The 144,179-nt window shown below is 43.9% G+C and overlaps 4 protein-coding genes and 2 pseudogenes across 9 annotated transcripts in view; 2 read left to right on the forward strand and 4 right to left on the reverse strand.

The window, feature by feature from the left end:
- The window catches only part of WDCP (WD repeat and coiled coil containing), an 18,628-nt gene extending 17,721 nt beyond the window's left edge, over nt 1–907 (forward strand). Inside the window, exon 3 of one of the 2 annotated variants that reach the window (XM_023229953.1) lies at nt 1–907. This exon is cut by the window's left edge and continues 915 nt beyond it. The gene's annotated coding sequence lies outside the window, so the exon portion shown is untranslated. The other variant, XM_023229952.1, reaches the window with a different exon arrangement.
- Nucleotides 908–10,611: 9,704 nt separating this feature from the next.
- On the reverse strand, nt 10,612–25,726 carry MFSD2B (major facilitator superfamily domain containing 2B). The gene is made up of 14 exons (XM_023229955.2): nt 25,267–25,726; nt 22,027–22,152; nt 19,275–19,399; nt 18,594–18,717; nt 18,198–18,276; nt 17,974–18,104; nt 14,941–15,031; nt 14,721–14,842; nt 14,178–14,261; nt 13,813–13,893; nt 13,488–13,597; nt 13,008–13,151; nt 12,462–12,638; nt 10,612–11,300 (listed from the first exon to the last, which is right to left on the reverse strand). The coding sequence occupies exons 1-14, from the start codon at nt 25,360–25,362 to the stop codon at nt 11,276–11,278; spliced, it is 1,515 nt and encodes a 504-aa protein (XP_023085723.1). The 5' UTR covers nt 25,363–25,726; the 3' UTR covers nt 10,612–11,275.
- An 8,549-nt stretch (nt 25,727–34,275) lies between these two features.
- On the reverse strand, nt 34,276–94,122 carry UBXN2A (UBX domain protein 2A). Its single transcript, XM_023230050.1, has 7 exons — nt 93,603–94,122; nt 74,866–74,920; nt 62,998–63,136; nt 57,631–57,737; nt 51,652–51,789; nt 49,826–49,984; nt 34,276–35,395 (listed from the first exon to the last, which is right to left on the reverse strand). The coding sequence occupies exons 2-7, from the start codon at nt 74,904–74,906 to the stop codon at nt 35,215–35,217; spliced, it is 765 nt and encodes a 254-aa protein (XP_023085818.1). The 5' UTR covers nt 74,907–74,920; nt 93,603–94,122; the 3' UTR covers nt 34,276–35,214.
- LOC111554490 lies at nt 89,900–90,407 on the reverse strand (annotated as a pseudogene).
- A 14,517-nt stretch (nt 94,123–108,639) lies between the features above and the next one.
- Nucleotides 108,640–144,179, forward strand: part of ATAD2B (ATPase family AAA domain containing 2B) — a 214,028-nt gene continuing 178,488 nt past the window's right edge. For all 5 annotated transcript variants that reach the window (XM_023230104.2, XM_023230102.2, XM_023230100.2 and 2 more), the window contains exons 1-2: nt 108,640–109,277; nt 137,932–138,083. In XM_023230104.2, the coding sequence (XP_023085872.1) occupies nt 109,062–109,277; nt 137,932–138,083 (368 nt within the window). In that variant the 5' untranslated portion in view covers nt 108,640–109,061. The remainder of the gene's footprint in view (nt 109,278–137,931; nt 138,084–144,179) is intronic.
- On the reverse strand, nt 132,324–132,779 carry LOC116418466 (annotated as a pseudogene).

Below are 144,179 nucleotides of genomic sequence, written 5' to 3' on the forward strand. Positions count from 1 at the left end.
GAGATTGTGCCGGTGCTGCTAGCACACTATCGAGCCCAGGCGAGTCTTACTGCAGGATCTTGTGCTGTGGCCACTCATGAGTGTCCCTGAAATACCTTTTTTTTTTTTTTTTAAATCCAGTTTTGGGATCATACAAGTTTTCTGTTTTTCTCCCAGTAGTCAGCTCCCTTAGTTAACTTGTCATTTTAATTTGATATTTTTATTTTCTCTCCTTTCAAATCTTAGAGACCAGCAGAGAATCTGGGAGAGAAAGTATTTCAGGATGTTGGAAATTTAACTGAATCTGAGGTAGTTTTAAAAAGTGCCATTTTGTTTCACTTATGGGCTAAAGTATCAGCTTAGTCAGGTAAGAGCCCTGACCCCCTTCAGATGGACACAGTACTTCTCACTGCCTTCAGATGGAATCACAGATTTCAGTCACGGCAGCATAACAAATTGATCAGTGTGTGGCTAGGCATCTGCAGATAAATTGTTTCGGCCGTAGAAGCTCCATTAGCATATACACTTTCTTTTTCCCCCTTCCTTTAAAATCATCTGGAAAGAAACTTATTTTGTGCCCTTGGGGACTCCTGTCTGTCTGTTACAGTTTACCAAGATGGAGCTGGGTTAGGAAAGAAGTGAGGGCCTATTTTGTGGTTCAAGTGCACTAGACAGCTGCTGGGGTAATGGAAGCAGAGGCAATGTCTGTAATCAGCTGTGGGAGAGCGGTGACTGAGAACAGTCTGAGGCCTCCACTTGGAGGTATCTGGGGTGTAATGAAATCACAATTATCTTGAAGCCTAAGAGGGGACTACAGGACTGTTAACTAAGATAATGTAGGCGCCTAAAAGGGTATGTTACAATCACCATTTCTCAGGTCAAAATACTGTGAATACGTCTTCAATAAAATCACTATGGTTATTGTGGCTGTTTTGGATGTTTTGGTAGTATTTTCTTTGTGATTATTGCTGCTATAGAGGAACCGGCAATAATCTTGAAGTTCTATATGCATATGTTATCTGTGTTCCTTCTTCGGGTGGACAGTCCAGAATATAAATGATTCTTTACAACACATCTGATTCCATGACAACTCTCATACAAGAGATGTTTCCTTGGCCTCTGCTATTATTGCAGTCACTGGAACAATAGAAAATGATCCCATATTTGCTGGCTTTGAAGGCAGGGAGAGAAGAGCTAAATTCTTCAAAGTATTGTTTAATGTTCTACTGAAAATATTTATCATAAAGATATTTTTACAAATCCCATTTTGCATTCAAGTTTTTCTAAATTCTGAATGGGTATTATGTGATACATATTACATATATATGTACATAAGGTATAGGAAGGCTTAAATAATAACATGAGGCCAGGTGCAGTGGCTCACGCCTGTAATCCTAACACTTTTGGAGGCCGAGGCGGGTAGATCATGAGGTCAGGAGATCAAGACCATCCTGGGCTAACATGGTGAAACCCTGTCTCTACTGAAAATACAAAAAATTAGCCAGGCGTGGTGGCGGGCCCCTGTAATCCCAGCTACTTGGGAGGCTGAGGCAGGAAAATCACATGAACCCGGGAGGCAGAGGTTGCAGTGAGCCGAGATTGTGCCACTGCACTCCAGCTTGGGCGAAAAAGGGAGGAAAAAAAAAAAAAAAGAAAAAAAATATATATATAAAATAAATAAATAAATAAAATGAACCACCCATGGCCTAACTGAAGAACCAGAACATGACCAGAAACCACTCAAGCTTCTGTCCCTCCTTGTTCCTGTCTCCATAGCTTTGCCTCAGACGTAACTATCCTGATTGTTGTAATTATCAGTTCTTCATTCCTTTTCTTTCTTTATAAAAGGAGTTTTACAACCACATATACACATTGGCTGAAACAATGTGATTTTTATTTTTGCTTGTTTTGAGCTTTATACAAATGGTATATATATATAGTCTTCTGTGACTTACTTTTTATTCTCTCAGCATTGGTGCTAAGATTCATCCTTGTTATGTGCATGTTATATTATTTTCACTGTTTTGAATTGCCACAATTTATCCATTTTCCTGCCATGGACATTTGGATTGTTCCTTGGATGTATTTTTGAAGTTATAAACAATATTGCTTTGAATATTCTCGTAAATGCCTCCTGATCCAAGTGTTTGAAAAGTCTCGTTAGGGTCTTTTACCTAGAAATGGAATTGCTGGATCTTCACCTTGATGAGATAATACCAAGTTATTTTCCAAGATGGTTATATCACTTTCACTCCCAACAGCAATGTGTCAGAGCTCCTATTCTACATTCTCAACTTGGGACAGTCTAGGAGTTTTAAATGCTCTCTCACTGTCACCCTTATTTTATTTTATTTTTATTTTTACTTTGTTTGTTTGTTTTTGTTTTTTTTTGAGTCAGAGTCTCGCTCTGTTGCCCAAGCTGGACTGCAATGGCGCAATCTCAGCTCACTGCCACCTCTGCCTCCCGGGTTCAAGCAATTCTCCTGTCTCAGCCTCCTGAGCTGGGATTACAGGCGCCCACCACCACACCTAGCTAATTTTTGTATTTTTAGTAGAGATGGGGTTTCACCATATTGGCTAGGCTTGTCTCAAACTCCTGACCTCAAACGATCCACATGCCTCGGCCTCCCAACGTGCTGGGATTACAGATGTGAGCCACCGCACCCGGACCCTTAGTTTTACTTACAGACCAGCAGTGAGCTTGAGCATCATTTCAGATGTTTATGGGCTGTTCAAGTTTTCTTTTGCAAAATTCTTGATTATATCATTGGCTCAATTTTCATGTTGAGTTGTTAGGATTCTTTATATATCTAGATGTTGCTAGTGTCTTCATCCACTTTGTGGACCTATCTTTGTCTTTTCTCTCCCTTTTTTTTTTTTTTTTTGTAGAGAGCAGGGTCTCACTGTGTTGCTGAGGCTGGTCTTGAACTCCCAGACTCAAGCCGTCCTCCTGCCTTAGCCTTTCAAAGTGCTTGGATTACAGGCCTGAGCGACAACACCTGGCCTTTCCCCCCCTTTTTTTTTTTGAGACCTAGTCTCGCTCTGTCTCGCAGGCTGTAGTGCAGTGGCACGATCACTGCTCACTGCAACCTCTACCTCACAGGTTCAAGAAATTCTCCCGCCTCAGCCTCCTGAGTAGTTGGGACTACAGGCATGCGCCACCTCGCCTGGCTAATTTTTGTGTTTTTAGTAGAGACAGGGTTTCATCATGTGGGCTAGGGTAGTCTCGAACTCCTGCCAGCCTCCTCTTTCTTTATACCTCGTGTGTTGGACAAACATGGTAATTTTAAGGAAGCCACACATTTACCTATCTTCTCTTTTATGGAATTTTTGTCTTCACATTTATGTCTGTAATCATTATTCTGCTGGATAATTTTATTTGTTTGGGGGGTTTCGGTTGTTGTTTTTTGAGACGGAGTCTTGCTTTGTCACCCAGGCTGGAGTGCATTGGCACAGTCTTGGCCCACTGCAACCTCCATCTCCCAGGTTCAAACCATTCTCTTGTCTCAGCCTCCTGAGTAGCTCGGATTACAGGTGTCCCCCCAACCACACCCATCTAATTTTTGCCAGGCTGGTCTCAAACTCCTGATCTCAAGTGATCTGCCCGCCTCAGCCTCCCAAGTGCTGGGATTACAGGCATGAGCCACTGAGCCCGGCCTCTGCTGGATAATTGAGGGGCCCCTCTGCAGAGCTCCAGAGTTCATGCTTTGCATTGATCTGTGTGGTAAATTTCATTTGATAGATTTTCTGGGTTCTTTTTTTGAGATAGAGTCTCTCTCTGTCACCCAGGCTGGAGTGCAGTGGCACGATCTTGGCTCACTGCAACCTCTGCCACCTGGGTTCAAGCAATTCTCCTGCCTCAGTCTCCCAAGTAGCTGGGATTACAGACACCTGCCACCATGCCTGGCTAATTTTTGTAGTTTTAGTACAGACGGGGTTTCACCATCTTGGCCAGGCTGGTCTTGAACTCCTGACCTCATGATCCACCCGCCTTGGCCTCCCAAAGTGCTGGGATTACAGGCATGAGCCACCACGCCTGGCTGATAGGTTTTTTTAATGTTAAACTTGCATTCTTGGAATAAACCCAGTATGTTCCTGGTATATTTATTTTTTTATACATTGCTAGACTCATTTTGCTATTATTTTGTTTAAGATTCTTCCTTTCTCTGTTAATGGGTAAGATTAGCCTGTAAATCCTTTTTCTATTTTTGAGACAAGGGGCTTGCTCTGTCGCCCAGGCTGGAGTGAGTGGCACTATCACAGCTCACTGCAGCCTCAACCTCCTGGCCTCAAGCAGTCCTCCCACCTTAGCCCCCCACGTAGCTGGGACTACAGGTGCATGCCACCACACCCAGCTAATTTTTAAAAACTTTTTTGGTAGAGAGGGAGTCTCCCTTTGTTGCCCAGGCTTTTCTTGAACTCCTGGGCTCAAGTGACCCTCCCACCTTGGCCTCCTAAAGTCTCAGGATTACAGGCTTGAGTCATCACACCTGGCCTCTTTCCTTTTTTAATGTGCTTGGCTGGTTTTGGTAAGAAGCTTACTCTGGCCTGATAGAATGAGTAGCAGAGTGTGCCTTCTTTGTCTGCTCTGTGGAGGAGTTTGTGTGAGATAGGAATGATCCTTGATTGAAAGTTTGCTAGAACGTGGAAAAATCATTTGGGTCTGGTGTTTTCTTTGTGGGTATATTTTTAAATATTTATTTAATTCCTTTAATATATATGAGACTAAAAGGAGAAACTTTTTTTTTCTATAACCACAGAACACTTCTGACATCAAATGTGCAGGTTTTCCACGACAAGCGATTCTTCAGTTCTCTGTGGACTTGAACTGGGTACCTACAATTTCATTCAATTCTGACACTACCCAGAGTTAGTGCAGACCCAGTAGGTTATGGGCTCAGTCCAACAGGCTGGTCCCCACTTCCGATACCAGTAGTGGGTGTTTTTATTTTTGAGACAGGGGCCTGCTCTGTCGCCCAGGCTGGAGTGAGTGGCACTATCACAGCTCACTGCAGCCTCAACCTCCTGGCCTCAAGCAGTCCTCCCACCTTAGCCCCCCACGTAGCTGGGACTACAAGTGCATCAAATGTGCAAGTAGTGGGTCTCCAGGTGATACATACTTCTCTCCAACTTGGCTGTAAATAGGGGATTCCCACAAAACCCTCCTCAGATTTGATAATTTCCTATAATGCATAGAACACAAACACTTTACTAACATGTATTGGTTTATTATAGAATGAACAGCCACATGAAGTGGTATACAGGATGAAGTCTAAAAGGGTCCCATACACAGGAGTTTCTGTCCCCGTGGAGTGGGGTAGATGTCCTGGCACATGGATGTGTTCACCAACCTAGAAGCTCTCTGAACCCCTTCGTTTGGAAGTGGAGGCTCCATTTCATGGGCACGATTGATTAAATCATTGATGATGAGCTCAGTCTTCAGCCCCTGTCCCCTCCCGGTAGGGAGATAAGGCTGAAAGTTTCAACCTTCTAATCACATGGTTGGTTTCTCTGGCAACCAGCCCCCATCCTCTGTGAGTCACATCATTAGCATAAACTCAGATCTGTTTGAAAAGTGCTTATTATGTATAACAAAAGATATTCCCCTCACCCCTACCACTCAGGGAGTTACTAGCATTTTAGAAGCTCTGTGCCAGGAACCTGGGGCAGAGACCAAATGTGTGTTTCTTATGTCACAGGGACCATTTAGGATTTCCATATATTTATATACATACACATATGTACTCTGTTCAGTTATGTTTGCTTTGAAAACCCACATTTGTTCTAACATGGCTGTGATATTAGAGAGCAAGTACAGCGTAATGTGAATTTCCTACTACTTATACACCAGTTTTGTCCTTAAGAAACACTAGAGCTGGGAACGGGGGCTTGTGTGTGTAATCCCAGCTACTTAAGAGGCTGAGGCAGTAGGATCACCTGAGGCCAGGAGTTTAAGACCAGCCTGGGCAACAAAGTGAGAGACCCTGTCTCTATAGAACACACACACAAACACTACGTATCAGAAAACTGTACCCAGCTGAACTGAGTTCCATAGACTGCAGAAATGCCTACACCTCAAACCTAGCAGGCAGCTATGTCAGGTCACCATGTGTTGTGAGCCACATCCATCCATATCTGGTGTTACAACTTTCTGTCCAGTGTCAAATAACTTTCACCATTTGATAATCCACAAACTATAACCCTTGTCCTCCTCCTGTCCAAGTACTAACCAGTCCCAACCCTGCTTAGCTTCTGAGATCAGATGAGATCGGGCGCATTCAGGGTGGTATGGCCATAGACTACCCTTGACTTCCTTTGCTCAGTCCACACTCAGTAGATACGGGGATGAGACAGTGGAGTTAATTGGAGCTAATCAAGGAGAAAGGAACCTAAGAAGACACCAAGTCTTTGGTTTTGGGTAGATTGGAAAGATGCTGATGAAACTGTGCCCTACAGGATTAAAGAAACTGTGACCAGCAGGAATTCTTGAGCTTATAGGATGGCAGATAAGAAAAGACATAGAGCAGGGCACGGTGGCTCACACCTGTAATTCCAGCACTTTGGGAGACCGAGTTGCCTGGCCGACACGGTGAAACCTGTCTCTACTGAAAGTACAAAAATTAGCCAGGTGTGGTGGCTCATGCCGGTGTTCCCAACTACTTGGGAGGCTGAGGTAGGAGAATTGTTTGAACCCAGCAGGCGGAGGTTGCAGTGAACAGATCACGCCACTGCACTCCAGCCTGGGTGACAGAGTGAAACCCTGTCTCAAAAAAGAAAAGAAACAGCTTGCTGAAACTCTCTCCACTTGTGATATAACAAAACTGGCTGAAATCAGTTGGCTGACTAGAGTTTGCGTAGAACATGCTTACTTATGTCACAGCCTGAATTTCCACCACATTTCATACTAACTTCCCCCTGAATTTGCACATGTGACCCAAGAGGAGACAAGTGTGCATCCCTGGAGACGTTCCAGACCTCCCTTTCCTTCCACCAATCACCTGCTAATCCCAGAACCCACCCTTTAAACCTTATATGATATCAGTGCTACCTTAAGACCAATACAGGAAGGACAGATTCAAGCTGGACTCCTGTCTCCTTGGTTGATTTTGTTTGTTGGTTGGTTTTTTATTTGAGACGGAGTCTTGCTCTGTTGCCCAGGCCAGAGTGCAGTGACATGATCTCAGCTCACTGCAACCTCCGCCTCCTAGGTTCAAGTAATTCACTTGCCTCAGCCTCCCAGGTAGCTGGTATTACAGGCGTGTGCCACTATGCCCGGCTAATTTTTGTATCTTAGTAGAGACAGGGTTTCACCATGTTGGCCAGGCTGGTCTCAAACTCCTGGGCTCAAGTGATCCACCTGCTTCGGCCTTTCAAAGTTCTGGGATTACAGGCGTGAGCCACCATGCCTGGCTTGTTGGTTGATTTGTAATAAGGCTTTTCTTCTCTCAAAAATCTGATGCCATAGTATTGGCTTCTGTGTGCATCAGGCAGCAAGCTGTTTTGCTCAGTAACACTGATGTAACTTACTGAAAATGCAGGAGGCAGAACAAGTGTGCAGAGGTGATGTATTTTGGATGTATGATGTTTTAACTGCCTGAACACTGAGATAGGCAGTTGGATCTGGGGCTCTGGAGCTCCGCAGAGAGCTCTGGGTTAATAAGAGTCTGTAGTAGTGGATAGGTGGTGATAGTGAGTGGGATCACGTGGCCCTGAGAAGCCCACGATGGCTAAGGAGCATCAAAGGAGAAAGACGTGAAGGAAAAGACAGAAAACGAATGGTCAGAGATGCTGCAGAAGAACCAGGAGGGTGATGTCATGCAGTCCAGGGGAAGACAGGTATTTTTTTGTTATTTTGAGACAGGGTCTGGCTCCATTGCCCAGGCTACAGTGCAGTGGTATTATCTCAGCTCACTACAACCTCTGCCTTCCTGGTTCAAGCGATTCTTCTGCCTCAGCCTCCTGAGTAGCTGGGATGACAAACGCCTGCCACCATGCCCAGCTAATTTTTATATTTTTGGTAGAAACGGGGTTTCACCATATTGGCCAGGCTGGTCTCAAACTCCTGATCTCGTATGATCCATCTGCCTTGACCTCCCAAAGGCTCACACACTTGCACTGCACCCAGCCCAAGACACAATTTTGAAAAGGAGTTGTCAGCATTAATTGACTGGTCACTAAGGGTTTCCTTGGTCTGGTACTTGGTCATGTCTTCTCTCATAGCCATCCCGAGGTTTATGTAATAGTGTATACATTTGTTAAAAAAAAAAAAAAAAAGAAAGAAACTGGGCATGGTGGCTCATGCCTGTAATCTCAGCACTTTGGGAGGCCGAGACAGGCAGATCACCTGAGGTCAGGAGTTCAAGACCAGCCTGGCCAACATGGTGAAACCCTGTCTCTACTAAAAGTACAAAAAATTAGCCAGGCATGGTGGCAGGTGCCTGTAATCCCAGCTACTCTGGAGGCTGAGGCAGGAGAATCGCTTGAACCTGGGAGGCGGAGGTTGTGGTGAGCCAAAACTGTGCCACTATACTCCAGCCTGGGCAACAGAGTGAGACTCCATCTCAAAAAAAAAAAAAAAAAAAAGAAAGAAAGAAATGGAGGCTCAGTTTTGTTGAGTAAGTCAACCATAGTAAAAGAGGGAAGTAACATACAGATTACCATCTCCTTTTCTTTGATGCTGGGGTTCATCCTGTCAGGCTGCACTGTCTCAGTGTTGGAGGCCAAGCCCAGGTATAACTGGTTAAGGAGTGAATAGCAGGTGAGGAAAAGGAGACAGGAATGGGGGGGTGAGAGGAGAACAGTAAAGCAGATTATTTGGAGAGCAGAAAGCTAAGGGAACAAATAAAAGGTGGTGGTGTTTGTTTTAGGATGAAGGTGATAGGAACATTTGCTCATTCATTCAGCAAACATTCATATTGAACACTTACTTCTGGGCTCTGAGGAGCTATAGCGGTAAATGGGCCGGGCATGGTGGCTGACGCCTGTAATCCCAGCATTTTGGGAGGCCGAAGGGGGAGGATTGCTTAAGCCCAGAAGTTCAAGACCAGCCTAGGCAACATTGCTACAAAAAAAAAGAAAAATTAGTTGGGCGTGGTGGTGTGCACCATAGTCCCAGCTACTCAGGAGGCTGAGGTGGGAGAATCACTTGAACCCAGGAGTTCAAGGCTCCAGTGAGCTGTGATTGTGACACTGCACTCTAGCCTGGGCAGCAGAGCAAGACTCGGTCTCAAACAAACAAAAACAAAAAGACTCATTTCTACCACCAACTGAACTTGGGCAAGTGGCTTAATCTCTCAGCCTGTTTCCTCATCTGAGAATGAGAATAATGCTCAGCAGGACTGCTGTGAAGAAGAAATGGAATGATGCCTTTCAGGGCATCTGCCCAGCTCCGAGCCCATGGTAGCTCCTGTCTCTGGGCTTTAACTCCTGACTCCCGGAGGTTGTGACTCTGCAGAGGGCCCCTGCAGCTGCCTTTGCACCGTATAGCTCTGCTTCCTGCCACTGCACTGCCAGGAAATAATCGATAGCAGAGAATCTGGCACAAGCTTCTGATCCTGCCTGCATTGCCCAGGTTGCCAAAGCATAACATAAAATGATAACGTGGTAGAAACTACATTGCTGGGTACTGTTTCCACGTGACCCGTGATATCCCAGCATTAAGAAACGTTCTCTCCTGTTTTCGGTAGCGTGCATGTGTGCTTGCTTGTGCGTGTGTGTGTTTGTGTCCATGCACAGTACGGGGAGGCAGAGCTTCCTGTCAGAAGGGGCAATGCAGAGAAGCTGAGCCCAGCTCTTTCTCTGGTGCCCTGTGACCTCAGGAACCAGATACTTATGTCAGTGTCATAAGGGCCAGAGAGTTGAGGCACCAGAAAGACCAGGTCAGGCCCCACACGCCCCCGGCAAGGTCGGGATCATTCTGCCACCGTGTTTGTGGAAGCAGTGAGATGCTTTCAGCTCTGAGGACTGCGTCATATCTAAGGAGTTATGAGCCCCTGAGTTCTGGGCCTCAGGGGGATTGCTCCTCAGAGACAGCTAAAGATCTCGAGTGGACGGGGCCTAGCTGTGGGCTCAGGAGAGCTGAACCCATGAAGGAGGCAGGGGTAGGGGCTGCGGTGAAATGTAGGGGGCGAATCTGCACTCCAGGCCCCCTGTTTAGGTGCCAGACTTCTCCAGGGAGGACTTGCTGGAGCATAACACCCCCCACAGCTTCCCCAGCCCTCCCTCAGCCCCAGCCCCCATGAGCCACCTCGGCGGCCTGCTGCTTTGAGCCACTCTAGAGACTTAACTTTGTGACTCCTCCAAAGGGAAGGAGGAACCCGCCCCGCTCCCACAGGGTGTCCCTGGTCTAAGGACATGCAAGTCAGGGGTATGTGGCTGGGGGAGCAGCCGGGTTCAAGGGCACCAGGCTTTCTCCCCTTTCCCTCCTCTTGGGATTCCAGCTGGGATGAGAGGGCTGTCCACGGTCACACTGCACAGACTCAATAGCAGATCAACCCTTGAATTTGTGTTTGAAAAAATAAAAACCTCCGTAGATCTTTCTTTCCCCAAAAACATGGCCTCTAAAAAACTGTAGTTCCCGTGCTTTTGTAAGATAAAATTTCAGAAAAATCTTTCCACACAAATAGCTTTTATTTGTGAAAATGATGGATCTTTGCTGGCTCGATAGCCATTTCTGACCCTGATAGAAACAGTCGCGTCAATGGTTGGGAACTGGGAGAGGCCTGAGGAGCACCTCAGCGCCCGCCCTGCTCAGTCCCCATCCCCACTGCTGTCCCGTTCTCCCTGGGGCCCACTGGCCTCCCTGGGTCTGTCTGTGTCTCCCTAATCGTACATCTTGGGCATGTCTGCCTGTCCACACTCTGCCCATTCACGTGGTGACTCTCACCTCTCTGTGTCCTCAGCAGATGTCCACTGGAGCCCTGGGACAAACAAGAGTCCTTGTGTCTGTCCTTCTGTCAGGGAGCTTTGCTATCCACGCAGGTTGTTGGGCCTGGGGCTCCCACAGGGTCCACAAGCCAGGTTGGGCAGGAGCTTCCTTTTTCTAGAGGCAGGTGCTACTGGCCTAGTCGGGGACACAGGTCTATCTGAGATAGTCTGAAGGCAGCAGACAAGGAATGCCAAGTGGGGTCCTGAAGCACAGGCCAGTCCCTTCAGGACATGTTGCCAAAGACTCCACATCCCAGGGAAAAAGACCGAGTGCTAAACTGCCAGGCCGGGTGCTGCAGGGCGGAGGAGGGCGATGTCAGACCCCAAGGGTGCTGGCCCCTGTGTCCATTCACAGTCACCCTCTCAAGCTTTACGCCAGGCTGTAGCTGGTCCTCCTGTGGGAAGGGAAGGAAGCCAAGGAGAAGGATGGAAATGGTGTGGACCCTCCCCTCTGTCCTGCCGCAGAAACCCGCGGAAGGTTTGGTGGCTGCTCCTTGTCTTCCCAGCAACTCCTCTTCAACTCCTCCCCTCCCAAGTCCTGTAAATAAGCTACAACCCTGGTTCTCCAGGTGCCATCAAGCAGTTGCCCATCCGCCTGGCCTTCCCTGACTGGGAAGCGTGCCCTTGGTATCTCTCTGCTGCAGAGCCCGAGGCCGTCACCCTGGGCGGGGAGTGGATGATGACGGGACCACCCACTGCCTGTCCTGCGTGGGCCTGCATGATGTGTGCACGCTTGAGGACCTTATGTGGGTGAACATTGGGTGCTCATGCACGTCTGCTGGGCCAGACGTGGAGATGCTGCAGCAGTGATTCCTTAGTACCTGCTTGGCCTCAGGCTCTGTGCTGGGCTCTTGGGATACAAAGGAATAAAACAGCCAGCCCCAGCCTTCAGGGTTCCCCTAGCCTCCCCAGAAGATCAGACAGTGAGTAAATCCTCCCCATCAGTGGGGTCGGTGCTCTGGTAGGGGAAGGACCAGGTCAGAGACCTGCTCAGCATTGCCCGTGGGAGGGAAGAGCCGAAGACTCCCAGGCTTCCACCCCAGGGGGAACCATGGTGCCATTCACCAAGACAGGGACACAGAAGGAGGAGCCAGTTGGGGGGACAAGATCAGTTCTGTTGAGGTTCATCGAGACTGAGTGCCAGGCTTGTGGGCTACTAGGTGGACATGTCTGCATGCCAGCAATACGCGGCTCTGGAAGTTGAGGGAAGCTCAGGCTGGAGGGGCAGCTCTAGCAGTCACCAGGCACAAGGGGTGCCTGAGTTGGGTCAGGCTAGCAGATGAGGTACTGAGGGGGCTTTGGAGAGCAAAACCAATAGGAGTCAAGGAGGGAACCCTCACATACCACAGTCTACCAGGTGATCAAAGGAAGAAGACTGAGAAGGGGTGGCCAGGGTAACAGAAGAAAATCCAGGAGAAAAGGGTGACCCTGAGCTAAGGAAAGAGTGTCCCAGAGGCAGGACTGTGTGACAGCAGGGACGTCTGCAGACTGGTATTAGTCATTCCCCCAGCAGCGCACCTGTGCCTCCCTGGGTGCAGGGGACGTGCGGGGCTTACCTGCGAAGGCTCAGCCGGCTGGAGGCGTCCTGACTGGGCGTCTTTGGAGTGGAGCCGACCATGAGGATGCAGAGCCCAGCAAGGATCATGCAAGTGGGCACGGCGCCGATGAGGACCTTGAGGGTGACCACTACCTCCTCTGCCTGCTTGCAGGCCCCTGCCTTGTACCCCGAGAACCTGGAGAATCATCACCCGGCCTTAGGGCAGGGCCTGCTGAGCCTGGCACCCTGAGTGGAGGGGCCCCAGACACCTCACCCCTTCCCCTCCTGAAATGTGGACTTCATTTCCTGGCGAGATCAGGAGAGGAGTGTCAAGGGGACAGACAGGCTGACCTGGGAGAGTTTAGAGAAAACTGAGAATGGGGGGGCTGGCCCTCTCAGTCTCATGCACAGAGAAACATGGGGAAATGGTTCCCCACAGTCTCCAAAGAGCAGCGCTTAGGCCTCAGGCTCCTGGGTGCCCCGAGCTTGGTAGGTGGGGGGGCTTTGCCCTCTTCCCGCCCACTGGTTCTTGGTGCCTCTGCTGTATCCTAACCCTGGGACTCACTCCAGACTGAGGGTGGAGATGCCCAGGGCACATGCACCAGACAGCTTGGTGACGAAGACGTAGGAGGAGTAGAAGATGGTCTCCAGGCCTGGCCCGTGGTGGTGCTGCAGCTGAAAGTCATCCACCACATCTGGCAGCATGGACCTGTGGCAGGGGCATCGCGTTAGCCCTTCTAGCCCCTTGGCCACCAGCAGCCTGTGAACTCTGGGGACAGAGGCCAAGGTGGATTCATCCCTGAGTCCTGTGCCCAGGACCAGAATGGCCACCAGAGAAGCAGATGGCCTGTGTGCTCCTACCCCCGCCGGCCCCTGCTGGGCCCCCCACCATTCCTACTGCCTGGTGTCCTCAGGAGGGCTCTGAGGATGGAGCTGGTGGCCTCCATCTCCTGCACAGGCTGGGTGCAGGGTACCTGGGACAGCAGGTTGACATGAAGGAGGCGACACCCACTGTGGACACACGAGGCCCCCACACCCAGCCTACCAGGGTAGCAGCAAGGACACAGCAATGCTCACGCCAGATACAAAGGCCACGACATAAGCCACAGGTGCTGTGGGCACAGCAGCCAGCAAGATCGCAAAGGGCACCATCGCCTGGGGAGACACACACACCGGCTGTCCCGCCACCTGCTACTTCGTGGGGCCTGCTCCTTCACACACGGCTCTTGACTGATGACCCCCGTGCCTCACCCTGTGCCAGGCCCTGAAGACTCAAGGGAACACAGACCCACCCCGGCTCAGGCACCACGGTCACCTCCCTCGCCTCTCCCCTCCAGCCACTCCCAGCCCTTAATTCCTGCCTCACTCACAGAGATCCCGAAGGCTGACGTCTTCTTCCCAAAGCGCTGGAGAACCCACTCCCACAGCGGGGTGCTCAGCACGGCTGAGACCTGTGAGCAGACAGTGTCGTCACGCGAGGGCCGTGCTGCCAGCGCCTTCACCCGGGACCTCGAGGCCTTGGCTTTTAGATGGGATGCCTGGCCTTGGCCTTGCCCCCGATTCAAACCAGTGGCTGTGAACGTTGTAATCCTGGCCCCAATTCTACCCTCTGCTGGAATGTGGGTGGCCAAGACCAAAGCAAAATCCAAAATGTGGACCACCAGAGCTCTGGCCACACATGTCCCCAACTCAGGGCCCCAAGTGACCTAGCCTCCACCACCCCGGGTCCCCTCACCAGGACGGTTAGCACCAGGCCCTGGACGTGGTCGTGTAGCTGGGAGGCATGTGTACAGAACAGGACCAGGTAGCTCTGCTCCACCTGAGGAGATGGACAGGAAGTGGGTATGTGCAGGGCATGGCAGGAGCTCAGAAGTCAAGGGCAAGGACAGGGTCTCGAGTCTGGCCTCTCCGTTGGGACTTTGGCTTGCTGCTACCATCATACAGTCCCTTCCCCCACAAAGGACACTTGTTGCCAACACAGATATAAACACCACTCCTAGGCCACCCTCATTCACCTGCACAGCTGTGATCAGGTGGACTTGACTACGCTTCCGGTAATGTGAGAGGAAATCACCCAGACGCTGTCAGCCTCCTAGTGCCCAGGCCCTGGCCCTCCAGTCCCACAGGCCCTACCGGGATCTCCCAGCACCAGCCCCTCTGAGCCATGTGCCAGCCATAGGTTTCTCCCTATAAAACTCAGGCCGAGACTGCACCCTGAACCTATGCAAGGTCTGCATGGCCAGCACCAAGCCTGTTGGGGGCAGCTGGCCAGAGGTACCTGAACAGCAGCAGAGATGAACAGGAAGGAGATCACCATCTTCAGGTAGGGCGGGTGGCGGGTAGTGAGGCCCAGCCCAGCCAGGAAACTCAAGCCTGGGCCTGAGGCTGGGGTGGAGGGGTCTGCAATGCAGGAGGGTGGCACCTTGGCTTCGCAGAGTTCTAAACCAAAAACCACCCCTGTCCCCAGCTTCTGCTTCCCTCCTCACCACACCCCATACCTGGCCGCTCCTTCACCCCTAGGCACAGTAAACTGCTGCACACAGGGTAAGTCACCGCAACCACGGCAGCCGCAATGTAGTAGAGACGGGCCTGTGGGACAGGACAGGACTGGGGTGGGTGATGTCTTCAACCCCTGGAGGTGGTGACACCTGAGGGGCGGGGCAGGACTGCCTCCCAAAGGGAGAGGAGGGAGGCACAGCCCAAGCCCAGGACATTGGGTCCCCACCTCCCAATCACCCCACAGGACAGCACACTCTCCGGGCCCGGGCTGCTCCTTCCACGTACCCCTTCTGCTGACCCTGTGTTCCCTGCATGGCAAAGAGGACACTGATGCCCCAGGAGCCAGAGTGCTCCCTCCTGCATTCTATGAAGCAAACACTGACTGCTGCTGCCTTCTGCATGCTAGGCCCCGAGGCTCCAATGATGAATAAGTGAGCCCTGTCCATCCATAGGGCTCAGAGTGTGGGGAGGAAGACAGATCCAGGAGCAGGCGGTTATAGCATGGTGAGATACATGGTAACTCAGATTAATGGAGGAAGCAGGGCCGGGCACGGTGGCTCATGCTTGTCATCCCAGCACTTCGGGAGGCCAAGGTGGGTGGAGTATTTGAGGTCTGGAGTTCCAGACCAGCCTGGCCAACATAGTGAGACCCCATCTCTACTAAAAATACAAACATTTAGCTGGGCGTGGTGGTGGGCGCCTGTCATCCTAGCTACTCAGGATGCTGAGGCAAAAGAATCACTTGAACTGGGGAGGCAGAGGTTGCAGTGAGCCAAGATCGCACCACTGCACTCCAGCCTGAGCGACAGAGCGAGACTTTCGTCTCAAAAAAAAAGATTAATATAGGAAGCAGGGCCGGGAACGGTGGCTCATGCCTTTCATTCCAGCTCTTTGGGAGGCTGAGGCAGGTGGATCCCTCGAGCCCAGGAGTTCAAGACCAGCCTGGGCAACATGGTGAAACCCTGTATCTACCAAAGAAAATACAACAATTACCCAGGTGTGGTGGTGTGCACCTGCAGTCCCAGCTACTAGGGAGGCTGAGGTGGGAGAATCGCTTGAGTCTGGGAGGTCAGGGTTGCAGTGAGCTGTGATTGCACCATTGCACTCCAGCCTGGGTAGCAGAGTAAGACCCTGCCTCTGTATATATAGGAAGCAGGACAGTGCTACCTGTCATTCAGGGAAGAATATATGTGCATTAAAATGCCTATAAAGACATGCACAAGAGTGACAGCCAAAGCCAGTTCAGGAGAGGCTGCCTCTGAGGAGAGGAGCAGAGAGGGGGGGCGGGGCAGGGCGCTCGTCCTGTGCAGCCACCCTGGGCCTCATGTGCTGAAGAGCACTGCCTCTGGGGTTCAATGCTCTGCTGTTACTGTCTTCAGATTCTTTTTTTTTTGAGACAAGAGTCTCTTTCTGTCGCCCAGGCAGATCGCAGTGGCGCGATCTCAGCTCACTGCAACCTCTACCTCCTGGGTTCACGTGATTCTTCTGCCTCAGCCTCCCGAGTAGCTGGGATTACAGGCGCACACCACCACGCCCAGCTAATTTTTTGTGTATTTTTAGTAGAGACGGGATTTCACTATGTTGGCCAGACTGGTCTTGAACTCCTGACCTTGTGATCCCCCCGCCTCAGCCTCCCAAAGTGCTGGGATTACAGGCGTGAGCCACCACTGTAATCCCAGCGGTGGCTCATGCCTGTAATCATGAGGCTCTACCTTTCTGAAAAGGTCCCAGGAGTTGATGCTGCTGGTCTAGGGACCACAGTAAGATCTGTGCCTCTCTGCCTTTGTGTAAATCTGAAATATTAAAAACAAGCATAGGCCAGGTGTGGTGGCTCATGCCTGTAATCTCAGCACTTTGGGAGGCTGAGATGGGCGGATCACCTGAAGTCAGGAGTTCGAAACCCAGCCTGGCCAAAGTGGCGAAACCCCATCTCTACTAAAGATACAAAAATTAGCCAGGTGTGGTGGCGGGCACCTTTAGTCCCAGCTACTCAGGAGGCTAAGGCAGGAGAATGGCCTGAGCCCGGGAGGCGGAGGTTGCAGTGAGCCGAGATTGCACCCCTGCACTCCAGCCTGGGCAACAGATAAGATTCCATCTCAAAAAAAAAAAAAAAAAGCACAAAAGGCCAAGACAGCAGGGTGCAGGGCACACAGAGGGGAGGCCTACATGAAGGCTGTGGAGGGTGGCCCATGCCCAGTCCTGAAAGCGAGGGCCACCCATGCTCAAACTCCTTTCAAAGGGCACCTGACCGCACAGGGGAGGTGGCGGGAGGCAGGGATGCCGTGTAGGAAGCGGAGGCAGCAGTTGTGGGGTAGGGAGGGAGCTGGTGGCATGGGCCAGGGCATGGCAGTGGGGTGCAAGATGGCTGGATGCATCTCAGAAGACTTTTGGCCTAAAAACTGGGCAGGATTCAGTCATAGGTTGGAGGGTTGAGAGAAGGGGGGAGAAGAGGATAGTGCTGGAGGAGGATAATGTCATTAACTTGAGGAAAGGGGGAATAGAAAAAGAGGTAAGGTAAATGTGGTGGATAAAATAGAGGTGTATCTGCTCAATGCTCAAGGGACCTGCTGTGAAAGGGAGGGAAGGGGGCTTCCCCCCTCCACCATTTCACACTGGGGGTTGGGAGCTCACCCGGTCAGGGCTGGGGGAGGGAGCACGGGTCATAGGAAGGGCTTCAGCTCCAGGAGGACACCAGACCCCTCTGCTGCCCCTCCCCTAGCCTGTCCTGCAGCTTTCCCCACCCTCGCCCCACCTGTGGGGCTGGCCTCCTCCACTCCAGGTGGCTCAGGTGGCCAGGCCAGTGTCTGTTCGATTTTACGTCTAGAAGGAACCCAGGAGGAGGCAGGTTCAGCAGAGGACATCAGATTTGGGAGCCATCTGCTCAACTGGAGGAGCAGGGAAGGAATGAGGGGGCGCAGTGAGCCCCCTAAAAGACAGCAAAGTGGTGTGGACAGGAGAACCAGTCTTGAGGAAGGAGGTGACCCTGCAGAGGGGACCCCAGGTTGGGGGGCCTGGCCATCCAGTGCACTTACCGCATTGGGGGAGATGGTGACTGGCCCCGGCGTCACAGTGGCCTCGCACCTGTGTTGTTTGTGGGCGCCAGACACGATGAGCCCGTGGACAGTGGCCCCCATCAGTGTTCCCGCCATCTCCACAGTCATCCCTGGAGACAGAGCGCTGCTTACGGTGACTGAGAGGGACTAGGGTCCCAGGGGCAGTTCCCTCCCCAGTACCTGAAACCCATGGCTGCACTTACGGTAGGCAGTGGCCGAGTCGCGCTCCCTTGGGCAGGGGGTCAGCAGCATGGTGAGCGCCGTGTAGGGTACCTGGAAGAACTGGGGTGCCGGCAGAGCTTAGAACCGCCCCCAGCTTTGCCTGGTGACAGCGGGCATCCTCCCCAGTCCCGGGTGTCACATCCCGGCACCCACAGGCCAACCCGACGTACCCCAGCTGGCCACCTGAAGTCGGAGCTAGGGGCCCAAAGGCAGGAGGGGGCAGCCAGCCCCGCGCAAGGCCAGCGAGAGCCAATGGCATGGTCCAGGCACAGGCGGGTGGGGAGGGCAGTGACCCTGCCCCCACAGCACACTTCACAGTGGCCATAGCAAGCAATGGGCTTCACCAGAGCACAGGCCCAGGAAGGGGCCCTGCTTACCGTGGCCAGGCCCTGGAACAGGCAGTAGAAGGTCGTGTACCAGAGGCCTCGCAGGCTGGTGAAGGGGGGCAGGAACCACAGGAAGAAGTAGGCCAGGGCGATGAAGGGGGTGCAGCCCAGCACCCTGCGGAAGCACAGCCAAGGTGAAGTGGTCCCTGGACCAGGACAGGGGGACACGAAGGGCCCAGCCCGGAGGACCCTCACCCCTTCTCGGCCCCTTGAGAATCTCTAGGCTGGGGCTCCCTGGGTGGGAGCCAGGAGCAGGGGAGAAGCGGCCGATGCGCCATGGAGGCAGTGGGTGGCCACTCCTCGTGGGAGCTCCAGCTGCACACTCGGTGCCGCTGGTGCCACTCCCTGTGTGGACACTGGGACACTGAGTTGTACTTCCTCCGTGAGGCCTCGCGTGGCCTCCATCCCAGCCTTTCCACACTCAGAGCCCCAGGCCAGGCCTGGGAGTGTTGGAGGCTTCGTCCAGCCCCATTCCATCTGGGGAGGGAGAGTCCCCATGAGTGTCTCTGAACTCCTTGTCACTCATAGTCGGTCCCCAGTGCAACTGCGACATTATCCAGGCTTGTTTCCTAACCACCCAGCGGGTTTCTGCTAGAAAACAGGGCTGTGACAAACAGCGACCAGAGGGGCGGGACCAGGTGCCCGGATCCTAAGGACTGAGCGGTTGCTCACCAAGGCATGAGCCGTCCAGACCCCGTCCTCTGGCTCCTGTTGATGAAGAATCCAGCCACAGGGTCAGCAGCTGCCCCCGACACTTTTCCCCCAAACAGAACAAGTGACACCTGGGCGGCAGGGATCTGAAACAGACAGGGGAGGGGATAGAGAGCTGAGGCCTGGCAGCAGAAGAGAGCCCATCCAGGCCTGCTTGCCATCAGGAGGGGGGCCTGGGAACCAGGACCGGCCGGGGCAGAGCCACAGTGCCAAGGGCTCCTCAGCCTTCCCCAAGACGCTGATCCCAGGGGAGGGAGCTGAATGCTGCCGCCCTGCACACTCCCATTAGTACTCATGTCAGCCACTGCGGAGAGGACTCCAGGGCCCTCATCTGGGGCTGGCTCAGAGCAAGGAGGGTGCCTCTGGGCTGACAGAGGTGGACACTGTGTTTCACAATGGAAAGGATTCATTGTTTTTTCTGACTATGTAAATAATGCACTATTTAGAAAAACATTCAAACAATGTGGGAAAATACTAAGCGAAGCTCATCTGAAATCCCAGCATCCCGAGACAACAGCCAGAATCACTTTGATCATCTGCTGTTCATAGGCTTCTTTGTGTGTGCCCGAGATTGATCAGTTTATATAAATGGGATCATATCAGAGTGTCATCTTAAACATTCGTGGATACCTCATTTTATTTATTATTATTATTTTTTAATTGAGACAGGGCCTCTCTCTGTTGCCCAGGCTGCAGTGCAGTGGCGCTGTCTCGGCTCACTGCAGCCACCGCCTCCCGGGCTCAGGTGATTCTCCCACCTCAGCCTTCCAAGTAGCTGGGACCACAGGCACATGCCACTACGCCCAGCTAATTTTTGTATTTTTAAATTTTTTGTGGAGGTGGAGTTTTGCCATGTTGCCCAGGCTGGTCTTGAATACCTGAGTTTAAATGGTCCTCCCACCTTGACCTCCCAAAGTGCTGGGATTACAGGTGTGAGCCACCACACCCAGCTGGATACCTCATTTTTTTGTTGTTGGTTTTTGTTCTGTTTTGTTTTGTTTTGTTTTTGAGAGGGAGCCTTGCTCTGTTGACCAGGCTGGAATGTGGTGGTGCAGTCTCGGCTCACTGCAACCTCCACCTCCCAGGTTCAAGCGATTGTCCTGCCTCAGCCTCCCGAGTAGCTGGGACTACAGGTGTGTGCCACCATGCCCGGCTAATTTTTGTATATTTAGTAGAGATGGGGTTTCACCATATTGGCCAGGCTAGTCTTGAACTCCTTATCTCAAGTGATCCTCCCTCCTCAGCCTGGCGAAGTGCTGGGATTACAGCTGTGAGCCACCATGCTTGGCTGGATACCTCATTTTAAAAATTGTGTTTTACTTACCCTCCATTCTCCATCATTTCCTCCTGTAGCCAACATTAACGAGTTGGTGTAGATCCTTCTAGAATTTTCTCCATGCTCACATTTTAAACACGGACAAATACATATATACGCACATATCCATCCACACACACACATATGGAGCCTGTCTTTGTTTTGCTAAAATGGGATCATTTTATATACTCTTCTCTAAAACTAACTTTTCTTTTTCACCAGAGCATCATGGAAATCGCTGTAAGTCAACTGGTATAGATCATTCTTTTGAATGGCTGCATGACAGTCTATTTGATAGTGAGGTTAGTCCAATCTCTTGGCTTCTGTGGGCCACACTGGAAGAAGAATTGTCTTGGTGAGGCACGGTGGCTCATGCCTGTAATCCCGGCACTATGGGAAGCTGTGGTGGATGGATCACCTAAGGCCAGGAGTTTGAGACCAGCCTGACCAACATGGCGAGACCCTGTCTTTATTAAAAATACAAAAATAAGCTGTAGGCCAGGCATGGTGGTTTACGCCTATAATCCCAGCACTTTGGGAGGCTGAGACAGGTGGATCACGAGGTCAGGAGTTCAAGACCAACCTGGCCAACATGGTGAAACCCTGTCTCTACCAAAAATACAAAAAATTAGCCAGGCATGGTGGCATGCATCTGTATTCCCAGCTACTCTGGAGGCTGAGGCAGGAGAATTGCTAAACCCGGGAGGCGGAAGTTGCAGTGAGCCGAGATTGTGCCGTTGTACTCCAGCTTGGGTGACAGAGCGAGACTCCATCTCAAAAAAAAAAAAAAAAAAAAAAAGTAGCCGAACATGGTGGTGTGCGCCTGTAATCCTAGCTACTTGGGAGGCTGAGGCATGAGAATCGCTTGAACCCGGGAGGCAGAGGTTGCAGTGAGCCGAGATCACACCACTGCACTCCAGCCTGGGCAACAGAGGGAGGCTCTGTCTCAAAAAAAAAAAAAAAAAAAAGAATTGTCTTGGGCCACATATAAACACATAAAATACACTAACACTAATGATAGCTAATGACCTAAAAAAAAAAAAATCACAAAAAAATTTCATAATGTTTTAAGAAAGTTTACAAATTTGTGTTGGACCACACTCAAAGCCGTCCCGCCGTGGGTTGGACAGGCTTGGTCTATTATGTGGTTATGGTACAGTTCACTTAGCCAACTGCTTCTATATTGTCGGGGATCCACATTGTTTCTCATTTTCCCACTACAAACAGGCTGTAGTAAACATTCTTGAGGACCTTGCCCTCTTTAGCTTCTGGCTTTTTGTTAGGCTTGAGTCAGAAGCGATGTCTACAAGGATGGTGGGAGCAGAAGCAGAGGTGGGGGTGGAAGGACCAGACCCCAAGGAAGATGCCAGCAGAGACTGGGCTGCTGCCCACACTTACCTGTGCTATATCAAGCAGGAAGAGCTGCAGGTAAAAGGCTGTGGCGCTAGAGGCTATCTGGTTGGGGACCCCACCAATGCCATAGCACACCTTCGTACAGAATGAGAGGCGACTGGCTCTGCTGTCCTGGAGGAGACACAGGAACGAAGTAAGCCCTTCTCCCAACAGACACAAAACAGGTCCCCACACCCTATGACTTCAGTAAGCATCCTGAGTCCCTGTGATGTCTTCAGGGCTTTTCCAGCAACCTCTCAGCCCTATTTTGCCCCCATGTCATCCTAAGAGGAAGTGAGACAGAAGAGAAAAAAGATCTTAAACCATGACCTCTAAACATTTCCGGGGGACATTCTTCTGGACATCTTACCCTGGGCTTCCTGCTGAAGCCGCCGTCATTTACTGAGTCAGCACGGCTGTGTAAGCTGCAGGTCAGGAGACCTGGACTTGAGCCTGCCTTTGTCACCTACCCCTCTATGTGACCTTGAGTAAATCACATTATCTCTCCAAGCCTGTTTTCCTCATCTGTCAAATGCTACATCCCTGCCAATTGCACAAGGTTGTTTCATGAGTAAATGAGGCGGTAGCTCATTTACCCATAGCCTGCCTGCCCACAGCCCCCCAGGGATGCCTGGCAGGCGTCTCAGCTTAGCATGGTCTACATACAGCTCCTGATGGCTATCCCATTGTCTAATCCAGCTCCTAGCAAATGGCATCGCTGGTCCCCTAAGGGGCTCAGGCCACAAACTTAGGAGTCATCTTTGATGCTTCTTTCCAATTCTTGTCTATCAGTGAGTGCCTCCTAAGTGGCTTCTCTGTGTCTGCCCTTGCTCCCTACAATCCACACCACCCAGCAGCCAGTGCTCTTGTAATAACGTAAATTGCACGGTGGCCCATCCCTACAAACCCAGCACTTTGGGAGGTGGAGGTAGGTGGATCGCTTGAGCCCAGGAGTTCAAGACCAGCCTGCCCAACATGACGAAACCCCATCTCTACTAAAAACACAAACTTAGCCAGGCATAGTGGCTGCCTGTAATCCCAGCTACTCAGGAGGCTGAGGCAAGAGAATCGCTTGAACCTGAGAGGCAGAGATTGCAGTGAGCTGAGATTGGCGCCACTGCACTCCAGCCTGGGCAACAGCCACTCAGTCACAAATAAATAATGAGATTCCATCTCCTCTCTGATTAAAGCCCTCTGATGGCTTTGCTATTGCAGGTATTTTTTGTGGTGTGTGTGTGTGTTTGTGTGTGTTTTGTTTGTTTGCTTCCAGATCCATGGTATTCAGTCAATGCCACTGCAGTTTGAACAAAACTCCAAGTCCCGATCATGGCTAAGCAGTCCACCCAATCGGCCCCCTACCCACCTCACCTCAAATAGCTCTCCTTCAGCCACGCCGGGCTCCTCACCTCAAATAGCTCTCCTTCAGCCACGCTGGGCTCCTTCCTATTCCTCAAAATCATCAAGTCTGTTGCTGCCTCAGGGCCTTTGCATTTCCCATTCCTCTGCCTGGAAGGTGACTCCTTGTCATTCTGGTTTGATGTCACCGGCTTAAATGTCACCTCCTTCAAGAGGCATTCCCTAACCACTCACCTCTCTCAGTTGTACCTATTGCCTGCTATATTCTCATTTAGTTTCTGCCTCTCCCTACAGGAGTGTAAGCTCTCTGAGAGCATGAACTCTTTTATTTATCATGGTGTTTCCAGTACCTAGAAAAAAGCTTGGTATACAGTAGGTGCTCTATATATATCTGTTGAAGCAATAAATGGCCATGAAGACCCTGTGTAAAGTGCTGTTTCTTTGGAAGAAGCTGGGCATCTTTTCTCATCCTTTGCTGGGGGCTGGAGGGAGTGGAGATGACACGGCTTCACCCATTTCCACATCTTGCAGGACACCCCAGCAGGCTCTTGTGAAGGGAAGGTCTCCGCAGATAAGGGATTATCACACTTTGCACACTCTTCCTACCCACGGGGGAAAACCACACTGGGGTAGGATGATTCTTTCCTCACATTTGTGTGAACATCATTTCAGCTTCCAGAAAACTTTAAGAACAGGCAGAATTCAATGTGACAGTCCCCCTCTCCCCCAGTGGGGACTCTTGTATCCCCCAAAACGGGCCTAGCAAGTTTTTCGAACTTTAGAAATAACTTCCAAGGGAAGCCAGGAATATGGTCCCGTCTTGCCGTCTTGAGGATGACAGTTTTACCGAAAGCCATAAAAGTCCCGCACAGCTGTACAGTGAGCGGTACAAGGAGAAGCCCCTTGGGAGGGGCGGCTCCGGGCGAGAGGCGCAGCCCTGCTGTCTGTAGCTGCGGGACCCAGGGCAGGGCACCTCGGCTTCTGCGCATCGGTCTCTGGAGCGACCGGGGCTGCCACCCCTCAGAGAGTTGAACGAGGATTCCACGCCGACGCTTCACCGGCAATGCGAGTGTTTCCCTCTTGCTGTTAATCTCACCCTGAATTTCTAAGTTTCCCTGGGAAGTCAGAGTCCCCGGAGAGCCCCTTCATCTCACCTCACTTTCTTGTGGGACGCAATCCTGTGCTCCGCGGTGCCTGGTAGGACGCCCTGAACCAGGCTGGGGGCTGAGGTGGTCAGGGGAGGCCACAGAAGGCCTTGGGCATGAGCAGGGAGCAGGCGCCCTCAGTGAGACCCAGGAAGCCCCAGGCCCCTTGCCCCGTCCGGCACAGCCCCGCTGGCCAGCACGGCCCAGCCGCATCAGGCAAGGGACAAGGGGCCCCGAAGACCCCGCCGCTCCCACCTGCCCTCCTCCCTTCTTGTGGGAGCCCATGGCCAGGACCTTCCCTGAGGCAGCCTCCAAGCGGAGCCTGGTGCCCGGGGAGACCAGGTTCTGGGAGGGAGGCCGAGGGCACAGCAGCTGCCTGAGGTCGGGAAGGACGCAGCCTCCCCAGGCGCTTCAGAAAGCCCTGCCTGCCCAGAGCTCGGGACTCCGGGAGGACCTGCGCTGGCACGGACAAGACCCCTAAGCCGGGAATCAGGACAGCAGGGACCACGCATCCCCAAGCTGTTTCCTTGGCTAGGGCTAGGCTTCCCGTCCTAGTTTCTATCCGGCGCCGGCACCTCCCAGCCTCCCCGCTCCCAGCCGTGTCACCCCGCGAGGGCAGCCCCTGAGCCGGCAGGTTTGGGCCGAGCCCCGCCGGGTTGCACCCAGCTGGAAAAGGGGCTACGAGGCGACTCCCTCGAGGTCCCCAGGGGCGCAGCCTCTTCCCGCCCCGCGCCGCCCCGCTCACCTCTCGCCCTCGCCTGGCGCTCCCCGGGCCGAGCTCCGGGGCGTGCGGCTCCGGTTGCGGGGACCCCTCCGTGGCTGGTGCAGGGGGCGCCGCCATTGCCACCGCAGCGCCGCCCGCGGCCGTTGCCCTCCGGGTTATCGCCCTTGGGAGGGGCGGCTCCGGGCGAGGGGCGCGGCGCGAGTGGACGCTGGCAACGCGGGGGAAACGCAGAAACCGCGAGGGGCACCGTTTCTTTTGCTTCTCCAAAGGGAAACAGCGAAGAGCCAAAATCCGCGGAGGTAAAGGCCCGGCAGGTCCTCAGGACCGCTCTCCTTGGGGTGGATCCCCGAGGGGCGTGAGCGGCCCTGCGCGCTAAGGGCTCCGCCAGACCGCTGGGGTGACCGCGGGCAAGCAGCAGCTCCCCCGCAAAATGAAGCAAGAGGGCCGCTCGTTCAGGCTGGACCATGGCTGAACAGGCATTCCGGCGGCTACACATGACGCCCAACGCCTGAAATACACATTGTCCAGTCTCCTATACAGACCACGGGGATGGCCAGTAACTAAGTTCTGGCCAGCGAATAAAACACAGGTGGCACAGGCAATATTCCAGAAAAGTCCTTAAAAGGGAAGGGGAGTGACAGCAGGTAGCTAGTCAGGCTCGAGTAGGGCAGGAGAGGGCCACGCTCCCAACCAGGAACCTCAGGCAACCAGCAGGCGACAGTCAGGCGGTTGTTATGCTCCCTCTAAACTGATAATTGACCCAGTGGGGCCAGGGAAAGGCAGTCTCCCGACAGAGAGAAAACCTGAAACTGGTGATCAGCTTCTCGGTGAGATCTCAGGAGCTGCGCAAGTGGGCTTACACAAATTGCGGAGTTGAACCGACATGTGACCCTCCAAGGACACTGGACTGGTAAGGGAAGAACGCCTCCAGTGAGCATGGGTACAACTCCGGGAAACACAGGGTGCACACTCCCCTCCCCAGTGCTGGCAGGCCACTGCCCATGCGGACAGGCCCCCCAAGGGAAGAATCAGGGGAGAAGGGATGCAAGACCCCAGAAGTATGCCAATGTATAAGACCTCAGGTCAAAAAGTCAAACTGTGTACTTGTCTTTTAGGTCACCCGCTTGGCCCTCTTCCGAGTGTACTTTCCTTCCTTTCATTTCTGCTGTAGAGTTTTTTTTTCTCTTGAGACCGAGTCTTGCTCTGTCGCCCAGGCTGTGGTGCAGTGGCTGGATCTCAGCTCACTGCAAGCTCTGCCTCCCGGGTTTACGCCATTCTCCTGCCTCAGCCTCCCGAGTATCTGGGACTACAGGCGCCCGCCACGTTTTTTGTATTTTTTAGTAGAGACGGGGTTTCACCGTGTTAGCCAGGATGGTCTCGATCTCCTGACCTCATGATCCGCCCGTCTCAGCCTCCCAAAGTGCCGGGATTACAGGCTTGAGCCACAGCACCCGGCCTGCTGTAGAGCTTTTTAATAAACTTTTACTCCTGCTCTAAAACTTGCCTCAGTCTCTCCTTCTGCCTTATGCCCCTCAGTGGAATTCTTTCTTCTCAGGAGGCAGGAACTGAGGTTGCTGCAGACCCATATAGATTCCTTCCCGCTAACATATTTTGGTGCCACATGACTCAGATACCTTCCACCAGTAACAAGGGCACACATTAACTGAAAATACATCATAGACCTAGAATATAAAACTCTTATGAAAAAACAGGAGAAAGGGCCAGGTACGGTGGCTCACGCCTGTAATCCCAGCTACTTGGGAGGCTGAGGCAAGAGAATTACTTGAACCCAGGAGATGAAAATTGCAGTGAGCCGAGATTGTGCCACTGCACCTTCAGCCTGGGCTACAGAGGGAGACTCCGTCTCAAAAACAAACAAAACAAAAACGAAAACAAAAACCAACCAAACACAAAAAACACAGGAGCGACTCTTCATCATACCGGGCCAGGCAATTGTTTCTTAGGATGCCAAAAGCACAAGCTGGATGAACTACAAAAGTTTTCAAAATGAAAACCTTTGTGTTGTAAACGATTCCAATAAGTGGGTATAAAGATAACCCACGGAATGGGAGGAAAGGGATTTGTACTGGAATCAACTTTCACAACTTAACAAGTAAAAGACAATCCAATTCTCAAATGGACAAAGAAACTGGATATTTCTCTAAAGATATACAAATGAACAGTAAACACATGGAAATACAAATCAAACTACAGTGAGATACCATTTCATATCCACAGGATGGCCGTAATTAAAATGAGACAAGTATTGGGGAGGATGTGGAGAAATCAGAACCTCTATACGCTGCTAGTGGGAATGGAAACTAGGGATGGTCCTTTGGAAAAGTTTGGCAAAAGGCTTTCACCATGTTGGCCAGGCTGGTCTTGAACTCCTGATCCTCAGGTGATCCACCTCTGCCTCCCAAAGTGCTGGGATTACAGTGGGCCATTCGCCTAGCCTGAATTGTATACTTTAAATGGGTGAATTGCACAGCATGTGAACCATGTCAATAAAGCTGTTTAAATTTAAAAGGGAAGGAATCTGCTTCTTCCTACTGGCTGAAATACAAATGTGTTGGCTGGTGCCAGTGCAGCTGCCTTGAGACCCCAAGTTTACAGAGTGATGAGACTGGCAGATCAACAGTCCAGGAATCGGATGATTTTATGAGGTTGATCTACCAGCCCTGAACTGCTTCCCTCTGAACTTTTGCATGGGAAATAAAATTTGACCTTGTAAGCAACTGTTTTTCTGGATTTTCTGTCATAGCTAAATCTAACCCTAAAGGATACACTACCCAGTTTAGAGCAAGTCATTCCATTTTATGTCTTAATTCCTTAATCTACAAAATGGGTACATTTTGTTTCCCTGATTGCAAATACAAAGATAGATTAGATAATGCATGCGCTAAATATTGAATTCCTTGGAAGTTAAGCATAAACTAAAGCCAGAGTTTCTTTAGATAATCTACTTCTACAATTTGTGTTTTTTTTTTTCTTTTTCCTTTTTGTGAAGAATAGGATCTTGCTATGTTGCCTAGACTGGTCTCGAACTCGTGGGCTCAAGCTATATTCCTGCCTCTGCCTCCTTAAGTGTTGGGAATTACAGGTGTGAGCCACTGAGCTCAGCTAGGTAATCTACTTTCAAGTACAACCTATTGATACGCATTTTTAATAGGTTTGGAAATACTTCATTCTCAACACTTGTACTTTGTTGTTTATACTACTGCAATTTTAAGTTTGAAAGGCAGCAGATGAAAACAATTTTAAAAATTAAAAAATGACCAGGTGTAGTGGCTCACACCTGTAATCCCAGCACTTTGGGAGGCTGAGGTGAGTGGATCACCTGAGATCAGGAGTTCAAGACCAGCCTGACCAACATGGCGAAATCCCGTCTCTACTAAAAAAATACAAAATTAGCCGAGCATGGTGGTGGGCTCCTGTAATCCCAGCTACTCGGGAGGCTGAGGGAGGAGAATCGTTTGAACCTGGGAGGTGGGGGTTGCAGTGAGGTGAGATTGCGCTATTGCACTCCAGCCTGGGCAACAAGAGTGAAACTCCATCTCAAAAAAAAAAAAATAATAATAATAATAATAACTTTTTTGGACAGCAAAAAATGTAATTATAATAAAAGGCATTTCCCTAACAGTTATTATTCTATTTAAAGTTACGGTAAGTTCATAATGTAATTTTTAATGCAAAAGACAAATAAATTAGATTTCAATAAAGTAGGATTAAAATAACAAAGGCAGCTGCCTTTTAATTAAAACAAGACTAAAAGCTGATACACTAAAAAATATCTGAAAGGATGCACATCAAAATGTTACCAGTAGTTTTTAATTTCTAAATTTTATTTTTTACTTTTTTCTTTTTTGCGAGACAGAGTCTTGCTCTGTCGCTTAGGCTGGAGTGCAATGGCATGATCTCGGCTCACTGCAACCTCTGCTTCCCGGGTTCAAGTGATTCTTCAGCCTCAGCCTCCCGAGTAGCTGGGATTACAGGCGCCCGCCACCATGCCTGGCTAATTGTTGCATTTTTAGTAGAGATGGGGTTTCACCATGTTAGCCAGGCTAGTCTTGAACTCCTGATCAGCCCACCTCGGCCTCACAAAGTGCTGGGATTACAGGCAAGAGCCACTGTGCCCGGCCTTTTTTTCTCACTTTTTAAAAGAGACAAGTTCCCCCTGTGTTGTTCAAGCTGGAATGCAGTGACTATTCACAGGTGTAATACCACTACTGATCAGCATTCGTTCTTGCTCCTTTTCCAGTGGGCAACCTGGTGGTCCCCCGTTCCAGTGAGATCACCAAATTGATGCCAAACTTAGTGCAGACACCTGACCGACTGGCAGAGCACACTACACCCCAGAACTTCTGGGCTCAAGGGATCCTGCTGCCTCAGTCTCCTGAGTAGCCGGGACAACAGGCACGCACCACTAGAACCGGCAGTGATTATATGTGAAAGGCAGAATAATAGGTGATTTAAGGATCATTTTAGTATATCTGCATATTATAATCTTCTATAACGAATATAAATCACCTGTGCAAAAAATACATTAAAACAAATGACAAAGCCAAATATTGGTCTACTGAATAAGCCATTTCCATTTGAAGATTTAGTGCAACGAGCAATTTTTTCATAAAATGGTTTGTACTTAGGAAAAGAAGGAACAAAGGAGTAAACCCTACTAAAGAGTCTTCATGCTAGTTCAGCTCATGACACAAAGAATAGTTGAAAAATTAAGCACACCATTGAGTTAGTATTCAAAAATATCACATCTTTACATTTCTGAGTATTAAATGAAAGTAATGTTGGTTAAAGCAAAGGCACCTAATAAATGTTTGATTATCAAACTGAATGACTTTGCCAAATAAAATGACAAGTGTATTTGCATATAACTATTTTATAACAGGGGTAAATGATTTCACAGATCCTTTTAATGAACAGTATTTCATTCTTAACAGTTCTTTAACTGTCAGCAAAAGATTGCTCTCAAAATACTTTAAGGCACTGAAATAGATGCACACATATTATCAACATGCTGAAATGTCATGAAAAATTATACTGAGAGAAGTATATAAAATAAGATTATTTTTTAAACTGAAAAAAGTGCATAGTAATTAACCAATAAACCAGAATCTGTAACATTAGATATGTATTTCTTTTTTCTTTCTTTTTTTTTTTTTTTGAGACGAGTCTTGCTTTGTCGCCCAGGCTGGAGTGCAGTGGCGTGATCTCGGCTCACTGCACCCTCTGCCTCCGGGGCTCAAGTGATTCTCCTGCCTCAGCCTCCTGAGTAGCTGGGACTACAGGCACGCACCACTATGCCCAGCTGATTTTTGTATTTTTAGTAGAGACAGGGTTTCACCATGTTGACCAGGATGGTCTCGATCTCTTGACCTCGTGATCCATCCACTTTGGCCTCCCAAAGGGCTGGGATTGCAGGCATGAGCCACCGTGCCTGGCCTAGATATGTATTTCTATATATCATCCCTAACAATTTTTTTCCAAGAAACTGAAGACAGTTTTGAAACAATTGCTTAGGTCAAATTGTATTCCACATCTAAGATGATTATTTTCAAGTTTTCCTTCCCTTAGCAAATTCAGTTTGTTTTCCAAAGTCAACCTCTTTTGATAATTCTACATATTTAACTAACAACTTTACAACTTTTAAATTGTCAGGTAAAAAGCTTTACTGGATGATTCTCATTGTAGAGAACCTTTGAGAATATTATTCACATTAATGAACGTTTCACAGTTAGAATAACGAAGGTTATTGCTGACACCAGGTCTTTCTCCATAGGACCCTTACTGGGATGTGTTCTACAGGTACATACAATAGAACCTCCTGTGTATCTTCTGGTTAAATAATTATAAACCGGAAAATCTACCAAAGAGGCTTTTCTATTGGTACACAAGAAACATTCTCAATGAGAGACCCCTATATGGAGAATCCTATGTTGACCATAGTTATGCAAATAAAAATGCTACATGATAGGCCTATATGAAACATTTTCTTAGATTCCTGAACATGTATTAACAATCATCCTGTTATTTTCTATATCAGAAAGACAAGTTCATTGATTTTTACCATTGCCTCATTTTTTAATTTTTAATTTTTGGTAAGAATATTATTTTTGTTTCACTACAGAGAGGCTCTAACATTGCTGTGTAAACATTACCAACAATAAATATTTATTTTCTATTATGTACCTATTCATTTCTAAGAGTAACAGACAAAAGGAAAAGGCTCTCCTTTGTCCTCCCTCTTTTCCTAATAAAAAGACAGCCTTCTGCCCTAAGGAAGGCTGGGAGCTAGGAAGAGCAGCATTCTCACAATAGACTGCAATCAGAAGATAGATTTTATGTCAGGTCATCTAGTTACATAGATATTTCCCTGTTGCTATTCCTGAGTCCTTAGTAAAAACCTTAATTAAATGTTCCAGCCTTGTCTTGGCTGTGCTACAGGAGGTAAAGCACAAGTTTATGTCATGATTGGTTTAGCGACAAAAGGTAACCGATTCTTTCCAAGAGCAAACTGGGTGACAAGGATAAACTTAGTGGTCTAGCAGATCTGTTTCAGTGGAGTCTTCCACTGTCCCTGGTGAAAGCATGCAGGTTTTATTTTCTCAGGGTAAAAGCTTAGAACAGAATTTCCTGAAGAAAGGTACTTCTACCTCATACTTAAGAATCACATAAGATTAAAAATGCAGAGATCTGAGACCCCTCACAGACACAATGAATCAGAATCCTTGTGGTAGGTGGCAGGAACAGCATCTTTGAAAAGCTGCCCCAAATGATTCTGAAACTAAGGCTTGAGAATCATTGTGAACCATCACTTTATATAGATTGGTTCTCAAAGTGTGCCTGAGGGATCCCTGGAGGTTCCCATTCAGAGCACTGTGAAGTCAAAATGTTTCTCATAATCATACTAAGGCGTTATTTGCTTCTTTTCACTCTTTCACAAGTGTACAGTGGTGTCTTCCAGAGTCTACATGATATGTGACTGCGTAACAGACTGAATGTAGAAGACATGAGAACCCATCTATCTTCTTTATGACAGAAAGTAATTCCCCAAAAAAAGCCGGCCGCTTTTCCCACTAAATTGTTTCATGTTTTATAAGTTATTATTGGCTGGGCACAAAGGCTCATGCCTATAATCCTAGCACTTTGGGAGGCCGAGGCGGGTGGATCACCTGAGGTTAGGAGTTAAGAGGCCAGCCAGGCTAAATGGCGAAACCCCATCTCTACTAAAAATACAAAAATTAGCCAGGCGTGGTAGTGGGTGCCTATAATCCCAGCTACTTGCGAGGCAGAAGAATTGTTTGAACCTGGGGGGCGCAAGTTGCAGTGAGCCGAGATTGCGTCATGGCACTCCAGCCTGGGGGAAAGGGCAAAACTCCATCTCAAAAAAAAAAAAAAAAAATTATTATGGCAGGGTCTTACTCAATTGCCTAAGCTAGAGTGCAGTGGCACAATCTCGGCTCACTGCAACCCCTGCCTCCTGAGTTCAAGCAATTCTCCTCCCTCAGCCTCCCTAGTAGCTGAGATCACAGGCGCATGCCACCACGCCCAGCTAATTTTTGTATTTTTAGTACAGACATGGTTTTACCACATTGACCAGGCTGGTCTCGAACTCCTGACCTCAGGTGATCTGCCCACTTTAGTCTCCCAAAGTGCTGGGATTACAGGTGTGAGCCACCACATCGGACTAATTTTTGTAATTTTTATAGATGGGGTTTTGCCTTATTGCCCAGGCTGGTCTCAAACTCCTGGGCTCAAGTGATCCACCTGTCTTGGCCTCCCAAAGTGCTGGGATTACAGTTGTGAGCCACCATGTCCAGCCAGAAGTTATTATTTTTAAATGAATTTTTTTTTTTTTTTTTTTTGAGACAGAGTCTCGCTCTGTTGCCAGGCTGGAGTGCAGTAGTGCAATCTCGGCTCACTGAAACCTCTGCCTCCTGGGTTCAAGTGATTCTCCTGCCTCAGCCTCCCATGTAGTTGGGATTACAGGCACACGCTACCACACCCAGCTAATATTTTTTTGTATTTTTAGTAGAGATGGGGTTTCATCACGTTCGACAGGATGGTCTCGATCACCTGACCTTGTGATCTGCTCACCTCAACCTTCCAAAGTGCTGGGATTACAGGCGTGAGCCACCGTGCCCAGCCCATAAATAACTATTTTAAGCATTTAATATTTAATATGGTAATATATATAGCTTACATAAACAAATGGTCTTGAGATAAAAATGTTTGAGAACTGCTGCTTCATGGCATGCATCTCGCACCCTATGAACATTACTGCTGCTATGGACCACTTAGTTCCTTGGCACACTCAATGCATACTTCATTTTGAATCTGATTCAACAGATCATTTGCAAAAAAAAAATGTTAAACTTATTTTCAGGTATGGGGATTTAATCTGACAGTGAAAAATTGAGGTCTAACTGGATTTAGTTAAAAGTCTAAGATATAAAGCATGTTTTTCGTCGTGATATCAAAATGAAATAATCTTTAAATGTATTCACAAGTTGACTGTGATGTATGAAACAGAAAACCAGCTGGGCACAGTGGCTCACACCTGTAATCCCAGCACTTTGGGAGGCCTAGGCGGGAAGATCACCTGAGGTCAGGAGTTCGAGACCAGCCTGACCAACATCGTGAAACCCCGTGTCTACTAAAAATACAAAATTAGCCAAGCGTGGTGGCGCATGCCTGTAATCCCAGCTATTTGGGAGGCTGAGGCAGGACAATCGCTTGAACCCAGGAGGTGGAAGTTGTGGTGAGCCAAGATTACGCCACTGCACTCCAGCCTGGGCAATTAGAGCGAAACTCCGTCTCAAACAAACAAACAAACAAACAAACAAAGAAACAGAAAACCATACTTTATGTGATGCATTTAAAAAATATTAGTAATGTGACACATATAGGCATTAGATTCTGAGTGGTGGCAAATGAATGGCTAATCCCAAATGTTAGCCAAAAACAAATCCATAATTTTTGAAAGAAAATAAAATGGAAAGGGAATAGGCTTTCTAGAAAGAATTTTCCTTTATTACATTTTTAGAAAGTGTAGAAATGTGAGTAGGCAGATTAATCTTGACACTATACTAAGCTACACAATTTTACTTTTATTTTTTAAATTAAAAAAATAAATAGGGGTCTCACTCTGTTGACCATTCTGATTTTAAACTCCTGGCTTCAAGTGATCCTCCCAACTCAGTCTCCCAAAGTGTTGGGATTACACGCATGAGCCATTGTGCCTGGCCACAATTTTATTTTATTTATTTTTGAGAGGAGGTCTTGCTCTGTCGCCAGGCTGGAGTGCAATTGCTCAACCTCGGCTCACTGCAACCTATACCTCCTGGGTTCAAGCGATTCTACTGCCTCAGCCTCCCGAGTAGCTGGGACTACAGGTGTGCACCACCACACCCAGGTATATTTTTAGTAGAGACGGGGTTTCACCATGTTGGCCAGGATGGTCTCAATCTCTTGACCTTGTGATCTGCCTATCTTGGCCACCCAAAGTGCTGGGATTACAGGCGTGAGCCACCGCGCCCGGTCGTATTAGCTATTTAAACACTCTGAGGCAGCTAACATTTAAATAAATCCCTGCTGTCCGGGAATGATGTTTGAATGAATATTGTGAACACATTAGCTAATTTATACCATATTAAGATTCTAAATAATACAGCTATTTAATATATACTGATAACTGGTATTTGAAAATAAGTCTATTTTTCTGAGTAGCCTTTTGGAGAAAGTGCACTGAATATAGTTTCCAGTCATATGCTACTTTCCTAACTTGTACTTATCTAAACATCTCATCAAGAGAGAGTTCAACAGTACTCAAACCAAAAGTCTAGTGAGTCTGACTTCTCCAGTCCCCAATTTTGGTTTGCATGTCCACTTACAACCATCATTTCTTCGCAAATTTTCCACTTAGTCTATCAAAAATCAGTGCTCTGAAAGTTCTCAAAAAGGTGCAGCAGTTTTTTGGAGTCTCTGAATGATGACAGCATTCTGTAAATCTGCTTCTTCCAGTGTGAGTGTCTCATCTAGCAACCTGAGGACAGGAAGAGCTGTTGCCAGGGAAAACGGAGGACTTCTTTGAGATCCTTGGTATTTTTCAATGAAGTCTTTGATATGGCTTACTCTGTAAAACAGCAAAAACTATTAATATAATTTTATGAAAATCTGAACTAGCTAATTTATAGTAGTAACAACTGGTAAAAGTATCTGGATATATTATTATTGTTATTTTTAGAGATAGTGTCTTGCTTTGTCATCCAGGATGGAATGCAGTGGTGCCATCATAACTCCTGGGCTCAACTGATCCTCCTGCCTCAGCCTCCCAAAGTGCTGAGATTATAGGCATGAGCCACAACACCCAGACTCTGGATATGTTAATACACAGAACAACTGAATTGTGATATAACTGATTATTTGGGCTATCTTTTAAAGTTTGACTCCCAGAAATTTGATGCCAATAAGGAATTACTACTGTTAATTATCTTAGGTAAAACAAAGGAATTACGGCTATGTTTTAGAGAGGCTGTCACAAATGTAACATGATGGTCATGTAGCCATGGATTATAGAACGCATCCTCATTTCACAGATGCTAAAATGTGAAAAAATGTGCAACTTACAATTAATGAAATATGCATATTATGTAAGAAATAATTCATTCAATCAATTCACTAAAATTCACTACGTGCCACTTTACTAAACTGGCAAGGGCTACCAAAAAAGTCTAAGACCCAGTCCTGTGTATTCATTTGGGTACCAAAAATTGGATAACTAAAGGTTAAAGCTTATGTCAAAGAACATAAATATAAAAAGCAAGAAAACAAAGGTTAAAAGAACTGGGGAAAGATTTCTGGAGGTGGAAGGATTGGAGTGTGGACTTAAAAGACAGGTCCAGCTGCTCGGGAGGCTGAGGTGGGAGACGAAGGTTGAGCCTGGGGGACAAAGGTTGCAGTGAGCTGAGATCATGTCACTGTATCCCAACCTGGATGAAAGGGTGAGACCCTGTCTCAAAAAACAAAGATTCTTTCTTTTTTTTTTTTGAGATGGAGTCTAGCTCTGTTGCCTGTGCTGGAATGCAGTGGTGTGATCTTGGCTCACTGCAACCTCCACCTCCAGGGTTCAAGCAATGCTCCCTGCCTCAGCCTCCCTAGTAGCTGGGATTAACAAGCGCCTGCCACCACATCCAGTTGGTCTTTGTATTTTTTAGTAGAGACGTGGTTTTGCCATGTTGGCCAGGCTGGTTTGAACTCCTGACCTCAGGTGATATGCCCACCTAAGCCTCCCAAAGTGCTGGGATTACAGGCGTGAGCCACCGTGCCCAGCCAAGATTCTTATCCATTATTCTTCTCTGCTTTTATATTTTTCAAGTGTGTCTTCTCAAATATTATATGACTTATTTGTTTATTTTCTGTCTCTCCTGACTTGAAATTACACAAAACAAGTATTTTTTGTTTCTGTTCATAGATATATCCTTGGTGCCTAGAAAAGTACCTATCGGAGATACAATACATATTGGATGAGTAAAAAATAAATTAAAAAGTTCATGTATCAATGATGAAGATGATAACAAAAAACTAGAAAGTGGAAATGACAGAAACCAAAAACAATGTTGAGAGATATTCTATATTTACATATTAAGTTAGAAAATATTAAAATAGGCCAGGTGTGGTGGCTCACGCCTGTAATCCCAGCACTTTGGGAGGCTGAGGCGGGTGGATCACCTGAGGTCAGGAGTTCAAGACTAGTCTGGCCAACATGGTGAAACTCCATCTTTACTAAAAATACAAAAATTAGCTGGGTGTGGTGGTGGGTTCCTGTAATCCCAGCTACTCGGGAGGCTAAGGCAGGAGAATCACTTGAATCCAGGAGGTGAGGCTGCAGTGAGCCAAAATCATGCCATTGCACTCCAGCCTGGGTGACAAGAGCAATACTCTGTCTTAAAAAAAAAAAAAAAAGAAAAAAAAGAGAAAATATTAAAATAAATCAAGTTCTGGCAAAACTAATAAAATCAAAACAAATGCAATATATAAAGGCTTTACAGGCCAGGTGCGGTGGCTCACGCCTGTAATCCCAGCACTTTGGGAGGCCAAGGCAGGCAGATCACAAGGTCAAGAGATCGAGACCATCCTGGCCAACATGGTGAAACCCCGTCTCTAGTAAAAATACAAAAATTAGCTGGGTGTGGTGGTGCGTGCCTGTAGTCCCAGCTACTCAGGAGGCTGAGGCAGGAGAATAGCTTGAACCTGGGAGGCAGAGGTTGCAGTGAGCCGAGATTACGTCACTGCACTCCAGCCTGGGTGACAAGAGCAATACTCTGTCTTAAAAAAAAAAAAAAAAAAAAAAAAAGTAAATAAATAAATAAATAAATAAATAAATAAATAAAGGCTTTAGAATGTTCACATTCCTTTTTTTTGAGACGGAGTCTCGCTCTGTTGCCCAGGCTGGAGTGCAGTGGCCAGATCTCAGCTCACTGCAACCTCCGCCTCCCGGGTTCACGCCATTCTCCCGCCTCAGCCTTCTGAGTAGCTGGGACCACAGGCGCCCACCACCTCGCCCGGCTAATTTTTTGTATTTTTAGTAGAGACGGGGTTTCGCCGTGTGAGCCAGGATGGTCTCGATCTCCTGACCTCGTGATCCGCCCGTCTCGGCCTCCCAAAGTGCTGGGATTACAGGCTTGAGCCACCACGCCCGGCCGAATGTTCACATTCTTAAATCCAGAGATATGAGAAATCAGATGTGCTTATGTAAACTGCTATTTTATCACAGCCTTAACATCTAATTTACCAAAAGAAGAAAATCCAATGAAAGTATAAAGATATTTTCAGAAATAAAACTTAAGCAAAAAGTTGGTCTTTAAAGAGACTAATAAAAATGAACAAATCTGACAAGATTTATCAAGAAAAAGAGGCTAGCTCACACCTGTAATCCCAGGACTTTGGGAGGCCAAAGCCAGAGGATCACTTGAGCCTAGGAATTCCAGATCAATCTAGGCAATATAGCAAGACTCCATCTCTAAATAAAAAAGAAAACAGCACTGGGTACAGTGGCACATGCCTATAGTCCCAGCTACTTGGGAAGCTGAGGTGGGAGGATTCCTTCAGCCCAGGATTTCTGGGGCTGTAGTGTGCTATGGCAATCAGGTGCCTGAGCTAACTTTGGGATCAATATGGTGACCTCCAGGTGAGGGAAGTTCCCTAAGGAGGGGTGAACCAGCCCAGCTCAGAAATGGAGCAAGTAAAAACTCCTGTCACCATATTGATCCCAAAGTTAGCAATCACGTGCCTGAGCTAACCTTGGGATCAATATGGTGACCTCCAGGTGAGGGAGGTTCCCTAAGGAGGGGTGAACCAGCCCAGCTCAGAAATGGAGTAAGTAAAAACTCCTGTGCTGATCAGTAGTGGGATCGCACCTGCGAATAGCCCCTGAAATCCAGCCTGGGCGACATAGCAAGACCCCGTCTTATTTTAAAACAAACAAACAAAAAGGCTGGGCGCGGTGGCTCACGCCTGTAATCCCAGCAGTTTGGGAGGCTGAGGTGGGCAGATCATGAGGTCAGGAGTGGCAGGCGCCTGTAGTCCCAGCTACTTGGGAGGCTGATGGAGAATCGCTTGAAACCGGAAGGTGGAGGTTGCAGTGAGCTGAGATCGCGCCACTGCACTTCAGACTGGGCAACAAGAGCGAAACTCTATCAAAAAAAAAAGAAAAAGAAAACAGAAAAAGAGAAGGCATCATTGAACAATAGGAATGTAAATGCAGCATAACTAAAGATTCAGCAGAGTGTAAAAAGACATTAAGAGGGCCGAGCATGGTGACTCATGCCTGTAATCCCAGCACTTTAGGAGGCCAAGGCAGACAGATCACCTGAGTTTGGGAGTTCGAGACCAGCCTGGCCAATATGGTGAACCCCATCTCTACAAAAAATACAAAAAATTAGCTGAGCGTGGTGGCACGGACCTGTAGTCCCAGCTACTTGGGAGGCTGAGGCAGGAGAATCGCTTGAACCCGGGAGGCAGAGGTTGCAGTGAGCCAAGATCCGCCACTATACTCCAGGCTCAGGGACAGAGTGAAACTCCGACTCAAAAAAAAAAAAAAAAAATTAGCCAGCTGTGGTGGCACACACCTGTAATCCCAGCTACTTGGAAGGCTAAGGCAGGAGAATTGCTTGAGCCTGGGAGGTGCAGGTTGCAGTGAGCCGAGATTGCGCCACTGCACTCCAGCCTGGGTGACAGAACAAGACCCCATCTCAAAAAAATAAATAAATAAAAAATAAAAAGACAGTAAGAGGATTTTGTTTTGATCACTGATGAAAGAGGTTTCTTTGAAGAAATGCTCCTAAAAATATTGTTATAAAACCTGGGCAATATAGAGATAGTCCCTGACTTAAAATGCTTTGACAAACCATTTTTCAACTTTACAATGGGTTTATCAGGGTATTAAATGTATTTTCAACATGGATGGGTTTATGGGGACATTACGTCATAAGTCAAGGAGCATCTAAACATAAAAGAGCTGTATGAAAGCAGTGAAGACCAACCAATGTAAATGATCTGAGAGCCCTGTGGGAAGGAAATGCACAAGGTGAGCTCCACATTCACACTGGTTTTTTTCACTGAGGGCACTTTCCAATTTGTTGCAGTGAATTAGCAGGAAAAAAAAGGCATTTCACTACACCAAGGAGAGACAAGAAGCTGGGCTTTATTAGCCAAAATCCTGAACAGAGGGAACCACAAAGAAATGTGCCCAGAAAACCATAACAAATTCTCAAGTTATTGGCTAACTCCTCAGCTATTAGTAGAATGAGAATTCAAAGAGCCCAACAGAAAAACAGCAACCAAGAAGAGATTCAAGCAGCTGCAAAATGCTGGGCACACAGGCTCTAGAGTTTAAGCTCTGCCAATGTGGAGGAGTCTTGGTAAACACCCAGGTTTTCACCAGTTCTAAGGGTCAGACCCTAAGGATCAAGTCCATGCTCTAAAAGCAAAACAGATAACCAACTAGCCCCAGTAAAGTCTATAGTCAATCCAACTAACTCTTAATAAAATCAACATAATCCATTAGGAATCTGTCTGATAGAAGCACAGGTATTTCTGGAGGAAGATGATGTCATCTGAAACTTCTACAATGTTTCTATAAACAGTGTCTGACTACCAGATGAATTATAAGGTATGCTAAAATCCAGAAGAAGCAACAGATAAAATAAAAAGATGAGGAATTTCACCAGACACCTGAAAAATAACAGACTCAAATGAAAAGTCTACAAATGATAGTATAATTGAAAGTAAGAATTCCAACAGATGTGTTTAGCAGATGAGACCAATACAACAGATTACTAAACTGGAAGACAGGTCAAATAGAAAATATGCAAACCGAATCAGAAGGAAAAAGAAGAAAAAAATTAGAAAAGAATATAAGACACACTGAAAACAGCTAACATACATGTAAATAAAGTCACAAATGCCAAAGACAAGAGAGAATAAAATATGAGAAAATCTCCATCAATACTGACCAAGAAACTCCCCAAACTGACAAAAAACCTTAACTATGGATTCAAGAAACTCAGCAAATTCTAAGCAATATAATACAAAGATAACTAACACCTAAGCACATCATATTCAAACTATTAAAATCTAAGAACAAAGAGAAAAATTTTAAACTAAGAGGAAAAAAGACTTAATAACTTTCAAAAAAGCAAAAAAAAGGCTGACAGCTGATTTTTCAGTAGGAAGAATGGAAGCTGGAAGACAACATATGGGCATTCTTAAGAGCTGATGTGCTAGGAAAACCTGACAATTCTAGCCTAGTGAAAATGGTCTCTAAAAATGAAGATGTGTCGGCCGGGCGCAGTGACTCACGCCTGTAATCCCAGCACTTTGGGAGGCCGAGGTGGGCGGATCATGAAATCAGGAGATCCAGACCTTCTTGGCTAACACGGTGAAACCCCATCTCTACTAAAAATACAAAAAATTAGCTGGGCGAGGTGGCAGGCGCCTGTAGTCCCAGCTACTTGGGAGGCTGAGGCAGGAGAATGGCGTGAACCCGGGAGGCGGAGCTTGCAGTGAGCCGAGATCGCGCCACTGCACTGCAGCCTGGGCGACAGAGCGAGACGACGTCTCAAAAAAAAAAAAAAAAAAATGAGGATGTGTTCAAATCAAAGCTAAGAGAATTCATCATTAGTAGATAAGCAATTAAAGAGATACTAAAGGCTGGGCTCGCTGACTCACGCCTGTAATCCCAACACTTTGGGAGGCTGAGGTGGGCAGACCACGAGGTCAGGAGTTGGAGATCAGCCTGGCCAACATGGTGAAAACCAGTCTCTACTAAAAAAATACAAAAATTAGCTGGGTGTGGTGGCACATGCCTGTAATGCCAGCTACTTGGGAAGTTGAGGCAGGAGAATTGCTTAAACCAGGGAGGCAGAGATGGCAGTGAGCTGAGATCACGCCACTGCACTCCAGCTCGGGTGACAGAGCAAGACTCTGTATTGAAAAAGAATAAAAATTAAAAAATTTTTAAAAATTAAATAGATACTAAGGATAATTATTCAGGCCAGAACACATCAAACTGGGTAAAAAACAGAAAAAATAAAATGTAATTATAAGTGAATATTAATTGTTTACAAGTAATAACATTTTGAGGGTTGTTAAAATGTTCGTAGAAGTAACATATTTGTTGACAAAAATAGCAAAAGGGAAGAGAGTAACAGTGAAATTGTTAGCCAGGTGCAGTGGCTCATGCCTGTAATCCCAGAAGGTGAGACCCTGTCTCTACCAAAAAAAAATTATTATTTTAAAAAAAGAAAAACAAAGCCGGATTAATCATTACTAAATAAATACTGTTGGCCAAAAATTTTTAAACGCTTCAGTCATTTAGGGGGAAAAAAAGCTATGTGTTTCATTGTTATTGATCTACATAAACAAGTCAAGATTAAAATGTTATTTCCCTGAAGATAAACAAATAAGCTTGGGCCAGAATACCAAATCCCCATTCCCATTTTCTACATATTTAGTTTGCTCTCCTCTTCATTTGGAAGGAATTTAGGTCACAAAAGAACATTCCAGGACACAATTTCAAACTTGTGCTTCTTCTATTATTATGATTATCAGTTGTCTAGAATGGTTTTGACAGAAATAAAAGTGAAATACCTTCAAGAGAGCCAAACACACAGAAAACACCCAAGAGATGGTAACTAAAAACAAAACCACAAAACAGAAACCTCCTTGCAGAGTAAAGCAGGAGGAGGAAAAAAACCCACAAAACCAGAAACAACTAATACTGTTAGCCTAGATTTAAACACAAAACTCAACTATTCACAAGAGATAGTTTTAAATATATAGACAGATAAATATATAGAGATATGTTGAAATTAAAAGTAAGGAGAAAGATATACCAGGCAAATACTAATTAGAAGGAAGCTGTTATGACCATGTTAATATCAGGCAGGGTAGACTGAACGCAAAAAGCATTACCAAGGATTAAGAGAGACATGTGACAGGGCTAAAAAGGTTGACAGGGTTCAAGATATGCTACCCTAAAATATGGCACCTTGGCATTTGAGGAAACAGCAGAAGCAGGTAGGTCACCCTCATTTTCCCCTTGCCCTTCTTCCCTCAAAGCAGACCAAAAAAGAAATTATCTGTCCTTCCTCTAAAGTAGGTCATAAAACCTTCATTCACAAGGTATCATCTGTATACCCAGAGGAAAGGAACACCCTTATCCTTGAAGATGCAGAGATGCCAAGAAGAATCTGAACAAACAGGCTAAGCTAAGGTTCCCTTAATTTATTACCATTAGATCATACCCCTTTTGCCCTCCAGTCATATTTCTCCACAAACTATCCACTTCCTCATCAAACTAAGGCCTGGAGTTCGAGACCAGCCTGGCCAACATGGCAAAACTCTGTCTCTACTAAAAATACCAAAATTAGGCTGGGTGCGGTGGCTCATGCCTGTAATCCCAGCACTTTGGGAGGCCGAGATGGGTGGATCATGAGGTCAGGAGTTTGAGACCAGCCTGGCCAACATGGTGAAACCCCACCTCTACCAAAAATACAGAAATTAGCTGGGCATGGTGGCACACACCTATAGTCCCAGCTACTCAGGAGGCTGAGGCAGGAGAATCGCTTGAACTTGGGAGGCGGAGACTGCAGTGAGCTGAGATCGCTCCACTGCACTCCAGCCTGGGGACAGAGCGAGACTCCATCTCATAAAACAAAACAAAACAAAAACACCAAAAATTAGCCAGGTGTGGTGGCAGGTGCCTATAATCCCAACTACTTGGGTGGCTGAGGCATGAGAATCACTTGAACCCAGAGCCGAGATCATGCCACTGCACTCCAGCCTAGGCAACAGAGAGAGACTGTCTCAAAGAAAACAAACAAACAAAACAAAACAAAACAAAAACAAAGGAGGCCGGGTGCTGTGGCTCACGCCTGTAATCCCAGCACTTTGGTAGGTCAAGGTGGGTGGATCACCTGAGGTCAGCAGTTCCAGATCAGACTGGCAAACATGGCAAAACCTTTTCTCTACTAAAAATATAAAAAAATTAGCCAGTTGTGGTGGTAGGTGCCTATGATCCCAGCTACTTGGGAGCCTGGGGCAGGGAGAATGGTGTGAACCTGGGAGGTGGAGCTTGCAGTGAGCCAAGATGGCACCACTGCACTCCAGCCTGGGCGACAGAGCGAGACTCTGTCTCAAAAAAAAAAAAAAATATAAATTAATTATATATATACACACACACACATACATATATATGTATATGTGTGTGTGTGCGTGTGTGCATAAAATAAAATATAAAATTGCATGCATTTCTTTTGTTAATCTGTCTTTTGTTAAAGGGGTCTCAGCCATGAATCTAGGCAATGGTTGAAGAAAATCTTTTCTCCCCAACAAGGTCAATTAATCAGAAAAACACAATTTCATCTCTGCTGGACCTAATTATATAACTTTAAAATATATAAAGCAAACGTTAACAGAAGTAAATAAGAAATAGACAAATCCATACATAATCAAAGTTGGAGATTTTAGCACAATTCTCTTGGTAACTAATAAAATAAGCAGAAAAAAACGGAAGAAAACCACAATTTTTAAAATGATTTAGTCCGAAAGCCACAAGCCATCAGTAGGACAGAACACGGAAGACATCTGTTTCAGAAATGCTGGGGTTGTGGTGGCCCATATAAGAGCTGTCTGTCTAGTGCAGGGTGTCAGAGGCCAAGTGGGGTGAGGAAAATATCCAAGCTGGCGGGTAGGAGAAGAAGAGTCATGGCTTAGTAGCTTTTAAGGACAGTTTTGCTTTTTTAAACCTGACATGAATGGAATCATAGTGTATGTGTTCTATAGCTTTTTTATCTCCACATTATGTTTTTGGGACTCATTCATGTTGATGTGTGCAGCCATAGCAAATACTTTTTTTTTCTTCTGAGATGGAGTTTTGCTCTATCACCCAGGGTGGAGTGCAGTGGTGTAATCTCAGCTCACTGCAACCTCCACCTCCTGGGTATAAGCCATTTTCCTGCTTCAGCCTCCCAAGTAGCTGGGATTACAGGAGCGGGCTACCACACTCAGCTAATTTTTGTATTTTTACAAAACCCCGTAGAGACAGGGTTTCACCATGTTGGCCAGGCTGGTCTTGAACTCCTGACCTCAAGTGATCTGCCCACCTTGGCCTCCCAAAGTGCTGGGATTTCAGGCCTGAGCCACCATGCCCAGCTGCAAATATTTTTTGATTACTGTCTTCCATTACATGAAAATAATTATTCAGTCTATCTTTATTGGTAACAGTGCAAGTTTACATGGCTGTATCAGTCAGCCATTGCCCAGTAAAAATCAAAACAGAGCAGGTTGTCCCAAGCAGAGTAAAAAAGCATTCTATGGAAGAGCAGTTGACCGCAGTGTGTCAGATCCAGACAGTGGTGAGGAGAGCATCTGAGGAGAGGCAACCCAGAGTGTCAGTCTACCAAGGGGAGGAGGTCACTGGCATGGAGTCCTGAAGTCACGCAGTGTGAGAAGGCATTCCAATGAAGGGGTGCCCTGGGGTGATGATGTGTCAGAGAGCTAGTAGGAAGAGGAGGGAATCCATATTGGAATTCAACAAGGAGAGTCAAAGCCCAAGCAGGGTGACGAGGGCTTACATGTGGGGTAGGAGGCAGCAGTGGAAAAAGGACATTGTTCACATATAGGAAAACTGATTAAATACATAAATATGTTAACCGTAACTGGAGCCAGGCCTTGCACTATAGAAGTTAGTTACAAATATGGAAAGGAGAAAATTAGAACAAACCTTATAGTTTTTTTTTTTGAGACAAGGTCTGGTTCTGTTGCCCACGCTGGAGTACAGTAGTGCAATCACAGCTCACTGCAGCCTTGACCTACCTCCCCAGGGCGCAGGTGATCCTCCTACTTCAGTCTCCTGAGTACCTGAGACCACAGGCGAGTGCCACCACATCTGGCTACTTTTTGTGTTTTTTGTAGAGACAGAGTTTCACTATGTCACCAAGACTGGTTTTGAACTCCTAGGCTCAAGTGGTCTGTCTGCCTAGGCCTCCCAAACTGCTGGGATTACAGGTATAAGCCACCACGCCTGGCCCTACAAGACTAAAATTGGAGGTATCTACGTGGACTAATGGTTTTTAGTATATAAAAATATAGAAATAAGGCCGGGTGTGGTGGCTCATGCCTATAATCCTAGCACTTTGGGAGGCCGAGGCAGGTGGATCGCTTGAGTCCAGGAGTTCGAGACTAGCCTGGGCAAGAGGGTGAAACCCCATCACTACTAAAAGTACAAAAACTAAGGAGGATCACCTGAGTCTGGGGAGGTGGAGGCTGCAGTGATCTCTAATTATACCACTGCACTCCAACCTGGGTGACAGAGTGAGACCCTGTCTCAAAAAACAACAACAACAACAAAAAAAAACCAGGAATAAATACAGATACAAACATAAGTGCATATATATACATATATATATACACACACACACACACCTATGTGTATGTATAGGTTTTTTTGTGTGTGTCTTTGTTGATTTTGCTATCAGGGTAATGTTGGCCTCACAGAATGAGTTTGGAAGTATTCCCTCTTCAATTTTTGAAATAGTTTTCTTTTTTGCATGTGTGTGTGTGTGTGCACACGCGTGCTCACACACACACACACACACACACACACACACAAACTATTCTTTCCACACAGAGGGCCTGGAAGCAGTGGTATCTCAATAAGCATATCTAGTACTACCCAGATCCTGGATTGTCAATATCACTGTCCACTAAAAAGAATAAGGGATTCCTGGAAAAGCATAGAATGAACTTGAAAAAAAATTTTGTGCTGAAAACAAGGAAATGTTCAAGAATTATGGGATCATTTCAAAATAACACAGGAACCAGTTTAAAGGACGTCTCACAACCTTCTCAGACAATGTGCATATCAAAATAAATAATGATGGCAAGAGTTCAAAAACTGTTGAATAAAATAGGAAACTATGAGTAGATATAGTTATCAATCAATCAATCGATCTGAGGTCTTGTGAGGAACATAAGTATCCTATTTCAAAGTCCTTCCCCACAAAATACAGATTAATTACAAAGGGAAAATGAATAACTTTATAGTAAAGGACTCTGGTAGAGACCACTTTAATCAAGTGTCAAATTTAACATCATCATAATGGGACAAATGTAAATGATGCCACCTGTTGGAATATAATGAGACGTACAAAGCATTAGTTCTATCACATCCCTGCCAAAATTAGTGATCTAAATATAATCACAAGGAAGCATCAAACAAGATAAATTGGCTTGTAATACTTTAAAAAGTCAAGGTTATAAAAATCAAAGGAAGACAAGGAACTATTTCAAACTGACATATCACAACTAAGTGCAATGTGTAATTCTGAATGGCCTTTTGCTATAAAGGAAGCTATTAGATAAAATGGAAAATCTTGAATTAGGGTCTATTAGTCGACACAAGCATATTAAGGTTAGGTTTCCTGACTTAAATGGCTGTACTGTGGTTATGTGGGAGAAGGTCCTTGTTTATAGATAATCTATACCTAAGTATTTCAAGTGATGGGTCATCAGACTGGCACTAATTCTTGAACACTTAGGGAGAAAAGTTGCTTTATTTTTTTGAGATGGAGCCTAACCTCTGCCTCGCAGGTTCAAGCGATTCTCCTGCCTCAGCCTTCTGAGTAGCTGGGATTACAGACATGTGCCACCACAGCTGGCTAATTTTTGTATTTTTAGTAGAGAAGGGGTTTCGCCATTTTGGTCAGGCTGCTCTCAAACTCCTGACCTTGTGATCTGCCTGCCTTGGCCTCCTAAAATGCTGGGATTACAGGCAGGAGTCACTGAGCCCAGTCAAGAAAAGTTCTTTATATTGTTCTTGAACCTTTTCTGTAATTTTTAATTTATTATTATTATTTTTTTTGAGATGGCTCGCTCTGTCACCCAGGCTGGAGTGCAGTGGCGTGATCTTGGCTCACTGCAAGCTCCACCTCCCGGGTTCACGCCATTCTCCTGTCTCAGCCTCCCGAGTAACTGTGACTACAGGCGCCCGCTACCACGCCTGGCTAATTTTTTGTACTTTTAGTAGAGACAGGGTTTCACTGTGCTAGCCAGGATGGTCTCGATCTCCTAACCCCTTGATCCGCCCACCTTGGCCTCCCAAAGTGCTGGGATTATAGGCGTAAGCCACCTTTTCTGTAAGTTTTTGTTGGTTTGAAATTTGGAGTAATTATTTGAAAATAAGAAAAACAATTTAGTATATTTTAGGAATACGTATATACTAGGTAAAGCTATAAATAAAAGCAGCAAATTATCAACACAAATTTAGGACAGTGGTTATTTCTCTCTTCCCCAGAAGAAAAGAGACATGATCAGAGAAAGACACATAAGGTATACTGGTAAGAATCTATGTTCCGAGGTAGGTGGTACATATGTACTTTATTCTTATTCTTTTAACTTTCTCTATATATTTGTTATTTATCTGTACTACATTTCCTGAAAAATAAATAATTTTTACAAAAGGAAAAATGACATATGCTATATATGGTATGTTTCTATTTTTAATTAAAACAAAACAAATTTTTTTTTTTCTTCTTCCTTTTGAGACAGGGTCTTGCTCTGTCACCCAGGCTGGAGTACAGTGGTGAGATCATGACTCATTGCAGCCTCAACCTCCTGGGCTCAGGTGATTCTGCCATCTCAGCCTCCTGAATAGTCCCTAGCCTCCCAAATTGCTGGGACTACAAGCAGGAGCCACGACACCCAGCCAAAAAAAGCTTTTAAGAAGGCTGGGCATGGTGGCTTATGCTTGTAATCCCAGCACTTTGGGAGGCTGAGGTGGGCGGATTACCTGAGGTCAGGAGTTTGAGACCAGCTTGGGCAACATGGCGAAACCCTATCTCTACTAAAAATACAAAAATTAGCCAGACATGGTGGTACATGCCTGTAATCCCAGCTACTCAGGAGGCTGAGGCAGGATAATCACTTGAACTCGGGGGATGGAGGTTGCAGTGAGCTGAGATCCTGCCACTGCACTCCAGCCTGGGTAGCAGAACACTCTGTCTCAAAAAAAAAAAAAAAAAAAAAAAAAAAAAAGCTTTTAAGAAGAGATAAAAGACTGCATCAAACTGATGATAATGATTATCTCTGAGCAGTGGAATTCATATGAACTTCAATTTCTTTTAATGTTTTTCTGTATTTTCATTATTTCACTACAATTAACAGAAGGGTATGCATATAATGCTAATGACTAATTTAAAACATTAAAAGTAATCCTTTTATAATTATGTATCTAGTTAAACAGAAAAATTAATCAAATGATGAGAATCAAAATCGCAAAACAGACTGAAAATATTTCATTGTTGTTATTATTTTTTGAGACACGTTCTCACTGTCACCCAGACTTGCAGTGTGGTAGTGCAATTTGGCTCACTGCAGTCTCTACCTCTTGGGCTCAAGCGATTCTCCTCCCAAGGAGCTGGAACTGCGGATGTGCGCCACCATGTTCAGCTACTTAAAAAATTTTTTTTTTGTAGAGATGAGGTCTCACTATATTGCGCCACTGCACTCCAGCCTGGGCAACAGAGCGAGATTCTGTCTCAAAAATAAATAAAAAAAATAAATAAATAAAAAATAAAAATAAAAATAAATAAATAAATAAATAGAATGCTTGTCAAGATGCAATGGCTCATGCCTGTAAGCCCAGGCTAAGACAGGAGGATGAATTCAGTCCAGGAGTTTGAGACCAGTCTTGGCAACACAGTGAGGCCCCCTTTCCACAAAACAGTTTTTAAAATTAGCTGGCAATACATAAATAAAAAAAAATAAAAGTTAGCGGGGCATGGTGGCATGTGGCTGCAGTTCTACAACTCAGGAGGCTGAGGTGGGAGGACTGCTTGAATCCAGGACTTCAAGACTGCAGTGGGCTATGACTGTGCTACTGCACTCTGGCCTGGGCAACAAAGATTCTATCTCTAAAATCAAACTGCTGACTGAACCGAAAAGAAGAAATGAAATTTAAACTTGGTGAAAAAAAAATCATATACTGAAATTGAAGACTCACCTATGAGAAATGTTAAATTTCTGAACAATCCTTTTCCCATTGGCTAACCAGATCTGTATATTAGTAATTGGTTCCAAGTTGTTCAGCGGAACAGCAGACAAATTATTTTTATTTTCAACTTCAATACTCTTTGCTTTAGAAACAATTTTTGGTGTGGCACTAAGGAAATCCAGACAACAAAGTTAGACATGTTTTTCCACTCAATAAACCTTTATCATTACTATAAAATTACTATAAACATATTACAGCAAGTATAGCTTTTAGGAAGATTTTTGTAAGTTATATCTGTTTCTTCAATAGTAATGAAAGATATATTATTTATGTCCACAATATACGACAGTATGATGGTTCTAATAATCTGATGAAACTATACATATCCAAGTAATTTGTAAGCTACATATATTATTACTGGTATTATTTGAGTAGTGCTTTACAGAATGCATAATTTTAAAGAAGGTTCACAGATCTATGGACTCTACCTTTACCTACTGCCCAGGTTAAATTTCTAAAATAAATTATAAATTCTTTATTGAGCTTAGTCCTTAGGTTATAATGAAAAAGAAACTAAATAAAATACTTCCTGATCATTGTGAAGGGTGCATCCAGATATATTTGTATGTGTAGATGAATATGTATGCACCTTACCAATCTTGATAATTAAAAATATGAGAATTTATAAAAATCAAAGAGCTCCCATATCTATCTAATCTCTCTGTGTATTCTGTTAGAAAGGATGGAAACTGTAAAACTTGAAAATAATTTAAGGCTTTGATACTGACACTGATTTTCATTTTTATTACCTCAAAATTCATACATAGATCATAGAACAAAATGTTGCAGGCAGTGGTAACCATAAAAGAGAACAATAGGCTGGGCGTGGTGGCTCACATCTGTAATCCCAGCACTTTGGGAGGCCGAGGTGGGTGGATCACCTGAGGGTAGGAGTTCAAGACCAGCCTGGCCAACATGGCAAAACTCTTCCTCTACTAAAAATACAAAAATTGGCTGGGCATGGGGGTGTGTGCCTGTAATCCCAGCTACTAGAAGGGCTAAGGCAGAAGGATTGCTTGAACCAGGGAGGCGGAAGTTGCAGTGAGCCAAGATCGTGCCACTGCACTCCAGCCTGGGCAACAGAGTGAGACTCTGTCTCAAAAAAAAAAAGAACAACAACAAAAAAAGGAACAATAATATTCAAAAGCTAGCACATGTACTCATAGTGGTGAGTGAAAGGGAGAGAAAAGAACTTACCAACTGAATTCTGTCCATCAAGAGCCAAGCCTTTTTGATTTGAAAAAAACAAAAAAACCTCCAAGATTTTTTAGTGTGGTGCTGACATTTTTTTTTTTTTTTTGAAATGGAGTTTCACTCTTGTTGCTTAGACTGGAGAGCAATGGCACGATCTTGGCTCACTGCAACCTCTGCCTCCTGGGTTCAAGCGATTCTCCTGCCTCAGCCTCCTGAGGAGCTGGGATTACAGGCATGTGCCACCACGCCTGGCTAATTTTTTTGTATTTTTAGTAGAGACAGGGTTTCTCCATGTTGGTCTGGCTGGTCTCGAACTCCTGACCTCAGGTGATCCGCCCACCTTGGCCTCCCAAAGTGCTGGGAATACAGGCATGAGCCACTGCGCCCGGCCAGGCATTGTGAATATACACTTAGGTAACTACGACTTAGGAGTCCTCATAAAAATTAACATTAAAAAAAATCTAATTTCCAATGGGAGAAATGATAAGCTCTATTCATGTGGTCTACATGGGTAAAATAATGATAGACAGAATATTAGTTAAGCCTTGATCTACGGAAAACAAGACAACAGGCATACTTACCTTCCTAGTCTGTGACCCTGTCCTGAAAAGGGCTGGAACACAGGCTTTGTAGACAAACATATTTCATTTTTCTTGTCTTCAACTTTAACGTCCACCTCCTCTTTATCAAAAATTCCCTGTAATTCTGAAGGTAATTCCCTTGGAAAACAAAGAAATAAAATGATAAAGTTCCTGGGGTATTTTATTTCTCTGAAAAACATTCTGTACATACAAATAATGAATAATACGTAGAAATATACAGAAATAAGATATATAATATTCCCTACAATGAAATAACCAAATATATTCAAAACAATGTAGTTAAATAATATGAACAACACCAAAAACCCACAAGAACAATATAATTTTTAAGACCATAAGCTCATGAATAGCATGAGTTTTAATTATTATTATTTTTTATTGTGAAAACATATATTTTTTAAATTTTCTGTAGAGACAGGATCTTGTCCAGGCTGGTCTTGAACTTCTGGGCTCAAGCGATCTTCCTCCCTCAGCCTCCCAAAGTGCTGGGATTATAGGCGTGAACCACCGCCCCGCAACCAGCATGAGTTTTATAGCAGTACTAAAGTCATGAAATACTTGATGACTATATACTACACCAAGCTTGTCCGACCGGTGGCTTGGGATGGCTTTGAATGTGACCCAACAAAAATTTGTAAACTTTCTTAAAACATTATGAGATTTATGAGATTTTTTTGTAATTTTTTTAAGCTTATCGGCTATCGTTAGTATTAGTGTATTTTCGTATTTTATGTGTACCCCAAGACCATTCTTCTTCTTCCAATGTAACCCAGGAAGCCAAAAGACTGGACATCGCTGTTAACTAAGCAATTTGAGTTTTTTGTTTTTGTTTTCGTTTTTGATGGGAGTGGGATGGACAGGGTCTCATTCTGTTGCCCAGGCTGGAGTGCAGAGGTACAATCATGGCTCACTGCAGCCTTGACCTCCTGGGCTGAAGCGATCTTCCTGCCTCAGACTCCTGAGCAGCTGGGACTACAGGCCACCACGCCCAGCTAATTTTTGTATTTTTTGTAAAGATGGGGTTTCACCATGTTGTCCAGGCTGGTCCTGAACTCCTAGGCTCAAGTGATCTGCCCACCTCAGCCTCCCAAAGTGTTGGGATTACAGGCATGAGCCACCACGCCTGGCCAAAGGACAAATTTTAACAAATTCCAATAAAGTAGTTGATTTATTCTGATAACAGAAATCATACAAATTCATTTAGTATATATTTATGATTTCTGTACTTTTCATTTCTTTTTTTTTTTTTTGAGATAGGAGCTTACTCTGTTGCCCAGGCTGGAGTCCAGTGGCACCAACATGGCTCACTGTAGCTGCGACCTCTTGGGCTCAAGCGATTGTCCCATCTTAGCTTCCCGAGTAGCCAAGACTACAGGTGTGCGCCACCCGGGTGATTTTTTAGGTTTTTTTTTTTTTTTTTGTAGAGAAAGGTTCTCGCTATGTTGCCAGGGCTGGTTTAATTCCTGGGCTCAAATGATCCTCCTGCCTTTGCCTCCCAAAGTGCTGAATTACAGGCATTAGCCACCGCACCTGGCCTACCTGGCCTGTATTTTTGTGTATATAAGCCATACTTCAATAAGAAAGTTTAAAAAATATTTTAGTGAATAAATACCACTCTATACATACCGCAATTCTATGTAATTGTTTTATTTTTTTCTGTTTGAGTTAAAAGGCACTCAAAGAATGAGATAAAATATTCGCAAATCATGTATCTGATAAGGAATCTGTATTCAGAAAAAATGAAGAATTCTTACAACTCAACAAAAAGACAAATAACCCACCTGAAAATATAAACAGGCTAAGCACGGTGGCTCATGCCTCTAATCCCAGCAATGTGAAAGGCCCAGGCAGGTGGATCACCAGAGGTCAGGAGTTCAAGACCAGCCTGGCCAACATGGTAAAACCCTAGCCGGGTGTGGTGGTACATGCCTGTAATCCCAGCTACTTGGGAGACTGAGGCAGGAGAATCACTTGAACCTGGAAGGTGGAGGTTGCAGTGAGCTGAGATCATGCCACTGCACTCCAGCCTGGCCAACAGAGTAAGACTCTGTCTCAAAAAAAAAAAAAAAAGCAAAAAACTGGACAGAGGATTTGAACAGACATTTCTCCAAAGAAGATGTACAAATGGCCAATAAGCACATGAAAAGACACTCAACATCACTGGTCATTAGAGAAATGTAAATCAAAACAAGAATGACATACCCCTTCACAACCACTAAAATGGCTATAATTTAAAAAAACAGAAGCTAACATGTATTAGGATGTGGAAAACTGGAACCCTCATACATGGCTGGTAGGAATGTTAAATGGTACAGCCACTTTGGAGTACATTTGGGCAGTTCTTCATAAAGTTAACATAAGAGTTAATAATTCCACTCCTAGATTTATACCTGAGAGAAACGAAAACATATGACCACACAAAAACTTGTATATAAATGTTCATAGTAGCATTATTCATAATAGCCCAAAATGTGAAAATGAGTTGAACAGGCAAATACATAGAGACAGAAATCCATAGAGATAGACACAAAGTGGATTCATGGTTATGTTAGAGCTGCAGTGAAGGGAAAAATGGAGAGTGACTTCTAGTATCTGATTTTTTTTTTTCTTTCAGCAATATATTTGGCTTTTGGGGGTGATAATGATATTCTGAAATTAGACTGTGCTGATGACTGTAAAACTCTGTAGACATATTAAAAATACTGAACTACATACTTCAAAGGGATGAATTTTATGGTAGGTTACTTATATCTAAACAAAGCTGGGTTTTTTTTTTTTTTTTTTACATAAGAAAATAGTCGGCCGGGCGCGGTGGCTCAAACCTGTAATCCCAGCACTTTGGGAGGCAGAGACGGGCGGATCACGAGGTCAAGAGATAGAGACCATCCTGGCTAACACGGTGAAACCCTGTCTCTACTAAAAACAATACAAAAAACTAGCCGGGCAAGGTGGCGGGCGCCTGTAGTCCCAGCTGCTCCGGAGGCTGAGGCAGAAGAATGGCGTAAACCTGGGAGGCGGAGCTTGCAGTGAGCTGAGATCTGGCCACTGCGCTCCAGCCTGGGCCGCGACAGAGCGAGACTCCGTCTCAAAAAAAAAAAAAAAAAAAAAAAAAGAAAATAGTCAAAAATATTTTTCATAGTGGCAAAGTTTAAAATACTTGGCTGGGCATGGTGGCTCACGCTGGTAATCCCAGCACTCTGGCAGGTTGAGGCAGGAGGATTGCTTGAGCTCGGGAGTTTGAGACCAGCCTGGGTAACATAGCAAGATTTCATCTCTACTAAAAATTAAAAAAAAATTAGCTGGGCGTGGTGACACACACCTACAATTCCAGTTATTTGGGAGGCCGAGGTAGGAGGACCACTTGAGATGGGGAGTTTGAAGCTGCAGTGAGCTATGATCATGCCACTGCACTCCAGCCTCAAAAAACATAAAAACAAAAAACTCTATGTTGCCAAGAACATTTAAGTATATATAAAAATTATGGGGCACTGTTGTGATAAAATAATATTCAGATATATTGAAATATTTGATGATGATTTTAAAATTGTTTTAAAAATAAATGTACATGTAGTATATATATGCATCTATGGACAGAAAGGATAGAATGAAATTCAACAAAAATGTTAATAATAGTTACTTCTGAGTGGTTAAATTATAAATGATTTTTAAGTTCTTTTTTTTTGAGACAGAGTCTTGCTCTGTCACCCAGGCTGAAGTGTAGTGGCACCATCTTGGCTCACTGCAACCTCTGCCTCCTGGGTTCAAGCAATTCTCCCTGCCTCAGCCTCCGAAGTAGCTGAGATTACAGGCGCCTGCTACCTTGCCCGGCTAATTTTAGTATATTTTAGTAGAGATGGGGTTTCGCCATGTTGGCGAGGCTGGTCTTGAACTCCTGACCACAGGTGATCCACCCACCTCGGCCTCCCAAAGTGCTGCGATTACAGGCATGAGCCACAACGCCTGGCTGATTTTCGAGTTTTTTTTTTTTTTTTTTTTTTTTTGAGACGGAGTCTCGCTCTGTCACCCAGGCTGGAGTGCTGTGGCCGGATCTCAGCTCACTGCAAGCTCCGCCTCCCGGGTTCACGCCATTCTCCTGCCTCAGCCTCCCAGGTAGCTGGGACTACAGGCGCCGCCACCTCGCCCGGCTAGTTTTCTGTAGTTTTTTTTTTTTTTTAAGTAGAGACGGGGTTTCACTGTGTTAGCCAGGATGGTCTCGATCTCCTGACCTCGTGATCTGCCCGTCTCAGCCTCCCAAAGTGCTGGGATTACAGGCTTGAGCCACTGCACCCGGCCTCGGGTTCTTAATACTTAAAAAAATTTTCTAGACCAAGCATGTATAATACTTAAGATTCATAAATACATAGTAAACATTACAATTTTTTTTTTTTTTGAGATGGAGTCTGGCTCTGTTGCCCAGGCCAGGGTGCAGTGGTATGATCTCGGCTCACCACAGCCTCTGCCTCCCGGGTTCAAGCGATTCTCCTGCCTCAGCCTCCTGAGTAGCTGGGACTAACAGGCACGTGCCACCATGCACGGCTAATTTTTGTATTTTTAGTAGGGATGGGGTTTCACTATGTTGGCCAGGCTGGTCTCAAACTCCCGACCTTGTGATCTACTGGCCTCAGCCTCCCAAAGTGCTGGGATTACAGATGTGAGCCACCGTGTCTGCCAACAATTTTTTTTCTTTTAAAATTTTTATTCATTAACCGGGCAGCCTGCCAAGCCAGAGAAGGGTCAGAGAGAGTTCTACCATGACCATTTTAAAGACTTTAAAGATATTTAAACATAAATATTAAATAATAAAGAAAATGAGGTATTAGAAAATACTTAGTAAATTAAGTAAGATTTGGGTTGATCAGAATTCAAGTTCCTAAACTTTCTTCAAAATTATAGTTGTTGGCTGGGCGTGGTGGCTCACGCTTGTAATCTCAGCACTTTGGGAGGCAGAGCAGGCAGATCATTACTTGAGGTCAGGAGTTTGAGACTAGCCTGGCCAACATGGTAAAATCTTGCTCTTTACTAAAAATATAAAAATTAGACGGGCACCGTGGCAGGCACCTGTAATCTCACCTACTCGGGAGACTGAGGCACAAGAATCACTTGACCCCAGAAGGCAGAGGCTGCATTGAGCTGAGATCATGCTACCGTACTCCAGCCTGAGTGAAAGAGCGAGACACCATCTTGAAAAAAACCCTGTAGTTGTGGTTCTCTTAAGAAAATTCATCTTATAAAGATGTGAATGTACAAAAGAAAAAGTGTATCTGTGAATGTGTAGGGGGTGTGTGAACATTAACATGGATTCTTTCACACACACACACAAAAAAATGCCTAAAGTATCTTCCTATTACAAAGATTACTTACCCCACCTTGTTTTGTTTTGTTTTGTTTTTGAGATGGAGTTTTGCCCTTGTTGCCCAGGCTGGAGTGCAATGGTGCAATCTCGGCTCACTGCAACCTCTGACTCTTAGATTCCAGCCATTCTCCTGCGTCAGCCTCCCGAGTAGCTGGGATAACAGGCATGTGCCACCACACTTGGCTAATTTTGTATTTTTAGTAGAGATGAGGTTTCTCCATGTTGGTCAGGCTGGTCTGGAACTCCCAACCTCAGGTGATCTGCCCGCCTCGGTCTCCCAAAGTGCTGGGATCACAGGTACGAGCCACCATGCCCGCTGCCCCCCATCCCCCCTCCTTTTTTTTTTTTGTTGGAGACAGGGCCTCGTGCTGTTGCCCAGGCTGGAGTGCAGGGTGCAAGCATGTCTCACTGTAGCCTCCATCTCCCAAGTGCAAGCAATCCTGAGTAGCTGGGCTGGCTGGGTAATGTTTTTTTTAAGTAGAGATAAGGTCTGGCTATGTTACTACCCAGGCTGGCCTTGAACTCCTGAGCTCAAGCAATCCTCTCGCCACAGCCTGCCAAAGTTTTGGGATTACAGGCTTGAGCCACCACACCTGGCTACTCACCCCTTTTTGATGGAGTTCAAAAACTGCTGACTGGCACCATCGGAATAACTTCTGAAATCATCGTTGACGGTGAATCCGTTTTTCCATAATTTTATATTTACATCTACCTGCAAAACAGTAGCAAACAAAATGCATCATGTTAATAAAATGTAGTAGGATTGAAAGTTCTTTGAAAATTTCTTCTATCACTATTCAAGCTGGGTGGGGTGGTTCACTCCTGTAATCCCAGCACTTTGGGAGGCCAAGGCAGGACTGCTTGAGCCTAGGAGTTGGACACCAGCCCTGGCAACATAGCAAGACCCAGTTTCTACAAAAAATTAAAATCATTGATATGGTTTGGCTGTGTCCCCACCAAAATCTCAAGTGGAATTGTATCTCCTAGAATTCCCATGTGTTGTGGGAGGGACCAAGGGGGACATAATTAAATCATGGGGGCCCATCTTTCCCATGCAATTCTTGTGATAGTGAGTAAGTCTCACAAGATCTGGAGGGTTTATCAGGAGTTTCCACTTTTGCTTCTTGCTCATTTTCTGCTGCTGGTGTCATGATCATGAGACTTCCCCAGCCATGTGGAACTGTAAGTCAAATTAAACTTCCTTTCTTCCCAGTCTCGGGTATGTCTTTATCGGCAGCATAAAAATGGACTAATACAACTGGCTTCATAAACATTAAAATATAAGGGGGAGGTGATGTTGGGCGAGGCACAGAATTGAGTGATCAGGAGAGAGAAGAACACTCAGGATTATAGATTCTAGAGCAAGAGCAGTAGAGTTCCCCCAGTGGACAACCAGTCCGCTGAAGGAAGGAGGGTTTCACCACAGTCTTCTCTTAGAAAAATTTTAACTGGTGGGCCAGGCATGGTGGCTCTCGCTTATGCTGTACAGTTGTATGGTATTTATACTTTTACAGATACAAATAACAATTGATTTAATCCCCAATTGTAACATAACTATGTTAGAAGAATGGGAAGAGGTGATTTGGGGAGAAGGGGAAGGTAGAAAAAGAGCTAAATCCTTATTATCTATAATACAAAGTGAATACATAATTCAAAAATCTGAAAAATCAAGAACTATCACTATTAGCATATTATCAGAAACAGAAAGCTCGTGTCAGTAGAAATACCTAAGAATTATAACTTGTTGCCTCTGGAAAGTAGATGTGGCCGGATGCAGTGGCTCACACCTGTAATCCCAGCACTTTGGGAGGCCAAGGCAGGTGGATCACCTGAGGTCAGGAGTTCAACACCAGCCTGACCAATATGGAGAAACTCCGTCTCTACTAAAAATACAAATTAGCCAGGCGTGGTGGTGATTGCCTGTCATCCCAGGCTGAGGCAGGAGAATCGCTTGAACCTGGGAGGCGGAAGCTGCGGTGAGACAAGATCGCACCATTGCACTACAGTCTGGGTAATAGGAGTGAAATGCCAACTTAAAAAACAAAAAAGAAAGTAGATGCTAGGGCCAAGGAGTAACAAGCCTGCTACTTTTCAACATAAGCCTTTTACAACTAATAGATTAAGTTTTAATTTAAAAACCAAATCAGAGTGAAGGGATTTTTCATAAATACTTTTTTAAATGTCTCAAGTCAAAAAATCAGCTGGGGTCTCATAATTGGTACCGCTCACAGTCTGCTTCGACATGTTATTTTGATTGAAATGTTTTTTTAAAAAACCAAACCTCTTACAGTTATGCAGTTAGGAAAAGAAGTATTTTAATAGCCTTCCCAGGATATTCTTTGACACTTCATCAAAATTTAATAAGTAGTAGTAGTATCTCAAAAGTTAGTTGAGAATCTGAATGTGGAATCTGAAACTTACCAACCATCTTTTCATATACTTGTTACATTAAAATATTTTAATATATGTGATTCTTTGGCTCTTTTACTCATGCATTGCTTTATAACATCATATATTGGTCATTTGGAAAATACTGGTTTTCTTAATTACGCAGATCTTCCAACTGCTGACACATTTAATTATATAATAAAATTTATATTTATCAAAATGACACTAATCTCACTAGGAAATTCCTTAAGTTTTGAGAAACTGTCAAGGTATGGTGGCTTTCTTTTTCTTTTCTTTTTTTTTTTTTTTTTGAGACAGTCTTGCTGTGTTACCCAGGCTAGAGAGCAGTGGCACGGTTTTGGCTCACTGCAACCTCTGCCTCCCAGGTTCAAGCAATTCTCATGCCTTAACCTCCTGAGTAGCTGAGATTACAGGTGTGCATCACCAAGCCCAGCTAATTTTTTGTATTTTTTAGTAGAGAAAGAGTTTCGCCATGTTAGCCAGGCTGGTCTTGAACTCCTGGCCTCAAGTGATTCACCCACCTTGGCCTCCCAAAGTGGTGGGATTACAGGCGTGAGCCACCAAGCACAGCCTATAGTGGCAATTTTCTAAAAGTGTTATTTTCACTTAAAAAGTTGGTTAAGGCCAGGCGCGGTGGCTCATGCCTGTAATCCCAGCACTTTGGGAGGCCGAGGAGGGCAGATCATAAGGTCAAGAGATTGAGACCATCCTGGCTAACACAGTGAAACCCTGTCTCTACTAAAAATACAAAAAAATTAACCAGGCGTGGTGGCGGGCACCTGTAGTCCCAGCTACTGGGGAGACTGAGGCAGGAGAATGGCGTGAACCCGGGAGGCGAAGCTTGCAGTTAGCCGAGATCACACCACTGCACTCCAGCCTGGGCGACAGAGCGCGACTCCGTCTCAAAAAAAAAGTTGGTTAAATAAAAATGTATCATTTTCAACAGCTACTATAAGTTGTTTTCCTTGAAGTGTCAGGCTCAATTCATTCATTATTAGAAACTATCTACCAGGCAGGGCCGGGCACGGTGGCTCATGCCTGTAATCCCAGTACTTTGGGAGGCTGAGGCGGGTGGATCACGAGGTCAGGAGTTCGAGACCAGCCTGTCCAACATGGTGAAAACCCATCTCTATTAAAATGTAAAAATTAGCCAGGCAAGGTGGTGCATGCCTGTAATCCTAGCCACTGGGGAGGCTGAAGCAGGAGAATGGCTTGAACCCAGGAGGTGGAGGTTGCAGTGAGCCAATTGTGCCACTGCACTCCACCCTGGGTGACAGAGCAAGACTCTATCTCAAAAAATAAAAAAATAAAAAATAAAAAAATAAAAAAAAAGCCAGACGCGGTGGCTCACACCTGTAATCCCAGCACTTTGGGAGGCCAAGGCAGGTGGATTGCAAGGTCAGGAGCGCGAGACCATCCTGACTAACACTGTGAAACCCTGTCTCTACTAAAAATACAAAAAATTAGCCAGGTGTGGTGGCGGGCGCCCATAGTCCCAGCTACTTGGGAGGCTGAGGCAGGAGAATGGTGTGAACCTGGAAGGCGGAGCTTGCAGTGAGCCGAGATTGCACCACTGCACTCCAGCTTGGGTGACAGAACGAGACTCTGTCTCAAAAAAAAAAAAAGAAAATATCTGCCAGGCCAAGTGTGGTGGCTTACGCCTGTAATCCCAGAACTTTGGGAGGTCAAGGTAGGCAGATCACAAGGTCAGTAGTTTGAGACCAACCTTACCAACACGGTGAAACCCCATCTCTACTAAAAACACAAATCATTAGCCAGGCATGGTGGTGCGCACCTATAATCCCAGCTACTAGGGAGGCTGAGGCAGAAGAACTGCTTGAACCTGGGAGGCGGAGGTTGCAATGAGCTGAGATCGTGCCATTGCACTCCAGCCTGGGTGACAGAGCAAGTTGGAATATCCACCGTCTGTATGTAAACCATTCTTTCTTGCAGAAACAATATGCCATAAAAAAGCAGTTTGTTGATCTCAAATAACTGCACCTTTCCTTGAGACACTTCTGTATATTGTAGAAATACTTTATAGTTCGCATTTTGTCACACAGAATATTAAGATGTGTATTCAAGGTTTGAGATACACAATTAATTAATTAATTAATTAATTAATTAATTAATTAATTTATTTATTTTGAGACCGAGTCTAGCTCTGTTGCCCAGGCTGGAGTGCAGTGGTGCAATCTCGGCTCACTGCAATCTCCACCTCCCAAGTTCACGCAATTCTCCTGCCTCAGCCTCCTGAGTAGCTGGGACTATAGGCATGCGCCACCATGCCCGGTTAATTTTTGTACTTTTAGTAGAGACAGGGTTTCATCATGTTGATTAGGCTGATCTTGAACTCCTGACCTCATGATCTGCCCGCCTCAGCCTTCCAAAGTGCTGGGATTACAGGCGTGAGCCACCACGCCTGGCTGAGATACAAAATTTATAAATTCTACTGCTTCATCAAGGACATTCTTAATTAAAATCAGTTTTTTTTCCACCTTGGAAGTATACGCAAAGAATAAAGTACAGGTTGAATATCCCTTATCTGAAATGCTTGGGACCAGAAGGGTTTTGAATTTCAGATTCTGAAATATTTGCTGGTTGAGCTTTCCAAATTCAAAACTCAAAATCTGAAATGCCCCCAATGAGCATCTCCTTTGAGCATCATGTCAGCACTAAAAAAATTTTGGATTTTGAAGCATTTGGATTTTTGGATTCGGTGGATTTGGGATGCTAACCTGTAACTGCCAGCAGTTTGTTGCCACTGCCTTGATTCCTGCTAAGGTGTTGCAGTTTTACCCACCACTACTTTTGCAATATCAGTGCAAAATGAACAATTAGTTTTTTACCTTACCTACCCTTACCTTACCAGTCAGGGTCTCACACTGTCACCCAGGCTGGAGTACAGTGGTGTGGTCATGGCTCATTGCAGCCTCAAACTCCTGAGCTCAAGCAATCCTCCCAACTCAGCCTCACAAGAAGCTGGGACTACAGGCACATGCCACCATGCCCAGTTAATTTTTTTATTCTTTTGTAGAGATGGGTCTTGCTTTATTGCCCAGACTGGTTTTTAACTCCTAGGCTCAAGTGATCCTTCTGCCTCAGCCTCCTAAAGTGCTGGGATTATAGGTGTCCCTAGCTTGTGAACATAGTGAAAAAGGGAAATAATATCTATTATGAAAACAGTTTTGGCCTCATAGCTATAATCCCAGCACTTTGGGAAACCAAGGCGGGAGAACTACTTGAGCCCAGGAATTTGAGACCAGCCTGGGCAACAAAGCAAGACCCAATCTCTACAAAAGAATAAAACAATTAGCTGGGCATGGTGGTGTGTGCCTGAGCTCCAGGCTACCCAAGAAGGCCGAGGCAGGAGGACTGCTTGAACCCAGGAGCTTGAGGCTGCCGTGGGCCAAGATCGGATTGAGCCACTGCACTCCAGTCTTGGTGACAGAGAAAGACCTTGTCTCAGACAAACAAAACAATTTTGACCTTAGGGACCCTCTAATAGATCCATATATTGAGAAACACTGGAAGAAAAACAAAAGTAATAGACATTTATTTACCTGTTTTTTCTGTTCAGTGGGAGACACGCATTTGGAACCAACCTTCTGAGCTTCCTCAAAAAGGCTATCAACAAAATATTCACAATTTGATTGTTGATTATTACTAAGAGGTTGATTATCAGATCCTGTTTCACAAACCCTAAATAAGATAAAGAAAAACAGGCACTATTAACTATTAGGTCTCTAAAAATTTACTTATTTTGTTCTAGTTAAGGATATTGAACTTAGATGCTATGTGCATGTCTGTAGTTCAGGCCCTCTTCTAAGTTAATATAACCTTGGGGAAGTCATTAACCCCTTTTTAGTTCAGAGCAGGGTTTTCTCAACTTCAGCTCTATTAACATTTAGAAATGAATAAGGCTTTGCTGTTTGAGGTGTCCTGTGCCTTGGAGATTGGGATCCCCAACCCCTAGGCCCATAGCCTGGCAGGAACCAGGTCGCACAGCAGGTGGTGAGTGACAGGTGAGCAAGCAAAGCTTCATCCGTACTTACTGTCACTCCCATCGCTCACATTACCACCTGAGCTCTGCCTCCTGTCAGATCAGTGGTGGCATCAGATTCCCATAGGAGCATGAACCTGTGAACTGAGTATCCAAGGGATCTAGGTTGCATGCTCCTTATGAGACTCTAATGCCTCATGATCTGTTGCTGTTTCCCATTGCCCCCAGATGGGACCATCTAGTTGCAGGAAAACAAGCTTAGGGTTCCCATTAATTCTACATTATGGTGAGCTGTATAATTATTTCATTATACATTACAATGTAATAATAATAGAAATAAACTGCAAATAAATATAATGTGCTTGAATCATCCCAAAATCATCTCCCCTTTCCCCCCACAGGTCCATGGAAAAACTGTCTTCCACAAAACCAGTCACTGGTGCCAAAAAAGTTGGGGATCACTGTTGCAGATGTTTAACAGTATCCTTGGCCTTTACCCATGAGATACAACAAGTAGGATCCTCATCCCTGGCCCATCCCCAGTCCCCAGTGTTATAATAACCAAAAACATCTCTTCACATTGCCAAATGTGTCTAGGTGCAAAATCTCTCCAGGTTAAAAACCACTGGTCTGGAGTAAAAAATGTGTGGTGTTTTCTTTGTTTTTTGAGGTTTTTTTGAGACAAGGTCCCTCTCTGTCGCACAGTCTGGAGTGTAGTGGCGCGATTTCAGCTCACTACAGTTGCAACCTCCAGGGCTCAACCAGTCTTCCCACTTCAGACCCCCAAGTAGCTGGGACTACAGGCTTGCACCACCATGTCCAGCTAATTTTTTGTAGAGACGGGATTTCACCATGTTGCCCAGGCTGGTCTCAAACTCCTGGGCTTCCGTGATATGCCTGTCTTGGCCACCACAAAGTACTGGGATTACAGGTGTGAGCCATCGCTCCTGGCCAAAATGTGTTATTTTTAAAGGGTTCAAAATGGCTTTAAAAGGGATTACTACACATTTTTTGGTAACAGAAAACACTCTTGAACTAAAGGGGATAATGCATCAGCAACAATTGCATTTTTGCTCCTTTGCACACTTCAGAATATTTCCCACTGAAGACTTTATTTATAGTGATTTATTTGTTTATTTTTGAGACAGAGTCTCATTCTGTCACCCAGGATGGAGTGCATGATCACAGCTCACTGCTGCCTCAACTCCCTGGGCTCAAGTGATTCTCCCCCAAGTAGCTGGTTCTATAGGCGCACATTGCCACAGCTGGCTGAGTTTTAAGAATGTTTTGGAGAGGCCGGGCACAGTGACTCCTGCCTGTAATCCCAGCACTTTGGGAGGCTGATGCGGGTGGATCACGGGGTCAAGAGATCAAGACCATCCTGGAAAACATGATGAAACCCCGTCTCTACTAAAAATACAAAAATTAGCTAGGCGTGATGGTGCATACCTGTAGTCCCAGCTACTCAGGAGGCTGAGGCAGAAGAATCGCTTGAACCTGGGAGGCGGAGGCTGCAGTGAGCCAAGATCATGCCACGGCACTCCAGCCTGGCGACAGAGTGAGACTTCGTCTCAAAAAAAAAAAAAAAAAAGAAATATTATCTAAGATTCTGTTTGCTAGAAAAGATGGTTTCTGGTTGTTCTCTTTTGAAATCACATTGGAAATTTTATAAAAGTACAGAAATATGATTTCTCAAATTCTATAAATAATAACAATCATACTTTTATACCTCTTATACTGTGCCAGGAAATATAAGTCAGAAACTGTTAACTTACCACCATACTACTCTGTCTCCCAAGTCTGTGATCCTAACCATGACATCTTATAAAGAACTATTCTAAGTACCTTATGTGTGCCAACTCATTCAAATCCTCACAATGACCCTAAAAGGTAGGTATTATTTTTATCCCCATTTAATAGATGAAGAAAAAGCTTAAGTAATTTGCCAGAGACCACAAAGCTATTAGGAGGCAGTGCTAGGAACTGAACTCAAGCTACCAGTGCCTCTGCTCTTAATCACTATGCTAGATTGTTGTGGAAAACAGCCATCACTGAGCCTTGGCGTGGTGGTGCACGTCTGTAGTCACTTGAGGAGCATCACTTGAGGCCAGGAGTTTGAGGCTGTAGTGTGCTCTGACTGAGCCCACTAGAATGCAGTGACTAACCACTGCATTTTAGCCTGGGCAACATAGTGAGACCTTGTCTCTTTAAAAAAAAAAAAAAGGCCATCACTATATTGTTACTAAAATGCTGATACTCAGGGCAGTGCTTTAACTTAGGTATACATTTTTTTCCTTCCCTAGGTAGTCCTCTTGTATATACTCTTAAAACACTCCATATTATCACAAAGTATTATGTCTTTTCCAAAGCAATGACATGATACCTCTTACATAGAAATAGTTACACCCTAAGATGATTTCTTATAACACTAGTGATTTTCCCCTCCCTTTAATCAGCATAGTCACATAGCAGTATAGCATGCTGTCTAAAAGTCTGGGCATTGCTGTTTATATTTAAGTGCCTTCATTTAGTCATACTGACAATGGGTAAGAAACTTAACTTCTATGTGATTTGCTTTGCTTGCAAAATACAGATACTACCACTTATTTCACATGGTTGTTGTGAAGATTAAATGAAAACATATATAAAAGCCTTTATATGGTATATAGTAAGTACCAGTAAACACATTGGCACAGAGTACACTCTCAAATATTAGTAATATCATTATAACCATTTTATGCTTTCTGGTATTTAACTGTTTCTTCTGTTCAGATGGTAGTTGGTGCTCCGTTAGTAATTACTAAATACAAAGCCAATAAAGCTGAGCATCCAGAGTGGCTGAAATTTTATTCCTTCATGTTATTTATTTAACGTGTAAATTCTATTAAACTTCATCATGTGAATTCAAATTACTCAAATATTTATTGAGTATCTACTACATGTTAGGTGACAGGGAGATATGAAGATGAGTAAGAAAGAGTCTATGTTTATAAGAGGTTCAGAGTACAGTAGAGTGGAGTGGAGTGGAAATGTATAGTAAGAGTAGAGTGGAGATGTATAGTAGGAAATAGTTACAATAGAAAATACAGCCAGGCACAATGGCTCATGCCTGTAATCCCAGCATTTTGGGAGGTCAAAGTGGGAGAATTGCTTGAGCCCAGGAATTGGAGACCAGCCTGGGCAACATGGCGAAACCCCATCTCTATAAAAAAAGAAAATAATTAGCTGGGCGTGGTGGTACAGCCTGTAGCCCCAGCGACTTGGGAGGCTGAGCCCAGGAGGCCAAGGTTGCAGTGAACTGAGATCATGTCAATGTACTCCAGGCCTGGGCAACAGAGTAAGACACTGTCTCTAAAGAAAAACAAAAACATTAAAAAAAAAAAAAAAAAAGAGAGAGAAAATAACTGGTGGCCAGGTGTGGTGGCTCATGCCTGTAACCCCAGCACTTTGGGAGGCCAACGTGGGCGGATCATAAGGTCAAGAGATCAAGACCACCTGGCCAACATGGTGAAACTCCATCTCTACTAAAAATACAAAAATTAGCCGGGCATGGTGGCGGGCGCCTGTAGTCCCAGCTGCTTGGGAGGCTGAGGCAGGAGAAATGTTTGAACCTGGGAGGCAGAGGTTGTAGTGAGCCAAGACTGCGCCACTGCACTCCAGCCTGGCAACAGAGCGAGAGTCCGTCTTTAAAAAAAAAAGAAAGAAAATAACTACAATAAGAGATATAAGATACAGTTCAGAAAACTGGGGTGCTCTGGCTCCATTGAACAGGTGGTAATGGGTTTGTTTCACTTTTGTTGAGTGTATAGGCACAGGAAGAAAGAGTAGCAAAGGCATTAAAAACTGCTTTATGCCCCTAAAATTGATAACTTAGATGAAATGAACCAATTTCTTATAAGGCACACTCTATCAAAACACACACAAGAAGGAACAGATAATATGAACAGGCTTACGGATACGAAGGGAATTAAATCAATAATATGTAACCTTCTAAAACAGAAGCACCGGGCCTGGATGATGTCACTGATGAATTCTACCAAAAATTTAAGAAAGAAATGATATCAATTCTCTATAACCTCTTCCAGAAAATAGAAGCACAGGGAACACTTTTAACTCATGCTACAAGGATAACACTATGCTAATACTAAAACCAAAGACATTACAAGAAAGGAAAGCTACAGAAAATTTATCATGAACATATATGCAAAAATACTCAACAAAATATTACCAAACAGAATACAACAATGTATAAAAAAAAAAGTAAACACCACAACTGTGCAGGATTTATCCTAGGTATGTGAGGCTGCAGTGGTTTAACACTGAAAATCAATTCATGTAACCTATCACATCACCAGTCTAAAGAAAAAAAATAATATAATCATATCAACATATGCAGAAAAAGCATTAGACAATATCTAACAACCATTCATAACAAAACCCCCACAAACTAGGAATAGAAAGGGAACTTCCTCAACTTGGTAAAGAATATCTGCAAAACCCTACATCTAACATCATATTTAATCACGAGAAACTAGACACTTTCCCACTAAGATCAGGAACAAGACAAGGATGTTGCATCTCACCATTCCTCATCAGTGTTGTACTGGAAGTCCTAGCTAATCCAGTAAGATAAAGAAAGGAAATAAAATGTATACAGATTGGAAAGAAGGCTGGGTGCAGTGGCTCACGCCTATAATCCCAGCACTTTAAGAGGCCGAGGTGGGAGGATCCCTTGAGCCCAGGAGTTTGAGACCAGCCTGGGCAACATAGGGATACCCAATCTTGATTAAAAAAATAAGAAAAATTAGCCAGGTATGGTGGCACATGCCTATAGTTCCAGTCTCTCCAATAGCTAATTTTTGTATTTTGTAGAGATGAGGGTTTAACCATGTGCCCCAGGCTAGTCTTGAACTCCTGGGGTCAAGAAATCTGCCTGCCTTGGCCTCCCAAAGTGCTAGGATTACAGATGAGAACCACTGTGCTCAGCCAGTAAACACGTCTTAAAATGTCAGGAGTTCCCATAATACTAAAAGTACAGAAGCTTCAGGTGAGGGACTTTCTAAAAAAAATTTTTATTTTATCATGGTAAGAACACTTAAAATGAGACCTAACCTCTTAACATATTTTTAAGTGAACAATAAAGTGTGGTTAACTACAGGTACTATGTTGCCCAGCATATCTCTAGGATCTATTCATCTTGCTTAACTGAAACTTTATGCCCATTGATTAGCAACTCCTCATTTTCACTTTCCCCTAGCCCCTGGCAACCACCATTATATCCTCAAGGTTCATCTATGTTGTTGCATACTGCAGAATTTCCTTCTTTCTCAAGACTGAATAGCTGGGCGTGGTGGCTCACGCCTGTAATCTCAGTACTTTGGGAGGTCGAGGTGGGCGGATCACTTGAGGTCAGGAGTTTGAGACCAGTCTGACCAACATGGTGAAACCCTGTGTCTACTAAAAATAGAAAATTAGCCGGGCGTGGTTGTACACAATTGTAATGCCAGCTACTTGGGAGGCTAAGGCAGGAGAATCACTTGAACCTGGGAGGCAGAGGTTGCGGTAAGCTGAAATTGTGCCACTGCACTCCAGCCCAGGCAAGAAGGGCGAAACTCTATCTCAAAAAAAAAAAAAAAAAAAGACTGGATAATATTCCATTTGGGGTATGTATTATATATTCTTTACCCATTCATCTCTTTTCGAGATTTTTTTTTTTTTTTTTTTTTTTGAGACAGGATCTGGCTCTGTCACCCAGAATGGAGAAGTGCAGTGACATGATCATGGCTCACTGCAGCCTCAAACTCCTAGGCTCAAACGATCCTCCTGTCTCAGCCTCCTCAATAGCTGGGTCTACAGGTATGTGTCACCAAGCTGGCTATTTTTTAAATTTTTCTTTTGTAGAGATGAGGTCTCACTATGTGAACCAGGCTGGTTTCAAAGTCCGTCCCTCAAGGGATCCTCCTGCCTTCGCTTCCCAAAGTGTTGGCATTACAGATGTGAGCCACTGCACCCAGCCTCTTCAAGATTCCGATTCCAACTCCTTTGGATAATATCCAGAGCTGGGATTCCTGGATTTATTCAGCAATCCATTCTGTGGCAATTCTATTTTTAATTTTTTGAGGAATCTCCATATTGTTTTTCATAGTAGATGCACCATTTTGCATCCCCATCAACAGTGGACAAGGGTTCTCTTTTCTCCACATCCTCACCAGGACTAGCTCTTTTGTTTTTTGATAATAGCCACCCTGATAGGTGTGAGGTGATTACTCTTATTTTGATTTGCATTTCCCTGATGATTACCAGTGACACTGAACGTACACCTGTTGATCATTTGTACGTCCTCTTTGGAGAAATGTCTATTCAGACGTTTTCTTCCATTTTTCTTTCCTTTTTTTTTCTGAGACGCTGTCTCGCTTTTTCACCCAGGCCGGAGTGCAGTGGCGCAATCTTGCTTCTGCCTCCCAAGTAGTTGGGATTACAGGCGTGCGCCACCACGCCCAGCTTATTTTTGTATTTTCAGTAGAGATGGGGTTTCACCATGTTGGTCAGGCTGGTCTCGAACTTCTGACCTCGTGATCTGCCCGCCTCAGCCTCCCAAAGTGTGGGGATTACAGATGTGAGCCACTGAACCTGGCATTTTCTTCCATTTTTCAGTTGGGTCATTGATATGGTTTGGCTGTGTCCGCACCCAAATCTCATCTTGAATTCCCATGTGTTGTGGGAGGTAACTGAATCATGGGAGCAAGTCTTTCCCATCCTGTTCTCATGATAATGAATTAAGTCTCACAAGATGTGATGGTTTTAAAAAGAGGAGTTCCCCTGTACAAACTCTCTCTCTTTGCCTGCTGCCATCCATCTTAAGATGTAACTTGCTCTTCCTTGCCTTCTGCCATGATTGTGAGGCTTCCTCAGCCATGTGGAACTGTAAGTCCAAATAAACCTCTTCCTTGTTGGGGAGGCAGACTGAGTCAGGAGGATTGCTTGAGGCCAGTAGTCCAAAACCAGCCTGGGCAGCATAGTAAGACTCCTGTCTCGAAAATAAAAATACAGTCGGACACAGTGGCTCACACCTGTAATCCCAGCACTTTGGGAGGCCAAGGCGGGTGGATCACCTGAGGTTGGGAGTTCAAGAGGGCAGTAAGAGCGAAACTCCGTCTCAAAAAAAAAAAAAAAAGAAAAAAAAGAAATAAAAAAGGAAAAAAAAAACCTCTTCCTTTTGTAAATTGCCCAGTATTGGGTATGTCTTTATCAGCAGCATGAAACATGGACTAATACAGTTATTATTATTAGTTTTTTGCTACTGAGTTGTAGGAGTTATCTGATACATATTTTGGTAACTAATCCCTTATCAAATATATTGTTTCCAAATATTTTTTCCCATTCCATAGGCTGCCTTTTCATTCTGCTGACTGTTTCCTTTGCTTCAGGTAAGGGACTTTGAAACAACTATTTGGGCTACAGGACAGCCTCTTCTGTTCACTTTCTTATTCTCTACTGTGTTCTGCATAAATAAGGTTATGAATTAGCTGTTGTTCATATAGGTGAAAGATTTGCATCTGTGGATGCTTAGATAGCACATATGGTAAACATAGAACTTCACCATTTATAACCTTTGAACAACTGATACACTTAGAAAAGCACTTTTTGACCAGGTGCAGTGGCTCATGCCTGTAACCCCAGCACTTTGGGAGGCCAAGGCGGGCAGATCACCTGAGGTCAGGAGTCCAAGACCAGCCTGGACAGCATGGTGAAACCCTATCTCTACTAAAAGTACAAAAATTAGCCAGGCATGGTGGTGGGCGCTTGTAATCCCAACTACTCGGGAGACTTTAGGCAGGTGAATTGTTTGAACCCGGGAGGCAGAGGTTGCAGTGAGCCGAGATCATGCCACCGCTCTCCAGTCTGGGTGACAGAGCAAGACTCCGTCTCAAAAAAGAAAAAAAAAAAAAAAAAAAGAGGCTGGGTGCAGTGATTCATGCCTGTAATCCCAGCACTATGGGAGTCTGAGGTGGGCAGATCACGAGGTCAAGAGATCAAGACCATCCTGGCCAACATGGTAAAACCCCGTCTCTACTAAAAATACAAAAGTTAGCACCTACAGTCCCAACTACTTGGGAGGCTGAGGCAGGAGAATCGCTTGAACCTGGGAGGTGGAGGTTGCAGTGAGCCGACATCAAGCCATTGCACTCCAGCCAGGTGACAGAGCAAGACTTCATCTCAAAAAAATAAAAAAGGCAGTTTTCTTTTCCTTTTTCCCTGGGCCATTATTTTTAACAAAACATTTTTACAAATCCATTTTTATTACAAAGAAAATTATAAACTATCACCTATATTTTTGTGTAGGTACTTTACTAAATATTTTACTTAAAATTCAAAGTACAGGCCAGGCATAGTGGCTTGTGCCTGTAATCCTAGCACTTTGGGAGGCCGAGGTGGGCGGATCACCTGAGGTCAGGAGTTCGAGATCAGCCTGGACAACATGGTGAAACCCCATCTCTACTAAGAATGCAAAAATTAGCCAGGTGTGGTGGTGCACAACTGTAGTCCCAGCTACTTGGGAGGCTGAGGCAGGAGAATTGCTTGAACTTGGGAGGCGGAGGTTGCAGTGAACCAAGATTGTGCCACTGCACCACAGCTTAGGTGACAAGAGCAAAACTCCATCTCAAAACAAAAACAAAAACAAAAAAATTTCAAAGTACATACCGATATATGCTCTACAACATAGGTGAACCTTGAAAACATTATGCTAAGTGAAAGCAGTCAGTCACGAAAGACCACATATTGTATAACTGCATTTATATGAAATGTCCAGAACAGGCAAATCTGTAGAAATAGAAAGCAGACGGGCCAGGCGCAGTGGCTCACACTTGTAATCCCAGAACTCTGGGAGGCCGAGGTGGGCAGAACACCTGAGGTCAGGAGTTTGAGACCAGACTGGCCAATATGGTAAAACCCCATCTCCATTAAAAATACAAAAAAAATTAGGTGGGCATGGTGGAGCATGCCTGTAATCCCAGCTACTCAGGAGGCTGAGGCAGGGGAACTGCTTGAACCTGGGAGGTGGAGGTCTCAGTGAGCCGAAATCATGCCATCGCACTCCAGCCTGAGCAACAAAGTGAGATTCTGTCTCAAAAAAACAAAGCAGTTTCATGGTTGTCAGGGGCAAGACATAGGACAATGGGTGGGACTGCTAATGGATATGGGGTTTCTCTTTGGGGTAATATAAATGCGCTAAAATTGACTATGGTAATGACTGCACAAATCTGTGAGCATACTAAAAACTATTGAACTATATATTTTAAGTGGATGAATTATATGGTATGGGAATTATATTTCAATAAAGTCATTTTAAAACAGGCCTGTTCTAAGTTAATTTTACCATTTCAAATCAGTCATTCAATTTATCACTGTGCAGAAATGAGTTAATATAGCAGATCTGATTGCTATCTTTTGAAAGACTTGCTTACAAGGTTGGTCCTGGGCTTGGCATCTGCAAACTTGGATTTGTTTTTGTTTTTTTTTTAAGACAGAGTCTCACTCTGTCGCCCAGGTTGGAGTGCAGTGGTGCGATCTCGGCTCACTGAAAGCTCTACCTCCCGGGTTCACGCCATTCTCCCGCTTCAGCCTCCTGAGTAGCTGGGACTACAGGCGCCTGCCACCACGCCTGGCTAAATTTTTTTGTATTTTTACTACAGACGGGGTTTCACCGTGTTAGCCAGGATGGTCTCGATCTCCTGATGTCATGATCCACCCACTTGGCCTCCCAAAGTGCTGGGATTACAGGCATGAGCCACCATACCTCGCCACATCTGCAAACGTGAATTTCTAGAAGGTTCCCATCATCCTAAATTTGTAAGGATGGCTCAATGTACAGTTTGTATAAACAATGTGATTTATATTGAACTCCTGCTTTCCTTATGAGAGTCTGAAATTTTTAGGATGTGACTAGCTCCCACTATAAACTCTAGGCTCATCTCCAATGAGCTTTCCCGGTAGACAATACTTCACATGTATTTGTCACAACTTGTTACTGGGGGAATTAAGTACATCCTGGGTGACTCCACTGGGTGAGGACCCCTGGAAGCTTGTGCCTGGTTTTCCCCATGCACTTTTTCCCTTTGCTGATTTTGCTTTGTAACCCTTCACTGTAATAAATTATAATCAGGAGTATAACTACATGCTAAATCTTACAAATTCTTCTAGTAAATCATCAAAACTAGGGGTGGTCTTGGAGACCTCTGACACAACTTCACAATTATTTATTTATTTATTTATTGAGACGGAGGAGTCTTGCTCCGTCACCCAGGCTGGAGTGCAGTGGTGCGATCTTGGCTCACTGCAACCTCTGCGTCTAAGGTTCAAGCAATTCTCCTTCCTCAGCCTCCCGAGTAGCTTGGATTACTGGCACCCGCCACCACACCTAGCTAATTTTTGTATTTTTAGTAGAGATGGGATTTTGCCATGTTATCCAGGCTGGTCTTGAACTCCTGACCTCAGATGATCCACCTGCCTCGGCCTCCCAAAGTGCTGGGATTATAGGCATGAGCCACTGTGCCCGGCCAACAACCTCACAATTATATAATTAGCATCAAATATGTAAGCCTATAAATACCTGAGTGAAAAAATAAATAATAGGCCAAGCATGGTGGCTCACGCTTATAATCCCAGCATTTTGAGAGGCTGTGGCAGGAGGATCGCTTGAAGCCAGGAGTTCTGAGCAATATAGTGAGACCACACTGCTACAAGAAATTTAAAAATTAACTGGGTGCAGTGGTGTAAGCCTGTGGTCCCAGCTACTCAGGAAGTCAAGGTGAGATGACCACTTGACCCCAGGAATTCAAGGCTTCAATAAACTATGATTGCACCACTGCACTCTAGCCTGGGCAATAGACAACTTGTCTGTAAAAAGAAAAGAAAAGAAAAAAAAGAAAACAGAAAAAAAGATACACACACAAAACCTTTCAGATAGGTAGGTATTTATATCCTCATTTTATAGATGAGATATTGAAGCTCAAAGAATTTACCTAAGCTGCCTAAAGGCCAGAGAGATAATACAAGGCAGAGATGGGATTCAAGCCTAGGTTTATCTGACTCCAAAGCCATATTTCCACCATGACACTAAAATAGTATATCTATCACAAGAGGCTAATAAGGTAAACAGTTATTTAATTTATCAAATAACAGAAGTAATGTATGAACACAGATAATTTAACTTTTTAAAATTAATAACAAAAAACATTCAGTAACTTCAATAAAATTTGTTTAATGCAGCTATGGTAAAAAAAATTACTTCAACATAGTAGATGACAATGAAGTGGTCATACATAATTAAAACTTACTCTATTATCTCTGCCAGTGAAATGTAACAAAAACACAGAACGATATTAACAAAGGCATTAACAAAGCAATTCAGTTTGAATTAACTTACCATTCTTGTTTTACACTTTTGAGGTTATCTACGTCTTTCATTCTCTTTTGCCTTACTGTAAAAGTAAAAAGAAAGTAAGTAAAAAAAAAGTAAGTAAGAAGCTTAATATGTAAGTTACCATGTAGTCCTAAAATATTACTTAAAAGGGTCTAAAGAAAAAGTGAGCAAACTCAAAGCTGTCATTTCCATCTACAAAATAAAGCAATGATAGAAAATACATTTTCAAGTCTGATAATCTGACAAAAGAAAGACTTCTTAAAACTTATGATGAAAAAAAGTATAATATACCATTTGACTTAGCCAATAAACTGGGCGTATGGCTCACATCTGTAATTCCAGCACTTTGAGAGGCCAAGGTAGGAGGATTGCTTAAGCCAAGGAGTTCAAGACTAGCCTGGGTAAAATAGTGAGACTGTCTCTACAAAAAATGGCTGGGTGCAGTGGCTCACACCTGTAATCCCAGCACTTTGGGAGGTCGGGTTGGGTGCTAGGATTACAGGTGTGAGCCACCATGCCTGGCCGTGGGTGGATCACTTGAGGTCAGGAGTTTGAGATCAGCCTGGCCAACGTGGTGAAACCCTGTCTCTTCTAAAAAATATAAAAATTAGCTGAGTGTGGTGGCATGCACCTGTAGTCCCAGTTATTCAGGAGGCTGAGGCAGGAGAATCACTTGAACCTGGGAGGCAGAGGTTGCAGTGTGCTGAAATCACACCACTGCACTCCAGCCTGGGCAACAGAACAAGACTCCGTCTCAGAAAAAAAAAAAAAAAAAAAATTAGCCAGGCATTATGGTGCACCTCTGTGGTTCCAGCTGGTCAGGAGGTTGAGGTGCTGAGGTGAGAGGATCACTTGAGCCCAGGAGTTCAAGGCTGCAGTGGGCCATCATCATGCCACTGTGCTCTAGCCTGGACAACAGCCCTATGCATCTGCAGGCTCAACCAATCATGGATCAAAAATATTCAGGTAAAAAAAAAATAAGAAAAACAATACAGCAAAAAATAATACAAATTTTAAAATTACATAACCATTATTTACATAGTATTAGGTATTATAAGTAATTTAAAGGTGATTTACAGTATACAGGAGTTTGTGCATACGTTATCTGCAAATAATATGCTATTTTATGCAAGGGACTTCAGCATCAGCAGATTTGGGTATCTATGGGGGTCCTGGAACCAATCTGGGACACCAAGTGATAGCTGTAGTCCAGACTACTGGTCTGCTGAGAAGACCTGGAAGCAAAGACATACCAGAAGCAATGAGCACCCTAAGTGCCTTTATCTTGGTTTCTAAATATTCTACTGTGTAAGGAGACTGTTTTTCCTAAATAGCTCCTTCGAGAAAAGGATAACTTCAGGGCAGGGGCAGAGAAACATGAACATGGAACACTTTTGCCCCAGTAAAGGTATTCAAAGAATGATAAGGACAGCGCCAGGCGTGGTGGCTCACGTCTGTAATCCCAGCACTTTGGGAGGCCAAGGTGGGCGGATCACCTGAGGTCAGGAGTTTGAGACCAGTCTGGCCAACACGATGAAAACCCATCTCCACTAAAAATATAAAAATTAGCCGGGCATGGTGGCAGGCACAAGTAATCCCAGCTACTTGGGAGGCTGAGGCAGGAGAATCACTTCAACCCTGGAGGCGGAGCTTGCAGTGAGCCGAGACTTTGCCACTGCACTCCAGCTCTGGTAACAGAATGAGTGAGACTCTGCCTCAAAAAATAAACAAATAATAAGTTAAAAAGAAAAAATGAAAAGAAAAAGTGACCCCAAAGCCACTCTGAAGGGGCTCCCTTTGGGTGAATCTGGTAAACTGAACATCTAAAAAAATAACAATACTAGTGGATTATGCTCCATTGAATAAAACAAAAATATGTGAGTCTATACTACTAGATTTTTTTTTTTTAATAAAAAAGATGAGGCGAGGTATGGTGGCTCATGCCTGTACTCCCAGTACTTTGGGAGGCCAAGGCAGCTGGATCACTTCAGGCCAGGAGTTCGAGACCAGCCTGTCCAACATGACAAAACCCCATCTCTACTAAAAATACAAAAATCAGCTTGGTGGCCAGGCCCAGTGGCTCGTGCCTGTAATCCCAGCACTTTGGGAGGCCGAGGCAGGCAGATCACGAGGTCAGGAGATAGAGATCATCCTGGTTAACACAGTGAAACCCTGTCTCTACTAGAAAATATAAAAAATTAGCCGGGCGTGGTGGCGGGTGCCTGTAGTCCCAGCTACTCGGGAGGCTGAGGCAGGAGAATGGTGTGAACCTGGGAGGCGGAGCTTGCAGTGAGCGGAGATCACGCCACTGCACTCCAGCCTGGGTGACAGAGTGAGACTCCGTCTCCAAAAAAAAAAAAAAATCAGCTTGGCATGGTGACACATATCTGTAATCCCTACTACTCGGGAGGCTGAGGCATGAGAATTACTTAAACCCAGGAGGCAGAGGTTGAAGTAAGCCGAGACTGCGCCACAGCACTCCAGCCTAAGATGAACTCTTTAATAAACTCAACAGTAATGTGACATTACCATAAGCAAAATACATTCCAAATACAGTAATACACTGTGTAACAACATTTTGGTTAATGACGGACTGCATATACAATGGTGGTCCCGTAAGATTATAATAGTATATTTCTACTGTGCCTTTTCTATGTTGAGATACGTTTAGATATGCAAATATTATATCATACATACCATATGTTATGATACTTTACCATTATATCATAAGTGCCTACAGTATTTGGTACAGTAACATGCTGTACAGGTTTGTAGCCTAGGAGCAATATTACACCATACAGCCTATGTTTACAGTTGGCTGTACCATCAGGTTTGTGAAAATATGTTGTATGACATTCACACAATGACAAAACTGCCTAATGACACACTTTTCAATATGTACCCCCTCCATTAAGTGACACATGATTATATATACAGATTTAAAATGTTTCAATTCCTTATTGAAAGAGAGTGAGAGAAAAAGAAAAAGGAAAATTAAACTCTTGAGGGTGACATCAGCAAAATGGAAGAATAGGTAGGTCCAGGCACCTGTCCCCTCTACAGAAATATCGAAAGACAAGTAGAAACTCTTAGAACCAACTTTGTCAGAACTCTAGAAAATAGTCAAAGAAGGGTTACAGCAACCAAGGGCATGCTGAACCAAGAAAATGGCAACTTAAAAATGGTAGGCAAGTGGCTGGGCGCGATGGCTCACGCCTGTAATCCCAGCACTTTGGGAGGCAGAGGTGGGTGAATCACGAGGTCAGGAGATTGAGATCATCCTGGACAACATGCTGAAACCCTGTCTCTACTAAAAATACAAAAATTAGCTGGGTGTGACAGCGCGTGCCTGTAATCCCAGCTACTTGGGAGGTTGAGGCAGGAGAATTGCTTGAACCTGGGAGGTGGAGGTTGCAGTGAGCTGAAATTGCGCCACTGTACTCCAGTCTGGCGACAAAGCTAGACTCCATCTCAAAAAAAAAGTAGGCAAGCTGGGCGCAGTGGCACACTCCTGTATCCTCAGCTACTTGGGAGGCTGAGAGGCAGAAGATCACTTGAGCCAGGGAATTTGAGGCTGCAGAGAGCCATGATCGTGTCAGCATGCTCCAGCCTGAGCAACAGAGCAAGAATCTGTCTCTTTAAAAAAAAAAAAAAAGGATACGCAAAAATGGGCACAGGACTTATGTGAATAGACATTTTTCCAAAGAAGAAATAAAAATGGCCAATAAGCACATGAAAAGATCCTCAAAATCAATAGTTCCTAGAAAATACAAATCAAAACCATAACGAGATACTACTTCACACCCATTAGGACGGCTATTAAAAAGAAAACAAAAAGCAGAAAACAAGTGTTGGCAAGGTTGTAAAGAAACGGAAACCCTGGTACACTGCTGGTGGGAATGTGAAATACCACAGTTCTAAGGAAAACAGTTTGGTGGCTACAGCAATATTCACAATAGCTAAAAGGTGGAAACAACCCAAGTATCCATCAACAGATGAATGGATAAACAAAATGAGGGGTATATAAGCAATGGAATATTATTCAGTTATAAAAGGAGTGAAATTCTGATACATACTATAACATGGATGAATGCTGAAAACACGATGCTACATGAATAAAAAAGTCAGATACAAAAGGACAAATACTTTATGATTCCAAACATATAAAATATCTAGAATAGGTGATTGATAAAGACAGAAAGTAGGACAGAGGTTACTACGGATTGAGATGAATGGGGAAGGACCAGTTACTTAATGGGTAGTCCCAGCTACTCGGGAGGCTGAGGCAGGAGAATCACTCGTACCCAGGAGGCGGAGGTTGCAGTGGGCTGAGACCATGCCATTGCACTCCAGCCTGGGCAACAAGAGTGAAACTCAGTCTTAAAACAAAAAGAAAAAAAAAAATTAGAATGTCTCCAATTTGCAACTTCTAATGCAATAATGAATCTAGGCAATGATATCAGTGGCTGCTAAAATCACAAAGATAACCAGACAAAAAAACATGCCTCACTGTAAAAGCTGGTACCACCATCTATTCTTGCCAAAAATGTGAATCTGAATCCATTCAAGTCCCTAGATCTAACTACCAGATTACAGGAAATACAGGGCACAAAGGAGCATAATCAGATGATATCGCAACAATGCAATCAACAAAGTCCAGAATGTGGGAAATTCTTTAGGAAAAATGATCCATTTTCTTCACTACATGTATTACCAGGGAGAAAAATGAGATGATGTAGATTCCTTAAATATTTCAGAAACATATCAATGTATTACAATGTATGGACCATATTTAGATTTTGATTTAAATAAATCAACTGTAAAAAAAAAGTTATAAAAGAATCAGTAACATCTGAATAGTGATGGGATATCTGATGTTATTTTGGAGAGATGATTAATTTTTAGGGTGTGATGATGGGACTGTAGCTGTAAGTTTTTTTAAGTCACTGCTTTAATACATACTGAAATATTGACTGATGAATACTATAACTGGAACTTGCTTCAAACAATCAAGTGGATTGAGGAGTGGATGGAACATAATTAAAATCAAAATGGCCACGACTTGATAATCATCAAGCTGGGTAATGAGTAGACATGAGAGTTTACTGTTCTCTCCATTTTTATACATACTTGAAAATTTTCATAATAAAAATTGGAATGAAAAACTCTACCCTAAAAATATATATACCTAGAGTGCTCTACCGCCATTTCATTCGTTTTTTTAAAAGGCAGTACTTTTGCTCTATCATAAAATTACTCTTAATAATCTAAGAGTAGCAGTAATTTCAAAGATTTGAGTCCTTATGAAATATAACTTGCCTCTTATTCTCCAAACCAAAAATTTGAAGCTGTGAAAAGTAATGCAAATCCACATTTAAACTAATGACTATGAAAAGATGTATTATGACTACAATAAAGATTACTTTGCAAAAAAAAAAAAATGAAAGAGCTTCACATGACATTTGGTTGATTTATGGCTTGAAAAAAATGACTTTTTCACAATTTTAAAATTAAAAAAACAGGCTAGGCATGGTGGCTCACACCTGTAATCTCAGCACTTTGGGATGTCAAAGTGGGAGGACTGCTTGAGGCCAGGAGTGCCAAACCAGCCTGGGCAACACAGGCAGACCTCATCTCTGTAAAACATACAAAAATTTGGCTGGGCGTGGTAGCTCACGCCTGTAATTCCAACACTTTGGGAGGCCAAGGCAGGTAGATCATGAGGTCAGGAATTCGAGACTAGCCTGGCCAACATGGTAAAACCCGTCTCTACTAAAGACACAAAAAATTAGCTATGCATGGTAGCACATGCCTGTAATCCCAGCTACTCAGCAGGCTGAGGCAGGAGAATTGCTTTAACCCAGGAGGCAGAGGTTGCGGTGAGCAGCTGACATTGCGCCACTGCACTCCAGCCTGGGCGACAGGGCAAGACTCTGTCTCACACAAAACAAAACAAAACAAAACAAAACAAACAAAAACAACTTAGCCAGGCATGGTGGCATATGCTGTAGTCCCAGCTACTCCACAGGCTGAGATGGGATGATCGCTTGAACCCAGGAAGTTGAGGCTGCAGCGACCTGTGATCATTCCACTACATTCCAGCTTGGGCAACAGACGGAGACCCCGTCTTAAAAAACAAACCCCAGCAGCCCGGTATGATGGCTCACTCCTGTGACCCCAGCACTTTGGGAGGCCAAGGTAGGTGGATCACCTGAGGTCAGGAGTTTGCAACCAGCCTGGACAACATGGTCAAACCCCATCTCTACTAAAAATACAAAAAGTAGGCAGTGTGATGGCGAGTGCCTGTAGTCTCAGCTACTTGAGAGGCTGAGGCAGGAGAATTGCTTGAACCTAGGAGGCGGAGGTTGCAGTGAGCCGAGATCGTACCACTGCACTCCAGCCTGGGTGACAGAATGAGACTCCGTCTCAAAAAAAAAAAAAATTCCAGGAAATCATAACTCTATGCCCACTAACATTTTCTCATAAGATTTCTTCCTTCAAACCTAGTATTCCTAATATTAATTGCTTCACTTGAAAAATGTCTACATATTTCAAACATACACAAAGGAAAAGAGAAAAATATAAACACCCACCCTGACCATTCAGATTTAAGAAATGTTTACATTTTGATTCATTTGTTTCTTTTTTAAGAAATAAAGTCTTACAGTGGCTCATGCCTGTAATCCCAGCTCTCTGGGAGGCCCAGGCAGGAGGATTACTTCAGGCCAGGAGTTCCAGACCAGCTTGGTCAACATAGTGAGATCTTGTGTCAACAAAAAAAATTGAAAAATTAGCCAGGCATGATGGCATGTAACTATAGTCCCAGCTACTTGGGAGGCTGAGGCAGGAGGATCGCTTGAGCCCAGGAGGTCGAGGCTGCAGTAAGCCACGATCACGCCACTGCGCTCCAGCCTGGGTGAGACCCTGTCTCAGAACAACAACAACAAAAAAGCAAGCATTATTAAGATAGTTGAATATGGCCAGGCACGGTAGCTCACACCTGTAATACCAGCACTTTGGGAGGCTGAGGTGGACAGACCACCTTAGGTCAGGAGTTCAAGACCAGCCTGACCAACATGGAGAAACCCCATCTCTACTAAAAATACAAAATTAGCCAGGCGTAGTGGCACATGCCTGTAATCCCAGCTACTCAGGAGGCTGAGGCAGAAGAATCGCTTGAACCCGGGAGGCATAGGTTGCGGTGAGCCAAGATTGCACCATTGCACTCCAGCCTGGGCAACAAGAGTGGAACCCTGTCTCAAAAAAAAAAAAAAAAACAAAACAAACAAAAACAAAAAACAAAAAAAACCATAGTTGAATATTATTTCATTTAAAAATATTAAATGGGCTGGGTGTAGTGGTAGCGGCTCACGCTTATAATGCCAGCACTTTGGGAGGCAGGTGGATCACTTGACCTTAGGAGATCAAGGAGATCACTTGACCTTAGACCAGCCTGGGCAACATGGAGAAACTCTGTCCTACAAAAAAATACAAAATTAGCTGGGTATGGTGGCACATGCCTGTAGTCCCAGCTAGTTGGGAGTTGAGGTAGGAGAATTGCTTTAACCTGGTAGGTTGAGGCTACAGTGAGCCAAGATTGTGCCACTGTACTCCAGCCTGGGTGATAAACTGAGACCATCACACACACAAAAAATTAAATGGCATGCTTTAAATATATGCATCTTCGGCTGGGCATGCTGGCTCACCCCTCTAATCCCAACACTTTGGGAGGTTGAGGCTCACAGATCACCTGAGGTCAGGAGTTTGAGACCAGCCTGGCCAACATGGTGAAACCCCGTCTCTACTAAAAACACAAAAATTAGCTGAGCGTGGTGGCGGGTACCTGCAATCCCAGGTACTCCAGAGGCTGAGGCAGGAGAATCGCCTGGACCTGGGAGGCAGAGGTTCCTGTGAGCCAAGCTCGCACCACTGCACTTCAGCCTGGGTGACAAGAGCAAAATTCTGTTTCATAACAAAACAAAAGAAATCAATATACATGTATATGTATCTTACTGTATATCAATTATAATTATGTAAAGTTGTTAAAAATAACTGAAGTGTATACTTATTCAGCACCTACTATATATCAGGCATGAATGATTCTAGGTGCTTGGGATACATATTGAACAAAATAGATAAAGATTCCAGCTCTTTTGGACATTACAATCTGGTGGGGCTGTTTGTTTTTGACTTGGCAGTTCTCCAACATTTTCAACTAATTCAAAATAATCTCCTACAGTTAATAATAATATACGCTTCAAAATAGCAAAAGGAATGGGTTTTAAATGTTCTCACAACAAAGAAATGGTAAGTATTTAGGCTGAAGGACATGGTAATTAGCCTGCTTTGACCATTCCATAATGTACATATGTACTGAAACATCACAATGTATCCCATAAATATATAAAATTATTGTCAATTAAAAAATAATGAATAGGCCGGGCGTGGTGGCTCATGCCTGTAATCCTAGCACTTTGGGAGGCCGAGGTGGGTGGATCACCTCAGGTCAGGAGTTCGAGACCAGCCTGGCCAACACGGCGAAACCAGTCTCTACTAAAAATACAAAAATTAGCCAGGCGTGGTGGTGCATGCCTGTAATCCCAACTACTGGGGAGTCTGAGGCAGGAGAATCGCTTGAACCCAGGGGGCGGAGGTTGCAGTGAGCCAAGATTGTGCCACTTCACTCCAGCCTGGGTATAAGAGCAAAACTTCGTTTCAAAAAATAATAAAAAATAAAACAAAATAGGCCAGGCGCAGTGGCTCATGCCTGTAATGCCAGCACATTGGAAGACCGAGGTGGGTGGATCACTTGAGGTCAGGAGTTCGAGACCAGCCCGGCCAACATGGTGAAACCCTGTCTCTACTAAAAATACAAAAAATTAGCCGGGCACGGTGGCAGATGCCTGTCATCCCAGCTACCAGGAGGCTGAGGTGGGAGAATCACTGGAACCTAGGAGTCGGAGGTTGCAGTGAGCTAAGATCATGCCACTGCACTCCAGCCTGGGTGACAGAGCGAGATTCCGTCTCAAAAAATAAAATAAAATAAAATAAAATAAAATAAAATAAAATAAAATAAAATAATTCCATAATTTAGATCTGGTCTTTATTACCTCAAAAGTATAACATGTTCATTCTACTACTTTCACATTGTAATCATCCTCCTAGGCATTCAAATCCTAACTATCCTTTAAGTCCTAGCTCAAGATCCATTTCCACCATAAAGATGAAATATTAGACCCTTAGTAATAGTCTTCTCCTAAGCATTTAGATTTTTGGCATTTAAATCATATTGTCTGATACTGCTTATTATTGTTTCTTTTCACTCTCTTTACCAGATCTAACATCGCTGAGGATAAGTACCATGACTTACACATTTCCTGTATCCCTCACAGTGTGCAGCAAGTGCAAAGCAAAGAGTAGCCATCCTTGGGGTGGGGGTGGGGGAATGATGAGAAATTATTCCAGTGATGGATACATTAAAAAGCCCTGACTTTACTACTATACAATATATCCATGTAACAAAATTATACTTGTACCCCACACATTTATACAAATATATATATATATATATATTTGAGATAGAGTCTTGCTCTGTCGCCCAGGCTAGAGTGCAGTGGCGAGATCTCGGCTCACTGCAACCTCCGCCTCCTAGGTTCAAATGATTCTTCTGCCTCAGCCTCTCGAGTAGCTGGGATTACCGGCATGTGCCACCACACCTGGCTAATTTTTGTATTCTTAGTAGAGACGGGGTTTTGCCACGTTGGCTGGGCTAGTCTTGAACTCCTGACCTCAGGTGATCCGCCTGCCTTGGCCTCCCAAAGTGCTAGAATTACAGGCATGGGCAACTGCGCCCAGCTACAAATACATTTATTTTTATTAGTATTTATTTATTTATTTTTGAGACGAAGTCTCACTCTGTTGCCCAGGCTGGAGCGTAACCTCTACCTCCTGGGTTCAAGTGATTCTGCTGCCTCAGCCTCCCGAGTAGCTGGGACTACAGGCGCGTACCACCACGCCCGGCTAATATTTTGTATTTTTAGTAGAGACAGGGTTTCACTGTGTTAGCCAGGATGGTCTCAATCTCCTGACCTCATGATCTGCCCACCTCGGCCTCCCACAGTGCTGGGATTACAGGCATGAGCCAGCATGCCTGGCAAATAAATTTTTTTAAAAAGCTACAAGAGGGTTGGGCGTGGTGGCTCATGCCTGTAATCCCAGCACTTTGGGAGGCCAAGGCAGGCAGACCATGAGGTCAGGAGATCGAGACCATCCTGGCCAACATGGTGAAACCCTGTCTCTACAAAAAAAATTAGCCAGGCGTGGTGGCGCACGCCTGTAGTCCCGGCTACTCAGGAGGCTGAGGCAGGAGAATCACTTGAACCTGGGAGGCAGAGGTTGCAGAAGGGGAGATAGCGCCAATGTGCTCTAGCCTGGGTGACAGAGAGAGATTCTGTCTGAAAAAAAAAAAGCTACAAGAGTAGTCTTCCTTAAAGGATTTCACGAAGTTTCCAATAATAGGTTACTGTTGTCTAGGAAATTACAAATACTTTTTTCCATCATTTTACAGTTACAAGCTACTGACAAATTGCTTTTACTTGTTTTATGACAGCAAAAGAGAATGAAGATAGAATAGACCTTGAATTCAAACTGAGTTTTACTGGAATAATGGCTACATCACTTTTGAGCTAGGTAACCTTATATACATCATTTAGCTTCTCTGAGTCCCAGCTGCCTAACTTATAGCATGGACATAATTATCCCCCTCAGGTTGTTCTGAGGACTAAAGATACTAAGAATACAATAGCGTTATGCTCCTTTCTCTTTCTTCATCCCCCATCATAATTTGTTATAAAGATTGGTAAGAAACATCTTCAAGCTCACGCCTGTAATCCCAGCAGTTTGGGAGGCTGAGGTGGGCGGATCGCCTGAGGTCAGGAGTTCAAGACCAGCCTGGCCAACATGGTGAAACCCCATCTCTACTAAAAATACAAAAACAAGCCAGGCATGGTGTGAGGCGCCTGTAATCCCAGCTACTGGGGAGGCTGAGGCAGGAGAATCACTTGAACCGGGAGGTGGAGATTGCAGTGAGCTGAGATCGTGCCACTGCACCACTCTAGCCTGGGCAACAAGAGCGAGACAGTGCCTCAAAAAAAAAAAAAAAAAAAAAAAAAAAATCTTCAGACTTAATCTAAAAAGTCCTGATTTTGACATGAGTGTGAAATTTTACTTCTGATTTCATGAATTAAACTTTTTAAAAGCCTGGTACAGTGGCTCATGCTTGTAATCCCAGCACTTCGGGAAGCCGAGGCAGGCGGATCACCAGAGGCCAGGAGTTCTACACTAGCCTGGCCAACATGGTCAAACCCTGTCTCTACTAAAAATACAAAAATTAGCCGGGCATGGTGGTGGGTGCCTGTAATCTTGGCTACTTGGGAGGCTGAGGCAGGAGAATCACTTGAACCTGGGAGGAGGAAGTTGCAGTGAGCTGAGCCTGTGCCATTGCACTCAAGCCTGGGCAACAAGAGCAAAATTTCATCTCAAAAAAAAAAAAAATCCTTAAAAAAATTTTTAAAATATACTTATTGAACCACCCATCAATGTGTGCAAGGCATTGATTTAAAACTAATGATAAAAGTGTCAGTATCAGTATGACAGACACAGTTTCTATTAGCACAATTTTATGGACTTATAAGGAAAAAATATACTGAATTACTAAATGTAAACATGGCATAGAATTATGAAGTAAAAATTAATTTTAACATGGAGACACCAAAGTCACCATTACTACAGGCATTTTCTACAATAAATTTAGTAATATGCAAATGAACCAGGTAAAATTTATTTATATCAATTGAGTGAGCTGCCACAAATGTATCACAGTCATATGACATGAATGAACCTAAGTCACCTACTATACTGCAGAGAATAAAAAGAGCCATCTGACAAATACCCAAGTTATCAGCATAAAGTTGGCACAAGAATGAACAGATGAAAAGAACTGTCTTCGTTTTTCTTCAGTCTACTTCCAACTATCACCATCATCTTACACTGATATAGTATATCACAGTTTACCAAACATCTTCTCAAATATTATCCCAAAAAGTACAGTGATGAAATCAGTCAGAAGACAGAGAAAACTGAGTTTTATGGAACATGTCCACTAACAGGAAAATCCAGTCAAAATAGATTTGGACTACTAAGAATGTGGTATTTAAAAATGCTTACATTAGGCCAGGCACAGTGGCGCACGCCTGTAACCTCAGCACTTGAGGAGGTTCAGATGGTGGGAATCACTTGATGCTAGGAGTTCAAGATCAGCCTACAACACAGCGAGACCCTGTCTCTACTACCAATAAAAACATTAGCCGGGCATCATGGCACATGGCTGTAGTCCTGGCTACTCAGGATGCTGAGGCAGGAGAGTTGCCTGAGTCCAGGAGTTTAAGGCTGCAGTGAACTATACCTGTGCCACTGAATTTCAGCCTGGGTAAGAGTGAGACTCTGCCCAAAAAAAAATCAATAAATTGGGAGTTTGAGACTATTCTGGCTCGGGAGACTGATTTCTTTTTAAAATCAATAAATAAAAATTTTAAGTAAGTATATAAGAATCTAAATACAAAAACTGCATATTAAGAACTAAATAGGCCTAGGTGCGGTGGCTCCCGCCTGAATCCCAGCACTTTGGGAGGATGAGGCAGGTGGATCACTTGAGGTCAGGAGTTCAAGACCAGCCTGGCCAATACGGAGAAACTCTATCTCTACTAAAAATACAAAAATTGGCCGGGCGCGGTGGCTCATGCCTGTAATCCCAGCTCTTTGGGAGGCTAAGGCGGGTGGATCACAAGGTCAGGAGATGGAGACCATCCTGGCCAACATGGTGAAACCCCGTTTCTACTAAAATACAAAAAAAGTCAGCCAGGTGTGGTGATGCGCGCCCGTAGTCCCAGCTACTCAGGAGGCTGAGGCAGGGGAATCACTTGAACCCGGGAGGCGGATGTTGCAGTGAGCCGAGATCGTGCCACTGCACTCCAGCCTGGTGACAGAGTGAGACTATGTTTAAAAAAAAAAATAAAAAATAAATAAAAAAATTAGCCAGGCATGATGGCGCACACCTGTAGTCCCAGCTACTCGGGAGGCTGAGGCAGGAGGATCGCTTGAACCCACAAGCGAAGGTTGCAGTGAGCTGAGATTGCACCACTGCACTCCAGCCTGGGTGTCAAAGTGAAACTCTGTCTTAAAAAAAAAAAAAAAAAGAATTAAATGTGGCTGGACACAGTGGCTCATGCCTGTAATCCCAGCACTTTGGGAGGACCAGGGAGCGAATCACTTGAGGTCAGGAGTTTGAGACCAGGCTGGTCAACCTGGCAAAACCCTGTGTCTACTAAAAATACAAAAACTAGCCAGGCGTGGGAACACACACCTGTAATCCCCAGCTACTCGGGAGGCTGAGGCACGAAAATTGCTTGAACCTGGGAGGCAGAGGTTGCAGTGAGCTGAGATCATGTCACTGCACTCCAGCCCAGCCTGGGTGACAGAGTGAGACTGTCTCAAAAATAAAAAAAAAATAAATAAAAAAATTAAATGGATAATTAAAAATTAAAAATTGCATATTACAATTTTATTTTTTTAAACATATATTTAATGGTCAAAAGGAATTTGAGGAGGAAAAAATGTAAAAACAAACAAAAAACTGGCCACTTTTTTTTAGATTATGGATTTGTATCAAGGTATTATACAACCAGACATGCTATCTTTATACAGAAGCTTAAGTTTCTTTTTAAGGATAAGGCCATTCCAGCTATTAAATATGAGGGAAAAGAAACCAACGGATCACATTTCCATGTTGGGTTCCTTTTACTTAGATCTTCTATGGAATGTGATTAGACCCCCAAGCCTCCAAGAGCAACTAACTATGATAGCATCAGAACCAAATACTTAAAAGACAGTTCATTTGTATATTTTGTGAACTCTGGTTTACAACACACTAAGTGATAGAAAATGAAATCTTTTGGAAAGTTTCAGCTTATTTTAGCTGTAATCATAGTAATGAAACCAATATATTTTTGTCCTTTCCTAGAAATTTTTAATGGGATAGTTATATACTCCAAGGACCAAAGTGGTAGTGACAACAGTAATTTAAATGAGAAAATCCTATGGGAAAGGTGACTTAGGCAGAGACTGGCAAGGTTACTTACTGAGTCACTCCAGGGCTGACCAAGACATTCTCATTCCAGGACATTCTCATTCCAGGGCTCCATACTGAAATGTTATGTTATGTCACAAAGGCCCCCCACCTCGTTTTTTTAAATAAGTATTTTAATTCAATTTCAGAAAAAAATGGTACATGACTTGGATGAGAAAGCATAAAATTAAGAGGCTTTTCTGGAAACGCAAGAAAAAGAAATAACCTTTAATATATTCAATAATTTTCTGGATCTTTCTCTGTGTCAAAAGCTACATATTTTCTCCTCAAAGCAGCTGCTCCAAGAACTAACTAGCCCTCTTTATCTCTCTCTAGCTGGGATAGACTAATTCTGCTCCACTCCCACCTCTCTTCTTTCAGTAACACTGTGTAGGTGTTAATGGCCTGGCTCTCACCAATGAACAGAATTATCCTTTAAGCCAGCAACTCACAGGCAGTGCCACCCAAAGCCTCACCCCCAGTCCCCAGGGCAGAAGCCACAGAGCTGGCATTGTTTCCAATATCCCAGGAAGAGGGAGCCAAAAGCTGACCTTCAGCACAAATCAAAGCCCAATATGGAGACAGAATAACTGCTTCTAGGCCCAGATTAGGCAAGCTGTGGGCAAGAAAAGGGGAGATTTGCAGCCACCCCATCTTTAGAAACAAGGGGAAAACTAGACCCTTTTCCACTATTATGGTATAGAAGGTACTCTACTGTTCCAAGGAGATCTGAAAGCACAAAAGGATCTAAACAAATAAAAGAGAACTTTTCCCAGGCTGGAGACAAGCGTGACAAACAGAAAGACAGGTGAATATAATAATGTGTAGGAAGATGATGCTGGAAACCTCAGCTCTTCACACAGCTGCCAGCCCTACAAATAACACAGTAAGAACCAGGACAACCACTCCAGATTGGTATAGCTGGGGAATCTTCAGGCCTTTTCCTAGGTCCCACATCAAGTGTTGGATCCCATTCCAGGTATGATACATGAGAGGGAAGACGAGTGTAAACTTAGTTGTGTCGATCAGTACTGGCCCCAGACACAGGCACCAATGAGTTCCAAATAAGACTCAAAGTTCCCGGGGAGTAACAAGGTCGACATGCCAAAAAAAGAGACGCCCGCACTCAAAGCAATATCAGTGCCATGGTGGCAGATGGACATTGCCGTGGGAAGAGACCAACTGTAGATAGTGACGTGGGGAGATACGGGATGGCTTGAACCTGCGTTCTTATTCCAGAACCACTCCATCTCTTCTTTGGCCGTGGTTCCCAAAGGAACAGCATTTCTGATACAGAGCTGAGGGCTAAAGCAGGCTCAGAGGCAATTATGACCCCAACATGTCTCAGCAAGAGTGCAGCCATCTTGGGTTCCGGTCTGGATGGAAGTGCAAAGCCCATTTTAAATACAATCTCCCTTAGCTGGGTGTGGTGGTTTACGCCTGTAATCCCAGCACTTTGGGAGGCCAAGGCAGGCAGTCACCTGAGGTCGGGAGTTTGAGACCAGCCTGACCAACATGGTGAAACCCTGTCTCTCTCTACTAAAAATACAAAATTAGATGGGCGTGGTGGTGCATACTTGTAATCCCAAATACTTGCGAGGCTGAAGCAGGAGAATTGCTTGAACCGGGCAATGAACTCATGGCAGAAGTTGCCATGAGCCAATATTGAGTCATTGCACTCCAATCTGGGTGGCAAGAACAAAACTCCATCTCATATAAATAAATAAATACGACTCCTTTTGAAAACCTTCCATGATTTCTCCAATAGGTGTGAATATAAAATTATTAACATGAGAAGAGATCAGTTAGGTACTCTTAAATTTGCAATGCCTTCATTGCCACAACTCTAGTCCCAACCACCATCAACTCTAGGTGGTCTCCTCATTTCCATTCTTGTCCCCATCCAATCCAGTTTCTACACAGTAGACAGGACGACTCTTTGAAATAAAAAGTTGGCCAGGTACCATGGCTCACGCCTGTAATCCCAGCATTTTGGGAGGCCGAGGTGGGCGGATCACTTGAGGTCAGGAGTTCGAGACCAACCTGACCAACACAGTGAAACTCCGCCTCTACCAAAACTACAAAAAATTAGCCAGGCATGGTGATGCATGCCTGTAATCCCAGCTGCTCAGGAGGCCTGAACTCGGGAGGCAGGGTTGCAGTGAGCAGAGATTGCACCATTGCACTCCTGCCTGAGTGACAGTGCGAGACTCTGTCTCAAAAAAAAAAAAAGAAAAGAAAAGAAAAGAAAAAGTTGTTTGTAGGACTTATCCTGCTGTAATTTTTTTTTTTTTTCTGAGTTAAACCTTTAAATGACTTCCTATTACTGTTAGAATAACGTCCAAGTCATTTGGGTAATATTACAGGAAAGTTCATTGTACTGTTTTCTCCCTATATTTGAGTGGTTTGAAAATTTTTCTACAAAAGCTAAAAAAAAAAAAAAAAGAAACAGAAACAGAAAAAGCTGGTCCCAAATCCCTAACATTGCTTAAAAGGTCCTGTATCAGCTGGGCGTGGTGGCTCGCGTCTGTAATCCTAGCACTCCGGGAGGCCGAGGAGGGTGGATCACCAGAGGTCAGGCTTTCGAGACCAGTCTGGCAAACATGGTGAAACCCTGTCTCTACTAAAAATACAAAAATTAGCCGGGCGTGGTGGCGCGCTATAGTTCCAGCTACTCAGGAGGCTGAAGCAGGAGAATCGCTTGAACCCAGGAGAGGTTGCAGCGAGCAGAGATCGTGCCACTGCACTCCAGCCTGGGCAACAGAGTGAGATTCTGTATCGAAAAAAAAAAAAGCCCTGCATCATCTCTCTGGCCCTAACCTACTTTATCACAGCACCCTTTTGCTTCCCACACACCAACTGCTGAAGTTCCTGAAATGACCATCTTCCCTAGCCTCCATGCCATCTATTTCCTTTGCCTTTCTTCTCTCCTTTGGGAGTCATCTTCCCCTAATTCCTATTTATCCCTAATATCTGAGCTCAAAGATTACTTTCCTAGGAAAACCTTCCCAGCTGGGATAAGTCCCCCTGTTACCTTCTCTCACAAACAACTTACATTCTTTGTTTTAGCCTCTGTCTTGGCTTATTGGCATTTATTTGCGTGACTATTTATTTTATTTTATTTTATTTTATTTTTTGAGATGGAGTCCCGCTCTGTCACCCAGGCTGGAGTGCAGTGGCACCATCTAGGCTCATTGCAACCTCCGCCTCTCGGGTTCAAGCGATTCTCCTGCCTTAGTTTTTTCTGAGTAGCTGGGATTACAGGTGCCCCCCACCACACCCAGCTAATTTTTGTATTTTTAGTAGAGAGAGATGGGGTTTTACCATGTTGGCCAGGCTGCTCTAGAACTCCTAACCTCAGGTGATCAGCCCACCTCAGCCTTTCAAAGTGCTGGGATTACAGGCGTGAGCCATCGCTCAGGGCCCTGATTATTTTCTTAATATCTATTTTGCCCAATGACACTGTATAGTCTAAAGGCAGAGTCTGTAATTGTCACTATCAAATCCTTAGCACTCAGTACACAGTAGGTACTAAATTTTTTTGAATGAAAAAATATTAAATCAAGTCTATGCTAATTATTATTACACATTATTAAATTAAAATGCAAGTAAAGCACCCTCCACAGTGCCCAGCTGAAAACAACTGCTCAATAAGTGTGAGCTTCCTTTAATACCGAGCTGCAGTCAGCCTCATATCATTAGTGTGCTTAACCACTCCCTCTTTCCACACACATTTTTTACACATTTTTGGACTCCGCCAGTGCCTAGCACTAATGTTAGTATTATACAAAGATACTCCGAATTCACTGAATTTAACTGCCTTTCAAATAAATCCGACTTCCAGGATATTTAGACAGAAGACACATATGAATTTTTAAAGAGTTTGCCCCTAAAAACAAACTACAACCGGGCAGACTTCATACTACCACATTCTTTTCTGCATTCGCATCAAAACAAATCCGCAGTTTCCTATCTTTACTTATCTCAAATTACGTACATAGGAACCAACGCTGGACTCCACACGAACATTCATCATTGCTGACAAGTAATAAACTCTTTTATTACTGGCGGCGAAAAGGGGAAAAAAAAAGGCACAAAGAAGAAAATAAGGAAATGTGAAATAAACGAACACCAGGCCTTCAAAACATCAGAGAAAGTGAGTTGTGGGAGACGGGTGAAGTCACTAATAGGCATACTTTGTATCACTGGACCGCGATGGTGCAGCGTTCGCCTTTGAAAATAGAAACATTGTGTAGCGCATAACTCCAAGTTTCGGAACGCCCTGCGAGAGAAGCGGGAGCTGTGCCTTCAGCTAGCTCGCGAGTCAAGCCGCAGGGGCTCGGGGTCGCTGCTCACCTGGACTGGGCAGGAGCCTGGCCCGGGCTCCGCCGCCCGCGCCACTTCCCGAGTCGCAAACGCGCGGCCCTCCGGAGCGAGACTCCCCCGATACCGACGATCCGCGGCGACCCGGCCACAGGCCGCGACCCCTCGGCCTCACTCGGCAGGCGGCCGCCCCGCCCTCACCCCTCCGGACGCGGTGCGGCCCCGAGACGCTCACCTCCGGGCACGGCCTCCCGGCCTCGGCCTCACTCAGCTTAGGCACCGCGGGCACCACTTGGCCGCGGGCTCCGCTTGGCTGGAGCCCTTCAGATCCGGAGCGCCGCCGCCCCAGACCGCCTCAGGTTCCGCGGCCGCGCCGCTGAGATCCCGCCAGCCTCTCTCGGTCTTCTCCAGGCGCCCAAGCGCGCGCCGACGCCGGCTCCGCGCAGACCCGAGGAGCGCGCGCGGGCGCGGGGGCGCGCCGAGGGGCGGGGCTTGTCGCGGCCGGGCGCTTCAGGTCCCGGCGGGAACTGCGGTAATGGCGGCCTCCCCTTCCCGCCACGGTCCTGGCGGCTGGCTGCCTCCTTGGACTGGGGAGAAGCAGGCAGCTCGGTGTGTGCTCACCAGAGAACCCAGCTTGTGCTTACCCAGGTACCTCCTCAGCCTCTGAAGCCGTGGAGAGACGTCCCTGCATTCTGACAATGTTGAACTTGACCTGAGCCCTGTGGCCCTGAACAGCGACGTTGAAGAAACCGTCACCCACCTTTGTGTTCTTTTCTTTCTTTCTTTCTTTCTTTTTTTTTTGAGACGAAGTCTCCCTCTTATCCCCCAGGCTGGAGTGCAACGGCGCGATCTTGGCTCACCGCAACCTCCGCCTCCCGGGTTCAAGCGATTGTCCTGCCTCAGCCTCCTGAGTAGCTGGGATTACAGGCGCCCGCCACCACGCCCGGCTAATTTTTGTATTTTTAGTAGAGACGGAGTTTCACCATGTTGGCCAGGCTGGTCTCGAACTCCGGACCTCAGGTGATCCACACACCTCGGCCTCCCAAAGTGCTGGGATTACAAAGGCGTGAGCCACCGCGCCCGGCCCCTTTGTGTTCCTGAAAGGACTTACTACACGCAAACGCCCTTCCGCATGTGACTTAGTCACGACTCAAGGATGCCCCCGTGGTTAGCTGTGACAAGGTCAGGCCCAGACCCTCTAAATTCCAGTTCTTCGCCTCATAAATGGTTAGCTGACCTGTCTGTACTCACAATGTGGACAAATCCCGGCTGCCTTGACTTGAATGAAGCAGCTCTCCCCGGGCCTCTCTACACGGTGACCGAGCCTCAGCCGCAGCCAGCGCGCAGCCCTCCTCATCCGAAAATGAACAGACCCCAGGGAAAACATTATCTGTGTAGTCTCATCGCTGCCACCTCCATTCTTCTCCCCACTTCCCCACACCCGGGTCTTTCTAGCCCTGTTCACTCATCTCTGTAAAAAGAAAGCCCTTTTCTGCCTGACTCAGGAGATCGCTGCAGATCTCACGGTTGGAGAGTTCTCCCGGTTGCGGTAGCCTCCCACAACCCCCACTCTCAGTTGCAATAGTTTCTTTCCCTTTTCTTGGATATCTTCCACTGAACTCTCTCCTTACGTATATCCAGATTTGTTTTTTATTTTATAGTCCAGCATTCTCCCTATTGCAACAGTCCTTCTTCCTATTGCAATAGTTCTCCACCCTTATTGCAATAGTCCTTTTCCCCCCTGTTGCAATAATCCTTTCTGAATAAAGTCTCGGTTTGCCTAAATCGGGATTTATTTGTAAGTTTTTAGCGCTGGGACTCGGATTGCGATTGATCCTCACCTACAGACTCATGCCGTTTCCCCCACCACCACCTCCTTCATCTGTTCAGCAATTTTGGGAGCCGTGGTGAGTTCAACTCTCACTGCTCCTGAGACCGAGTCTGTTGAAGCATAATAAGGAGTTAAATTGATCCCTTTGGGCAAAGAGACTTTTCTTTGACCCTTCTGCGAGAGCTCTTCCGATTTTTTGGTCCCAGCACCATTTAATGAAGACAGGATTCTTCCCTTGTCAAAAATCAATTGACCTTGGATGTATAAATTTATTTCTGTACTCTCAATTCGATTCCATTGATTATATGTCTTATCTTTATGCTAGTACCATACTATTTTGATTACTGTAGCTTTGTAGTGGGTTTTGAAATCAGGAACTACGAATCTTCCAACTTGCTCTTCTTTTTCAAGATTGTTTTGTCCCTTGCAATTCCATATTAATTTTAGCTCAGCTTTTCCACTGCTGTTAAAAAAAAAAAAAAAAAAAAAAAGGGAGGGGGGCCACTGGGATTTTGACAGGGATTGCTTTGAAATGGAGGAATATTGATATCTTCATTTTTTTTTTTTTTTTTGAGATGGAGTTTCGCTCTTGTTGCCCAGGCTGGAGTGCAATGGCACTATCTCAGCTCACCGCAACCTCCGCCTCCCAGGTTCTAGCAATTCTCCTGCCTCAGCCTCCAGAGTAGCTGGGATTACAGGCATGCACCACCATGCCCAGCTAATTTTTGTATTTTTAATAGAGACGGGGTTTCACCATGTTGGTCAGGCTGGTCTCAAACTCCCAACCTTATATGATCTGCCTGCCTCGACCTCCCAAAGTGCTGGGATTACAGGTGTGAGCCACCACACCTGGCCGGAGTATTGATATCTTAACAATATTAAGTCTTCTACCTGGTGCGATGACTCACGCCTGTAATCTCAGCACTTTGGGAGGCTGAGGCGAACGGATCACGAGATCGGGAATTCGAGACCAGCCTGACCAACATGGTGAAACCCTATCTCTACTGAAAATACAAAAAAATTAGCTGGGCGTGGTGGTGCGTGCCTGTAATCCCAGCTACTCAGGAGGCTGAGGCAGGAGAATCACTTGAACTTGGGAGGCAGATGTTGCAGTGAGCCAAGATAGCACCATTGCACTCCAGTCTGGGCTGCAAAGTGAGACCCCAACTCAAAAAATATATAATATATTATATATATATAAATAAAGTCTTCAAATCCTTAAGCATGAATATTTTTCCATTTACAGTCATGCGCCACATAACAACATTTTGGTCCATGACTTACAGCATATATGATGGCGGTCACATAAGATTATAAGGCCATATTTTTACTGTATCTTTTCTATTTTTAGATACACAAAAACCATCGTGTTACAATTGTCTACAGTATTCAATACAATAACATGCTGTCCAGGTTTGTAGCCCGGGAGCAAGGCTATGCCATATTGCCTAGATATGTAGTACACTATACCATCCAGGTTTGTGTAAGTGCACTCTGTGATGTTCACACAACAACAAAATCACTTACACGACACATTTCTCAGAAGGTACCCCCATCATCAAGCAATACATGACCATACTTAGACCTTCTTTAATTTCTTTCAGCAGTGTTTTATAGTTTTCCGTGTACAAGTCTCATACCTCTTTGGTTAAATATATTTCAAAGTATTTTATTGTTTTTAATGCTATTGTAAAAGGAGTTTATTTATTTCCTTTTTAGATTTTTTTATTGCCAGTATTTGGAAATACCACTGATTTTGTGTGTTGACCTTGTATCCAACAACTTTGTTGAATTTATTTATTAGCGCTAATCATTTGCTAGAGATGGGGTCTCCTTATGTTACCCAGGTTAATATCGAACTCCTGGGCTCCAGTGATCCTTCCACCATAGCGTCCTGAGTAGCTGAACCACAGATGTGTGCCACCATGCCCAACCAATTAAAAAAAAATTTTTTTTTTTTGTGGAGATGGACTTTCACTGTGTTGCCCAGGCTGGTCTCAAACCCCTGGCCTCAAACTATCCTCCTGCTTGGGCTTCCCAAAGCACTGGGATTACAGGTATGAGATACCACACTTGGCCTCAATTTTATTTCTTTCTTTCTAATGTGGATGCCTTTTATTTCTTTTTGTTATCTAACTGATTTAGCTAGAACTTCCAGTACAATGTTGAATAGAAATGAAGAGGCTGGGTGTGGTGGCTTACACCTGTAATCTCAGCACTTTGGGAGGCTAAGTCAGGAGAATTACTTGAGCCCAGGAATTTGAGACCAACCTGCGGCAGCGTAGTGAGACTTCGTTACTAGACTTAAATTTTTTTTTTTTTTTTAAAGAAATGATGAGGCCAGGCAAGGTGGCTCACGCCTTTAACCCCAGCCCTTTGGGAGGCTTAGGCAGGTGAATCACTTGAGGCCAGGAGTTTGAGACCAGCCTGACCAACATGGTGAAACCCCGTCTCTACCAAAAATACAATAATTAGCCAGGCATGGTGGCAGGCACCTGTAATCCCGTCTACTCAGGAGGCTGAGGCAGGAGAATTGCTTGAACCCGGGCAGCAGAGGTTGCAGTGAGCCGACATCACGCCACTGCACTCTAGTCTGGATGACAGAGCAAGACTCCATCTCAAAAAACGATGAGTGGGTTTCTTTGTCTTCTTCCTAATTTTAGAGAAAAAACTTTCAGTCTTTCACCTTTGAGTATGATGTTAGCTATATGTTTTTCTTTTTCTTTTTCTTTGAGACAGAGCCTCCCTCCATCTCTGCAGCCCATGGTAACCTCTATTCTACTTTCTTTGATTTTTTTTTTTGAGATGGGATTTTCACCAGGTTGCCCAGGCCAGTCTCAGTCTCAGACTCCTGGACTCAAAGCAATCCTCCCACCTTGGCCTCCCAAAGTCCTATGATTACAGGTCTCAGCTACCACGCACAGCCTATTCTACTTTCTGTCTCTATGAATTTGCCCATTCTAGATACCTCATATACATGGACTCCTACAATATTTGTTCTTTTGTGTCTGGCTTTTTTCGCTTAGCATAATTATTTTCAAGTTCATCCATGTTATAGCATATGTCAGTATTCTCATTCCCGTTTATGGTTGAATAAGATTCCATTGTATGTACATATGACATTTTGCTTATCCATTCGTATATTGATGGCCATTTGGGTTGTTTCCACCTTTCTGCTATCTTGAATAATGCTGGTATGGACTTTGATATACAAGTATCTGACTCCTTACTTTCAATTTTAAAAAATTTTTGTTTTATTGTGGTAAGAATATTTGAGACAGCCTCCCTCTGTTGCCCAGGCTGGAGTGCAGTGGTGAAATCTTAGCTCACTGCAACCTCCCCCTCCTGGGTTCAAGTGATTCTCTCACCTCAGCTTTTCTGAGTAGCTGGGATTAAAGGTGCCCCCCGACCATGCTCAGCTAATTTTTGTATTTTGAGTAGAAATGGGGTTTTGCCATGTTGACCAGGCTGGTCTTGAACTCCTGACCTCTGGCGATCCACCCACCTTCGCTTCCCAAAGTGCTGGGATTACAGGTGTGAGCCACCGCGCCTGGCCCTGTCAATTTTTTTTTGAGTATATACCTAGAAGTAGAATACGCTATTTCTGTGTTTAACTTTTCAAGGAACAGTCATATTGTTTTCCAAATGGCAGCACCATCTTACATTCCTACCAGCAATGTACCAGTGTTCCAATTTCTCTACATCCTCCCAACACTTGTTATTTTGTGTGTGTGTGTGTATGTGTATATGTGTTTATAACCACCCTGTCCTAATGAGTATGAAGTGTATCTCACTGTGGTTTTGATTTGCATTTCCCTGCTGACTAGTGATGTTGAGTATCTTTTCATGTGCCTATTGGCTATTTGTATATTTTCTTTGGAGAAATGCCTATGTAACTCCTTGCAAATTTTCAAATAGGTTTTTTTTTTGTTGTTGAGTTACAGGAGTTTTTGGGTTTTAAAAAATATATATTATGGATAGTAATCCCTTATCAGATATGTGATTTGCGAATCTTTCCTCTGATCCTGTGAATTGTCTTTTCACTCTGGGGTCAGTATCCTTTGATACACAAAAGTTTAAAATTTCGGTCAAATTAATTTATTCTTGTTTTGCCTGTACTTTTGGTGTCATATCCAAGAAATTATTGCCAAATCCAATGTCATGAAGAGTTCTCTGTTTTTTTCTAAGCATTTTATAGCTTTAGCTCTGACATTTAGGTGTTTGCTCCATTTTGGTTTTTGTTGTTGTTGTTTTGAGACAGAGTTTTGCTTTGTTGCTCGGGCTGGGCTGGAGTGCAGTGGCGCCATCTCGGCTCACTGCAACCTCTGCCTCCCAGGTTCAAGCGGTTCTCCTGCCTCAGCCTCCCGAGTAGCTGGTATTACAGGTATACACCGCCACACCCAGCTAATTTTTGTATTTTTAGCAGAGACAGGGTTTCACCATGTTGGCCAGGCTGGTCTTGAACTCCTGACCTTGGCCGGGCGCGGTGGCTCAAGCCTGTAATCCCAGCACTTTGGGAGGCCGAGACGGGCGGATCACGAGGTCAGGAGATCAAGACCATCCTGGCTAACATGGCGAAACCCCGTCTCTACTAAAACTACAAAAAACTAGCCGGGCGACGTGGCGGGCGCCTGTAGTCCCAGCTACTCGGGAGGCTGAGGCAGGAGAATGGCGTGAACCCGGGAGTCGGAGCTTGCAGTGAGCTGAGATCCGGCCACTGCACTCCAGCCTGGGCGGCAGAGCGAGACTCCGTCTCAAAAAAAAAAAAAAAAAAAAAAAAAGAACTCCTGACCTCAGGTGATCTGCCCACCTTGGGCTCCCAAAGTGCTGGGATTACAGGCATGAGCTACCACACCCAGCCTTGTTTTTCTATTCTCTATTTATCTCCACTCTATTCTTTATTTCCTTTTGTTGGCTTGGGTTTAGTTTGCTCTTTTTCTAATTTCTTTCTCTGTTGACTTTTTAGTTAGAAGTGCAAACACTCAAATAGGACTGTAAGTTCCTTAAGGGTAGAGACTGAGTAATTTGTTTATTAGATACTTTCCAAAGTACTTTTCACAGTAGCTATTTCACAGGTACATAATAGAGTTCAGTGAATGCTTTTTGAATTGACATAGAAGGATGATGGGTGGTACTCAGCAATCTGCTCCTCATCCTGCATCCTCTTTACCAATTGGTAGCCCTGCCAACCATCTAGTTCAGGACAGAAACCAAGTGAGCATCTTTGAGCATTTCCTTCCCTTGAGATTAATATCTAGGTCAGCACTGTCCAGTAGAACTTTCTGTGATGATGGAACTCTTTTTGCATCATCCAACACATTGGCTACTAGCAACATTTGCTTATTGAATATTTGAAATGTGGTAGTGTAACTGAGGAAATGAATTTTTTTTTTTTTTCCCATCGCCCAGGCTGGAGTGCAGTGGTGCGATCTCCGGTCACTGCAAGCTCTGCCTCCCAGGTTCACGCCATTCTCCCGCCTCAGCCTCCCGAGTAGCTGGGACTACAGGCGCCCGCCACCACGCCCGGCTAATTTTTTGTGTTTTTAGTAGAGATGGGGTTTCACTGTGTTAGCCAGGATGGTGTCGGTCTCCTGACCTCGTGATCTGCTCGCCTCAGCCTCCCAAAGTGCTGGGATTACAGGCATGAGCCGCTGTGCCTGGCTGGAAATGAATTTTTAATTTTTGAAATTTAAATAACTACATGTGCTAGTAATCACACTGAACGGTGCATAATTCTAATGTAAACAATTCTTTCTCTTTTTTTACACAGAGTCTTGTTCTGTTGCCTAGGCTGGAGTCCAGTGGTGTGATCTTGGCTCACTGCAACCTCTACCTCCCCGATTCAAGCGATTCTCTTGCCTCAACCTTCTGAGTAGCTAGGGTTACAGGCACGCACCACCACACCCAGCTAATTTTTGTATTTTTAGTAGAGCCGGGGTTTCACCATGTTAGCTAGGCTGGTCTCAATCTCCTGACCTCAGGTGATCTGCCCCTCTCGGCCTCCCTAAGCACTGGGATTACAGGCATGAGCCACCACTCCTGGCCTAATGTCAACAGTTCTGATTTTGCCTCTTGATTTCAAGTGTTTCTCAAATGTTTCATGGATCTTAAAGATGCAGTCCCATGGATTGCATCCTACACCTCCCAAATCAGGACCATCTCTTCACTGATGGCCTCCCTATAGACTTGCAGTGTCTCACTTTAACTCCATTGGAAGTACAGCTTTTTTTTTTTTTTTCCTCTTTTGAGACAGGGTCTTGCCCTGCTGCCACGGCTGGAGTGCAGTGGAGTGACCAAGGCTCACTACAGCCTCAGATTCCTGGGTCCAAATGATCCTCCTTCCTCAGCCCCCTGAGTGGCTGGGACTACAGGTACTTACATCATGCCCAACTAATTTATGGCTCTTGCTTTCGTGTCATGTTTAAGAATACTTTATTCTTTTTATTATTTATTTATTTGAGACGGAGTTTTGCTCTTGTTGCCCAGGCTGGAGTGCAATGGCACGATCTCAGCTCACCGCAACCTCTGCCTCCTGGGTTCGATTCTTCTGCCTCAGCCTTCCGAGTAGCTGGGATTATAGGCATGCACCACTAGGCCCAGCTAATTTTGTGTTTTTAGTAGAGACGGGGTTTCTCCATGTTGGTCAGGCTGGTCTTGAACTCCTGACCTCAGGTGATCCGCCTGCCTCGGCCTCCCAAAGTGCTGGGATTACAGGCGTGAGCCCCCATGCTTGGCCTATTCTTTTTATTTTTATAAGATCTATTTCATTCTTTCAAAATTTGTTTTGTCATTTTTTGCTTATTAGTTCTTTTTAATCTCTCCTTTATTTTTTAATTTAATTTTATTTTTTTGAGATGGAGTCTTGCTCTGTCACTCAGGCTGGAGGGCAGTGATGGGATCTTGGCTCACTGCAACCTCCACCTCCTGAGTTCAAGCAATTCTCCTGCCTCAGCCTCCTGAGTAGCTGGGACTACAGGCATGTGCCACCATGCCCGGCTAATTTTTTTGTATTTGTAGTGGAGATGGGGTTTCACTGTGTTAGCCAGGATAGTCTCTATCTCCTGACCTTGTGATCCACCTGCCTTGGCCTCCCAAAGTGCTGGGATTACAGGCATGAGCCACCATGCCCAGCCATTCCTCCTTTATTTATTTAATTTTAAATTATTATAGTTACATAACAGGTTTTTTTTTTTTTTTTTCCAGTCAGGGTTTCCCTCTGTCTCCCAGGCTGGAGTGCAGTGGCACTATCATGGCTCACTGCAGCCTCTACCTCTCAGGCTCATGATCCTCCTACCTCAGCCTCCTGAGTAGCTGGGAATACAGACATGTACCACCATGCCTGGCTAATTGTTTTTTTAAGTTTTTGTAGAGTCAGGGTCTTACTATGTTGCCCAGGCTGGTCTTGAACTCCTGAGCTCAAGTGATCTTCCTACCTTGGCCTCCCCAGGTGCTGGGATTACAGGTGTGAGCCAGTGTGTCCAGCCTAGCTGTTTGTATTTAGGGAGTACATGTGATATTTTTACACAAACATACAATGTGTAATGATCAAATCAAGGTAATTAGGATATCCATCACCTTAAGTCTTGTTTCTTTGTATTAGTAATATTCTAAACCCACTCTTTTATTTTGAAATATACAGTAAGTTATTGTGTATTAATACATAAGTTATTGCATATTAATAATAATTATATCTAGTGCTCAGTATTACTAGATATAATTCCTTCCATCCTCTTTATTTATATAACTTATCTGAATAAAAATCTGTGGGTCTCATTCTGTTGTTTATTTTTTTTGCTGGCTGTCATGATGATACTTTTGTGATTTTCTGTTTTTACTGTGAATCATATTCATGGGACTTTATTTTTGTGCCTTCTATTGAAGGTATATTCTGTCTGAGATGATTTATGTTTGCTTCTGCTTTATGCTTAGGATCACTGTTGACTCAAATCTATTTAACCTGAATTATTGTCGTGAGAGTCTTCATACCTAGCCTTGGTGAATTCAGGCTGTAAACCTGTTGATCAGTGTGTTGTTATGAATTTTCAAGGGACCCTCCCACCCCCACACCCTGCCCCCTCACTCCCCACTCTTAGTGTCAGTGTTGGGAAAGGTGGGCAGTTCTCCTGGAGATGAGTGATGGGAAGGTTGGTGGGTTTATTTCTAATTTACTCATACTTAGCTATATCCTTATTGTAGCAGAATTTTGTAGGATGATTGCATTAGATTCCATATATTCAGCAGATTTTAGGCCTTACTACTGTCTTTTGTATTTCTCATCCCCCCACCCAAGGCGGAGTCTTGCTCTGTCACTCAGGCTAGAGTGCAGTGGCATAATCTCAGCTCACTGCAACCTCCGCCTCCAGGGTTCAATCAATTCTCCTGCCTCAGCCTCCTGTGTAGCTGGGACTACAGGTGCCCGCCACCACGCCTCGCTAATTTTTGTATTTTTAGTAGAGATGGGGTTTCACCATGTTGGCAGGCTGGTCTCGAACTCCTGACCTCTTGATCTGCCTGCCTCAGCCTCCCAAAGTTCTGGGATTACAGGCATGAGCCACCACATCTGGCCTGCTTTTTTTTTTTCTTTTCTTTTTTGTGAGGCAGAGTCTCGCTCTGTCACCCAGGCTGGAGTGCAATGGCGTGATCTCGGCTCACTGCAACCTCTGCCTCCCGGGTTCAAGTGATTCTCCTGCCTCAGCCTCCTGAGTAGTCGCCTGCCATAATGCCCGGCTAATTTTTGTATCTGTAGTAGAGACGGGGTTTCACTATGTTGCTCAGGCTGGTCTCGAAATCCTGACCTCATGATCCACCCACCTCAGCCTCCCAAAGTGCTGGGATTACAGGTGTGAGCCACTGTGCCCGGCCTTGCATTTCTTAAAGCAGAGAAAATAGGTCAAATTCTCTGGGGTTGAGCAAATGCATTGGAAATGAAAGCTGTCTTCGGAGCCTTGGTTACTTGTCCTGGGTTCCTCCTGTGACTTAGCTTTTGATCTGAGCATTCCTTAGTATCTTGCCACCTCTTGCATGTACTGCAGGGTTTTTTTTTAAAGTTCAAAAAATATTTAACCAGTGTTTTAGTTATTTCCTCTAGTATGTACTGTAGAAAACAGGCAACTCTTCCATATCTCTTTTCTTTTCTTAATTTTCTTTCTGAGACAGGGTCTCACTCTGTTGCCTAGGTTGGAGTGCAGTGGTGAGGTCTTGGCTTACTGCAGCCTCCACCTTTCGGGTTCAAGTGATTCTCATGCCTTAGCCTCCTGAGTATCTGGGATTACATTATAGGTTATGCACCACCATGCCCGGCTCATTTTTGTATTTTTAGTAGAGATGGGGTTTCACCATGTTGGCCAGGCTGACCTTGAACTCCTGGCCTCAAGTGATCTGCCTGCCTTGGCCTCCCAAAGTGCTGGGGTTACAGGCAAGAGCCACTGCGCCCAGCCCCCTTTTTTTTTGAGACGCAATCTCACTCTGTCGCCCAGGCTGGAGTGCAGTGGTGTGATCTTGGCTCACTGCAATCTGAGGCAATTCTTTGCCTCAGTCTCCAGAGTAGCTGAGATTATAGGTGCCCGCCACCAAACTCAGCTAATTTTTGTATTTTTAGTAGAGACAGGGTTTCACCATCTTGGCCAGGTTGTTCTTGAACTCCTGATCTCATGATCCACCTGCCTCAACCTTCCAAAGTGCTGGAATTACAGGCGTGAGCCACTGTGCCTGGCCTCCTTTTTAAAAAAAATTTATTTTAATTTATAGAGATGGGGTCTCACTATGTTGCCCAGCCTGGTCTTGAAATCCTGAGCTCAAGCCATCCTCCCACCTCAGCCTCCCAAAGTGCTAGGATTTATAGGCGTGAGCCAACTTGCTTGGCCATATCTTTTTCAAGTCTTTCTTTCTTTTGTCTACAATTTTGGGGTTCAACACATATCTCAGGGTTCATTATCTCTCAGAGGTTTTCCCTAAAATCCCTGCTGGAATTAACGGCCTCTGCCTCATTCTTTCTTATCACATTGTATTGCAGTTTACCAGTTTCTTCCCTATCTTATTCATTCCCTTTATGTCTGTGTGTTCTTTGAGGATTTTTTTTTTTTTTTTTTTGAGACGGAGTCTCGCTCTGTTGTCCAGGCTGGAGTGCAGTGATGCTATATCGGCTCACAGCAAGCTCTTGAACTCCTGATCTTGGTCTTGAACTCCTGATCTCATGATCCACCGGCCTCGGCCTCCCAAAGTGCTGGGATTACAGGCGTGAGCCACCGTGCCCGCCTCTTTGAGAATGTTTAAACGTTCTTGATTTTTAAAAATCTGTATATTTCCTGGCCTAGCAGAGTACCTAATGCCAGTTGGATTTATTTATTTACTTATATATTTTCTAGAGACAGGGTCTCACTATGTTGCCCAGGCTGGTCTCAAACTCCTGGGCTCAAACTCAGTTGGATTTAAAATTAATATTTGTTACCTCCAGGTGCAGTGGCTCACACCTGTAATTCCAGCACTTTGGGAGGCAGAGGCAGCCAGATCACGAGGTCAGGAGGTAAGACCATCCTGGCAAACACGGTGAAACCCCACCTCTACTAAAACTACAAAAAATTAGCCGGGTGTGGTGGCGCACGCCTGTAGCCCCAGCTACTTGGGAGGCTGAGGCAGGAGAATCACTTGAACCCGGGAGGCAGAGGTTGCAGTGAGCCCAGATCGCACCACTGCACTCCAGCCTGAGTGACAGAGCAAGACTCCATCTCAAATAAATAAATAAGGTTAACATTTGTTGATAGTAAATGGTATAGGTTATGGTAACTTGGCCTTCCCAATTTAGGACTACAAAAACAAACAAACAAAAACAAAGGAGGAAAGCACACAAATCCTTTGTATATAATTTGCATACTACACACCTCTGCAGGACACTAGCCTGTTTTTTTTTTTTTTTTCCCGAGATGGAGTTTTGCACTGTTGCCCAGACTGGAGTGCAGTGGTGCAATCTCAGCTCACTGCAACCTCCACCTCCTGGGTTCAAGTGATTAGTCTGCCTCAGACTCCCGAATAGCTGACATTACAGGCGTCTGCCACCATGCCCAGCTAATTTTTTGTATTTTTAGTAGAAATGGGTTTTACCATGTTGGTCAGGCTGGTCTCAAACTCCTGACCTCAAGTGATCCGCCAGCCTTGGCCTCCCAAAGTGCTGAGATTACAGGCATTAGCCACTGCACCCTACCCTTTTTAAAAAGTCTTTTTTGAGACAGGGTGTTACTCTGTCACCCAGGCTAAAGTACAGTGGCATGAACTTGGCTCATTGCCGCCTGGTCATCCTGGGCTCAAGTGATTGATGGCGCCTCAGCCTCAGGAGTGGCTGGGACCACAGGCACCACACCCAGTAGTCCCAGCTACTGGCGAAGCTGAGGCAGGGGGATTGCTTGAGCCTGGGAGGTCGAGGCTGCAGTGAGCTGAGGTTGTGCCACTGCACTCCAGCCTGGGTGACAGAGCGAGACCCTGTCTCTCTCTCTTTTTGGTAGAGCGAGGATCTTGCTATGTTGCCCAGGCTGGTCTCCAACTCCTGGTCTCAAGCCATCCTCTCACCTCGGCCTCCAAGTGCTGAGAATACAGGTGCGACTTACAGTGCCTGGCCGAAACCAGTCTCTTTCCACAGGAATTGATACTTGTTTATTCTGCTCAGGGATGTGATAGCTACCTGACCCAGGAAAATCCAGGTATGGTTCCATTATGAGGAATCCACACCCATTAAGACGCCAGCTCTAAGTGGCAGGCGAAGTGTCCAGGAGAGGATGTGGCATGCAAATTGTGTCAGAAGGATTTATCTATTCTGGAATCCATACTGGTTCCCAAACAGAAAAAAACATTCTCATTCCCAGTGTCGTACAGTTTTTTGGAATGACTGGGAGCTTAGATGGCCAGAATGCTCTAAGTTTGATGCCATTTGGTCATTTTCAGGACATTTCTTGAGTCTTCAATTTTTCTTAGTTTAATAAAGAGTTTAATAAACTTCTGCCCAATAACCAGTAGACTATGTCTAATGTACTGTGAATTTTTTTCTCTTTTTTTTGAGACGGAGTCTCATTTTGTCACCCAGGCTGGAGTGCAGTGGCACGATCTCGGCTCACTGCAACCTCTGCCTCCCAGGTTCAAACGATTCTCCTGCCTCAGCCTCCTAAGTAATTGGGATTATAGGCATGCGCCACCACACCTGGCTAATTTTTTTGTATTTTTAGTAGAGATGGGGTTTCACCATGTTGGTCAGGTTGGTCTCGAACTCCTGACCTCAAGTGATCCACTGCCTCGGCCTCCCAAAGTGCGGGGATTACAGGTGTCAGCCACTGCTCCTGACCTGTATTGTGAATTTTTGAAATGAACCTAATTCCTACTTTACAGCAAAGTTTTTTCTCTCCTTCCTTCCTTTCTTTTGCCTTCCTTCTGTTTCTTCCTTCTTCCTTCCTTCTTTTCTTTTCTTTTTTTTTTTTTGAGACAGGGTCTGGCTCTGTCGTTCAGGCTGGAGCGCAGTGGCGTCATTTCAGCTCACTGCAATCTCCATCTTCTGGGTTCAAGTGATTCTCAGCCTCAGCTTCCCCAGCAGCTGGGATTACTGGTGCCCGCCACAACACCCGTCTATTTTTTTGTATTTTTAGTAGAGACAGGGTTTCACCATGTTGGTCAGGTTGGCCTCGAACTCCTGACCTCAGGTGATCCACCCACCCCGGCCTCCCAAAGTACTGGGATTACAGGCGTGAGCCACCGCACCCGGCCTACAGCAGAGCTTTTCATATGAATTGTGTGGCTTAATTTTTTTTTCTTTGGAAGTTAAATTTGCAAAATGTATCTTTGGGCTCAGCTTTTTGAATTCTTAATTCTTCAGCGGGCCGGGGGTAGGGGACAGTGATAGAGGCGGCTCTTAGAGGGAACTCATTCTTTGACTCCGCCTTAGATCTGGCTAAGGGGATAGAAAACGACCCTGCCTCGCTTTGTTTAAAGACGCAGGGTTCTAGCATGGTGTTTCCCGTCCCCCCACCTTTTCGTCTTAAGCTTACCACGTTCCAGATACTGCCCAGATCAATTTTTAATCACAGCTGTCATTCTTATTTTTACAGGCATGAAAAGCGAGACTCAAGTTCAGTGTCTTGCCTCGGGTAGCTCGGGGATTCCCAGTCAGCTCCTCGCGACTTCGTCGCCGCTCCCCTTCCACCCCGTGCCTTCGCCGGCCGTCCCCTGCTCCATCCAGGCCACGGGGGAGACGGTGGGGTCTGGGGCCATTCAGGCCTGGCTGGGCGTGAGAGCTTCTGGCCCAAGTCCACGCCCGAACTCGTCCTGATCAGTCTGGCTTTTCTGGTCCCCCTAGCCTTGCGGTACCGGAGACCTGGAAACCATCGAGCTGACAGCCCAGAGCGCCGCTCCCCGGCCGCCGAGCGCTGACGCCGCGCCGGGGGCGGGGCAGCTGGAGGCCGCGGGGAGAGGAGAGAGCTGCCGGGAAGGGCTGGCTGGCCTCGCAGCGCCCCGCCGCGGCTGCGGCCGGAAGCGGTCTCGTTGGCCCTGCGGCGCTGGAGCCCTGACGCACGGAGCTCGAGAGCGAGAACGGGAGAGAAAGGGGTAGAAATGGCGGCTCCGCTCAGCTCCCGCTGAGGAGGGCGAAGCCGGCGGAGTGTCTGTGCTGCCGCCTGCAGCACCGCCCCCGCTTCCCGCTCGCCGCTTGCTCACGCCGACCTCCCTTCCTCTGCCCGGCTCTCTCTTGTGCTCGTCTGCGCTCTGCACGCTCCGGACCGGCTCGTCTCTCACTGCCCGGCTCGGCTTCGCTGGCCCTGACTGACCGGCCGGCGGGCCGGCCTTGCTCGGCTCTCCCGGGCGCGGCGTGGACTCCGTCCCCCTGGCTGGACCATGGTGAACACCCGGAAGAGCTCTCTCCGCCTTCTCGGGTCCAAGTCTCCTGGTCCCGGGCCTGGGCCTGGGGCCGGAGCAGAGCCTGGGGCGACCGGAGGCAGCAGCCATTTCATCTCCTCTCGGACCCGCTCCTCCAAGACCCGCGCCGCCAGCTGCCCCGCCGCCAAGGCCGGGGGAAGCGGTGGCGCCGGCGTCAGTCTGGATGATGCCAGGGTAAGAGCGCGGCGTCCCGAGTCCGGAGGCTCGGAAGTGCCGGCCCGGCTGCGGAGGCTTTGTCTGGCCGGGTTGGGGGCAGGAAGCCTCCAGTGGAGACTGCTCGGGCGGCTGGAGACAGGGTCTGCGGGCGCGGTGGAGGGTGGCACCCAGGAGAAGGGCCGCGACGCTGTCCCCTTTGCTTTTCAAGCTGGCCCGGCTCTTTTGTGTAAAGAACAGCCCATGAGTCTAGGGGAGAGGGCTTTGGGGGTCCCTTTCGGGGTCATTCGAACGATCTGCTGTCCGTGTCCTTGGCCTGCCCCAGAGGGGAATTCTAGCGGGGAAGCAAGAGCGAAGGGCCAGAACCCCTGGGTGGAAGGGTTGGAGAAGTGAAAGTTTTCTGCGGTGTCAAACCCTTCTTGAAAGTGTGTCAGTTCCTGCCGCTGTCTAACTCCAGCTTACTCTCAGTTTGGGGGTGGTTCAAGTTGGTGAGGAAGTGAACAGAGAGCTCCAGTTGGCAGCCAGGCAGGGATGCTGAAAAAAGTTTGTAGCTGCTCTGACACCAACTTTAAAAACAAAATCAACGCTATCGCCTCTCCAGGCAGGAGAGATCAAACATGATATTATAGCTGGGGAACCAGCCAGCTAGCTCACCAAGGTGCTAGTAGGAACCAGAGCTTTCAGGTCACAGAAGGAGCATGTCGAAAGAAAGAAGTGGAATGTTTCGGATAGTCAGCACTATCATGCCAAAACTGTGTGGTTTCTTGGGTGTCTACATTTGGTTATGGGACTATATTACAAAAGTTGAATGAACACCATTGTTGTCATGCAGTTTTAAAAATGACATTTGAAGACCCTGGTGATTGAATTAAAAAAGTGATTGAAAGATCTTGAAATTTTGTTACCTACAGTATAAAGCTAAGCACAGATATTTATTGCTTTAAAAAGGAATTGACACCTTTATTTTACTATGAAATTGTTTCTGAATTCAGAGAAGAGTGTATTGCTTCTGTCTAAAAGAGGCTGACTTGCTAAGTAATTTAGCTGGAAAATGCTGTTCATTTAAAATGCTCCTTTAATTCCACACCATTTTGTGGTTCTTATTGGGGGGAAGCAATATTTTATGTTCTAGAGGTCTACAAGATCGCGGTTTGTGTGTGCTTTTTCTCTTTGTATCTTAAACTGTTTTGACACTAAACGGATCTAGGCAGAGACAACAGGAGTATTTTACGATACTACTCTGAAATATTTTTATTATATCTTTGAAAATCGTCTTGGCTTTTATTTGATAAAATTTTGGGAATTATAACTGTCCTATTTAATAGACTATTTTGGGGGCTTACGGATCTCTTAGGTTGAAATAAGGTTAAATCTGAAAGTTGTGCAAACTATTGAGAATAAGTACTTTGAAGACGAGGCTTTCGGTAGAAACTATTCCAAACATGTTCAAGCTTCTTGACCTACTGAAGCTATCACATATTTTAAAATAAAACTCAATTTAAGAAAATATGTTTTCTCTACATTTAAGGACAAAGAAAATATTTAGGGTGTAAGCATTTAATTGTATCATGCTATGTGAGTGCCTAGTCTGTTAGAGCAGTGTCTAACTCATCTGCAGCAATTAGCTCATCTTCACTCATCAGTTTGTGGTCCCATTTTTGAATTCATGGCTATCATGCTGTCCTTACCCCCTGAGGAATAAGGTGAGGTAATTTGTCAAGCAGCTGTTATAGAGATGTTAAAAGGCTAGGAATCAATAATGTAATGAGGAAATGAACATTTGGTAGCTTTTAAATTGCTAAAAGAATGAAAGATATGAGAGCTCTTTGTAGAAGGATACTAATGAAACTTTGTTTCAAAGATCCTTTTAAAATGTTTTAAAGCGCCATAAATAACAGGCTACTAAAGATTTACTTTGAAATACTTGTTTTTCAGTCTTAAGAAGATTTATGTTATGGCTCTAGGAGATGATGGAGTGATCTAATTGCTTTCTTACTACTCTTACATAGCGATTGGACCTTTAGAAGAGGATAAATTATAATTCTGAATTTATTAAGTTTATGGACTACATATTTATGAAGCAGGTTGTATATTTATGGTTAGCTCTTCTCTAGTTTTATAGGAATTGAGCACTCCTGGTTCACCCTTTCTGAAGTACTTAAAGGCACCCTCTATGTCTGTAGGGTCTATAATAGACATTTGCCAGTGTCTGTAAAGTCTTATTTGATGCAAAATGGAGTTGCCCATGTTGTTGCTTTAGCAGATCCTTATTTTTGTAGAAAGAAATGTAGTCCTGTTTGTAACATAATATTCCTGTTTGTAATTGAGGAGTTTCTCCTTTTTCTGCTTTTGTGCCATGTTTTTAACTAGCTATACTTGATGCCTATTTTCCCCTCTTTTCCCTCTGTTTTTAGATTATTTCATTCACTGTGTCCAGAGACATTTTATTTGCTTTAAAAAGTCATAGCACTATGAGCTTTTCTTATAGTTTTGTCTTTTTCCCAAGTAGTGTATGCATAGGATGGGGGAAAATATGCGTTCTGCAGATTATTGGAATTATTTTCTTTTTCTTTTTTTCAGTATGAAAAGCCTTTTTTTATTTTTTGACATGTAAAAGGTGGTACTTAGTGTATATAACTCTGTGAGTTTAGAGATAAGTATATATTTGTGAAACCACCACCACCATCAACACCATAGACATATCCATCATTCCTAAAGTTTCCCTGTCCCTTTTATTATGAATGTATTATTAGTATTATTTTTGTGGTAAGAACACTTGATATAAAATCTACTACACTCTTAGACAATTTTAAGTATGCAATGCAATATTCTTAGATGTAGGCACTATGCTATATAGATCTCCAGAACTTATTTATCTGGCATGAGTGAAACTTGATTGCCTCCCCACAAGACCCTGGCAATCACCCTTCTACTCTCTGCTTCTGTGAATTTGCTAGTTTAGATTCCACATATAAGTGAGATCATACAGTATGTGTGTTTCTGGGACTGGCGTATATTATTTAGTGTAACGTCATCGAGGTACATTTGTGTTGTTGTGAATGGCAGGATTTCCTTCTTAGGCTTAATAGTATTCCACTGGGCATGCACACATGTACACCACGTTTACTACATTCATCTCTTGTTGGACATTTAGATTGTTTCCATATCTTAGCTATTATGAATAATGCTACTGCGAACATGGGAGTGCAGATGTCCGTCGAAATCCTGATTTCAATTCCTTTGGATAAATACCCAGAAGTGGGATTGCCGGATCATATGGTAGTTCTATTTTTAATTTTTTTGAGGAACTTTCATACTGTTTTCCATAGTGGCTGCACCATTTTGCATTTCTACTGACATGTACCAGGATTCCCTTTTTTCCACATCTCGCCATTATTTGTTGTCTGTTGTCTTTTTGACAAGAGCCATTTTGACAGGTGTGAGGTGATATATCGTTGTGCTTTTGATTTGCATTTCCCTGATGATTAGTAATGTTGAGCACCTTTTTATATACCTGAGAAGTGTCTATTTAGTTAGGACCTTTTTTTTTTTTTTTTTTGAGACAGGGTCTTAGGAGTGGTTCACTGCAGCCTTAAAATCCTGCTTTGCCCATTAACAAATGTTTTCTTCCTGCAGAGTCGCAGGACTACCCTATGTATTTTGGAAATTAACTGCTTATCACATACATGGTTTGCAGATTTTTCTCCTAATCTGTAGATTGCCTTTGTGCCCACACTTTTAAATTTTATTATTATTTTTTCCTCCCTTAACATTACCCACAATGCCCACACTTTTAAAATGTCAAGCTGTCTTTTAGTGCTATGCAGTTAGATGTAATTGCTCCTATATACTGTGGCTTTTTTTTCCTGCAAGCTTTCATAAAGCTTGACCTCTTTTAGGTTGGTTAATCTGGCCCTCAGTCATTAGCGTTTATTTGCCGCACCTAGGTGTCACTCCTAGTAAACAATCTAATACTGTATTCACAAAACTGGACAGCAATCTTTGAAAAATATTTGGACTCTTTTTTTCTACCTCTCCTTGTTAGGTCTGTTTGCTGCTATTTCTGACTTTTTCGCTAGCTTTTTGGGATTTTTGAGATAATCATTTACTGTGAATCCCCATCTTGTGAGATCAAAATAAATATTTTGAGTAACTTTAGAAGTAAAATGCTGTATTACTTTATTTTTATTTAATTAAAAAAACCCTAGGTCCTTCTTTAGTATACTTTTATCACCCTGTGCTTTTCCAACACTCATGCATTTGCCAACATAACAAAGCAGAGTGGTCGAAGTTGAGGGTTAAAGAGGTAAAAGAAGTCTGAGGGGGAAATCTCATAATGTATGTAACTCTCAGATGAGCAGGGGAAAATATAAGTTCCTCAAAACAGAGCAAGTTTTTCCTTATACTGTATCAGATTCACATGGAGTACAATATAGGTAATATTGTAACGTGACAATGTTCCCTGCCACAATTTCGAACCAAAGCAATGGTGGAGTTCATAGGATTGTCTCTGGTAGCCAAGTGAAAATGCAGCTTAAATTCAGTTACTGGCTATTTTTGTAGTCCAGATATACACACATTCTGTTGTTTAGGTCATGGATGAAACTTATAAAGCCTATAGAAGTGAATGCATACTAATTCCTTAAATCATTTTCCCTGGCAAGAAGTCTTAACCATCCTTTGGTAGATGTTTTATTGCATGTCTCCTAAATACCCAATTATAGATAAACTCATAACTTTTGGAATCTAGCTGGACAAGTGGTAGAATTACTACTGTTACGAGAACTGAGAAGCCCAACCAGTGTTTGCACCTGAATGTAGAGTGATCCTGTCTATTCAAGGATCTAAGTACCATATTACTTTGAATGATATGTTTGGCATTTCTTTTAGGACGTACACAATGAAGTTTCATTTGGGTGCATTATCCGTTTTGTTTGTATGCATAATCAACTTGAGTGGATTTCTTTTCTTTGTTTTTTTTTTTGAGATGGAGTCTCACTCTGTAGGTCAGGCTGGAGTATAGTGGTACAATCTCGGCTCACTGCAACCTCTGCCTCCCAGGTCAAGCAATTCTCCTGCCTCAGCCTCCCAAGTAGCTGGCATTACAGGTGCCTGCCATCACACCTGGTTAATTTTTGTATTTTTTAGTGGAGACGGGGTTTCATCATGTTGGTCAGGCTGGTCTTGAACTCCTGACCTCAGGCGACCTGCCCGCCTCGGTCTCCCAAAGTGCTGAAGTTACAGGTGTGAACCACTGCACCCGGCCCAAGTGGATCTCTTTGTACTTAGGTTTTTGGTCTTGCAATAGGAATATTTTATACTTCTTTTATGCCTCCCCTCTGGAGGGGGATTCTATAAACAATGAGTTATTGAGTAAAAAGCATTGGGAATTTTTGGATAAAAAGTTATATGGAAGTACATATTTAGGGGGGAAATCATATATATGTGTTAACTTTATTTAAATATAAGTCAGTTTTTTTTTTTGAGCAGTAAGTTTTTAGTTTTATCTGGAGATAGGATATATACCTTTGGCTAAAGTCTTTCTCCCCTAAACTCTTCTATTAGAGTAGACCATAAGTGCCATGAAGGCAGGCACTATATTTTGTTTTTCCCCTAAATGCTGTATTCCCAGGGCCGAAATACAGCGCCTGACACAATGCTGAAAATGTTCAATAAATATCTCTCTGTTAAATGAGTGAATGAATGAATGAATAGCATTTCAGGGAGCTGACCCATTTTGAGAATATCATGGTTATAGAACTTTGAGAATAGAGGATAAATAAAACACAGTTTTTACCCTAAGTACTGTAAGTGTGCACATGGTATGCTAATGAGAAGTTATTAACAAGGTAAATTCGTTCAAAGTAAGTGCCAAATGAATGGCATAGGTACTTAGTGTGGTGAGACTTCTAGTCCTCTACTCACTGAATGTTTTGGTGGAACTCTTTTTTGTGTGTGTGCTTTAAAGACAGAGACTATTATGTTGACACCTGTATCCTGAGTGCCTAGAACAGCATGTGTCAGTCAGTGCCCAATTAATACTTTTTTTTTTTTTTTTTAAGGCAGAGTCTCGCTCTGTTGCCCAGGCTGGAGTACAGTGGCTCCATCTCGGCTCACTGCAACCTCCGCTTCTCGGGTTCCAGCGATTCTCCTGCCTCAGTCTCCTGAGTAGCCAGGATTACTGACATGAGCCACCATGTCCAGCTAATTTTTATATTTTTAGTAAAGACGAGGTTTCGCCATGTTGACCAGGCTGGTCTTGAAATCCTGACCTCGGGAGATCTGCCTGTCTTGGCCTCTGAAAGTTCTGGGATTACAGGCGTGAGCTACTGTGCCTGGCCTAAGACTCATTATTTTTTATTTTTTTTTTGAGAGTTTCCCTCTTGTTGCCCATGCTGGAGTACAGTGGTGCGACCTCAGCTCACTGCAACCCCCACTTCCTGGATTCAAGTGATTCTTCTGCGTCAGCCTCCTGAGTAGCTGGCATTACAGACAGGCGCCACCTCACCCAGCTAATTTTTGTATATTTAGAAGAGACGGGGTTTCACTGTGTTGAACAGGCTGATCTGGAACTCCTGACCTCGGGTGATTTGCCTACCTCGGCCTCCCAAAGTGCTGGGATTACAGGCGTGAGCCACTGCTCCTGGCCCCTAATACTTTTTTTTTTTTTGAGAAGTTCTCACTTTGTCTCCGAGGCTGGAGTGCAGTGGCATGATCTTGGCTTGCTGCAGTCTTTGCCTCTTGTGCTGAAGTGATCCTGCCACCTCAGCCTCCCAAATACCTGCAGGCATAAGCCACCAGTCAGCTAATTTTTGTATTTTTTGTAGAGATGGGGTTTCGCCACATTGCCCAGGCTGGTCTTGAACTCCTGGGCTTGAGCAGTCCACCCACCCTGGCCTCCCAAAGTGCTGGGATTACAGCCACTGTGCCTGGCCAATTAATACTTTTTGAATGAATTAATGGAAAGTATGACTCATTTTAAATTATTTTCACATTGACAATCTCTTTTTTTTTTTAAATAGAGATGGGGGGGGGGGGGGGTCTTCTTATGTTGCCCAGGCTAGTCTTGAACTGCTGGCCTCAAGCAGTTCTCCTGCTTTGGCCTCCCAGAGTGTTAGGGTTACAGGTGTGTACCACCATGCCTAGCCGACAATCTTTTTCACTATACTCACTTGTTGCATTTTACCCTAATAAGTAGAAGAGTAAACCAAGGTTTATTTAGCATCTTATACATGCCAGGTGTTGTTTAATGCAGTCTCATTCAATCCTTGTAACAACTCTATAAAGCAAGTGATGCTACCCCCATTTTACAACTGAGGAAATTGAGTTGCCTAAGAGTTAAGTGGCCTGTGGAAGGCTGAAGGTAATATTTAAATCTAGTTCTGTCTTCTCTACTTGTATATCTTGTTTCATCTGTATTTCTTTACCTCACTTATTACTCTTTGATGTTGTTCAATCAGTAGTTTCCACCAACATCTGAAAAAGTGAAGGGGGCAGCTGTTGTATACTGTAAGTATACCTACCGTTTATAGACAGTTTTTACCTGGCTGTCTGGAATTGTGTCTAGGAGTGTATTGGGACTGAAAGTGGGAATAGTAGCATATAGGGATATGAAATATAGGACCATAATTTTCAGTAATTTCCTGCAGCCTGATTTCAGGAGGCAGTATGTAGGGAGAGGAGCAGGCATATTGTACAGAGATTGTTTTTGCAATATTTTTCCTTAATATTTTATTATATATGTGTATATTTATATTTTTTGTTTCATTTTTTATTTAAAATTTTTTTTTGTGGGTACATAGTAGGCATATATGTAGTATATATATATTTTTTGAGACAGGATCTTGCTCTGTTGCCCAGGCTGAAGTGCAGTAGTGCAGTCACAGCTCACTGCAACCTTGACCTCCCGAGTTCAATGAATTCTCCCACCACAGCCTCTGAGCAGCTGGGACTACAGGCATGTGTTACCACACCTGGCTTTTTTTTTTTTTTTGTAGAGACAAGGTTTTGCTATGTTGCCAAAGCTGGTCTCAAACTCTTGGGCTCAAGAAATCCTCCTGCCTTGGCTTCCTAAAGTGCTAGGATTACAGGAGTGAGCTACCGCTCCTGGCCTGTATTTTAGTTTTTCTTTCTTTTTTTTTTGAGACGGAGTTTTACTCTTGTTGCCCAGGCTGGAGCGCAATGGTGCGATCTCAGCTCACTGCAACCTCTACCTCCCAGGTTCAAGCGATTCTTCTCCCTTAGCCTCCGGAGTAGCTGTGATTACAGGAGCCCACCACCACGCATGGCTAATTTTGTATTTTTTTAGTAGAGATGGGGTTTCTCAGTGTTGGTCAGGCTGGTCTTGAACTCCTGACCTCAGGTAATCTGCCCGCCTTGGCCTCCCAAAGTGCTGGGATTACAGGCGTGAGCCACCATGCCCGGCTGTATTTTTATTTTTCAAGACAGGAGTCTCACTATGTTGCCCAGGCTGGTTTTGGACTACTGGCCTCAACGAATCCTCCTGACTCAGCCTGCTGAGTAGCTGGGATTACAGGTATGAGCCACTGCACCTGGCTCTTCTCAGTATTTTTAAGTTGGCTTTGGGAAAAAGTAGTCCCTGTAAGCAGACTGAAAGTCTGGGCCTTGTGGTCTCTATTAGAGGTATACTTGTGCTGCTATCTTTCCCTCTACTTGGTGATATTAATTTATAGTGTATACATTTGCTTTTGTGCTCTGGGAAACTATCTCTGGGGGACTAAAGTGTTTTCCATTTGAAAAAATGTTTCATACTTTAAGCCTCTTGAAAAGACATTATATAGCATATTTATATATGAAGATTTGCATTAGTAAATTAAACATCTTTAGCATTGTTAGTTTATATCTGTATTCTAGGACCCAAATTGGAATCCTGAAAGAAATGGTGCTTAAAATACCCACAAAGTATGTTCTCTAGTCTTGCCAGACAGAAATTTGGAGGTAATCCAGAGCCTAGTTTTTGATGGTGAGGCTTGCTTGTTCCTTTGTTCGTTCATTCATTCATTCAGTAAGGTGGAGAAGGAAGCACAGTCCCTGCTTCATGGGATGTACTTCAAGTCTAGTGGAGGAGACAGATACATGCCGTAAAAAAAAAAATAGCCCTTCCCTCAGGTCTAGTGCCCTTTCATCTACATTTGTTCAGGTGACTTAGCAGCCTGCCTAGGGGCTACTGTTTCCAGGCTCACTTCCTGTGTGGGTTTTAGAGAGGGGCCAAAAGCACCCTTAAGTTACTTTGGTTTAATCATTATGTCTGAAGTTTATACCCATTCTTGTCTCCTTTTGGGCCTTTAAGGTCTAACAGTATATTTTTGTGGCAAATTTAGAATTAAGTGAAGAAATAGGATGTTATTTTACAGATTTGGCAGAAACCTATGGTTAGAGGGAATTACTCTTATGTGCCAAACAACTTTCTTGCATATCATGTGGTTAGTGACTTTACTCAGATTTGGTTTTGTGATTAGGGTTTGGAGAATTAGGATGACTGGAGTGGTCTGATATTTTTGGACTTGAATTTAGAAGTTACTTTAAAAACTTGTCAGCCATTATTTTTGAACTTAAATTTAGAAGTTGCTTAAAAAAATTGTCAACCATTGTGTTTTGTTTTTGGTAGGAATCTAATTTCAGAGAAATGTAGAAAATTAAACTTCTTAGATTAAAACTTTGATGTGTTATTTAAAACTTTTAGTGTTAAGAAACTTTTTCCTCTAAAAGTGATGAAGATGAATCAGTTATGGAATAAATTTGACCCTTGAAAAGATAATGAAAGAATAGTGAACTCTTTTTTTTTTTTGTCAAGATGGAGTCTCGCTCTGTCGCCCAGGCTGGAGTGCAGTGGTGCCCTGTCGGCTCACTGCAAGCTCCGCCTCCCGAGTTCACGCCATTCTCCTGCCTCAGCCTCCCAAGTAGCTGGGACTACAGGCGCCTGCCACCACGCCCAGCTAATTTGTTTGTATTTTTAGTAGAGATGAGATTTCACCATATTAGCCAGGATGGTCTCGATCTCCTGACCTCGTGATCTGCCTGCCTCGGCCGTCCAAAGTGCTGGGATTACAGGTGTGAGCCGCCGCGCCTGGCCAAGAATAGTGAACTCTTTTAGCCTAACCTAAAACTATTCCCTGTTTTACAACTATGTGGAATACTGACCCTTTGGATTTGAACTCTTTATGTTTGGGCATTATGTACTTCTGGAAGAATTTTTCTCTAAGAGATCCTAGGTTGAGATTGTAACACAAGGTATAAAATTATGTTACAAAATTTTACTTATTAATGTAATTAGTTTTTTTTTTTTTTTGGGACGGGGTCTTGTTCTGTCGCCCAGGCTGGAGTGCAGTGGCCGGATCTCAGCTCACTGCAAGCTCCGTCTCCCGGGTCTAGGCCATTCTCCTGCCTCAGCCTCCTGAGTAGCTGGGACTACAGGCGCCCGCCACCTCGCCCGGCTAGTTTTTTGTATTTTTTTAGTAGAGACGGGGTTTCACCGTGTTAGCCAGGATGGTCTCGATCTCCTGACCTCGTGATCCGCCCGTCTCGGCCTCCCAAAGTGCTGGGATTACAGGCTTGAGCCACCGCGCCCGGCAACGTAATTAGTTTGTAAGTATCCATGTTGATGAGTGATCATAACCTCCAAATAAGTTATGTAAGGGTTTTAGCATATTTTTGTGGTTTATATTTCACTGATGTTCTGAAGTGTGGGAAGTCAGCATAGTTAAAAGCAAAATAATGAATTGAGGCTGGGCGTGGTGGCTCATGCCTGTAATCTCAGCACTTTGGGAGGCTGAGGCAGGCGGATCATAAGGTCAGGAGTTTGAGAGCAGACTGACTAATATGGTGAAACCCCGTCTCTACTAAAATACAAAAAAATTAGCTGAGTGTGGTGGTGCGTGCCTGTAATCCCAGCTACTTGGGAGACTGAGGCAGGGGAATCACTTGAACCCAGGAGGTGGAAGTTGCAGTGAGCTGAGATCGTGCCACTGCACTCTAACCTGGCAACAGAGCAAGACTGTTTCAAAAAACAAACAAACAAAACAGAATTGGTAGCCAGACATGGTTGTTTACACCTGTAATCCCAGCTACTCTAGAGGCTAAGCAGGGAAGGATGGCTTGAGCCCAGGAGTTTGAGTCCAGCCTGTACAACATAGCAGTACTCTTTTTTTTTTTTTTTGAGATGGAGACTTGCTCTGTCCCCCAGGCTGGAGTGCAGTGGCTGGATCTCAGCTCACTGCAAGCTCCGCCTCCCGGGTTTACACCATTCTCCTGCCTCAGCCTCCTAAGTAGCTGGGACTACAGGCACCTGCCACCCGGCCCGGCTAGTTTTTTGTCCTTTTTTTTTTGTGGAGACGGGGTTTCACCGCGTTAGTCAGGATGGTCTCGATCTCCTGACCTCATGATTCGCCCGTCTCGGCCTCCCAAAGTGCTGGGATTACAGGCGTGAGCCACCGTGCCCGGCTCTTTTTTTTTTTTTTTTTACGTGGTGAGTTGGATTTTTTTTTTTTTTTTTTAAATCATGACTTTGTTTCCTAGGTTACAGAGGGTAGTGGTTAATAGGTAGGGTGACCATATGTCTGCATTAGCCTAGGATAGTACTGACCTGCCTGGCACATGCACAGTTTATGCTTGTCCCCAAAAAATTACTAATGCCCTTAACCCTCTATTTAACATGTTTAGATGATAGAATACCTGATTACTGTGTTGGTTTATATGTATGTCTTTTAAGTTTTCATAAGTGGTATTTAGGTATAGAGCTTGTTTTATTATTTTCTTTTAACCATTATCTTTTCATCTGTGTGGTAACTTTGTATACATACAGTCACTACTCCCACCTGCCACGTGGTACTTTGTAGCGTCAATTCATTGCATTTTAACTATTCATCCTCAAGAGATGGGTACCTAAATTGTTTCCTTTTCTCTGCTACTGCAAATATTGCTGCAGTTAATACCCTGATGCAATGTCCCTCGTGGACTTGGTTGGGAATTTCTTTGAGATAGACACCAAGAGTGGAAGAGTATATGTGTACTTAAAATAAATATTACCTCTAGATATACTGCTCTAGTCTCCATTTGTAGGAGTATAGCGTATGAGAGTTCTTGTATCTCCACTTGCCTGCCAATATTTGGCATCAGCTACCTTTTTAATAGCCTTTCTTTAGTTACTAATGAGTTTGGGTAACTCTTTATGTCCATACTAACTTTTTTTTGCTTTCCTCCTCTCTGAAATGCCTGTTAAGATTTGTTTTTGCCCATTTCACTATTTTCTACTGGAGTTGCTATTTTATTATTGTTTTTCAAGAGTAATTAGAGATTTGTGACTTTTGACTTTTTTTGGTCCCACACTAAAGGATACTGTTTACATTGTGACTTTATACATACATACAGTTTTACTCTTTAGGTCTTTGATTCATTTTGTTCATTCTGCTAGACAACTTGTCCTTTGTGGTGCCACTTTGTAATACATTAAGTTCTCATGTATGTTGTGTTCTGATCTCTGTTCTTTTCTGTTGGTCTGTTTATGCTTATGGAAATACTATACTTTTTTTTGTTTTTTTAAAAATTTTTTTGTAGAGACAGGGTTATTGCTGTGTTGCCCAGGTAGTCTTGAACTCCTGGGCTCAAGCAGTCTTCCTGCCCTGGCCTCCTGAAGTGTTGGGATTACAGGTGTAAGCCACCATGCCTGGCCCATACTGGTGTGGTTTTTTTTTTTGTCCAGGGTCCTGCTCTGTCACCCAGGCTGGAGTGCCCTGGTGTGATCACTGCTCACTGAAGCCTCGACCACCTAGGCTCAAGCATTCCTCTCGCGTCAGCCTCCCAGAGTGTTGAGATTACAGGCATGAGCCATTCTACCAGGCCAATACTATTTTTCATACTATGGTTTTGAGTTATGTCTTATTATCTTAAAAGGACAAGTTTCTCCTCTTTGTTATTTTTCAAGGTTGACTTAGATGTCTGGGGGTTGTTTTTCAATTTTAATTTCAATTATGATTATAGAGTTACTTAGAAGATCCAACTAGATTTTTTTTTTTCCTTGAGATGGAATCTTGCTCTGTTGCCCAGGCTGGAGTGCAGTGGCGTGATCTCGGCTCACTGCAACCTCCACCTCCCAGGTTCAAGCGATACTTCTGCTTCAGCCTCCCAAGTAGCTGGGATTACAGGCATGTGCACCCATGCCCAGCTAATTTTTGTATTTTTAGTAGAGCTGGGATTTCACCATGTTGGCAAGGCTGGTCTCAAACCCCTGACCTCAAATGATCTGCACGCCTTGACCTCCCAAAGTGCTGGGATTACAGGCGTGAGTGAGCCACCGTGCCTGGCCCCAACTAGAATTTTGATTAGTAATATATTGAATTCATATATTAATTTGTAGAGAATTGACACCTTCAAATTGTTAGCCTAACAGCATGGAACATCTCTCACTTAACATAGTTTGTATATTTCTCTTGTAGGATTGGATGCTTTCTTTGTGGCCTAATATATTGTCAGTTTTCGTAAATGTTTATTGTGTGCTGGGGATAAATGTATATTTTCTGTTAAATGTAGAAAAATAAAAATGTATGATGGAAAACATTAAGAGATGGGATATATTATAGTGTGAACTTATTGATTAGTCAGATACTCAGAAATCTCTTGTTCCACATTAATATTCTTTTTATTTTTTATTTATTTATATTTGAGACAGAGTCTTTCTCTGTCACCCAGACTAGAGTGCAGTGGCTCCATCTTGGCTCACTGCAACCTACGTCTTAGGGCTTCCAGTGATTCTCCTGTCTCAGCCTCCTGAGTAGCTGAGATTACAGGCATGGGCCACTATGCATGCCTGGCTAATTTTTGTATTTTTAGTAGGGATGGGGGTTTTACTGTGTTGGCCAGGCTGGTCTCGAACTCTTGACCTCAGGTGATCTGCCTACTTCAGCCTCTCAAAGTGCTGGGATTACAGATGTGAGCCACTGTACCCAGCCCCACATTAAGATTCTACCTAGTTTTTGCTGTTGTTGAAATTATTTTTGTTATTTTTCAAATTCTCCTGGTGTATTTTTTTAAGTAAATTTTTATTTTAGAATATATTTTAATTTCCTATTTGCTTTCTTCTTTCATCCATTGGTTATCTGGAAGTATGTTTCTTACTTTCCAAATAGTTGGGCATTTCTTTTCCTAGCATTTTTTTTTGAGATGGGGTGTTACTCTCTCACCCAGGCTGGAGTACAGTGACATGATTGTAGCCCACTATAGCCTTGAACTCCTGGACTCAAATGATCCTTCTGTCTCAGCCTCCCAAATAGCTAGGAGTACAGGTGTGTGCCACCAGGCCTGGGTAATTTGAAATTTTTTTTTTTTTGTTAGAGAGGGTCTTGTTATCTCCCTTTGTTGTCCAGTCTGGCCTCAAATTCCTATACTCAAGTGATCCTTCCACCTTGACCTTCGTGAGTGCTTGGATCACAGGTATGAGCCACTGTACCTGGCCTATTTTCTGTTTATAGTTTTGTTAATTACTTCTAGCTTAATTCCATTGTGCTCAGAGAACATACTACATATGATTTCAGTCTTTTGAAATTTGTTCTGACTTATTTTGTTAGAACATTGTTTATGGTTATTTTGGTAAATGTTTCATGAACACTGGAAAAGAATATATATTCTGCAGTTAGGGGTGCAGGATTATAGATATTCACTAAGTCAAATTTGTGCATCTTCTACTTTTTTTCTTTTTTTGAGAAGGAGTCTTGTTCTGTCACCCAGGTTGGAGTATGCAATGGCGCGATTTTGGCTTACTGCAACCACTGCCTCCCAGGTTCGAGCGATTCTCCTGCCCCAGCCTCCTGAGTAGCTGGAGTTATAGGCACGCACCACCACACCTGGCTAATTTTTGTATTTTTAGTAGAGACGAGGTAGAGACCATGTTGGCCAGGCTGCTTTCAAACTCCTGACCTCAGGTGATCCACCTGCCTTGGCCTCCCAAAGTGCTGGGATTACAAGCATGAGTCACTGAGTCACTGTGCCTGGACCTTCTGCTGGTTTTAAGTTTTATGTTTTGCTTTGTGTGTGTATGTGTGATTGCTCTTAAGACTTATACTTGTATTTATTTGCTCACTTCTCTCTTCTTCTCTCTTCTCCTCTCTCCTCTCCTCTCCTCTCCCCTCCTCTCCTCTTCTTCTCCTCCTCTTCTTCTTGTTTCTTTTTGGGATAAGATCTCACCCTGTCATCTAGGCTGGAGTGAAGAGGCATGATCAAGGCTAACTGCAGCCTTGACCTCCTGGGCTCAGGTGATCCTCCCACCTCAGCCTCTTGTGTAAGTCACTGTGCCTGGCCAATTAACTCTCATTTTTTCTTTAAAAAAATATTGTTACCTCTTTTTTTTTTTTTTTTTTTGAGACAGAGTTTCGCTCTTGTTACCCAGGCTGGAGTGCAATGGTGCAATCTCGGCTCACTACAACCTCTGCCTCCTGAGTTCAAGCAGTTCTTCTGCCTCAGCCTCCTGAGTAGCTGGCATTACAGGCATACGCCACTATGACCGACTAATTTTGTATTTTTAGTAGAAATGGGGTTTCTCCATATTGGTCAGGCTGGTCTTGAACTCCCGACCTCAGGTGATCCGCCCACCTTCGCCTCCCAAAGTGCTGGGATTACAGGTGTGAGCCACCGTGCCTGGCCTATGTTACCTTTTACTGCAGACTTTTTAACATGCTCCTCCACTGTTCTTCCCTTCTTACCCTATGTATTTTTTTGAGACAGAGTCTTGCTCTGTTGCCCAGGCTGGAGTGCAGTGGTGCGACCTCGGCTCACTGCAACCTCCGCCTCCTAGGTTCAAGCAATTATTGTACCTCAGCCTCCCAAGTATCTGGAACTACAGGTGTGCTCCCCCATGCCTAGCTAATTTTTGTATTTTTAGTAGAGATGGGGTTTCATCATATTGGTCAGGCTGGTCTCAAACTCCTGACCTCAGGTGATCCACCTGCCTTGGCCTCCCAAACTGCTGGGATTACAGGTGTGAGCCACTGCACCCAGCCGACACCATCTCTTTAAAAAATATTCGTAGCATGCCGGGCGCGGTGGCTCAAGCCTGTAATCCCAGCACTTTGGGAGGCCGAGACGGGCGGATCACGAGGTCAGGAGATCGAGACCATCCTGGCTAACACGGTGAAACCCCATCTCTACTAAAAGTAATACAAAAAACTAGCCGGGAGAGGTGGCGGGCGCCTGTAGTCCCAGCTACTCGGGAGGCTGAGGCAGGAGAATGGCGTAAACCCGGCAGGTGGAGCTTGCAGTGAGCTGAGATGCGGCCACTGCACTCCAGCCCGGGTGACAGAGTGAGACTCCGTCTCAAAAAAAAAAAAAAATTCGTAGCATTTCAACTGGAAATGAAAGTGCCTTTCTTTAATTGCTGCAATTGAGTGACCAGACAATGAAGATAAGAGTTTGCAGGCTGGGCGCGGTGGCTCACGCCTGTAATCTCAGCACTTTGGGAGGCCTAGGCAGGTGGATCACCTGAGGTCAGGAGGTCGAGAGCACCCTGACCAACGTAGAGAAACCCCGTCTGTACTAAAAATGCAAAATTAGCCGAGTGTGGTGGTGGATGCTTGTAATCCCAGCTATTCGGGAAGTTGAGGCAGGAGAATCTCTTGAACCCAGGAGGTGGAGGTTGCAGTGAGCTGAGATTGCGCCATTGCACTCCAGCCTGGGCAACAAGAGCAAAACTCTGTCTCAAAAAAAAAAAAAAAAAAAAAAAGAGTATGCAATAGTGGACAGTGGCTCACACCTGTAATCCCAGCATTTTGGGAGGCCAAGGTTGGAGGATCACTTGAGGCCAGGAGTTTGATACCAATCTGGGAAACAAAATGAGACCTCACCTCTATTAAAAAAACCCAAAAAATTGGCCTGGTATGGTCGTGTGTGCCTTTAGTCCCAGCTACTTGGGAAGCTAAGGTGAGAGGATCGCTTGAGCCCAGGAGTTTGAGGCTGTAGCGAGTTATGATCATACCACTGCACTCCAACCTGATGAAATCTCATCTCTTAAAAACCAAAATAAAAAAAAAAGCAAGCCAAACTTATGCAAGACTCAACCTCAGCTCTTTGGAGAAATATTTTATTCTTACTTAAAAAGTATGAAATAAATATTACTTTGTTTTGTTTTATTTTCTACATGTTATGATGAAATAAATATTTCAAATAATATGGACATACACAGAAAAAAAGGGCTTTTCCCTGCTCCCCTAATTTCTCCAGTTTGTTCTTCTGAGGAATAACCACTGTTGAAGCTGCTGTACATCCTTCTGACCATTGCATGTATACCATGGGTTTATATGTGTGTCACACACATAATGACACACACATATACACATATAAACAACCCATAGGTTGTACCCATAGGTACATGTGCAATATGTGTGTATGTATAATATATATGTATATAAGTGTGTGTGTGTGTGTGTATATATATATATATTTATTTATTTTTTGGAGACAATATCTCACTTTGTCACCCAGGCTAGAGTGCAGTGGTGCAGTCATGGCTCACTGCAGCCTTGACCTCCTAGACTCAAGTGATCTCCCACCTCAGCCTCCTGAGTAGCTGGGACTACAGGCATGTGCCACCATGCTTTAGGTCTCCCAAAATGCTGGGATTACAGGTGTGAGCCACCACACCTGGCTTATTTCATTTTTCTTGATGGCTTTCTAATATTTCTTTTTTTTCCTCACACTGTTGACCAGGAGCCTTTCTAATATTTCTGATATTTCTTTGTATCATTATACTGCCACATATTTAACCTGTTGGCACACAGGCTTTCTCCATACTTTTAACTTTATAAATAGTGTAGCAGAAAATGACCTTTCTTTTTTTTTTATTTTGAAACAGTCTTCCTCTGTTGCCCAGGCTGGAGTGCGGTTGCACAATCTCGGCTCACTGCAACCTCTGCCTCCCAGGTTCAAGTGATTCTCCTGTCTCAGCCTCCTGAGTAGCTGGGATTACAGGCACCCACCACCATGCCCGGCCAGTTTTTTTTTTGTATTTTTAGTAGAGACATGGTTTCACCATGTCGGTGAGGCTGGTCTTGAACTCCTGACCTCAAGTGATTCTCCCACCTCTGCTTCCCAAAGTTGGAATTACAGGCATGAGCCACCACACCCAGCCGACCTTTCTCTTTTAGATAAAGTGGAATTACTCGGTCAAATGATAATGTGTATTTTAAATTTTCATAGGCTTTGTCAAATTGCTTTACACTGAGACTAAACCAGTTTATGCCCCCATTCCCCAGTACTATCAGCACTATTTTCATATACCTTTACCAGCTAATTTAAAGAGTTAAATTTTAACTTCCGTGAAAGACAGGTACTGCCTTAGCGCTAAGTATCTTTAGTATCTAACACAAAAACAGGCACTTAATAAATTTTGTTTGTGGAAGGAATTAATTATTGAAAATAATTAATAAGCTTATGAAGTTACATTAACTCTATAAAGCCAAACAAATATTCTTACTTGAGATTGTATCTACTGTGAGGCAGTAGGTATAAAATTTGTTACTTATACTACCTCCTTGATTCTTCTAACCATCTCATGAGGTAAATGGTAGTTTCTGAGTTACAGTGGTAGTGCTGCAATGTAAGATTGGTCCTGTCTGTATAACTTCAAAGTCTGTGGCATGTTTCTTTTCTTTTTCTTCTTTGAAACAGGGTCTCACTCTGTCACCCAAGCTGGAGTGCAGTGGTGTAGTCATGGCTCACTGCGTCCTGGACCTCCTTGGCTCAAGCGATCCACCTACCTCGGCCTCCTGAGTATCTCGGGTCACAGTCATGTACCACTACCCCATGGCTAATTTTTAAAGTTTTTGTAGAGACAAGTCTCAGAGTCTTACTTTGTTGGCCAGGCTGTTCTGGAACTCATGGGCTCAAGTGATCCTTTTACTTCAGCCTCCCAAAGTGTTGGGATTATAGATAGGAGCCACCATACCTGACCATGTGGCATTTTTCAGTACCCACATTATCTCTTTCTTATTTTAAATAATGTAATATTTTCAGATTTTTAGAAACTACCTTTTAGAAATTTTTATCTGGAAGAAAAGTGCATTTTAAATTATTGTAGACTGTTTTTTAATCTTTCTGTATCTTCTAAACTAACAGGTCGCTTCTATGTATTTTTTTCTCTTTCTATATTATTTCATGATGATTGCTTAGAAATACTAAACTAGTAAGCCCTTGTTCTTGGAATATTTGAGGAAAATTTAGAACATTTTGTATGCTTGCCATTTCAGGACTTTGTAGAATAGTGTTGGACCTAAATAAACAAATAGCAGTGCAGAGTTTTGTTTTTTGCAGTCATGGTAACCACTGCCTCTGTGCATTCTTTTTATAAATGAAAGAAAAAGAAATGGATTGCACTTCTAAGCTTCCTTGTGAAAACAGGAATACTTGTTAAAAAAAAAGTATACAAAAAGCTTGTCCTATAAGGAAATCGGAAAAGATTGATTGCACCCATATACTTTCTGATCTAACTTGGGGGAAAATGTTCCTATTCTGTTTTTTTCTTTCTTGTCTCTTTGAGACTTTTTCTCTCATCATTTACTTACTCTTTAAATAATTTGTTTTATTCTCTCTTACAGTTTCCTTTTTTCTATAAGAAGCCAGGTTGTCTTTTCTTAAAAAAAAAAAAAAAAAAAAAAAAAGCCTTTCCTCCAACTCTAAACTATTCTTTCTTTTTTAATTCTGACACTTTTTTGTAAGACTAGCTCTGTGGTCATTACCTGTACTTGCTCACCACTTGCTCCATTATTCACCTAGTGATTTCCACTCTGCATTTCACAGACATTGCCCTGTCAGAAGTTACAATGATCTCTTACTTACAAATCCTCAGGTTTATCAGCTTTCTTCTGTTAAGTCTTTTTGGAGCAGTTTAACTCCCCTTGTTTTAGTGAGAGACTATATTTGTCTCTGATTTTTATGACATCTCTTGTGCTTATCCCCATTAATTAGACTTTTTTTTAAGGTTTTGACTTCTGCTCTTCTGTTTTTATATTCTGTACATTACCTGTGATCATTTTTTTTATGACCATGTTTCATATCTGTCTATGCTCCTTAACTCACTTCATCTCAGAGGTGTATTTCCCATAGCCTGATAGACCTCTCTGTAGATTTCTGGCTATAATTCCAAACTAACTTTCCACTTTTAATTTAGCATTATACTTCTCCCGTCATCACCTGTTCCCTGGCTCCCCATACCACCACCACCAACAAACAGCACTTTTTATACTTGCCCTTACTGTATTTATTTTGAATACAGCACTGATATCACTAATCTAGTTATTTTGTTTTCTGAACTAAATTTCCTTTTTCTGATTTTCCCAATTCTAAATGAGGCCATCATCAAGTTTTGATTTAATCTAGTGGTCTGCTAATTCACTTATTTCCATGCATCTCTCATTTTAAAATGCTATACTTGACTTCATTCTTTTTTGTCATTAGATTAAAATCCAGCTTTTAGATTTCTGACAAATTTAGATCTGGGCACGAAGACTTCCTTGAAAACCAGAGCAACATCTATTCATTTCTGTTTTTCTCAAGTTCTTTTGCCTCACTTTATAAGATTTATGACAATAATAGTCACTATTTATGGTAGCTGATGAGTATGGTTTAAGGGACTGTAAAAGTCAAGGAGAAAATGGTTTTTACAAATTGAAAAAAATTATTTAAAGAGGTTAGAATTAAACTAAAAAGTTACTTAAGTGGGGATGACTGTATCTTTTTTTATGTAATTTCTGTAGGATTTTACATTATTATTATTATATTTCTATTGGAAGTTATCTCATCCTTGGATTATGTTCTGGTATTTTATGTGCCCCATTATTAAGTTGTTGAAGTACATATTCCCATTTCTATAGAAAACTTGAAAACATCATTTATTTATTTATTAATTTATTTATTTTTGAGACAGGGTCTTGCTCTGTTGCCCAGACTAGAGTGCAGTGACGCAATTATGGCTCACTGCAGCCTCAACTCCTGGGGCTCAGGTGATTCTCCCACTTCAGCCTCCCAAGTAGCTGGGACTGCAGGCATGGAGCAGCACACCTGGCTAATTTTTCTATTTTTCTGTAGAGACAAGGTCTTTCCATTTTGCCCAGGCTGGTCTCGAACTCCTGAGCTCAAACAATCCGCCCCCCTCAGCCTCTCAGTGTTGAGATTACAGGTGTGAGCCACCATGCATGGCCAAAAACATCCTTTAAAGTCCACATCATTTATGATGTCTTCCTTCGTCTCTGCTAGCAGTTATAGTTTTTTGTTTTTTGCTTTCACAGAATTAGGTATTACTATAATAGTTTTTTTTTTTTTTTTTTAAGAAATGAGTCTTGCTGTGTTACTCAGACTGGTTTCAAACTCCTGGCCACAAGGATCCTCCTGCCTGGGTCTCCCAAAATGTTGGAATTACAGATGTGAGCCACTGTGCTTGGCCTCAAGTAGTTCTTACTCATCTTTTTTACCACTGCCTTCCACATCTTATGTACATAGTAGGTCCTCAATAAATGTTAGTTAATTGAAATTATTTCCCTTATGCCTGAGATGCTTTTCCTACTCATGGATTATAATCACTCTGACACAGATTGCTAAATGGCTGTGGGTAGATTGCATAATATTTTAAATATCTTTGTCATGAAACTGGTAACGCCTTCTCTCAAAGGGTTAGGTTATCATTAGTTAGTAAAATGCTTTGAAGATGAAGAAGTTAAGGTTGAGCATTATGATCATCCTATTAAGGGTGAATTGTTAGCATCAGGTTTGTAGGTGGAAGCTTTCCCAAAGCTTGAAGTTAATTAAATGGTGCTGAAGTAATAATTTTGTACCAGTTTACATTGTGGTTGCTTGCTTAACTTAAATCCCCAGATTTCTTTGGAGAGAAGGAGTCTTTGGTAATGCTCTTTATTCTGAGGTCTCTGTCATAGAGCCAAATCAAGATTGAAACTTCCCGTGACAAAAACGTAAATATACCAGTACATTGTAGCAGTTAGGATGATGCGCTTGGTATTATACTTGAAGTATGTTATATGCCAGAGGTCCTCAGACTTCCGTGTACTAAGAATCATTTGGAAGCCCTCATTAAAAATGTTTCACCTCCAGAGATTCCAGTCCAGCCGGTTGTATTTTTTAATGAGTAATGCAGGTGATTTTTGATTCAGGTAGTATGTAAACAACAGTTTGAGTAATACTTCTGAGTGGAATTGAAGAAAGCCCGTAGGATATGCGAATGGCCAATAAATAAATGTGCAAAACTCACTTAAATTGATATTCAAGTAACGATATACTCAGATTCTTTTAAAAATTCAAATATTTTACTTTTTTTTTTTGGTCTTCACTTCAGTGGTACATAGTACTTATTTCCAGAGTATATTTGGGAAACTAGTACCTGCAGATGTTCCATGAAAAAAGAGAGCTTGATCAAATAAGTTTGTGAAATTTTTTATACTTTATTCCATCTTTAGAGATTTACTTTGCATGTTATCATAATACTCTTAGAAGTTTCGCAGCAAAAAGCCTTGGACCTCATTGTTTCCCAAACTTAATTCACCATGAGCCCTCCTTTCTTGCCTCTAATAATTTCTATTAATAATTAGTGAACAAATTTCCAGAAATTTTGTTTGTTGTTTTTCATTGTTACTGTGGAATTTTTAAAAATAGGGTATGTTTTTTATAATTCAGGAGCTTAAAGTCTTGATAGAATTTCAAGACTTGGACATGGCACTTTAAAGATGATAAATATATAATGCTAAGTTGAAATAATCAAGTGCCCAAATGTATAGTAGGGCTGCAGCTAGCAGGGGAGATAAGCTTAATTTAGGCTAGATTCTTCAGGGAGATTTCATGAAGGAAAAAAAATACGGGTCCTGAGATGGGTCTTGAGGTGAGTGATCAAATTTGATTAGAAGGAGTAATGCTGGCTGGACTATCTAAATTGGCATAGTAGTTTATAGGTACTAGTTTCTGTATCACAGATATACTCTAGCTTAAAACACATGATGTTGCTTCCTCAGTGACTACTTTTTTTTCAGTGAACAATCATTTTATTACTTGAGTACATAGACAAACTTATGCAACCAGGGCAGAGGCTGTGGATGACTCATATTTCCAGTTGGGAGGGAGGATTTGCTTGGTCATGTATTAATAATATTGAGCCAGTCGGTGAATTCGTCTGTCAGAATCAAATGGAATTTGGCATCCTTATCCTTTCTATTCCTCTCAAGATGTTTTTGAATAGCAACTGCTTGCTTAATTAAACAGTAGAGATCCTCAGGGAGATCAGGAGCAAGTCTTTTGGAGTTAAGGATTCTTAAGATTGTATTGTCTGTCTCAAAACATACTTGTGCAACACCATATGAGCCTCAGGATCACACTGATTTGTGAGGGAGGCAGACCCTTCTTGGTCAGTTTGTAAGTCTGCTCCTTCATGTCATCAGATGTCAACTTCAGCCAAGTGGGAACCTTGCAGTGATGGGGCAGAGCCGATTGAGACAGGCCCTTCCCAGGAATGTGCATGCGACTCATGATGGTGGCAATCAGGCGGTCCAGTGACTATGTCTTGAATATGTTATGTAATAATGCTTTTCAAACTCTAATGTGCACATGAATCACCTGGGGATCTTTTTAAAATGGTTTATCATTCAGTGGGTCTGAGGGTGGAGCCTGAGATTCTACATTTCTGAGGAGCTCCCAAATAGATGATGCCCATGTTGTTGGTTCACAGACCAGATTTGGAGTAAAGGATGTCTTGGATTAGTAGTTCAGTTAGATGACCTTTAATGCACATTTTAACCTTGGGAGTCTGTAAATATCCCAGGTTGGAGTGGATGAGATAGTATAAAAACTAAAGCTAGGTATGGTGGCTCATGCTTGTAATCCCAGCGCTTTGTGGGGCCAAGGCGGGAGGATCTGTTGAGGTCAGGAGTTTGAGAACAACCTGGCAATGAGACCCTGTCTCAAATAAAATAAAATAATAAAAATATGAAATAAAAAGTAAGAGGCCGGGCGTGGTGGCTCATGCTTGTAATCCCAGCACTTTGGGAGGCCGAGGCAGGCAGATCACGAGGTCAGGAGTTTGAGACCAGCCTGGCCAACACAGTGAAATGTTGTCTCTACTGAAAATACAAAACTTAGCTGGGCATGGTGGCATGCACCTGTAATCCCAGTTACTCGGGAGGCTGAGGCAGGAGAATTGCTTGAACCAGGAGGTGGAGGTTGCAGTGAGCCAAGACCACTGCACTCCAGCCTGGGTGACAGAGCTAGACTACGTCTCAAAAAAAAAAAAAAAAAAAAAAACCAGTGAGAAAACTGTATTAGAAATGAAAGGACTGTTGAGCGCAGTGGCTGACACCTGTAATCTCAGCACTTTGGGAGGCTGAGGCGGGCGGATCTCGAGGTCAGGAGTTGGAGACCAGCCTGGCCAATGTGGTGAAACCCCATCTCTACTAAAAATGCAAAAATTAGCCGGGCGTGGTGGCGGGCACCTGTAGTCCCAGCTACTCAGGAGGCTGAGGCAGGAGAATCGCCTGAACCCAGGAGGCAGAGCTTGCAGTGAGCCAAGATCGTGCCACTGCACTCCAGCTTGGGTGACAGAACGAGACTCCGTCTCACAGAAAAAAAAAAAAAAAATGAAAGGACTCAATTAAGAAACACTGATTTGAGTATAGTATGTTGACTAACAAAGGATTATTATAAGATTGAAGTATTTCTTAAATGATTTTCCACCCTGTACTGAATATAGTTTGGAAGTAGCTAACTAGCTTTTCTTGGGAACTTAACCTAATAAGTGTTGGTGTATTATGAAACTAATATACCATCTTAATTATATACATGCTCATATTTGAATTTCAATTATTTTTTCTTTTGTGCCTTTTAGTACCAGTGTGGCCTTGTGGCTTTTTTTTTTTTTTTTTTTGAGATGGGGTCTTGCTCTTTCGCCCAGGTTGTGACGTGATCACAGCTCACTGCAGCCTTGACCGCCTGTGCTCAAGCGATCTTCTCACTTCACCCTCTCTTTTTGTCAACAAATATCTATAATCCTTTTCAATATGCTACCATATAGAAATATCTGTGGCCAGGCACAATGGCTCACACATGAAATCCCAAAACTTTGGGAGGTCAAGGCAGGATGATTGCTTGAGGCCAGGAGTACCAGATACTCAGAGTAGCTGGGACCACTGGTGCTTACCTCCATGCCCAACTAATTATTATTTTTCTTTTGAGACAGAGTTTTCCTCATGTTGCCCAGGCTGGAGTACAATGGCATGATCTTGGCTCACTGCAACCTCTGCCTCCTGGGTTCAAGCGATTCTTCTGCCTCAGCCTCCCCAGTATCTGTGATTACAGGCATGTGCCACCATGCCTGGCTGATTTTGTATTTTTAGTAGAGATGGGGTTTCACCATGTTGGTCAGGCTGGTCTGGAACTCCTGAGCTCAGGTGATCCACCCGCCTCGGCCTCGCAAAGTGCTGGGATTACAGGCATGAGCCACCACGCCTGACTTAACTAATTTTTATTTTTGATTTTTTTGTAGAGATAAGGTCTCATTATGTTGCCCAGGCTGGTCTGGCGCTCCTGGCCTCAAGCAATCATCCTGCCTTGACCTCCCAAAGTTTTGGGATTTCATGTGTGAGCCACTGTGCCTGGCCACAGATATTTCTATATGGTAGCATATTGGAAAGGATTATAGATATTTGTTGACAAAAAGAGTCAAACTCTGTAAAATATTTAAAGAGATTTATTCTGAGCCAAATATGAGTGGCCATGGACCAAGACACAGTCTCAAGAGGTCCTGAGAACATGTGCCCAAAGTGGTTGAGTTATAGCTTCGTTGTATACATTTTAGGAAGACATAAGACATCAATCAGTACATGTGAGATATACATCGGTTCAGTCTGGAAAGACGGGAAAAATGGGGGGCTTACAACTGATAGGTGGATTCAAAGATTTTCTTTCTTTTTTTTTTGGGACACCGGATCTCAGCTCACTGCAAGTTCCGCCTCCTGGGTTTACACCATTCTCCTGCCTCAGCCTCCCGAGTAGCTGGGACTACAGGTGCCCGCCACCTCACCCGGCTAGTTTTTTGTATTTTTTAGTAGAGACGGGGTTTCACCGTGTTAGCCAGGATGGTGTCGATCTCCTGACCTCGTGATCCACCCGTCTTGGCCTCCCAAAGTGCTGGGATTACAAGCTTGAGCCACCGCGCCCAGCCTCAAAGATTTTCTAATTGGCAGTTTGTTGGAAGAGTTATTTTCTAAAAACCAGAAATCAGTATAAAGGAGTGTCTGGGTTAAGATAAAGGGTTGTGAAGACCAAGATTCTTATTGCATAGATACAGTGACCTCCCTTAGAGACAATAGGTGGCAAATATTTTTGTTCAGATCTTTAAAAGGTGCTGGGCGAGGTGTGGTGACTCACACCTATAATCCTAGCACTTTGAGAGGCTGAGGTGGGCGCATTGCTTGAGGCCAGGGGTTTGAGACCAGTCTAGGCAATATAGTGAGGTCCCATCTTAACAGCAACAAAAAATTAGCTGGGCATGATGGCAGGTGCCTGTAGCCCCAGCTACTTGGGAGGCTGAGGCTAGAGGATCGCTTGAGTCCAGGAGGCAGAGGCCACAGTGAGCAGTGATCACATAGATTGAGGGTCTGTCTCAAAAAAGAAAAAAAAGAGGTTTAGGTATATATATATATGTGTATGTTTATATGTTTATACATTCCTTAGCTCTCTCTGCTGAGAGCACTTAATTGCAGTGAAACCTCAGTAACAGTGAGCACATGTAGTGCCCAACTTTTGGTTTCTAAATACTATCGTTGACTAAGAGGAACCAAGGCTCCTTGGAGAAAAGTTAATCTAGGGCCAGAGAGGGAAAGTATAAAATGAGTCTACAGAGTTCAGTTGTTCCAGAAAGTAAGGAAGTACTCAAAATGATGAGAATGTGTCAAAAGACACAGGAATTACTTTGAAGGGGCTCACGCTGGCTAAATCTCACCTAATTTGAGTAGCAAAATAAATAGAGTAGGGAATTACAATTTGTAGAATAAAATAAGAATCCATGATACTGATAAAAATATAAATGAATAAATGAATTTATGGAGATAGGGTAAACTCTCTTAAAATGCCAACTACAAATGTAGAAGGAATGATGGAATTAGATAATCACCATCTTTGTGGTATTTGATAATAGCAAGAGTAGTCAATGAATACTAAGGCTGGTTGGTAGAGATTTGATGAGGAACAGGATATTGGTGAATTATCAAAATAATTCCCCGTAATATATAAATCAAATACAAAGGAAAACATAGTTACTTTATAGTGAAGAAACGTGGCAGACACCAGATTGACCAAGTGATGAGGGTTATCCCTAGGGATGGGAAGGATAGGTATAGTATGCACAGCATCATTTCTGTATATATTTTTTAAGAATATGTGGCCCGAATCTGATCATTAGGAACATCAGCTGGGCCCAGATTGGGGGTCATCCTAGAGAATAAAAGGCCTGTACTCTTTTATTTTTTTGAGACGGAGTCTCGGTCTGTCACCCATCTGGAGTGCAGTGGTTGCTCACTGCAACCTCCACCTCCTGGGTTTGAGGGATTGTTGTGCTTCAGCCTCTCGAGTAGCTGGGATTATAGGTGTGTACCACCACACCTGGCTTTAAAAAAATATATTTTTAGTAGAGATGGGTTCACCAGGCTTGTCTGGAACTCCTGACCTCGGGTGATTTGCCCTGCCTTGGCCTCCCAAAGTGTTGGGATTACATGCATGAGCCACCGCGCCTGGCTCGCCTATGCTCTTGACAGTCAAGGACGTGAAAGATAGGGAAAGAAGGAAAGACTGATTAAGGGAGACTGAGGAGGTCCATTAACTAGATGCAATATGTGTTTCTGTTTAGTATCCCGTCTTTAGAAAGAGAGGCGTTGTTGGGACATTTGGTAAAATTTGAATATGCTGTGGTTTGACTTTGTATTATACCAGTGTTCATTTCCTGATTACGGGGCTTGTATGGTGGTAATGTAGCAAAGTGCCCTTGTTTGGGGAAGTATATACTGGAGTATTTAGGAGGGTCTGAGGGATTGTGTCAATACGAAAAAGATACATATACACACCAAACGTTTAAGAACACGCACCTTTTCTTGAACATTTTTCAAAATAAAAACAAAAAACAACATATTTTTCTGATTATAAATGTAATCTTTCTTGCTTTTATATTTACAGATTATACATTTTGCTATATTTGTAGTATAATTCAGTAAATATTTATTGGTTGACAAAATACTGTGCTTGATTTTCCAAGAATGTTAACAATTCTTTTTTTTTTTTTTTTTTTGAAATAGTCTTGCTCTGTCATTCAGGCTGGAGTGCACTGGCTTGATCTTGGCTCTCTGCAGCCTCCGCCTCCTGGGTTAAAGCGATTCTCCTGCTTCAGCCTCCCAAGTAGCTGGAATTACAGGCGCCTGCCACCACACCCAGCTAACTTTTTTTTTTTTTTGGTAGAGACGGGGTTTCGCCATGTTGGCCAGTGTGGTCTTGAACTCCTGACCTTAAGTGATCTGCCTGCCTCAGCCACCCAAAGTGCTGGCATTACAGGAGTGAGCCACTGAACCTGGCCCTTAATATTAACAATTCTACTTGTCTTACTAGGAATAATAAATACATTTTTAACATTGTCTTTCAGAAAGCTGAAGTTGATGGTAGTTTAAGTGATAGCCACGTATCTCCTCCAGCCAAACGCACTTTGAAACAACCTGATTCTGTTTGCAAAGACAAATCAAAATCACGAAGTACTGGTCAGCGAGAGGAATGGAATTTATCAACTGGACAGGCCAGGTGAGAAAGGAGAACTCATTGATTGTTTTTTCTTAAATTACTGAATGTGATTCAGTGCTGATATTAATGCTAATTTTTTTAGCTTATACAATAAGTATCTTATAAATACTTATAAGTAAATTGAATTAAACTTATTTTATAATTTTTGTATGTAATTTTATTTTCTCCTGATAATACTCTAAAATATATTTGTTTTATAAAGATATATGGTATGTAACAGAAACTACCATAAGTGAAACAATAAGGATTTTGATGACTCTTGAGTATGCATATGTATTTATAGTCCTGAAAATTTAAATAAAACATATGGTCAGAATTATATTTTTACTTGAAAATAAAATCCCTTTTTAAAGATTATTGACTATTTCACTTGAGTTGATATACGAAGATATAATGACATTTAAATTAATTTTTAAAGACATCTTTTCATCGTTTACCCTGTTTTAAACTTAAATTTGCTTGTATCTGGTTCAGTATGTATCAGGAAAACTTAATTTTCGTCAGTTTCAGAGTAAATTACCAACATTTACTCTGAAACTGACTAAAATTAAGTTTAATTTACTCCCAAATGGTAGCTAGGTTAGGCACCCACATAGAAAAGATTTAAACATTGAAATCAGATTCTTTAGCTTCTGTTTTGTTTAAAGTCTTTATTTTTATTTTTTTCTAATTAAAAACAATTTTTTTTTTTTTACATCGGTCTGGGAACTAAAGGGTTCTTTAAACTCTTTAAAGTAGAAGTGCTGATGATGTGTGACTGAACAGAAGTAAAAGGGAAGTCCTTTGTTTTTATTCTTCAAGTATTTAAAAATATTTTGATTTTATATGTGTAGATAAATTCTGGATACTTTTATTCTCTAGGGAAAAAAATCTTTGGGGTTATATAGAATTTGACAGGCTGCGTACATTTATTAGTCCCTAAGGGGTCTCTATACTTAATAAAATATACTCCATAAGATGTACCAGTTTATGTTTTGTAATTTGCATTATATGGGGGCTAAGTAGAAAAATACATGAATCATAGTCTGTTGAGTTTTATTTTTATTTTTCTTTCCCACACCCATACATCTGTGAGATGAAACAGGTCTGGATCATTATGATGATGTTACTTTAGTACTACCATGTAATTATACTTTTAGACTTGATTTACCTGTTATAATCTCTATCTTGCGTTTATTAAATGAGTGAATCAAATATCTTCCAGATAAATATTCCTAACAATGTTCTTTTAGTGTTAAAATTGGACTTTTAAGATGATTTTAATAGTTTATTCAAGTGCAAGTAATACACTAGATTTATCCACCCAGCAGGCCTTTATATAAATTGATCTTGATATTTCTTTTCTTTTTTCTTTTTTTTTTTTTTTTTTGAGATGGAGTTTTGCTGGAGTGCAGTGACGCTATCTTGGCTCACTGCAACCTCTGCCTCACAGGTTCAAGTGATTCTCCTGCCTCAGCCTTCCGAGTACTTGGGGTTACAGGCATGTGCCACCACGCCCAGCTAATTTTGTATTTTTAGTAGAGACAGGGTTTCTCCATGTTGGTCAGGCTGGTCTTGAACTCCTGACCTCAGGTGATCCACTTGCCTTGGCCTCCCAAAGTACTGGGATTACAGACATGAGCCACCGCGCATGGCCTAATTTTTCTATTTTTAATAGAGACAGGGTTCCACCATGTTGGCCAGGCTGGTCTCGAACTCTGGACCTCAGGTGATCCACCCGCCTCAACCTCCCAAAATGCGGGGATTACAGGCGTGAGCCACCGCGCCTGGCCGATATTTCATATAGAAATCTTTCATATAAAAAGGCCTCAAAAATTTTGAGAGAGCATGTGAAAGATATGCTTCCATTTAGGAATCATTTATGTACCTTAGAGTGAGATATTTCTTTAAAAAAATACTAAACACATTTTAAGTAAAAAACTTAAATAATGAATACTAATACATTTACTGTTTCTGTTTTGGCAAAAGGACAATGTTTAGTAGCTCACAGAATTTAAAAGATTTTTGAGGCCAGGCATGGTGGCTCATGCCTATAATCCCAGAACTTTGGTAGGCCAAGGTGGGAGGATTGCTTGAGCCCAGGAGTTCAAGAACAGCCTGGGCAACATAGTGGGACCTCATCTCTATGAAATATTAAAAAATTAGCTACAGTGGCACGTGCTTGTAGTACCATCTACTCGAAAGGCTAAGGCTGGAGGATGCCGTGAACCCAGGAGTTTGAGGCTACAGTGAGCTGTGATCTCGCCATTGCACTCCACCCCGGGTGGCAGAGTGAGACCTGTCTTTGTGGGAAAAAAAAAAAATTTTTTTTTTTTAGTTTATTCATCTAGGAGTCTGAGTAACTGTTAAACTTTTAGAATTAAAATCTTTTGATGTTTCAGATGACCTGAAAATAAAATGCAGTTTGACCTATTAGATTCAATAGAATTTAATTTTAAGGAAAACTTGTAGTTAAAAATATTTTATACTTTGAGATAATATAAGTACAAAAAATTAAGAATTACTTGAAGACTTGTATTTGTGTGTCATGAGCCTGAGAATCTTGATTCCTTTATTTTGGTAATCTAAACTCTTACGAGCATGTAAGGTAAACTTATTAAAGTACTTTCACAAAAAATAATTTGTTAGAAGTAATAATTCATGTGGAGGAAAATTGAATACAGATAAGAATTAGTATTAGCTATGGAAAATAATGAATTCTAAAGAACTTTGCAAAGACCACTAAGGTCAAGGAAATTACTGTTAATTGGCAAAATAAATTTCCATTTTAGAGTTAGGTAATTGGATGAAGATAGAAATAAAAGTGGACCTAGAACTTCTGAATCTTCATAAGTGATTTGAGATAGATTATGAGTTTTCTTTTGGGCTAAAACCTGGGTTTAAGGCCCAACTGTATCAACATAATTTTAATGATTGATACTTTTAGTAAAATAGGATGTTTTTGGTCAAAAATATTTTTAATATATATTTTTTATATTGTATATAGAAATTCCCAAATATACATACTAACATAGACAGATGTTGTAGCTTACAAATACTTTGAGTAGAGAATGCTATTTTATTGACTTTTTTGGTCAGCGGTTATTTATTTAGCTACTAGTCATTTATTTAACCTGATGTATATCTAGAATAATAGGCATACTCTAAGATACAGACAAATTGAAATTTTCCTAAGACTTACTGTACACTTGGCTGGGCGCAGTGGCTCATGCCTGTAATTCCAGCACTTTGGGAGGCCAAGGGGTGTGGATCACCTGAGGCCAGAAGTTCGAGACCAGTCTGGCCAACATGGTGAAATCCGATCTCTATTAAAAATACAAAAATTAGCCAAGCATGGTGGTGCATGCCTGTACCCAGCTAGTTGGGAGGCTTAGGCATGAGAATTGTTTGAACTCAGGAGATGGAGGTTGCGGTGAGGCGAGATCGCACCATTGCACTCTAGCCTGGGCAACAGAATGAGACTTGTCTTAAAAAAAAAAAAAAAAAAAAAAAAGATTTGCTGTATACTCAAATGTAGTAGCATGCTTGAAAGTTTCCTTTTGTGATTAGGCAATGAAGTAGTGAGGTGAGGCAGAAATATATGAAATTTTTTCTTAAAACAGATCTTTCATTAGTAATAAAACCACTTATGTGGACTGCGGAGGCATATTAGAATTGAGGAGTGGTAGTGGTTAAGTGAGGTCTGTCAGAACTGGGGCTTTTTTGAATTGAGGTTTATAATCCTCATAAATCATTAAATGCCTTGAGTTTGTATGGGAAAGGGAGAATAAGTATGATTTTTAAGTCTGATATTGCAATGGTGTATGCCCCAGATAATTAAAGCTGTAGAAATTTCTTTGTTTTTTTTTTTGAGATGGAGTCTCGCTGTGTCGCCCAGGCTGGAGTGCAGTGGCCGGATCTCAGCTCACTGCAAGCTCCGCCTCCTGGGTTTAAGCCATTCTCCTGCCTCAGCCTCCCGAGTAGCTGGGACTACAGGCGCCCGCCACCTTGCCCGGCGAGTTTTTTGTATTTTTAGTAGAGACGGGGTTTCACCGTGTTAGCCAAGATGGTGTCGATCTCCTGACCTCGTGATCCGCCCGTCTCGGCCTCCCAAAGTGCTGGGATTACAGGCTTGAGCCACCACGCCCGGCCTAGAAAATTCTAATGTAATAATCACCTAATGCAAAGTGAAACAGTTTCCATTTAAAAATTCAGGAAATAGGGTTAGGCGCAGCAGCTCACATCTGTAATCCCAGCACTTTTGGGAGTCTGAGATGGGGGTTGGCGGGGTTCACCTGAGGTCAGGAGTTCGAGACCAGCCTGGCCAACGTGGTGAAACCTTGTCTCCCCTAAAAATACAAAAATTAGCCAGGTATGATGGTGCACGCCTGTTATCCAGCTACTTGGGAGACTGAGGCATGAGAATTGCTTGAATCCAGGAGGCAGAGGTTGCAATGAGCCAAGGTAGAGCCACTGCACTCCACCCTGGGTGACAGAGTGAGGCTTTGTCCCCTCAAAAAATAATAAATAATAAATAAAAATTCAGGAAACAGTGATACAGGGAAAAAATCGCCAATGCACCTTCTTTTCAAAAAATAAAAGAACAAAGCTACACACTCAATTTAAGTGACCAACTTTTGGGAACATTGATACATACAGAAACTTTTAGGCACATATGTTTAAGCAGGCTAACCCTTACAAAATCTCAGTATAGGCTGGGCATGGTGACTTACACCTGTAATCATAGCACTTTGGGAGGCCAAGGTGAGCGGATCATCTGAGGTCAGGAGTTCAAGATCAACCTGGCCAACATGGTGAAACTGTGTCTCTACTAAAATACAAAAATTAGCTGGGCATCATGGCGGGGGCCTGTAATCCCATCTACTCGGGAGGCTGAGACGAGAGAATCAGTTGAACCCGGGAGACGGTGGTTGCAGTGAGCCAAGATCGCACCACTGCACTCCAGCCTGGATGGCTAAGACTCCGTCTCAAAAAAAAAAAACCAAAAAACTCAGTATATTAAATCTCTTAATATACTCATGTATTTCATGTCATGTCTCCTTTTTCACTCTCTCTCCCTTTTATAAAGATCATGATGACAATAATTTGTGACTATAAGGTAATTGGATCATTTGAAGAACAAGTTTTTTGAAATTTTTTCTTAAAACAGATCTTTCATTAGTAATAAAAGCCAAGTAAGCATTGTCTTCTTTAGAGCAGACAAAAAGCTTATTGTGCTTTTTTCCCCAATGATGTTGCCATTGTTCCAAAAAGTTTTAGATTTCTTTTGTGGAATGACTTTAGGGTCTGCATGTTATTCTTTTGAACAATTCAAGTGATGTGAAATTCCATCCATTTGGCTTTGTGTACAGTCAGAATTCATTTGGTGCCAAGACTTGTGAATAAACTGATCAAGCTGAGTTAATGCTTTGTTGGGTCTAAAGACAAAGTATATTTATGAAGTAACAAAGTTGGTTTTTCTGTTTGGTTTTAAGTGGATTTTGAGAGTGATTCTCAAGAATTCCGGAAACACATTGTACAATGACAACTTTTTTTTTTTTTTTTTTTGAGACGGAGTCTCGCTCTGTCACCCAGGGTGGAGTACAGTGGCCGGATCTCAGCTCACTGCAAGCTCCGCCTCCCGGGTTCACGCCATTCTCCTGCCTCAGCCTCCCGAGTAGCTGGGACCACAGGCGCCGGCCACCTCGCCCAGCTAATTTTTTGTATTTTTAGTAGAGATGGGGTTTCACCGTGTTAGCCAGGATGGTCTCGATCTCCTGACCTCGTGATCCGCCCGTCTCAGCCTCCCAAAGTGCTGGGATTACAGGCTTGAGCCACCGCGCCCGGCCAGCAATGACAACATTTTAAGAATACCTATATTACATCCATTTTGTTACTTTATAGTCACAATCATATACCTGGAGAATCACGTGCATTGATACAATGGTGCTAAAAATGAAATTTTCTCTAAGATAGTATACTAGGAAAAGGTATTTTTTTTTTTTGTTTTCTAGGGGATGGGGGGGCTAGATTTTTTTTTGTTGTTTTTTGACAATCTGAAGATGCATAGTAGTTAGAGGTTTTTTTTTTTTTTTTTTTTTTTTTTTAAGACAGATC

Source organism: Piliocolobus tephrosceles, chromosome 15 (genome assembly GCF_002776525.5).
Source record: "Piliocolobus tephrosceles isolate RC106 chromosome 15, ASM277652v3, whole genome shotgun sequence".
In the NCBI taxonomy this organism is placed as follows: Eukaryota; Metazoa; Chordata; class Mammalia; order Primates; family Cercopithecidae; genus Piliocolobus; species Piliocolobus tephrosceles.

Bases quoted from the DNA above. Each gene is read 5' to 3' on its own strand.
- UBXN2A (XM_023230050.1), bottom strand. From the start codon at position 74,906: ATGAAAGACGTAGATAACCTCAAAAGTGTAAAACAAGAATG. The intron at 51,790-57,630 runs GTGAGTAGCCAG...TTGTTTTCCAAG, and splicing joins TTGAACTCCATCAAAAAGGG to GGAATTACCTTCAGAATTAC. The intron at 49,985-51,651 runs GTAAGTATGCCT...GGATTTCCTTAG, and splicing joins CAGGGTCACAGACTAGGAAG to TGCCACACCAAAAATTGTTT.
- MFSD2B (XM_023229955.2), bottom strand. From the start codon at position 25,362: ATGGCGGCGCCCCCTGCACCAGCCACGGAGGGGTCCCCGCAACCGGAG. The intron at 18,718-19,274 runs GTGAGCAACCGC...GTGCTTCCGCAG, and splicing joins TCTGGACGGCTCATGCCTTG to GGTGCTGGGCTGCACCCCCT. The intron at 13,598-13,812 runs GTGAGTGAGGCA...GTGTCTCCCCAG, and splicing joins CGTCAGCCTTCGGGATCTCT to GCGATGGTGCCCTTTGCGAT.